The following is a 111036-nucleotide window of genomic DNA, read 5'->3' as shown; positions in this document are numbered from 1 at the left end:
AGGCTGAGAGGGGACCTTAGAAATGCCTCTAAATATCTGCCGAGTGGGGGTCAGGAGGACGGGGCCAGACTCTTTGCAGTGGTGCCCAGTGACAGGACAAGGGGCAACGGGCACAAACTGAAGCAGAGGAAGCTCCAGCTGAACCCGAGGAAGAACTTCTTCCCTCTGAGGGTGCCGGAGCCCTGGCCCAGGCTGCCCAGGGAGGCTGTGGAGTCTCCTTCTCTGGAGATATTCCAGCCCCGCCTGGCCGCGGTGCTGTGCCCCCTGCTCTGGGTGACCCTGCTTGGGCAGGGGGCTGGGCTGGGTGACCCACAGAGGTCCCTGCCAACCCCGACCATGCTGTGATTCTGTGATTCTGTGCAGAGTGCCCGTGCTTGGGCCACGCTCCGCGCTCCGGCTGGAGTCGCTTCCCCGGCAGCTGGCAGCGCTGGTCGCTTTAATGCTTGGTTCCCATCACAGAGAGAGCCCAGGCTTTTAGGAAGGAAAGTCTTACACTTCTACCAACTATTTCAAGACTCCTATAAACACATTTTTGGTTCAGCGTTAATGAATTACCTCAATACGGAGCTCCTCATGCCAAATACATGAACACAGAGCGTAGAAAAGCCGCCGAGAAGCAGATTTGGCTGCCATTCAGCTGCTCCGATTGGCACCATTTTTTTTTTCTCGATTATAGCAAGAAAATGCGCTCTGCCTGTGGCACCGCGTCCTCCCAGGAACCGGCAGCTGGCGGGCAGCTGGGCCGTGCAGAGCCCGGGCACGCCGGGGTTCTTCGCTGCTTCCATCACTCCAACGGGGAGCAAACGCTGCTCGCTGGGCTCTGCACCGGAGACGCAGCCAAGAACCACGATCCTGCTCCTTCTGCGTGCCCAGGCTCGCCGCTCCGGGCCGCCCGACCTCCTCTTGGGTGCTGGAGAAGGGAAAACTGCGATTAAGTGGATTTCTGAGCCTGGCTTTATGGGGTTGGGGCTGCCTGCCTGGGGCCCCGCAGCCACGGGTGCCCCCCAGCACCACGGCTGGGTGCAGCTCCACCGCGGGCCCCCTCCACGCAGCAGCGAACCCCCACCCGCGGCTTTGGCGAGCGTGTCCCCTCCTTCCCGCCCACAGCAGCATCCCTGCCACGCTGGGGACTGCCAGGACACGACGTGACCCCCCCGGGAAAAGCGCAGCCCCCCGTTTTTGCGGAAACCCTTCTCGCTGGGGGTCTGCTTTGCGACCTCCGTGCCCCGCCGGGCGTTCGCTCATCCCTTGCTCTCTCAGGACCTGGCAGCATCCCGGATAAACGGGCTCGCGCTGCAGCACAGACGAGGACGCTGCTTTGAAGCGAGGGAGAGGAGGAGAATCAAGGAAGGCAACGCAGCGATCACACCTCCACCGCTCTGCACCTCAGTCCTCGGCAAAGGCTGAGCCGGTTCTTGCTTCCCGGCTCCCTAAAATGAGACTCCAGCAGCAGGCGAGCAGCGGAGGGGGGGTGGGCGGCTGCACCCCTGCGCCCACCGAGCCTCGCGGCCGGCGGCAGGAGGGTCGCCCGGCCTCTCCCTCGCCGGGAGGGCTGATGCGGCAGCGCAGGACGTCTCCAGCTGGGAAAGGTTTGCTGTTCTCAAGAGCTGCTGTGGCTCCTGACACGTTTTAACTTGGTGCGAGGCATTACCTCGGCGGGCCGCTGCGGATGGCGGATGGCTGCCGGCCGAGCATCACCCCAGCCAGGCCTGGAGGAAGGGGAGCCCTTTGGGGTATCCCTGGAGGAAGAGAAGCCCTTTGGGGTATCCCTGGAGGAAGGGAAGCCCTTTGGAGTATCCCTGGTGGAAGAGGAGCCCTTCACAGCATCCTTGGAGGAAGAGGAGCCCTTTGAGGCATCCTTGGAGGAAGGGGAGCCCTTCACAGCACCCCTGGAGGAAGGGGAGCCCTTCACAGCATCCCTGGAGGAAGAGGAGCCCTTTGCAGCATCCCTGGAGGAAGGGGAGCCCTTTGCAGCACCCCTGGAGGAAGAGGAGCCCTTCACAGCATCCCTGGAGGAAGAGGAGCCCTTTGAGGCATCCTTGGTGGAAGGGGAACCCTTCACAGCACCCCTGGAGGAAGAGGAGCCCTTCACAGCATCCCTGGAGGAAGGGGAGCCCTTCACAGCATCCCTGGAGGAAGAGGAGCCCTTTGCAGCACCCCTGGAGGAAGGGGAGCCCTTTGCAGCATCCCTGGAGGAAGAGGAGCCCTTCACAGCATCCCTGGAGGAAGAGGAGCCCTTCACAGCATCCCTGGAAGAAGGGGAGCCCTTCGCAGCACCCCTGGCACTGACGACCTTCGCTGCAGCTCGCAGCCCACCTCCTTGCACACGGGGTCTCGTGGCCACCTCTCCGCTTCGCCAGGGCTTTCACTGCCCAGCAGAAAGGACGAGGATGTTGCTGAGAGCAACCTCACCTTCAGACAGACAGGGAAACCCTCGGGGCCAAACCCGAGTGGAAGAGAGGAGTTTTGGCTCAGAGGGGGGGAGCCACTGCTGTGGTTCCGTGCCTCAGTTTCCCCACGTGCTGTGAAGGGCACGGGGCAGCCCAGCCTCTCCTCAGGCCCTTTGGAGACAAGAGCCTCGCTGGCAAAGGGCAGGATGTATCAGGGTAATTTTGACAGAGTGCTTCTTTCCTGAGAGGGAACAATAATAATAATTACAATAATAATATTAAGCATAAAGAAAAGGGTCTGAGACCTTTCCCTCCCTGCAAGCAGAGGAACAACTTTCGCTTTTCGGTGCTGTGTTGGGGACATTAAGGGAAGGGAAACGAGCATGAATGTTCTGCATTTGCAGCTCAAGACCCCGAGAACTGTGACATCCCCTCCACAAATTGGCCTAAAAATGAGATTTCAAAGCTTGCCACAGACAGCACGTTTTTCTTCACTTTCTGATTTCCGAGCATCCTTTGTGCTGCAGCTCGGGGAAAACGGCAGCGAAATCCCCCAGCAGTGGAGCCGGGGCTCGGGGATACCGCGGGGATGCAGGGTGGGAGGAGGAGGACGGCGTGGACCCCAGCGATGAAGGCTGCGCTGATGCTGGGGATCCCAGCGGCTGGTGGGGCGCAGGGGGCCGGCGGCGGGGAAGGGCTCCAAGGGAAGGGCTTTGTTCGTGGGCCAGCCGGGAGCGTGCGAGGGCCTCCGGGTTCCAGTGTTTCTCCTCCGTTTCGCTCCCGCTGTGCGCGGGAGCCGGGCCAAGGTGGAGCACGGCGGGGTGGAGCGGGTCCCCGAGGAAGGCAGGGGACGGCCGCACGCTCAGCCCTTAAATTGCCTGGGAAAGCAGCTCTGCCTTCCCACCTCCCTCCAGGGCTCTTCTCCCACCCAGGCAGAGGCCGTTTCCCAGGCTGCTCGCCCCGAACACCTCCACCTCTGCCCTCCGCCAGCGACCCCTTGCTCGGCCCGCTCGCCCTCGCTCGGATCTGGAAGCGCTCGGGAAGGATAAGCAAAGCCTCACGACGGAGCAGCCCTTCGTGGCGTGCTCGAGCTGGAGAAAGAAGGTTAAAGGCTCTTATCTGATGGGGCCGCAGCCTTGCCAAAGCCTGTTGCTATCAGCTCGGGACACATGTGCTATTGGCAAAGCTTCGGGGACACAATAATACAAACAGTTTGCATTGTCGAGTCAACAATGATGGGAGAAGGAGCCTGGTGCTATTACCGGTGTAAAAGGCGCTGTAGGAAAGCTCAGGACAGGAGGACGCAGTCGGGATCAACAGCGGGGTTTAGCAGATTACAGCTCCATTTGTATTCGGGAAGGAGAAACCTTCCATCCCCAGCAGGCTGGAGCCAGAAGGACGGAGCCGGGAAGGGGGGGGGGTTTAGGCTGCAAGGAAAAACTCCTAGCGCAGCGCTGGAAGCAGCCGCAGCAAAGTGCTGATGGCAGCGGGTTTGGGCAAGGGCTGGCGGCAGGTTTGCGGCGCGTCAGCCCCGGCTCGTGCTCTGCCAGCTCGTGAGAAGCTGCCTGGGGAGAAAACTCGTGGCTGTACGTAACTGAGGGGGGCTGCAAGGTGAGGGAGGCTGCTGCAGTGACAACCCGAGGTTGGAAGGGACATCTGGGGTCACCCAGCCCAACCTCCTGCCCAAGCAGGGTCACCCAGAGCAGGCTGCACAGCACCGCGGCCAGGCGGGGCTGGAATATCTCCAGAGAAGGAGACTCCACAGCCTCCCTGGGCAGCCTGGGCCAGGGCTCCGGCACCCTCAGAGGGAAGAAGTTCTTCCTCGGGTTCAGCTGGAGCTTCCTCTGCCCCAGTTTGTGCCCGTTGCCCCTTGTCCTGTCGCTGGGCACCACTGGAAAGAGTCTGGCCCCGTCCTCCTGACCCCACCCTGCAGATATTTAGAGGCATTTCGAAGGTCCCCTCGCAGCCTTCTCTTCTCCAGGCTGAACAAGCCCAGCTCCCTCAGCCTCTCCTCGTAGGAGAGATGCTCCAGTCCCCTCATCATCCTCGCAGCCCTGCGCTGGACTCTCTCCAGTAGCTCCTCATCTTTCTTGAACTGGGGAGCCCAGCACTGGACCCAGCACTGCAGATGGGGCCTCCCCAGGGCAGAGCAGAGGGGGAGGAGAACCTCCCTCGCCCTGCTGCCCACACTCCTCCTCATGCACCCCAGGATCCCACTGCCCTTCTGGGCACCCAGGGCACGCTGCTGGCTCATGGTCACCCTGTCGTCCCCCAGCACTCCCAGTCCCTCTCCGCAGAGCTGCTCTCCAGCAGGTCACCCCAGCCTGTCCTGGTGCCTGGTGTTGTTCCTCCCCAGGCGCAGGACCCTGCCCTCGCCCTGCACTCCCAGTTGGATATGTGGGATGGGAGGATGAGTGGGATAGGGGCACCATCCTGTCCCGGGCAGCAGCCCCTTCGAAGTGGTGCCTGTGGGGCTGCCACACGCCCGCGGCTCTGCCTGCCCCAGCCCCAGTGCCGTGCTGTGCCCCTGGGACCCACGCAAGGTCCTGATCTGTGGTGCCACGTGCCGGTGAGGACACAGAGAGGGTGCTGAAGGGGTGCAGGACCCAAAGAACAAGACGGAGGGTCTCCAGCCACCCGGCTCGCAGAGGGCGGGGAAGGGGTGGTCAGCAGATGGGGCAGCAGCACCGAGGCACGGTGCCACCCCGCACCCTCGGAGGTGGATGGCGAGGTGACGGCGAGCATCGCCTCGGCCATGCCCGTGCTGCTGAGGAAGAGGATGCAGGTTTGCCAGCTGTCATGCCACGGTGGCAGGGGTCAGTGGCCACCAAACCCCATGGTGGGTCTGTGGGGAGCTGCAAAGCTGGGCAGGAGGTCAGGAACTTCTCGGCTGCCATCAGGGACCGAGCAGGGCCGGGGCGGCCATTCCCACCGGGAGCAATGATGTCAGGCTGCAGGGAGGCAGGAAGCCCGACGCAGCCAGCGAGTCTGTCCTCCTCGGCCTTCCCCGTGGGTTTTTGTGAACAATGCGTCCCGTGTCGGGGACACGGCGAGGCTGGCCCTCCCGCACTGCCAGCAGCCCCGGGCGGCCTCCTCGCACCCACCCCGGCATCCCGGCCGCTGCTCCACGCTGCGTGCTGCTCCCCGGGCACGAGGGCTGCGGGAGGGTGCTGGCGTCGCACCTTTTGCCCCGGGGATTTGGGGTGTCTGCCGCATCGCTGTGAGGTCTGGAGGGAGGAAAACGCGGCGTGCGTCGGCCGCAGCCCGCACCCACCCGGCACCGCTGTGCTGCGGCGCAGGCAGGGCTGCCGCTGCGCCTCCTCGCATGGCACATCTGGCCCCGGCAAGACACATGTGCGGGGCAGACAGGCTGGCGAGCCCCGGAGGAAGCCCTTGGAGAAAGGACGGCCGTGCCAGCCTGGCCCTCTCCCACTCCCAGGGTCAATACCCGCCTCGAGCATCCAGCCGTGCCTGCCCGGGTGTCCAGATCTTCCATCTGGAAGCGGCAACAGCGATTACTCAAGCGTGCTGAGGGAAAGCTCCGGCAGACTGAGGTGCTCGGTGATGCTGCGAGATGCAGAAGAACCTCTCCAGGCTGGGATTCTGCCAGGGCGAGGGCAGCCATGAGCCCTGTCTCTGCCCTCCCAGCCTGGGCACCTGGGGCTTGGTTTTGCCTCCCAGGAGCAGCCCCTGGGCACGCTGCCGGCGTTCGGAGCAGGGAGGGTGACGGCAGCCAAGCGTGGGTCCGCGAACGGGGTGGCCGGGACGGGGCAAGGCGCCTGGCTGGGAGCACCCGGAGGGAGAGGGACTTCCTGAGCACGGCCAGCTGAAGGATGGCCCCAAGGACTCCAGCTCGGCCTCTCCCTCCACCCCACCCAGCACACCCTTGTTTTCGCAGAGGTGCCTCCGCGCCGGGGCCGCAGCAGGCTGCGTTTGCCAGCGGCTGGCAGCGACGTCCGTGCTGGTGCCGACAGGCCGGCTGGCATGTTTTCCCCCAGGGAGGCTTTAGCAGGAGGCTGTGCATTTCTGGGAATTGTGTCGGGCGGGGAAGGAGGTTATTGTTCGAGCTGCAAGTGTGCGGCGCGCTGATGAGATCAGGGCTTGGTGCTCGGCAGCGGGGCAGCTCAGCTGTCTGCAGCACCCCTGATGGGGCGATAAGCGGGAGAAGGCTCTTCTCTGCGGTCCCTTCGCTGCGGGGAGAGCAGGAGAACAGAGGGCACAGCGAAATCCCGGGGCCCTGGCTCTGCTCGGCCTCGCTGCGCAGCTGGCACGGGGCAGAGGGGAGCCTGGGTGGTTTCGAAGGGAGTGATGAAGGCAGCGAGGCAGAGAGCATGCTGCCTTCGCCCTCCGGCACGCTGCCATGGCCCTGCTGACTTCAGCCATGTAGACTCTTCCTCCCAGTCCTCCCAGTTACAGAATCACAGAATGGTCGGGGTTGGCAGGGACCTCTGTGGGTCACCCAGCCCAACCCCCTGCCCAAGCAGGGTCACCCAGAGCAGGCTGCACAGCACCACGTCCAGGTGGGGCTGGAATATCTCCAGAGAAGGAGACTCCACAGCCTCCCTGGGCAGCCTGGGCCAGGGCTCCGTCACCCTCAGAGGAAGAAGTTCTTCCTCGGGTTCAGCTGGAGCTTCCTCTGCTTCAGTTTGTGCCCGTTGCCCCTTGTCCTGTCGCTGGGCACCACTGGAAAGAGTCTGGCCCCATCCTCCTGACCCCCACCCTGCAGATATTTATAAGCATGTATTAGGTCCCCTCTCAGCCTTCTCTTCTCCAGGCTGAACAAGCCCAGCTCCCTCAGCCTCTCCTCGTAGGAGAGATGCTCCCGTCCCCTCCTCATCCTCGTAGCCCTCCGCTGGACTCTCTCCAGTAGCTCCTCATCTTTCTGGAACTGGGGAGCCCAGCACTGGACACAGCACTCCAGATGGGGCCTCCCCAGGGCAGAGCAGAGGGGAAGGAGACCCTCCCTCGCCCTGCTGCCCACACTCCTCCTAATGCACCCCAGTTCACCCAGCAGCCCCTTCAGGCACATGAACCCAGACCCGGCCCTAGGAGCTCTTGATAGCTTTGAGATCACAGGCACCCTCGCCACGGGGGAACCTGCCCCGCACAGCTCTGTGCAGCTGAGCCGCAGCAGCTTTTGTCCCGGCCGTGGATGGAGGAGGCCGAAGGTTGCCTGGGTTTCACCCTCTGCCTCGCTGGTGGGCAGTGGGAGGTGTGTGTCCACGCAGCCACTGCCTGGGCACCGTCCTTGTGTCCCCGTGGTGATGGTGGTGGAGGGACTGCCGCGGCCCACAGCCCACGGCTGCAACGTCGAGGGCCTTGTGCTTTGGCAGGGCAGCTCAGGGGAGGGGGTTTCTGAGAAAAGGCCACTCTGTGCTGCCCAGCCCTCCTCGCTGAGCCTCTCGTTCCTCCCTCTCCGCCAGTCGATCCCTGTCTCCAGCCTCTCTGAGGTCTCAATCCCAGCCCTGGCTGCCCTGCCTTGTGCTCACTCCTTTGCAGGCAGGACACCGGTCCCATCGATTCCAGCCTCTGTGGGAGACGATATCAGAGCTCTGTTTGCAAAACTGCTGCGAGGAAGGGGCTGGGGGTGAGGCCCTTTGCAACCCTTTACTGTGGGTGAGCTGAGAGGTGCCATGTCAGCCCACGAGAAGTTAACCACAGAATCCTCCTCCTCCTCCTCCTTGGGAAGACGCCTCCCTCCGCACACCGTGGCTTTTGACACAGAGCAAGTCATGAGAGCCCAAGGAGGACAGAGCTGCTGCCACGGAGGGGCACCGCCATCCGGAGAGCTTCCCCACCGCCCTGGTCTGGAGATCGCGCGGGCGAGCAGGGACGGCATAGGAAACGCTACATGGGAAAGCCCTGTGTGAGAGCCCAGGAGCCCCTGCCTTCCCACAGCAGACTTATCAAGGCACCAGTTCAGAGTGGCGCTTTCTATGGGCCAAAAGGGAAGTGCATACACACCAGACTTCTCGGGGTCAAGGATGCTGGGCAAGCAGCGAGCCGAGAGGCTGCAGGGGGCAAGGGAGGGAACCGGGGCGTGGGGAGGGAGACACAAATAGCAAAATGAATGGCTTGAACTTCCTATGTTTAATGAAGGCGAATAAAAGGAGACAGAGGGGGGGGGGACAAAGGAGAACCGAGCGCTTGCACATGCTCTGACATGCACATGGGCCAGCCCAGACCCCAGAGCACGGCAGTGGCCGGTGCGGTGTGGCAGCGTGCACCCACTGGGCTGGCACGGCCGTGGGCAGCTGCTTGTCTGGCCCAGGGTCCCCCGAGAACACCTCGCGGAGCGTGACAGGCTGCTGCTTAGCACTTCTTCCTCCCCCTGTCATTATTATTTTGAACAGCAGCCAGTATAATTAAAATCGTTAGAAGGAGGAGATTTAGGGAACATCCAAAGCGTCTCAGAAGAGCATCTGTGAAGCTGGAGGTCCAAACTCCACCCTGGCAGGGCCCTGGGGAACTGGCATCTCCTTCGCATCCTCCCTTCCACGCTCCCCGTTTCGCAGGGCAGCAGAGGCTGGGCTACCACGGGGGGTGGTCCTGGCCACGTTCCCCTCTGCGGCTCCTGCCTGCTGCAGCCAAATCCTGCAGCCCTTCCTGGCACAGGACCTGTCCCAGAAGGTCCAGATGGCAGAAGGTCTCCAGGCATGGGCTACTCACCAGCAGCTCCGGGACGGATGCGGTGGGAGGTTGTGGGGAGCGGAGGGCACAGAGCCTCTGCGGGCTGCTCTGCTGGAGCGGATCGGAGCCTGTGGTATCTCTTGGGAGCCATGCTGGTTTCTGCTGTGTTAGCAGGGCCTGTGCCATGAGACGAGGTGTGGAGAGGTCCTGTGGCTCCTCAGAGCAGAAAACAGGATGGTCTGCAAGACAGAAATGCAAGTCACAATTTGGGCCAAATTCGCCAGGTTTCTTAAGTGTTTGGATGGAGCGTTTTGGCCTTCAGGGACAAATGTCCCTGGTGCCAGGGCTGGGAGCCTAAGGACATCGGACAATTGCAGCAAGGAGCGGGACAAAAGGCAGATCCCTGCCTCTATTCTGGGGCTTGCTAGGGAATTGGTTCCCCTGCCTCTCTCCTTCTCCTCTCCCAAATCTGAGCTGCCCTGGGCTCAGGGAGGAACAGCAGAATAACCATCCCCAGGGAGGTCAGCGCTGGAAAAGGCTTGACCATCAGTGCAGGAGGGTGGCTGGCTGCGGGCGTCCTCGCTGGCGACGTGTGCAGGCAGCAGGAGCCCTGCCGTGGTGGCTGCTGTGCCAGGCGGAGACGGCCGAGAGCCAAAAGCAAACCACCCGGCAGAGCCGGGAGCCCTCCGCCGCTGCCAGGGCACGCTCACCAGGGTGAAAAGGAGGGGAGACGCGTCAAAACGCCTCCCCAAAATCAGCACTGCTCTGGCAAAGCCAGCAGCAGCTGCTCCCATCTCCTGGCCGACGTTCATGGTGCTGGATGAGGGCTTGGGGTCTACCAGCTACGTGCTGTCTGTCGTTCCCTGGATGGGGTCTCTCGCTACCAGCTCAGAGCCCAGCGCGTCGCCCAGGGACAGCCAGCCTTGCTGTCCCTACGAGCCACGACCCCAAGGCTGAGATTGTAGAGATCTGGGCACATCTGGAGTTCGGGGGTGTCTCAGGACAGAGCTTCCCCGGGGGTCTTGTGGTGGGTTGCTGGGCGAAGCTGGGCCCAGGAGGACTTCTCGTCTCTGCCTTCTCCAAAAGCAGACCAGGCTGAGCCTCCAGTGGTTGGGAGCAAGGGAAAGGGTGGGGTTTGGTGGCCAATTTCCAAACAAATGATGGTGACTTGAATCTGCTGGGGATACTGGAAGCAAGGAAAGCTCATCTGACTTGATCCAGCCCATCCGCTGGGTCCAAAGCAGCTGAGAGTCACTTGGGAAACACTGTAGCCCAGTAGGAAAACCAGGCGAGATTCTGTGGGGTTTTATTTCGCAGCAAACTCTTCTGGCTCCACCAGCCCTGCCTGCCGAGAGGAGCTGCCGGCAAGGCACCACGCACAGAGGCTTCCGCGGTGCCTCTCGGTGTGCAGGGGTCAGCTAAAGCCCCCTCCCAACCTTTCCCCCGAGCCCAGCTCCAGCAACAGACTCGCCCCTGCTCCGTTTTTAGCATATTCAAGTAGCTGCTTTCACAAGAGGTAAAAGAAAGTTCACGGATCCGTTGACAGATCAGCCCAAGCGGGAATTTCTCTGGGAATTCCTGCAACAGTAGGTTGGCTCCCGCGGAGGTGGAGTTTCCTCTGGATCTACCTCCACCCAGGCTTGGGGAGCGCTCCGGCCACGGGCTCCACGCTCGGGGGGCTGGGCTGAGCGACGCCACCGCTGCTTCCCAGCCAAGGTCAGCCAGAAACCCTCCCTGCTCCGCAAACTCCTGTCCTGTTAACCCTTGGGAGGAGCGGGGCCGCAGGCTGGCCAGGGCCAGGCTGCAGAGCTGGCCCGTGCCCGCCGGCGCGCAGGGGCAGGGGGCACTTTCCTCTCCTGCCTGGCGGGAGTGGACGGGGCTGTGGCCGTGAAGGTTTTGTGCTGTTACATCCCTTGGGGACCCGCTGCCAACCGAGCAGCCGTGGGGCCTGGGCGAGGACGGTGCGCCGCGGCGGGAGGCCGGCGTTGGCGGGGTGACGGGTTTCTCGCTCCGAGGCAGGGAGCAACGGGGTGATGGCGCTCGGCATCGGTGACTGCGCGCTCTGGAATCCGAGACACGTCCCCGGCCATACTTGTGGTCAGGAACCATCCTCGAGTTGCAGTGATACAAACCACATTCACAGTGGCAGCAGTGCTGCTCGAGCACGCCTCTGACGCCAAGGACCGGCGTGACCCGACCCCACACATGGGACAGGCAGCTGCCCGCTTCCAAGACCTCCAGAAGGTCCCCTTGTTGGGACTTGCTTCCTCCTCCCTCGCAGAGGTGGGCCTCTCCAACATGGCACCCCCTCGCCTCACAGCCAGACCCTGCCAAGGGATGGAGGCTTTCCAGACGCTGCAGAGGCTCCAGACAGCGGGTTGGAGGGAACTCGCATTCGCAAACACGGGGCCAAGCCAAGAAGCTTCAAGGTAGCTCCAAGTGCCATGCCAGGGAGAGGGTCCGGAGCTCAGGTTTGGTCTGGGGCCACCTCTGCCCGTTTGGGGCTGAATCAAAATGCGTCTCGCACATCTGGTGAGCAGCTCTTGCTTGAGGAGATCCCAGAGGTCTCTCCAGCTCGGTGCAAGCTGCCATCAAGAACAGCAAGCTGGCAGCTTTAGGTACCTAACGGGCAGTTTGAGGGACAGCCACCCAGGAGAGGTTCAGCACCGATCTGTCCAATACTCCCCACCTTTGTGCACTGGCAAAGCTAAACTCTGCCCTCGGTGACTCAGTTGCCACAGGACAGAGCAGAGTTGGAGCTGGGCTGCTCCCAACACCTAATTCTGCAGCCTAAGGCCACACGTAGCATATCTCCATGCCTTTGCTCAATCTGCGGCCCCGTCGGGGCAGGACACGGCCGCTCTCCACCAGCACAGTCAGGGCCCTCTCTGAAACATCCGCACTTGGCAAGGGCTGCGAAGCCATCTGCGCGGGAGGAGGCATCACAGTTCTCCCCCTGCCAGGAACCAGCTGGGGAGAGCAGCAATATTCCGGAGAGCGGCCCAGGAGCAGCCATGGCGCAGCTCCCAGGGGACACACGGTCCTCACACAGTCTGCGAGTGCCACCTACAGGGGGGCCCCACAGCCAGGCACCCCCAAACCTCCCACCCCTCACCACCCTCCTGTTAAATATCCTCAGGTCCCTGAGGCTGCACTGGGCCAGCGGCATGGCCCCACATCTCAGTTTAGCCAGGCAGAGGGGCTAATTCTGACCCGCTGCAGGACTGCAGCTGTGGGCGATGTCCCTGCAGTGCTGAATCGCTGCTGGAGTTGCTTCCCCAGCTCTGAGCACCGCAGGGCCGCTGATTCAAGCCATCTTTCAGGCAGTGCTGCTGCCCAGGCCACAGCAGCTCCATCAGGATCAGCTCAGCTGGGGCAGGGGGTAAAACAAGGCCCACCTAGAGCAAGGCCTGGGCAAGTTATAAGGAGCAGAGCTCCCTGCTTGCACCCAGGCTGGGCAGGTTATAAAGGGCAGGGCTCCCCACTCCCTGCTCCCACCCAGGCTGGGCAGGTTGTAAAGGGCAGGGCTCTCTTCCCCCATCGAGGCTAGGCAGTGTGCTCAGGCCTCTGTGATGGGGACTCACCTCAGCAAGGCCATGGCGGGGGGCCCTGAGGGACGGGGCAGCCTCCACCGGAGGAGAAGGCAGCCTGGCTCAGCCACCAGTGCCCCACGACGACTGACTGGAACTCTGCTAGCTCAGGGAGACCCTGAAACGGCACCACGGGAGAGCGAGCGACCACCGGGCTCCCCCGCCGCTCTCCCTTGTCGGGCCGTCATGGCGGCGGCCTGCGTCTCCCGAGGGGACGGACTACAGCCCCCACAATGCTCCGCGGCGGGCGCGGGGAACGCCGGGAGTCGTAGTCCCGCCGCCGGGCTGCGCGTCGAGAGGACGCCGGGAGGACTACAAGTCCCGTCGTGCCCCGCGCGCCGCCCGCCCCGACTGCGGTACCGGGGGCTGTGGTGGGCACCGGGCAGCCGCCGCCAGATCCCCCCCCTCCCCGTCCGCCCGGTCCCGGCGGGGAACGGCGCGATGGGCGGGGAGGAGGAGATCGTGCGCATCGCCAGGCGACTGGACAAGATGGTGGCCAAGAAGAGCGCGGTGAGTGGCGGCGGCCCGGCCCCCGCGGCCCGGTTGGGGGTGAGGGGGCCTCCCCCTTCCCCGGACCCCCCTTCCCCGTCCCCCCGCCGCCGGGCTGTAGGGACCCCCCGCTTCTCCCTCAGTGCCCGCGGTGAGGGGCCTCCCCCTTACCCAGCCCCCATTTTGGGGGCTCCCTCCCTCCCTCTCCACGCAGCCGTTACCGTGGAGCAGAAGCCGCCCCCGTCAAGGTGGGGTCCTCCCCACATCCCGGCCTGCCGTGGGCCCATCTCCCTCTCCGTTGCGCTTCCCATTCCATCCCACCGCCCGTTACTGGGGGTACTGGGGGAAGGGGCTCCGTGTTCCCCGCTGTGGGACCCCCTTCTCCCCCCCCCCCCCCGGGCCTCATGCGGCCCCGGCCCCACGGCTCAGCACCGGGGGGCTCGCCCTGCTCTGCCTGCTGGGGGGGGGGGGGGGGGGGTGTCCCCTCCCAGGGAGCATCCTCCCCCCTTCTCCTCTCGCCATGGGGGGGGTCCTGGGGCTCCCGAAAACCGGGATGCTTCTGGATTTTAGCTCTCGCATCCCTCTCCCACGCAAGCACCGCTGCTGCCCGCTCTCCCTCGGAGTGGGGGGGGTCTCGCAGGGAGTGTTGTCACCGGTGTGGCTTTTGGGGGGGGGGGACAGCAGCAGGTATCTCCCACCCTAACAGGGTGACGCCAGCCATCGCTTGGGTACGAACAGCGTCACGCAGGTGCCGAGGCTGGGTGATGGGGGTTTGGGATGGAGGTAGGCTGTGCATCTGTGTCTGGGGTGGGGGAGAGGGTTTTTGGGGCCGGGGAGGGCTGCGGGGAGCGGGGGGTGGTGGGCCAGGAGGGAAAAGGGTTGGGGGGATGCGGGGTTTGGGTGCTGGGAGCAGTTGTCGCCTGAACTGTTGGATGCTGGAGCGGCTCTGCCGGCTGCGGAGAGGGTGAGCGCTGGCACTTGTGCGGCTGTCGGAACAACCCGGGAGAGGGTGCTGGGGCTAAACCGCAGCCTGTGACGCCTGTTCCCGTTGGTGGCAGGTTTTCAACACCGTTGTTGAAATAGGAAAGGAGCAACCTTGCGGAATTTGCTTCCGAGCTTCATTGAGAAAGAGGCAGCTTCTTGTGCGAGCGGTATGCAACGTTTCCTCTTGGTCGGTGTTTTATATGGTGCTGAGCCGGAGCGTGTTCATTGTGTACCAGCTAATCTGCGAACTCTTCCTGCAGGATGGGTGCCTGGAGTACCGGTTGGTTGCTCTAGTTGTTGTGTGGACCCCCGTTTACTGCCAGTGTGCCAAGTGGCTCCATTTCTGGTAACGGAGACAGGAATCACCTGGTCATTTTGTATGTTAAGGGCTGGATTTAATGGAGTCCGTTTGGCCGTTGGAGGAACGGGAAGGTGTGAAGCTGCCTGAGTGGGAAGCCGCTCGCTCTGGGTACGGTAACGTGTGGTTTACGCTGGTGTGAGTTGCTTGTGCGCGCGCCGAAAGCTTCGACTCTGATTTGGCTTTCTCAGCATCTGTTCTGTAGGGTGGCACTGGCAGCTGGCTCGCTGCCCGCGATGGAGCGGGAAGGGCCCTTCTGCGTCGGGAGGACGGGGTCCGAGGACGGGGTCTGTCAGTGCAGGCTGCTTTGCTTCTCTGCAGTTGTAGGCTCAGTAGGTTTTGTGCTGCAAATGGGCTCGGAGCGGTTGGTGTTTTCAGTGAGCTGTTAAATGTGAACGCTGGAAGGCCTGGTTTGGTGAAAGGGGGACGGGAGGAAAGAGCCAGCTGAGCGGAGACGGGCGGGCTCCAGGCTGTGATCTGCTCAGGGGAGACTGGTGCTTCTGTCCCTGCCGTTTCTCTGAGTGACTGCCAATTTTAGGTATCTACAGATTGCCCAGACAGATATTTTTTTTTTTTTAATTTTTTTTTTTTTTTCTGGATCTGGGTTCTGGGATGCAGAGCTGATGCTTGGAAAGTTCATACTGATTCAAAGATCTATGCATGCAGGAATACAAGTTACAGTACTAAAGACTACTAAAAACTAGAAAATATTAAGGCTTTTTTGTTATAGTTTCATGTTTCTTACAATCCCCTCTATCAATACGATGAGTTTCAAATGACCAGCTCTTCAGCTTCACCGCTTGATGGCTTTGCTCCTGGGATCAGCTCTTGTCCCGAGCAGAGCGGGGCATAAATAGGAAAACTCGGAAACAGCTACGTTAAGTTTCACGCTGTGGGAAGAGGATACGTTTAGCTCTGGCTCTGGACAGTGATTCTGAGCTTTACGTGGGTGACTGAAGTTCTGGCAACTATGCGAAATTGTTCTTGTCAGCTAATATAAATAATTGGAGCCCCCCAAATAGTGAGTTTGAGAGCAGGATTACTCCTGCAAGCCAGGTGGCGTGCTGAGGGGACAGTTGTGATTCAGAGTGTATTTTTCAGGTGTTAAAAATGTGAAGCTTGCCAGGTAAGGATCACAAGAGAATGTTGCAGTTGTATGATACGCCAGCCAAGATCCGTAGCACTCCAGTGCTCTTCTGTTTTGCCTATTCCAATACCTCAGGTGCATCCAGATTGCAGGATCTGCTGTCTGTCTGGAACAGTAATCCCAGCAGTCATCTTGATAATGTTTTAGGGAAGGCTTGCTGGTCTTTTTCCCTTTGAATTCAACTTTCTGAATGTATTTCCAAGCTGTTGCATTTCATTACTGAAAACTGAGGCACTCGTTCTGTTTCTCCTCTCCAGGATGGTGCAGTGGATTTACTGAAAGAACTGAAAAGCATGCCTATGACTTTGGACTTGCTGCAGGTGAGTTGCACCGTTAGGGTAAAAAGCTGGTTTGCATCTAGATTTCCTCTCACTTCTTGCCTCACTCAAAGCATCAAGATAAACATTAAATCCGGAAAATAGTGCTCAGCCTGGGTTTTGGACTGGCAGCTAAATAGCTGTGGGCCACCGTGTGCCGCCTGAAACTTGTGCACTGCGGATGAGGCAAATGTGGGTAACTGCTCAAATCCTTTCTTAGGTGTCAAAAAGAGGAAAGACCCGATTTAAAGTAGCAAACACGAAGGGCAGTCATGGGAGAAGTTCTTTAAGTCTTTGTAATGGTGATATTCGGGACACTGGGGAGGTGTGAACAGAATTACAATTCAGAGATTAAGATATGCATCTCGGATTTTCTCACTGTAAGCTGGAATGTCACTGCAGGCGAGGAGAGAAGGTATCTGTGGGTGACTGGATGTCTAGCTTCTGGCTGGTTTGAGTAAGCTGGAGAGCATCATCTCGCTCTCCAAAGTCGTAAGGAGATAATAATTCCGCAAATCCTTGGATACTTCACATCTTGGTCATTGCTTTGGCTTCGTCATGCTTATTTCTGATTTCAGTTAGTAACAAATAACGAATCTGTTCTGGAATGATTCATGTGAATGTTCACTTGCAGTCCACCCGCATCGGCATGTCAGTAAATGCACTGAGAAAGCAGAGCACAGATGAAGAAGTGATATTGCTTGCCAAATCCCTCATCAAATCTTGGAAGAAACTTCTAGGTGAGAAAAGCAGCATGTTCCTGTCAGATTCAACTGGTGAAGGAGCTGGCTTCAGCGGGGGGCTGGGTTCATCGGGAGAGCTTATCTATTGATCCGAATAGAATATTCTAGCAAATCAGCCTTTACAATTGCACCTTCTGTCTTTCAATTTTTGTCTCCTACCATGCATGCCTCTAGATTCGACTCCTGTCTAGCTCGCTCGTGCTTGAAAGAGCACTGAAAGCTTCAGGACTATTCTTAATGTGTACCTGTCCATATAATAACCAGCAGCATTATTTGTGGAAATAATATCTGTGCTCTGAGCCCTCTGCCCCAACTTGTGTGCTTCGTGGCATTGATACAGCGTGTGCTGTCAGCCTTGTGCAACGACTTGGAAAGAGAAATGCTGGAATGTGTTTTGGGTGATGACTGATAGAAGGACCTTAGGTTAACACCTTCTGGACAAGTGCACGTGGACTGTTTCCTGCCGGGGAGGCTTTCGTGGTGATGGATGCTGATAAGCAGAAGCTTGTAATTCTGTCTGGGAAATCTTAGTGCTGATATAGCACAGACTAATGTCAAAATTACAGATGGAGGGATTACAAATGTGGTTTTAGTGGTTACCTTTGATACAAGAACGAGGCGTCTGCAGTGCTGAGATGGGAAGGGCAGCGTTCCCTGTGTCCTGCTAGCAAGACCGCGTGTCTCCCGCTCTCTGCTAGTGGCGGGGTACCCTGAGGTGAAACTCAAACACTGGTTAGTTTTTAAACAGACCTTTTGGGCAGCTGTGTGTAAAAAGAACAAGAGCAACGTGTTTGAGGCGAAGTGGGAGGTGCGGCTGGCTCTGGCCTGCACCCCAGCGCTCCCCATTTCTTGATAAACGCTAAACGAGCGTTAGCAGCACTGGTTTCCTGTCCTGGCTGGGGACTGTCGCCTCCCCGTCGGGGCTGATGTTTGTTGGCTAGGCTGAGACACTTCACCTCTGGGTCAGACTTGTTCTGCAGCGTCATGAAAGCCCTTTCCAGGGTTGTGCTGTTGGCTTTCAGCAGCACTTGGGAAACCCTAGAAGTTTGCTCCCAGAAGCACTAGCCTGTACTGGCCCTTCAGGTGGTGTTGGCTGGAAATGCTGCTTCTGGCGGAGTTTTAGAGAACTTGATCTAATCCGTGCTCAGCAGCCAGGGTGTCTCTGAAAGGGACTTTTGTGATGAGGCGTGTCTTGTGAGGAAGCTTATCTTGTAGTCAGGGGAGGGATTGCTCTTTAGTTTGGTGAGGAAAGCTTTTGTTTGAATTAGTTTCTACTTGGAGGCAAGCACAAGGTCTGTTGGAAAGCACGAAAGGCCATAAAGGCTTTTTTTCTCCTGATTCTTTTTGGAGAATAATAGCTTGCCTTGGGCCAACACTGTGTAGTGTTCAGGCATTGATTGGTGTGTGTGGGGTTCTAGGGTAAAGACCAGTTCTCAACCCTTTAGCATCCTTTTCTCTTTCCAATATAGATGCTTCTGAGGAAAAAAGTGAGGAGAAAAAGAAAAACCTGTCCTTGCCAACATCTTCCTCGAAGGAGACTGGTAACTCAAAAGACCAAAGGTAATGCTTCCCTTTAACCAAAGAGGAGACTGTTACAGAATGTGAATTTTCTTAAGACACCTTATATTAATTTTTATTTTTAAGTGTTGTGATTTTTGCATAGTCAAATTCCTGGTCAGAAATACCAGAAAGGTAGACGTTGTTCAGAGAGGATCTGTGGTGTTTTTAGTAAACAGTAGTGCAGAAATAGACATCTACAAAATACAGTGGCTTTAGTGAGTTTTTTGATTTTATTCCCATCTTATTTCATGTTTTTCCACTCTTGGTTATGTGGTGGTTTTTCTGCTAGTAAAACATTCCTCTGTTCTTTTTTGCTTTGTGTTTTTATGTGTTTTTGCTTATTTCTAACTTTGAAATCGTTAGAATGAAGGTTATTTTTGGCCTTTGCAATCTCACATGATGGAGGGGATTGACTGATACCTCACTACAGTGAAACTTCCGTTTCTTTGTCCCTGACAAGTCCCAGCAGAAGTCCTCTTTTCGCTCTGGACTGACGTCCCCCCACCTGGCAGGTCTGCTCCGTGCCTGCTCCTTGCCGTGCCTCCGGCCTTGCGTCCTGTTTCCACTGTCTGCGACCGTGCTTGCCGAGCCGTCGAGTGGAAGCAGTGATCGAAGGGGAGGGGGCAAATGCGATGTAAAGCTTTGTTCCAGAGGTGAGAGACCGCTCTCGGCCTCAGATCCCAGGACGGTGCGTGCCTCATAGGTTTGACCCTTAGGTGTTTGAGCCCATTTCCCAAGTTTGCCAGAAGATTTGGAGTCTGTCACCTTGCTGGTTTGCAGGCTTTCCCGTGTCTGCAGCCTGTCTCTGTTGGTCGTTTTCTTGTCACTCGACCCCTTGCTTTTCCTTTTTTGCTCGGATCTCTCAACGCTTGCCACTTTGGTGTGAGCCTTTGCAGCTCTGCACAGAGCTGCTGATGGAGAAGGCCGCTGATGCTGAGCTACACAGCTTTGTCTGACTTGTGTCTTTGGTTTATCTCATTTCCGTAAAATGTGAAGAAGGATTTGCTGAGTGTTGCTGTGGAAGTACTGGGGAGACTCCACAGCCAGAACCGAGTCTTGTAGTGATGTAGTGCAACACGGGAGCTCGGGCTGTCTGGATCTGTGCGCCCCGTGGCAGTCTGGTGCCTGACAGTGGTACTGGGGTGGAAGCCGTAGGATGGAGTCTCCCAGCTGCTGTTTGCTTTGTCCTGGTGAGAGGAGGTGAGGGTGGGAGGCCAAAGAGCAGGCAGTGATGGTGGAGAAGGGTTTGCTCTGTCAGCTGAGAGAGTTGGCCCGAGCAGTATCACCAGCCTTGTGATGCAAATACCTTCTTTTCATGATCCTTATGCTCTATAAAGTTCTGACTGCCTTCCCTAGGGTGTGGACACAGGAAGGATCTGTTGCAGGGCTGCTAAGGCTGTTCTTTTCATGATCCTTATGCTCTATAAAGTTCTGACTGCCTTCCCTAGGGTGTGGACACAGGAAGGATCTGTTGCAGGGCTGCTAAGGGTAGGAGCTGAGTCAGCCATGGGTAAGAGCTCCTGTGCACGCCCTTACTGGTAAAGGGAGGCAGATTTCCCTCCAGGCTAAGGGCAGAAGCCTTTGTGGAAGTACCTCTTGGCAGTTCCTGATGGGAGAAGGCCAGTATTACTGACTTGGCTGGCACTGCTCAAGCCAGGAAGTAATACTGCAGTTCACAGAAGAAGGGAACCTTCTGATTTAACCTTTGGAAAATTGACCTTGTGGAATGCAGAGTCTGGAGGGAGGGCAGTGTGAGACATTCCCTGGGCACAGTAGACATTTCGTGAGCAATGTCCTAGTGAGCAAAACTAGCTGGGCCTGGTAAGACATCTGGTTTGAAGGCTGAGGCTTGTAGTAGTTTCACTCGGAATAGGCTCCTGGCTGTAGGTAGAGAGGCAAAACCCTGCTTTCTCCTTGCTTTGTCAGACAGTTATCGTGGGGCAAGTGGAGTGGGGCTTTCTGGCTTGTGCTGCTAACCCTCCGCTGTGCCTTGAGGATGTGCTGCAGCTGCTGCAGTTATTTTTTTTCCCCTTGATGCTTTCTGTGTGTATTCAGCCTCCATCTTCTGAATGGCAAAGCCTCCCCTTGGCTGTGAAGGATGAACAGAAGCAAATTATTAGCTGAGCGTAGGCAGGCAGAAGTGGTTAGCCCCTGGTGTCAGTCTGTTGAGCCAGGCTGTCTTTGCAGAGGCAGGAATGCTTATTCTCCAGTGCTGCAAAATAAACTCCTAATCTGCCTTGATAAAAAAACCACAATTTATTACCAGCGAGCAGTCTGTGTTCTTGGAAGCACAGGCTGTGATGAAGGGAGTCTGGCTAGTTGCTCAGTGTGCGATAGCAGGTTCAGATGAGGCTGCTATCAAGAAACCAAAGAGATCAGCTTGTATTCAGATATTTCAGCCACTTAGTCTGATAGGTTTTGGCTAGGCCTTCCTCTGCTGTCAGGGAGAAAAACTTGGCCTGAAGCTTGTCTGGCTTTCTGGAGCGCAGATGTAGAAATCCCTCCGTAGTGAGCAGAGAGCCAGCACTGCAAGACCTGGAGGCTCTGAGCCAGCCGGCGTGGAGCTGGCACCTGTGAAGTTACACGCTGCATTACTGTAATCCAAAGCATATTCTGTTATGCTGCAGTATTTTAGACCCTTAGTGTAGTACATTTTAATGGGCTGTGTCTGATGTTTCTATGTCTCTGGCAGCACGAGCTTTTTCTTTTCCAGGTTTCTCTAAACTGCCTTTATTGGGACGTTTTGGATCTGTGGCCTGAATTCAGCTCTTCCGTGGGATTTTCTGCCGGTGCAGCCCCGAGCTCTGCCCGCAGTCCCTTTGCTTTGGTTGCTTTGCCACCGTTTTTTTCCAGCATAGCCTTTTTATGCATAAACTTTTGTTGCCAGGATAGATTTACAAGCTCTTTCTCCTGTTTAACAGGAACCGCGTGAACCACAAGGATTTCCTGAAATAAGTCTTCTAGGTGTGTTTGAGATCTATTTCGCAACTATTCTAATTATAAACTAACTTCTAAAGCTTGTTAAATAACTTTCTGCACAGTCTTTGGAATGGCTGAGAAGTCTGTTTCATCTAATTTGTGAGTGATCGGTTGTCATCTCAGGGCACGTATGACATGTGTGTGTATGTAGGTGAATATGTCTTTACTCATCAGCTAATGGCAGTGGGATAACCATGCACCTTGTCTAGCTTTTTTTCCACCTCCAGGGAAGAAACATCTAAATATTTAAAGTCAAAAGCATTTGCAGATAGAACCTTCCTGAAAATCAAGTATTACCTGTGCAGATATTGGTTTGAAGACCTGACTTTAAGTATCGAATGTGGTGAAGGTCAGTGTTGAGAGTCACATACAGCGTTTTGCTCTGGAGACTGTTGTTTGCAAAATGAGAGTCATAGAATCATGGGTTGGAAAAGAGCTCTAAGATGGAGTCCAACCATCCACCCAACAGCACCATGCCTGCTAAACCGTATCCTGAAGTGCCACATCTACACGTTTTTTAAAAACCTCCAGGGATGGGGACTCCACCACCTCCTTGGGCAGCCTGCTCCAATGCCTGACCACTCTTTCTGAGACAAAAGTTAAAGCTAGAAGAGCTCTCAGGAAAGCTGTTCCTGCCACCCCTTCCCAGGACAGCATGACCTCTCCCCGGGCTGTCCCTGACAAGCCTTTCTCTAAGCTCTTCTTTGGCAATGCTAAAAAACCTCAGGGTAAGATATTTCCGCAGCTGCCCTTGGCAGTGTCTTCTGATTCATAACTCACCTTTACAATTTGAAACTTACTCGCGATAAAAACTATCTTGCTACGACCATTTCTTCACGCTTTTGTCTTTAGCAAGTATGGAGGATTTTTCCTGCTGTCTTCCCTTGTAACAAGTTGGATCTCAGGACTTGTCTTCTCTAAGTTTTCCCTGCTCCAAACCACTCCAGTTCCTGCAGTCTCTCCTTTTGGCGTAGGTCTGGTTTCTAGGCTTTTTGCCTTTGTCCTTAGGCAAGTCTCATTCTTCCAAACCGTTGTATGTGATCAGCTGTGATTTGGAGATGAGTTATTCCCGAGTTGTGTGTGCTTTGCTATATACACCCCCACGCGTGCTGCCTGCGAGCTGTGCGTAGCTTCTTCAGCACTGAGGTGCCCGATGGCGGTTTGTACATCCCAGATGGGAGGAGATCAGCATCTGATCGATTATTTGCAAGCTAAGTTTCTGCTGCTTTTTGTAAATGTGCAGTGTAAATCCTGTACAATGTTCTGAGCTGTTTGGGCACAAATCTGTTCCTTAATAGCCTCCTGCAGTGCTGACCAGTAAAACTAGCTGGTAAAAGTGTTTTTTATTCAGCTGCTGGTCAAAGAGAACCACAGTAAGCTCACAATATAATCTGCCTTGTAGAGTGCATCCATTCTGTCTGAGCAAGAAATTAATCTGCTGTGGTTTGAGCTGAACAATTTGCTGAAGGTGCACTGGTGGATGCTGCTTAACAGGGCCCGGCGAGGTTTTGAACTGCGGAAACCCAGTAGCCCTAATGATGATCTGCGGACTTCGAGGCGCTGCGGAGCCAGACTGGGTTTGAACTTAGCAGCAGCACGGTCTCCCAGGAGAAAAGTCCTTGAAGTTGTCTGGCTGGGTTCGTGTGGCGGCAGATTCAGAAGGTTTCCAGCTCACGCTGTTCTGCTGTGGGCTGACAATCCCTTCCAGCACAGTGCAGTGGAAGTGCCTGTTCGTGGCAGATTTATTTCTAATGGCAAAGAACTGGCGGTAGTGCCCTAACTTAACAGCGATTGTCAAGCCACTTGGATCTGCAAGGAGATGTTGCCAGTGTGGCACGGGTGAAATATCAGAGTTTCTCTTTTTTTTTCCTTTGTCTTTTACTGCATTAATGTTACCAGGCATTGGCCATAAATACAGTGCATTTTATGGGCCAAGCACCAAAGTCAGAGCAATCGCTGCTGAAAAAAATTGCTGTTTTTCTGCCTAGATTTAAGGGGGATAAAAGCTGTATAAAATCATCTGGGAATCATAATAGCCCCAAATCTTTTACCAGCAGCGTTCACAGGGCTGGCTAACTCGATGTGCAGATTTTAGGCCTTACGGGCAGGATGTCTCAAGGCCGTGGGTGCACACCCAGCCGAACCGCTCCGTGCCGTTACCCCTCCGGCACGCGAAGCTCGCAGCCCAGCCGGTGCGGTGATTCCTCGCCTACGGTCTCTCCACCCAGCTCCCCTGGCAGCTGACCCAACGAGGGCAGCCACGGCGGGTTGGTGTGTGCGTTCCCTTGCCTGTGCCCGTGGTTGCTTGCTGGAATTGAAGTTATTTTTGTGAGTGAAGCAGTGTTTTAGTCCTGTGCCAGCCTGGCACCTGTGAGAGCCATGTGTGGTTGTGCAGGGATGCTCTCCTGTGGGGTGAGTAATCAGAGAGTCTCACCCAGACCCAGGAAGAAGGAAGATCCTCTTGCATGTTATGCTTTGTTGTTGGGTTTTTAAATATCGGAGCGGAAGGAGCCATTTTCTTTCTTTTCCTTAGCACAGCAGCTCCTTCTGCTGGAGGGGCTGGTGTAGCCTTCTCTGGTTTCTGCCCTGGCAGGCAGCATGCTGCAAGCCTTGGCTACAGAGAGCGAGAGGGCTTTTTTGTTTAGCTGTTCTCTTTCCTGCTGCTGACATCTTGGTAGTAAAGGGTGTGAGATGAGGAGCCAGCTCCAGCACCTGCTGGGATTAACCTTGGTGGTGGCTCCCGCTCCCTTTCTGCTGAGAGCAGTTACGGACCTTGTGTCCTGCCAGGTGGTAGAGGAACGAAGTACCATGCCTCTGCACTGCACTACCAGGCTGAGAGGGTGCTGCTGCTCTCAGGGAAGTCCTGAGTACGTTTGAGGTACTGAAGGTGTCCCAGGGAAGTCCTGAGTACGTTTGAGGTACTGAAGGTGTCCGACAGCTTCGTAATATTTCCACTTGATGCCCAGTGGTCCAGCAGTTGTGCTGTGTGTTAGTAACAGGTCGGCTGGCAGGCCTGCTGCCCGCATCAAACCCTCCATTTACAGCCAGCAGAGCCACAGGAGAGCTCGTGCCCGGGTTGGGGGTGTTGGCTGCTGTATTGCGCTACGTGCTGATTTGGGGCATGTCTTTGCGCTGTTTTCCTCTGACTGGTTTTGTGTTACGATTAACAGGATGCTTGGCCACATACCTGGTGATCCCTTCTCTGCTCTCAGTGACCCAGACTGAGACATTCTGACAGGTGAAGTTTCTCTTTTAGCTCCAACAAAAGGCAGGAGCCTCCGAAGACTCCGACCACCCCCAAAATCACCACCTTCCCTCCGGCGCCCGTCACCTGCGATGCTGTCCGCAACAAGTGCAGAGAAATGCTGACAACAGCTCTGCAGGCTGATGGTAAGTGCTGGGGGAAACCCTGCATGGCCCAAAGCGCTTCACAGCTCCTGCCACCTTCTGACAGACCTCTGCGTGTAGGTCAGCGCCAGCTCCTCTTAGGTAGGCTCTTCTGGAGCAGCCTGGTCAAAGGATTGTTGCCATCCGTTTGTTCTTGCTGCTGGTCAGACCAGCTGGCATTGCAGTGTTTATAGACGCTTGCTATAAAGTGTTTATAAACCTGACTTGAACCAGAGACAGAGCAGCATGTCAGGCAGTGGGTTTTAAGAACATGAGGTCTTCTGCTCTGCAGCCTGGGGTAGGCTGGCCAGAAGTTTCAGGTGTGCAGGTATTTGCTTCCCGTTCTAGGTCTCAGTCTTGTCCGATTGCTGTGGAGTGAAGCTGTCATCTCTGCTTACCCTTGGGGCACAAAATGAAGCTGTAACTCAAAACGTGGAATTTGTCAGTAATGGTGCTGTGCCAGTCCCCGCCTGCTCTTGGACTCCCTGCCCATGCAGGCTGGAGCACCTTAAATACCGCGGTCCTCGGTGGGTCTGGGCTGGAACAGGTCTCTCCTCCACTCAGGCTGGGCCATCGGAAAGGAGAGGCAACTGCCGGTGCTCAGCAGCTGGGAGTGTCACGTTTGAACACCTCCAGCTGAACACGTGCTCGTGTCCACATTGCAGATCCCTGTGGAAAACTGGGGTGTGAGCACTGCAGAGTTTTATTAATTTGGAGCCAAGCGATGTAGACGGCAGATGAAGTTCACCAGGTGTTTATTTCTAGTCTACCTGTGTGCACGCACATGTGTTTTATATATACATATATATATATGCTGCATTAAATACTTTGTATAACTCTTAGAAAAAAACCTTTCCATATGAAGTCTGGGAAATACTCCCCTGGAGTCTTTCGCTAAGCTCAGCCCTGCTCCCTGCTTTGTGGTGGTGGTTACCATACCCAGTGTCCAGCCTCACAGCAGTTATTGCACTCTATATGATGCTGTTTAATTGGGCGGACGGAGTCCTGAGCCGAGAAGAGAACTGAAGGCTTGACCCTGACGCTGCGTGCTTTCGGCCTCAGGTTGTTGGTCTGAGTAGAGCTGCTTTTCATGGACACCAGTATCCGATGAGACTCAATTCCTGCCTGTGTATGTTTGATTTCAACTATACCAAGAATATATTGGAAAACTGTGTATTTTGGGGGCCGGGTTCTTGTTAGCTTTGTCTAGGGCAGTCCCTCTCCTAGAGAGGGAGAGGGCATGGACTGGCTGGATTGGTCTGTTTTCATCACTGCCCTTTTCAAAAGGGTCAAAGGGTAGCTGGAACAAAGGCTGAGATGCCATTTGATGGAAAGAGTCTGTAAATCAAAATAGGAAACTTATCTAGATTTGTGTCTCAGAAATACCGAGTCTGGGAACCCCTCACTGGCTGGAAGTCACAGAACCACAGAATGGTCGGGGTTGGCAGGGCCCTCTGTGGGTCACCCAGCCCAACCCCCTGCCCAAGCACGGTCACCCAGAGCAGGCTGCACAGCACCGCGGCCAGGCGGGGCTGGAATATCTCCAGAGAAGGAGACTCCACAGCCTCCCTGGGCAGCCTGGGCCAGGGCTCCGGCACCCTCAGAGGGAAGAAGTTCTTCCTCGGGTTCAGCTGGAGCTTCCTCTGCTTCAGTTTGTGCCCATTGCCCCTTGTTCTGTCGCTGGGCACCACTGGAAAGAGTCTGGCCCCGTCCTCCTGACCCCCACCCTGCAGACATTTGTAAGCGTATATTAGGTCCCCTCTCAGCCTTCTCTTCTCCAGGCTGAACAAGCCCAGCTCCCTCAGCCTCTCCTCGTAGGAGAGATGTTCCAGTCCCCTCATCATCCTCGTAGCCCTTCGCTGGACTCTCTTCAGTAGCTCCTCGTTGACCTTGTGCTTCTCTTGTCTTGCAGACGACTACATTGCCATTGGCGCCGACTGCGAGCACATAGCAGCCCAGATTGAAGAATATATCCTTACTGTACGGGGCTTCCTCAAGGGCCTGCGTGCCTCCAGGGCATGAAATTAATGTGCTCGCAGGAAAAATGGGACAGTCTTTCTTTGCATAAATGTTCTGCTGCGTCTCTGCTTGTCAGGACTCTGGGTCTGTTTCCAGCTCTGCTTGGCTGAGTCCTGGATCAGTCACAAACCACCAGTGCGGTGTTGAGCTCAGGGCAGACCCCTTGCTGGTGTGATGGACACGGTTATTTCCTTCCTGTTCACACCGTAACGGGCTGTAATCCCCAGTTTGTCCTTCCCGTCAAGATGCTGTTCCCTGCTCTCAGCTCTGCTTCCCAATACGTGCAGCTTCCCTGTGCCTGTTGAGGAGTGGGTGCTGACACAGACAAAAGCCGTGGGGAGGACAGAGCAATGAGGATGGGGCTGCACATTGGTTCCAGATAAGCCAGGAGTTTGCTTAGTTTGGGGGCTGTGACCTCCTAAGGTGCAGCTGGGCTCTCGTAGTGGAGGGTTTTGTGGCTACCTTGCTGAGAGAAAGAGCGGGTTGAAGAACCTGAACAGGACTGAAAATAAAGATTATTTCCAGCACAGTGAAAAAGCCAGAAATGAAAGCCCCTGGGTTTATATAAGCCTGGTCTCAAATCCAGCACTAACCTCCCAGAGCAGACACTGCTGTTGGGTCCCAGCACCCTTGCCTGTGTCCTGGCTGTGGGTAGCACTCCCTGGTATTCACGAGTGGTGTAGAGAGTGCTTGGAGGCCTCTGGGTTGATTGCAGACTCCTTGACTGCCATGTACGCATATACCAGGATGTCAAGAACACCGACATGAAGTACAAAAACCGAGTGAGGAGCCGCATCTCCAATCTGAAGGACTCCAAAAATCCTGAGCTGAAAAAGAACGTGCTGTGTGGAGCGATTACCCCCGAGCAGATCGCGGTGATGACCTCGGAGGTGAGGAAGCCTGAGGAGCAGGGCTTGCTTCTTACGGGGGGATGTGTCCTCTGGTTTAGCTTGAAGCAAGGGGCTGGTCTGCTGCCAGGGCTGCAGAGTGTTCAGCTGCTGCTGCTGGAGCGCGTGGGGAGTGAGCTGACAGCGGGGTTTGCAATGTGGAGAGCAGTCTGTTGGGCCTTCGGGTCATCACGGGGGCCTAGGTATGAACCAGAAACCAGGAATGGAAGACTTTCTGTCTTAATACCCATCTGTTAGGCCACCATGTCCTGTTGGCTCTTTCCAGGGTAGTGGGTGTGGTGGTAAAACTGGACAGATGTGAATTTACTGCTTTTTTTGAAAGGAAATGGCCAGCAACGAGCTGAAAGAGATCAGGAAAGCCATGACGAAAGAAGCAATCCGGGAGCATCAGATGGCCAAGACAGGAGGGACGCAGACTGACCTCTTCACCTGTGGGAAATGCAAGAAGAAGAACTGCACCTACACCCAGGTTAGTCTTCCTGCTCCCACGGCCCCCACACCGCTGGCCTCTGCGCAGGACGTGATCCGTCACGGTCACGAGCTCTTACTGCTCTGGGACAGGCCCTGCAGCGCACCACTAATTCTGCCACTGGTGGAAAGAACATTTTATACGCTCGAGGCTGTCTGAAATGTGATGTTTTTGCGCAGTGATTTTGCACACAGCTTTCCTTGGAGCTGATGTAACTCTTTTTGGCTCGTTTGTACAAGAGCAGGGGTTTTGCAGCAGCAGGGAAGCTTTCAAACACAGGGGAGAGCTGAAGGCAGGTGCTGGGAATGTGGGGATCCAGACAAGAAAGGTGTGGGTAGTGTAGAGGAGAGAGACTGCAGAATCCGAGGCATGTGGATGGCATTGAAAGTGCAAATTAAGAATGTAGATAAGCTATTGCTGGACAAATCCAACTCATTTAAAATCAAACATGGAGCAGGTGAAACACGAGGGATAAACAAAGCGGCGACGTGAGCGGGCAGAGATTTTTCTCCTCCGTGGGCAGCTGCTGGAAGCCTGGTGCATGACCAACACTTTTTAGTTCCCATGTTTGCACCAGGCGTCTGGAGATAAATGTGCCTTTGCTGTGAGTCAGCGTTGTAGAATGTGCAGATGCCCAAAAATGCACCAGCAACCACGCGATTGCTACTGAGGGGTGCGCACAAGCTGCGTGTGCAAGTGCCGAGCGAAACTCCTTCCTGTGCTTGTGACGTGCGAGCGCAGATGAGAGCCAGGCGCCTGACGGGGGATTTTCCTCTGGCTCGGCAGCAGTCTTGCATCCCGCGGGCTGGCTCTGCCAGTGCGTCCCAGTAAGTCAGCTGGAAGCGCTGCCTGGGCTGTCTCGCTCGCCTCAGCAGCATGTGGGGCTCTGTCTCTGCCTGCAGCGGACTGGAGTCCGACTGCCTGGAATCGGGGCAGGTGATAGCAGTGTCTTCTATGTAGAAACATCAGAAGGTTTTCTGTATTTTTATTAATTTTCCAGTGAAATCACTCTTTGGTGAGTGGGATGTTGTAAGTTCCAAGTAGATGAACTGGCATTTATGAAAGCGTTGGAAGCCAGGCAGTAACGTCGGGTGAGAATTACAGAATTTAGCTATCCAGCACGCTTGCAAAACATTCTTAATTTGCATCATGCAAATCCTGTGACTCTTGCATATTGGGTAATTACACACGTAGATCGTAATTACCCCTCGGCCTAGTTCTGCTGTCTGACTTGTGCACGCAGCACCAGTATTCTCAGCGCAGATCTGCCTTGCGGTATTCAAATGCCATGAAAATCTGATTTTTAGCAAAGTATGTGTTTCTGGCAAGAGCCAGTCAGAGGCAGCAGTCACATCTGGGTTAAATATCAGCGTTCCTTAATGGCTCAAATATAAAACAGACTGGAAATGTGCAGAACCTGGCAACCCAGAGCCTGTTCCTGTGAGGCCAGGACAGAGGACTGGTCTCTAAATGAGAATGGCTGGAGTGCTGCTTTTTACGTGTCGCTGCGGAGCCCGTGCTGGACGGGCTGAGGGTTTTGTGGTCTCACCACCGGCTGCATCCCTGGCCGAGGGAGGGATGTCCACCTCCGGAGCCCACCCACAAGGAATGGGCAGTGGAGGGGGTGAGGAGGGAAACCTGCTGCCCCAAAACGTGTCACTCTGGTAGTGTCAGGCCAGCGAGGGGTCGCGAGGTGAGTGCAGAGGTGAACGTCTGCGTGTAAACCAGTAGCAAGGCTCCTTTGCCAGCTCCTTTTGCCCTCCCAAGCTTTGCTCTCTCAGATTTCTGACAACGTGACGCCAGCGCGAATCCCTGGTGCCTAGAGGGACAAGCAGCCCCCCACGACCCCCCCTCCCCGGGGCCCTGTGCGATGCTGGGCTCTCACGTCCATCCCATCCTTCCCCAGGTGCAGACCCGCAGCTCCGATGAGCCCATGACCACCTTCGTCGTCTGCAACGAGTGCGGCAATCGCTGGAAGGTAGCGCACCAAGGATATTACTGGCACTGAGGGGTGTTCGGGTGGCTGCGCCCGCGGCGCTGCCGCCCTCGGAGGTGCTTGCCAAGCTGGCTGGCTCTGGCAAGTGATCTTTCCTCCCGGCGCAGAGGCAGGAGCTCCTGGGTTCATCCCACCTCTGCAGACCAGCTGGGGTCAAGTCTCACTTGCGCGTTCCCTGCCTCCCTCCTCGCGTCCCCTCGTCCGCCGTCGCCAGCTTCGCCGTGCTCCCTCTGCCCCCCGAGAGATGGTGGGGATGGCAGTCGGGGGTTTAAAACTGCTCTTTCGTACCGCGCCCGGAGCTTGGGGGTGAGCGGAGATCTCCCGGTCAGTGGCGAGCAGAAATGGCACCGCTGCCAAGTGCCCAAGGGCCGAGAGAGCCCGACGGGAGCCCCTGCTCCAGGGGCTGAGCCCTGCCTCTGCAGAATCCCCAAGCCCTTGGCGGCTTCAGAAGCAGGACCCTCACCTGGATCCCCCGTTTTCTTCTAGTCAGCACGTGCGTGACCCGCAAACTCCCCTTGGCAGTGAGGTTTTCTAATTGGGGTTTAAACTCCCTTCTCTTGCAGTTCTGCTGATATGTGCCATGGCCCGAGCGCGGCAGCCAAACGCAGATCAGAGTGCAGCCTCCACACGCCAGCTCCCGTGGCAGTTGTGTCTTGTGTCCCAAGTGAGTTTGCGTTGTCCCGCTGCGGGGAGGCCTGGGCCTCAGCGGAGAGCCACGCTTGCGGGCTGGCGGGTTGGCAGGAGAGCTCACTAAACACACCTAGTCGTTACCTTCTCATCTAAGCGAGTATGGTCACTTTTTCTTCAAAACTAATATTAAACATTTTTGTCAGTTTCTGACTTTTATTTGAATTGTGTGCGTGTAGCGCTTTGTTTTTGCGGCGTGGAACGGTGCGGGAGCTTGAGAGGCGGTCAGTGCCCAGATGGGTGAGGACTGGACAGTGCCTGGACCACCCGAAAGCCAGAAGCCGCGTGTAGGTACGCCCTCAGCGCGTGAAGGCTCGTTCCTGGTCAGCTCCTGCAATCTGAAACCCTGGGCCCAGGGCTGGGGTGGCTGGGTGGGCAGTGCTGGTCTCCTCACCTGGCTGAGGAGACGTGTTGGTGGAACGCAGCTTCTGGGGCGCAGATCAGACGCTGCTTTCCATCTTGGCAGCGCTCCTTCGACCTGATAAATGCTTATAGGGGACCTAATAAATGCCTCTAAATATCTGCAGGGTGGGTGTCAGGAGGATGGAGCCAGACTCTTTCAAGTGGTGCCCAGCGACAGGACAAGGGGCAACGGGCACAAACTGAAGCAGAGGAAGCTCCAGCTGAACCCGAGGAAGAACTTCTTCCCTCTGAGGGTGACGGAGCCCTGGCCCAGGCTGCCCAGGGAGGCTGTGGAGTCTCCTTCTCTGGAGATATTCCAGCCCCGCCTGGCCGCGGTGCTGTGCAGCCTGCTCTGGGTGACCCTGCTTGGGCAGGGGGCTGGGCTGGGTGACCCCCAGAGGGCCCTGCCAACCCCTGCCATGCTGGGATTCTGTGACCTGGCAGTGACGCACGCCTTGGCTCAGGCCTGCAAATGCCAACAGCACGGGCTGCTGCGGAGATGAGCATGTGTTGCCCAGGTTGGAGCAGACTGGAAGCAGGGTGACACCAGCCACAAAAGCAAACCCCAAACTGTTGATTTGGGGGAGCAGGACAGGGAGGAAGGCATGCTAGGCCTGGGCGAGGTCCATGTTTCCGAGCACTCCATCCCGCTGTGGAAGGAGACGCTGGGAGCAGGGAGGGTTGGGGCTGTGGCCGGGGGGGGGGTTCAAGAGCCTGGTGCTATTCCTGCTCTGCGGGAGCACCCGCTCCACAGCCATCACTTGGGGAACATGGGAAGGGCTGTTCTCAATACAGGGACGAGCCATCAGTAAAGGAGGTGGAGGGAACCCCCTGGCCAGCTAAAAGGGGGTCCCAGGCGCTTTCCTGCCCGTGCGTGCTCTGCTCTGCGCTGGAAGGCTGCAAGGCAGGCGGAATTCTCAGAGGGGCTGGCTGGAGGGGCTCGGGAGGAGGGGGAAACGCTGCGAATACGGGAAATTTTCCAGAGGTTTGAGCCTGGAGGAGGTGGGGGTTGCAGATGCCGGTGGGAGCTGTTGGCAGTTGGCTTCAGGAAGGGATGGGGTTTGGAGTGAGCTTGGAGCGGGAGCAAAGCGAGCCCTGGGTGCCACGGCTGCAGCCACGGCCCCGGGAGGGGGACCTGCAGCGTCGGGCTCTGTCTGGGAGGTAACAGAATCACAGAATCACAGAATGGTAGGGGTTGGAAGGGACCTCACCTCTCAGCCCAAGACTCAAAATCCCTCTTCGTTACTTCCAGCCTGTAACTGGGGTGGGTTCGGGGACACCAGTAAGGCCTCCCAGTCGGACGCTGCTCAGGAGCAGTCCTGTGCACCGCAGCCAAGCAGTGCGGGTGCGTTTGCAGTCGCATCTCTTACGGCATCGCTCCCCTGCTCCGGAGTGAAAAACGCGGCTTTTGGGCCTGCCGGAGAGCAGAGATTCAGCAGAGACCTTGGAGATGCTCGGAGAGGAGCCGGCAGCCGCGTGAAAGCGCTGGGAAACGCGCTCAAAGGGGCTGCGCTCCTCGGGCGGCAGCGTCCCGGCAGGGTCCTTCGCTCGGGGCTTCCGCTTTGCGGGGTGCAGCCAAGTCTCCCAAGAAGGCAAAGATGCTGACAACTCGTTGAAGCCTCCCGAGTCTTGGGGCGAGTGGGATTATTCAAGCCAGGCTTGGGAGGGAACAGTGTCCTCGCAGTAACGCCTCAGCATCCGAAAGCAGAGCCGGCCAAGGCACTCTGGCTCGCGCGCCGTGAGCGGGAGCCAGCTAATTACCAGTTGCCGCTGCCTCTCTTCTGGTGTCGCTGCCAGGAGGGGAGCTGAGCTTGGGTCCGGTTTGCTGAGCATCCTGAATTGGGAATGGAGAGTCCCCAGCAGAAGGAGCCCCTCGAACCGAGGGAAAGGTGCCACGTCTCGGGGTGTTTCACTGTGCTGTTTTCTGGGATAACGCCAGGGAGGGGAAAGCCACTGGATAAAGAGGTGCCGAGGAAGTAAGAGTCACCTAAAAGTATCTACAAGTGCTAGGACTGGGAGCAAGAGACAAGATTAACTGGTGGCGGTGGGGTCTTCCCTGGGCCGAGCCCGCTGGGGTGTGCAGAGGCTCCCACCTGCCTGCTGTCCCCCCGCAGGGCTTCGGCCACCCTCAGCTTCCTCACCCCGAGCTGCGCCCAGGGCAGATCTCCCCTTTGCTCCCCCAGCAAACCACGCACCCGGGACTGAGCCCTCCCCAGAGCAGCGTGGGGATGCTGTGGGGCTGGAGGGGTGCGGGCTCGGCCCTCGCAGGGGAACACCAGCTGGTAATACCACTACGGCCGGCCCTGAGCAACTGAGCTACCTCTGGTCTCTCAAAAATACATTTTCTTCAGCTGCATTTCCAGCTTGGCAAGCAGAACTGAATTGACTGCCATGAATTTCCACACGGTTGTGCCCCTAGGAAGGAGGGAAACAAAAAAAAAAAAAGCAGAGAGAATTTGTTTGTTTGTTTAAAAAAATATCTTCAATGAAAAGAACCAGGGCTCGCTCTTTTTAATTTGAGAGGGATGAGGAGAGAAGGAGGAGGGGAAGGGGCAGATAAATAGGAAACCACGGGCTGTGCTGGGTCAGGAAAAGCAAAGCCTAGCACTGGTCTCCTGAGCCGGTGCGTGGCAGGACCCCAGTTTGGCTTCGTTTCACCGAATTCCAGCATGGCAGGGGTTGGCAGGGACCTCTGTGGGTCATCTAGTCCAACCCTCCTGCCGAAGCAGGGTCACCTACAGTAGGCTGTAGAGGACCTTGTCCAGGCGGGTCTTGAATATCTCCAGAGAAGGAGACTCCACAGCCTCCCTGGGCAGCCTGGGCCAGGGCTCCGTCACCCTCAGAGGGAAGAAGTTCTTCCTCGGGTTCAGCTGGAGCTTCCTCTGCTCCAGTTTGTGCCCGTTGCCCCTTGTCCTGTTGCTGGGCACCACTGGAAAGAGTCTGGCCAAGAGTTTCAGCTCGGGGGGCAGGGGCTGCCGGCAGAAATGTTTTAATTCTGGGTGCCGGGGCTCCAGTAAACCATTCCTCGTGCCGTACAAAGCCACGCCGCCATTCTCCGTCTCTGCCGTGACGTTTCCCACCCCGCGTGGAGCCCTGCCTGCCCGGCGCTGGGTGCCGGGCTGCTCCCCAGCGACCAGGACCGAGCCCGGAGCCTTCACTCTGGGGGTGCCGCTGCCTGGGGGGGTCTGCAGGAGGGGAAACGCCGCCTGCGTGGCCGCACGCGCGTCCCACCCTTCCCCGAGCCCCCCGAGCCCAGGACGCTCTGGGTTTGGGGTGACCAGGGTGTGCTGTCCCGGGGCCGACGCGTGCGCTGGGGACTGGGGAAGGGGGGCAGCTGTCGGGTCTGCCCCCCCCCGAACACACCCTCACGGTACCTCCAGACCCCCTTGGGCAGCTTTGGAGATGGGGGGGGCACAGCCCCAGGGTGCTGCCCCCCGGATCCCCCGGGAATGCTGGGGAGGGGGGGCCGCTTCGAACAGACGGAGCGATATAAACCTGACAAGTTTTTATATGTACAGAGACGCTTGTCAACCCCCCCCCAGCCCCTCGAGTCCCCCAATAAAAGCCAACAAAAAAGCATTTAAAATAAAAAATTAAAAAAAAACAACAATTGACCTCCCCCCCCCAAAAAAAAACCCCCAACCCAGTCCCCAACTGGGTCTCAGGTGGGAAACGGGGACGTGCCGCGTCCCCGGGTGCGGCGGAGAGGGGATAAAGTGACCTCTTGGAATCGGGGTGCGGGGGGCCGGACCCCGGCTCTCCCCGGGCTGGCTGGGGCCGGCGGCGCGGCCGGCCGGGGGTTCAGTAGTACGAGCCGCAGCGGCACCAGTCCCGGGGACAGTCCTGGAGGGTGGCCCAGAAACCGGGGTGACGGTTCGTAGGTAAAAAGCTAAAAACTTGGCGGAGGGGGCTGGCAGGGAGAGGAGGCCCCCAGCCCCGCCGGGTCCCCGCCAGCGTCCCCGCGGCCGCCCTTAGGACTCCGAGGAGGAGCGGGAGACGCTCTGGAGCAGCGATTTGTAAATGGCAGAGTTCAGAAAGCGAGGGTAGGAGTCTCTGTGCATCAGCGTGTAGATCTGGAGCTGCGCGTCGTCGAAGGTGTGCGAGGACGGCTCCTGCATCTTCCGGTTGATGACCTCCCGCACCCTCGAGTCCAGGCTCACCTGGGCGCAGGGAGAGGAACAGGGGGGGGTGAGGGACCCCCGGCGACAAGCCCCCAGCCCCGGCACCCACCCCCTGTGCGAGCTCTCGGGGGAAATCCAACGTGGCCAGATGTGGGGAGGCCACGGCGCGCTCCACCCCGGAGTAGGGAGTCGGGGTGGGGTGGGGGCTGCAGTGGGGTGCAGGGAGGGGTCCGGGTCCTGTCCGTGTCCCCTTGCTGGGTGCGGGAGGCGGGTTGGGGTGCTCCCACCCCAGGGGTGCTGCGGGGGGTGGGTTGGGATGCTGTGGGATGGGGGTCTGGGTGCTGCGGGATCCCTACTTGTCTGGGTGCTCCCACCCTGGGATGCTGGCGGGGGGATTCAGGGTGCTCCCACCCTGGGGGTGCTGTGGGGGGGTGGGTTGGGGTGCTGCAGGGGGGATCCTGGGTGCTCCCATCCCGGGATGCTGCAGGGGGTGGGTTGGGATGCTGTGGGATGGGGGTCTGGGTGCTCGCACCCCAGGGTGCTGTGGGAGGGGGTCTGGGTGCTCGCACCCCAGGGTGCTGTGGGAGGTGCTCCGACCCCGGGTTGCTCCCACCCCGGGGTGCTGCGGGAGGGGTCGCGGTGCTCCCACCGCGGGGTCCTGTCCCGGCTGCGGCATCTCCTCGCCCCGCTGCTGCCCTCGTGCGGCCCCGGCCCCGCAGCGCAACCCGGCCCGCGGCCCCGCCGCATCCCGGGGGCTTTGGGGGGGGGGCCGGGGCCGGGGCCACCCTCCCCACCCCCAAGCCCGGCGCAAACCCCCTCCCCTGCCAAACCCATCCCTACCACCCACCCCATCCCCAGGCTGCGCCAGCAGCCAGGACACAGCCCCGTCCCCAAGAAACAACCCCCCCCAGCCCCATTTCAGGCTGCGCCCCCCCCCAAGAGCCCCGGGAGGGGCTCTGCCCCGCACCTCCTTGGGCGAGAGGATGGAGATGTAGTCCTCGTAGATCATCCTGGCCTTCTCGTCGATGCTGTGCTTGTTGCACTCGGTTTTGAGCTCCTCGCACGCCAGCCAGAAGAGCATGTTCTCCTCGCTGTACTCAGTCCGCAAGAACTCCCGGAAGACGTTGCGACCCGCCGGGCTCTTCATCAGCTTGTCGAAGGACTGCGCCCAGCCCCGCACCTCCTCCGGCGTGGGTTTGGCGCTGCCAGGTCCCCAGGGAGGGGAAAAAGGCAAAGGGCCGGCGTTACGGCCGGCCGGGGAGGGCTGCGGGCTCGCCGCTGCGTCCCTGCCCGCGCAGCTCGGCCGCGCTCGTCCCTGCGCCCGTCCCGGGATCCCCCACGCTCACGCCAAGGCTGTTCCCGCTCGCGCTCCGGTTATCACGGAGGCTTTCGGAGGGTGCTGCCGGGGGGGGTCTGTCCCAGCTCTGCTCAGCCAGGCTGGAGGGTGGTCTTGCTTTCAGCCGAGTCTCCCAAGCCGAGACGTTATTTTGGCGCTGGCAAAGCCCAAAGGGAGCAAAAGCCCCTTCCCTGGCAGAGCAAGAGGCCGCTTCCCGGCCGGGGAGAGACCGACCTCAGCCCGTCGCCCCTCACAGCTGGGGGAGGGAGGCTGCTCCCCACCAAACACCCATTATCTGCTAAAGCAGGGCAGGAGCAATCATTAGCAGCGGCTAATTAGCACGCCTGACCCCTAGCCCTGCTGTGCCCAGCACCGCACAGAGCACCCACGGCCGGGCTGTGGGTGGGGGGTCCTGCTCACCTCCCAGGGAGTGGGTGCTCGGTGCAGGGCATCCCTGGAGCAGGGTGCCTGCAGGATGAGGCTCTGCCCTTGGGACGTGGCCTGAAAGCCACTGAGGTTCTTGTGTGCCTCAGTTTCCCTTCGCAGGGGGCCCAAGGGTGGGAATCGCAGAGGGCTGCAGCCCGTGGCTCCGGGCTCCCAGTTCCTTGGTGGGAACCGAGGACGCGCTGCTGGAAGCAGCACCAGGAACCCCCGAGCCCCGGCACCCTGACCATGCTCCCCGTGCAGCGTGGGTGCGGGGCTGGGTGCCATGGAGGGGGGCTGTGGGTGCCGGGCCATGGGTGCCGTGCTGTGGGTGCCGTGCCGTGCCGGTTCCCCTCCGTCCGCCCCCGCAGCGCTGCCCCTGCACTCACCACGCTTCACAGTTTGGGATGGTCTCCAGTTTGGTCTCCCGGGACGCTCTCCATGCTCGCTCCCGGTCCTCGTTCCTAACGGGGAGACGGAAAGGTAGTCAGGGGCGTTGGGGGACGCACCCAGACCCCCACCTTGTCCCCCCATCAACCCCAGCCGCCAAATCTCCTCTGTGGGCACCCAGCACCCCACTCCACCGCCCTGTCCCTGCTCACGGGCTCTTGCAGAGATGGAGGAGGGACACGGGGAAGGGTCACCCAGCCCGTGGCCGAAAGCCACCGAGCCCGGGGCAGCGTCTGGGAGGGAGATGTTCGGGGCAGGCTGCGAGGGGAGCTGCTCGCCGCCATGGCTGCCTTGCCAACACCAGGGAAGGGGACGGGATCAGGCGAGACGGGGCCCCAAGGACGCAGCGGGGGGTTTGCACGGGGCTGGTGCCATCAGCAACCTCAGATGCTGAGGATGGAGAAGAGCAGGCGAGCCCTCCAAAACCCGGGCCGTTCACAGCACAAGGAGCTGGGATCCTCGGAGAGGACGCGAGACGCAGCCACAGGCGAGCGGCTGGACACGTCCTCGGCTTTGGGCCGTGCTGGGAGGGCCAGCGCTGGGCTCTGCACCCGCTGCTCCAGGGCAGAGGTGCCCGGGAGGGCTCCCACCGACGAGAGCCATCGGCCTCGAGCAGGGCACCGCAGCCAGGAGAAGGCAGCCATGATGCCAGGCAGGGAAACCCAGCTTTCCTCCAGCCCTGCCCTGCCTGCAACAGGCAGCAGAACCCTGCATTGCGCCCAGGGGTCCCGCTGCCCGGCATCGCCGCCCTGCCCGGGTGCCTGGGGACCACGGAGCTCGGCCGAGCACCGCGCTGCCCACCCCCAGGAGAGCCGTCGGTGGGGGTTTCCCGGTGCCGCTTTCTGCTCCGCGTATTTTCAAAGCTTTGGCCGGAGTCACGGCGCAGCGAGGAGAGGTGACGCCGGGCTCGCACGCTCGCTAGGCTCCACGCCGAGGAGAGCGATGGGCCATGGCACCATCTGCTCCCAAAGACCCCCGGCACCCTTTCTAACCCTGGCACCCACTCGGCTTTTGAACCCCAACCCAACGTAAGCACTGGGTGGGCTCGGGGAGAGGGGCCGGCTCCATCCCAGCTGCCCTCCCGCACCACTCGGTGCTGTACCGAAGGGCTGCGGAGCACCCAGGGGTGGGGGCTGCCACGGGACCCCAACTTCCTCGAACCCAGGTGCCTGCTCGGGCTGCAGCTGTGTCTCCAAGTGCTCCGTGCTGCACGAAGCAGGGAGGACCAACACGCGGGCGACCCTTGCACTTACAAGGGCAAGGGCAGGGTCCTGCACCTGGGGAGGAACAACCCCAGGCACCAGCACAGGCTGGGGCGGAGCTGCTGGAGAGCAGCTCTGCGGAGAGGGACTGGGAGTGCTGGGGGACGACAGGGTGACCATGAGCCAGCAGCGTGCCCTGGGTGTCAAGAAGGGCAATGGGATCCTGGGGTGCATGAGGAGGAGTGTGGGCAGCAGGGCGAGGGAGGTTCTCCTCCCCCTCTGCTCTGCCCTGGGGAGGCCCCATCTGCAGTGCTGTGTCCAGTGCTGGGCTCCCCAGTTCAGGAAAGATGAGGAGCTACTGGAGAGAGTCCAGCGGAGGGCTACGAGGATGAGGAGGGGACGGGAGCATCTCTGCTACGAGGAGAGGCTGAGGGAGCTGGGCTTGTTCAGCCTGGAGAAGAGAAGGCTGAGAAGGGACCTTCGAAATGCCAATAAATATCTGCAGGGTGGGGGTCAGGAGGACGGGGCCAGACTCTTTCCAGTGGTGCCCAGCGACAGGACAAGGGGCAACGGGCACAAACTGGAGCAGAGGAAGCTCCAGCTGAACCCGAGGAAGAACTTCTTCCCTCTGAGGGTGACGGAGCCCTGGCCCAGGCTGCCCAGGGAGGCTGTGGAGTCTCCTTCTCTGGAGATATTCCAGCCCCGCCTGGCCGCGGTGCTGTGCAGCCTGCTCTGGGTGACCCTGCTTGGGCAGGGGGTTGGGCTGGGTGACCCCAGAGGTCCCTGCCAACCCCGACCATGCTGGGATCCTGTGACCCTCGCATCTCCCCTCTGTACGGACCCTCGGATAGGGCACGAGGAGGCGGGCGGGTGACGCTCGCCGGCCCCGCGGGACCCTCGGCCGGGGCGGGCGGTGGGACGTACCACGAGCAGCTGCAGCAGCAGCACCAGCAGAAGCAGCAGGCGTTGGGGCGGTGGTTGCTGGCGGGTTGCACCGTTGTCGGAGAAGTCTCATGCCGGGACATCGGAAGGGGTGTCTCTGCGGACGCGGGTCCTGCGTGCTGCAAGGCAGGAGGGCAGGGAGCGGGTGAGCGAGCTGCCGGCGACCACCCCCCACCCCGCGCAAGCACGCGGAGGGAGACGAGGGACCCCAGCACAGTGACTTGCTGTGATTTAGTTCCGGCCCCAGGGTGGTCACCGCCTCACCTGCGTCCCAGCCTCATACACGGTGCACGGGGTTGGGTCGTGCTTCGGGGGCTCTTCTGCTGCTCTCCGCTCCCCCCGGCCCGCGGGCCAGCCGTGCCGGCGAGACCCCCCGGCTACTGTCCCTGCCGCCTCCTGGACGGAGCCTGTGGGGAGGGAGGGGAGCGGCACCGCGTCACCTTCGCAGAGGGACCCCCCGGCGTCGAGCGGCTCCGGGGGGCTGCTCCACGCCGGGGAAAGCCCTTCGCAAGGCGGCAAGCCGGGGGGCACGGCAGGCAAACAGAAAAGGGGGCAAGAAAAGGAAGTGAGAAGGGAAGGAGGAGGAAAAACACGGCGGCAGACGCTCTGCCAGCCCCACGCTTGGCCCGGGACCCCCTCCCACGCTTTGGGCTGGGCAGGACGAGGGGCTCAGTGCTGGGCACCCCTGGCCGTGCCCCGTGCTGTGGGCCGGACCCCCCGGCGTGTCTGGGCCCAGGATGGGGAAGTCGGAGCCGCTCTCTGGCATCACGTGAGTGGAAGGAAACGCGGCGGTGGGGAGAGTTTTCACCGCTCCCGGCACTGAACCAAAACTCGCCCCATGCCAGGCGTTGGCATCGCTGCTGCAGAACGGTCCCCCTGTGCCCACACGCCTGCCTGTCCCTGCCTGTCCCTGCCTGCACCTCCAGCCTGGCCCTGGGCAGGGATGCTCCTGGGCAGGAGCGGTGCTGGGCACGGTCCCTCCTCTGCCAGAAGGGAGGAAGAGGAGCGGTGGGCAGCGGGCAGGGAGGGACCCCGGACGCCTCAGCCCAAGCATCCCTGTCCCGAGCTGCCCCAGGCGTCATCACCGTTGGTCTGAGTCCTCGCAACGGGGATGGAGCTGGGGTGTGGGTCCCCTCCGGGGACGGGGCTGTCCCCAGGGTGTCCCCTCCTGAGCCCATGGCTTCCCCCGTGAGCTCCCTCCTCGCCTGGGCCCTTGTGAACCCTCCCGCTGGCTCCCATCGCTCCCGCAGCAACGAAAAAGGAGAGAGTCTGTGTTTCGCTCCCAATTGTCCCTATTTATAGCCCCGAGTGCTGGCAGGGCGGCTGTGACCGTGTCACCCGGCTCGGCAGCAGGCTCCGCTCCCTCTCGCACCGCGCTGCCTTCAGGCCCATTCCACCACCCCTTCTTTTTCCCTTTCCTTTGCTTCTCCTGGATTTTCCTCCACCCGCGGTGCCATCCCGCTGCCGTGCCCCGCGCCGCAGCCCCACGGCGCAGCGGGAGCCAGGCTCCGGGCACGGCTCCCGGCGGGGCTGCAGCACTAATTACAGCACCCGGTGACGAGGCTGTGGGAACGGGGCGAGCAGGAGGAAAACCTGATGGCTGGGAAAACCCTGCTTCCCCCCAAGCAAAAGCAGCCCCGGCTCGGCCCCGGGGTGCGGAGCAGGTGGATGAGGGGTGGCTGAGGGACAGGGATGCGGGGACAGCGTGTGGCATCGCTCCGGGCGCGTCCTCAAGCTGGTGCTCGGCCTTGGCCAGAGCGAAGCTGCAAGGGACGGAGCCAAAACGCCCTGGAGAGGGAGCGGGATGGAGCGGCATCCCCCAGCGAGGAGCATCCCATCCCTGGCCAAGAGGCAGGATCAGCTCGCTGCCCGTCCCGGGTGCTGCGGCACCCACCCGGGGTCACCTGCGCTGGGGGACAGGGACGAGGAGGTGTGGGGCTGCGATGGACCCCCGGCACCGAGCGGCAACGCCAGGGGTGCTCCGTATCTGCAGGACCCGGTCTCCCGGCCCCCCGCACCCCGCACCGCCCCGCAGCCCCCCACCACGCCGGCGCGGGCGCGTGCCGCGGGGCTGTTTCCGGCTCCCCGGGGCCGGGCACGGCGTGGCGGAGGAGGAAGTCCCGGCGGGCGGCGGAGCCGACGAGCGCTGGAGGGAAGGCGAGGGCACGCGGGCGAGGCCGCAAAAAGAGGAAGGCTGAGAAAAAGGGGACGTTTCCCCAGCGGAGGGAAGAGACGCCCCAAAAGCCGCCCTCACCCGATCGCCGCCGAGCTCGCCGAGCCCCCCGCGAGCCTTTGCCATCACCGCCCCGGGAGTCTCCGTGTGCTGGGTGTCACGCGCCCGTGACGTCCCCGCTGAGCCCGGTACCGCCCCGTCCTCTCCCCAAACGGATACGGGAGCCCCCCATGCCACCGGACGAGACCAGCGTTCCCCAAAACGGCTTTCGAAGGGAAACCTCCCCTTCCATCGCGCTGCTCCTTGCCAGGGCCCTGGGTCAGCCCTCTGCCCTGCTCACCCCGGGCAAAGCGGTTGCCAAAACCACCAACGGGAGCTGCGGCGTCGGGGTGCAAAGCCACGGCGATGGCAGACACCGGCCCCAGGGATGCCACCCCTCCGTGCACCCCGTTTCCCTGAGCGCCCCGGTCAGGGACGATGCCCCGAGCAGCGTGGCATCTCCCTCTGGCCACCCCCGCCGCTGCCAAGCGGGGCACGAACCTCGGCGTGCCCACCCGACCCCGCGCCGTAGCCGTACCTGCAGCCCGGCCATGGCGGCGGCGGCGGTGGGTGACAGCCAGGGTGACCCCAGCCAGCTCAAGGGATGTGTGGCATCGCCAGGGCCGCTGGGTCGGAGGGCAGGGAGACGGGAGAGAAAAGAAGAGAGAAAGAGAAAAGAAAAGCGGCCGAACACATCCTCTCACAGGAAAGGGAGTGGTAAGGGAAGTGGCAAACTCAACCGAAGAGTTCAGACCTTTTTTGGGAAAGCCCCGGCTGCTCTCCTCGCCACCCTGCCGCGGGGCCGGCCGGAGCAGGGCACAGCGAGCCCGGCGGCCGCTGAGCTGGGTGGTCCTGCTGCCTCCCACCCCTCGCCTGGAGCCGGCGGCTGCCACAGGCGAGAGAGCAGCCGAGCCGGGGCTCCACAGAATCCCAGAAGCCCAGCGTGGCAGGGGTTGGCAGGGCCCTCTGTGGGTCCCCCAGCCCAACCCCCTGCCCAAGCAGGGTCACCCAGAGCAGGCTGCACAGCACCGCAGCCAGGCGGGGCTGGAATATCTCCAGAGAAGGAGACTCCACAGCCTCCCTGGGCAGCCTGGGCCAGGGCTCCGTCACCCTCAGAGGGAAGAAGTTCTTCCTCGGGTTCAGCTGGAGCTTCCTCTGCTTCAGTTTGTGCCCATTGCCCCTTGTCCTGTCGCTGGGCACCACTGGAAAGAGTCTGGCCCCGTCCTCCTGACCCCCACCCTGCAGATATTTATGGGCATTTCGAAGGTCCCCTCTCAGCCTTCTCTTCTCCAGGCTGAACAAGCCCAGCTCCCTCAGCCTCTCCTCCTAGGAGAGATGCTCCAGTCCCCTCATCATCCTCGTAGCCCTCCGCTGGACTCTCCCCAGTAGCTCCTCATCTTTCTTGAACTGGGGAGCCCAGCACTGGACAAGAACTCCCCACCTGGGATGGGCACCGAGCATGGTGCTGGCTGCAGCCGGGTATCCTGGAGCTTGCCCGGGCACTGGCACAGCCCCGCAGCCAAGGCAGTGGCCAACGTGGCTTCCCCGAGCTGTGGCGGGCAGGGTACGTCCCCAGGGTGGGCACCGGCCGGTCGCCGGCCCCCAGCCGCGGCCGCTCCGAAGGGACGGTGCTTCACACCGCGCCGTGCCAGGGCTCCGGCGCTGGCCCGCGGGGCGAGGACGCCGGCAGCGAGGGAAGGGGTCCGGTGCCCGCGGGTGGGCTGAGCGGGAGCCGCCCGCGGTGCCTCCCAGCAGCGTCGTCCCTGCGACGCGGGGCCGTGCCCGCCTGCCCGCCGCGCGGAGCGGAGCCCGGCTCCCTCGGCCAAGGGTGACTCACAAAGTTGTTTGTTTTTTTCCCTCTTCAGCAAAAAAAAAAAAAGCAGAGAGAGAGGGAGAGAAATGAGACGCCCAAGCCCAACCTCCGTCTCGCTGATTAAATTTGCCCTCGGCGCGGCGGCAGGCAGAGGGGGCTCCAGCCCCGGCGCCGCACCAGTAACCGAAACTGGTTTGTGGTCTCACTGGTGTGGGCTCGCCGCAGGTGGAAAGGGCAGAGAAGGGGTGAAACGGGGGGGATGCCGGGGCGGTACCCGACGCAGCACGCGCCCGTTTCCAGCCCAACCCAGCGTCCCGCTCGGCACAGCCGCTTCCCGCGACGCCGAGCTGTTACCCCCTCTCCTCCCACCACCGCGGCACCCGGCACCCAAAACCCAACGCGGTCACGGCACCGCTGTCCTCCACCCCACCCCGTCTGCACAGAACCCCCCCCTCCCCGCCCCATCACCCAAAAGGCACCCTCCGCTTCGGCAGCCCCTCTTTCTGCCAGCGCCCACCCCGCCATCGCTGCCGTCCTCCTTCATTTTCCCGATGGTTTTCCAGGATTCCCTCGGCCGCTCCCGGGCAGGGTCAGCTCCCAAAGCCGGGGGGTGCCAGGATGCGGCCGCGCTCCCCAGGGAGCCCTCAGCACCCCCAGCTCCCCAGCCACGGGGCACCCTCCGGCACCGAGGGTATTTTTATTCTCCAGCCACGGTACGAGCTCTCTGCCCCACGAGCGACCCTTCCCGTCGTATTTTAGGGGTCAAAACCCGGCGGGGGGCTTTGCCGCTCATCACAGCCCCCCCGGCGCCCCGCAGACCCCATCCCCGCCAAGCCGCCGCACGCCAGCGATGCCTTGGTGCTGGGCAGCGCCGGATCCAGCCCCGCTCCGTGCCTCGGAGGGGCTGCACGGGGCCCGTCACCGGCGCGGCCGGCCACGCTGGCTCGGTGCGAGGGGAGCTCGGCAGCCCCGGACGATTCTCCGGTGTCTAATAAGGGCTGAGCCCAGCCTGCAGCTTCCCTGCCTCCTCCCTGCCCTGCTCCCGAGGGACCCAGCACCTCCGGCCTCTGCCAAATTTGGCTGAAACCGGCCACCGAGCGCAACCAGACCCGGGCCAGCCCCACAGGCAGCCGGGGTGGGCAGTGGGTACCCCCCAGAGCCCCCCATGCTGGGGTTACCCCACAGGCAGGAGCCACCACCGAGCCCCGCAGCTGCCGGGGTGGGGGGCCAGCACCCCCAGACCCCCCTCTGCCGGGGTTACCCCAAGGGCAGGAGCCACCACCGAGCCCTGCAGCTGCCAGGGTGGGTGGTGGGGGGCCAGCACCCCCAGACCCCCCCTCTGCCGGGGTTACCCCAAGGGCAGGAGCCACTGCCAAGCCACACAGCTGCCAGGGTGGGTGGTAGGGGGCCAGCACCCCCAGACCCCTCCTCTGCTGGGGTTACCCCAAGGGCAGGAGCCACTGCCAAGCCCTGCAGCTGCCAGGGTGGGTGGTGGGGGGCCAGCACCCCCAGACCCCTCCTCTGCCAGGGTTACTCCACAGGCAGGAGCCACCACCGAGCCCCGCAGCTGCCAGGGTGGGTGGTGGGGGGCCAGCACCCCCAGACCCCGCCTCTGCTGGGGTTACCCCATGGGCAGGAGCCACCACCAAGCCCCGCAGCTGCCAGGGTGGGTGGTGGGGGGCCAGCACCCCCAGACCCCCCCTCTGCTGGGGTTACCCTGCGGGCAGGAGCCACCACCAAGCCACACAGCTGCCAGGGTGGGTGGTGGGGGGCCAGCACCCTCAGACCCCCCCTCTGCTGGGGTTACCCTGCGGGCAGGAGCCACCACCAAGCCACACAGCTGCCAGGGTGGGTGGTGGGGGGCCAGCACCCCCAGACCCCCCCTCTGCCGGGGTTACCCTGCGGGCAGGAGCCACCACCAAGCCACACAGCTGCCAGGGTGGGTGGTGGGGGGCCAGCACCCCCAGACCCCCCCTCTGCTGGGGTTACCCTGCGGGCAGGAGCCACCACCGAGCCCCTCAGCTGCCGTGGTGGGGGGCCAGCACCCCCAGACCCCCCCTCTGCTGGGGTTACCCCAAGGGCAGGAGACATTGCCAAGCCCTGCAGCTGCCAGGGTGGGTGATGGGGGGCCAGCACCCCCAGACCCCCCCTCTGCTGGGGTTACCCTGCGGGCAGGAGCCACCACCGAGCCCTGCAGCTGCCAGGGTGGGGGGCCAGCACCCCCAGACCCCCCTCTGCTGGGGTTACCCCAAGGGCAGGAGCCACCACCAAGCCCCGCAGCTAATGGGGTGGGTGGTGAGGGGCTGGCACCCCCAGACCCCCCTCTACCGGGGCTACCCCGTGGGCAGGAGCCACCACCGAGCCCCGCAGCTGCCGGGGTGGGGGGCCAGCACCCCCAGACCCCCCTCTGCCGGGGTTACCCCAAGGGCAGGAGCCACTGCCAAGCCCTGCAGCTGCCAGGGTGGGTGGTGGGGGGCCAGCACCCCCAGACCCCCCTCTGCCGGGGTTACCCTGCGGGCAGGAGCCACCACCGAGCCCTGCAGCTGCCAGGGTGGGGGGCCAGCACCCCCAGACCCCTCCTCTGCTGGGGTTACCCCAAGGGCAGGAGCCACTGCCAAGCCCTGCAGCTGCCAGGGTGGGTGGTGGGGGGTCAGCACCCCCAGACCCCCCCTCTGCTGGGGTTACCCTGCGGGCAGGAGCCACCACCGAGCCCCTCAGCTGCCGTGGTGGGGGGCCAGCACCCCCAGACCCCCCCACTGCTGGGGTTACCCCAAGGGCAGGAGACATTGCCAAGCCCTGCAGCTGCCAGGGTGGGTGATGGGGGGCCAGCACCCCCAGACCCCCCCTCTGCTGGGGTTACCCTGCGGGCAGGAGCCACCACCGAGCCCTGCAGCTGCCAGGGTGGGGGGCCAGCACCCCCAGACCCCCCTCTGCTGGGGTTACCCCAAGGGCAGGAGCCACCACCAAGCCCCGCAGCTAATGGGGTGGGTGGTGAGGGGCTGGCACCCCCAGACCCCCCTCTACCGGGGCTACCCCGTGGGCAGGAGCCACCACCGAGCCCCGCAGCTGCCGGGGTGGGGGGCCAGCACCCCCAGACCCCTCCTCTGCCGGGGTTACCCCAAGGGCAGGAGACATTGCCAAGCCCTGCAGCTGCCAGGGTGGGTGATGGGGGGCCAGCACCCCCAGACCCCCCTCTGCCGGGGTTACCCTGCGGGCAGGAGCCACCACCGAGCCCTGCAGCTGCCAGGGTGGGGGGCCAGCACCCCCAGACCCCCCTCTACAGGGGTTACCCTGCGGGCAGGAGCCACCACCAAGCCACACAGCTGCCAGGGTGGGTGGTGGGGGGCCAGCACCCCCAGACCCCTCCTCTGCCAGGGTTACTCCACGGGCAGGAGCCACCGCTGAGCTCCACAGCTGCTGGGGTGGGTGGTGGGGGGCTGGCACCCCCAGACCCCCCCTGTGCCGGGGTTACCCCAAGGGCAGGAGCCACCACCGAGCCCCGCAGCTGCCGGCCGCCCCCGCAGCCTGCCCCAGCCACCTGCCAGCGGCACAGGAAGTTTTAGGAGCTATTTTTAGGCCTGGCTTTCCCCCCTCCCCTTCAGCAATCTGTTAGAAAAAGATTAAAGAAGAGGAGGCTCGAGCCTCGCCGCGCTGCGGGGACGGGGCTGGGCTGGCCCCGGTGCTACCGGCACGGAGGGGCCAGGGGTCCCGGGCACCGGCCGGGTTTGGCTCCCCGGGTGCCGCCGGGACGAGGGCGCAGCGATGCTCACGCGCGCGTTGCTGGTGACGCCGGCAGATGTGCCCACAGATGTGCCCGCACGCGTGGGCAGCGAGCGGGTGCCTTTGGGGGAGCTCCTCTGCCCGGCAGGGATTTTCCTGCCATCCCCTGAGACTGGAAAAGCAGGTCCCGGCGATGGGAAGTGGGAGACGGTGCAACGGCTCCCAACACCTCCCCGGTCATTCGCACCGCGAGGGCTGACAGCCCTGAGGACATCACAGAATCCCAGAACCCCAGCATGGCAGGGGTTGGAAGGGCCCTCTGGGGTCACCCAGCCCAACCCCCTGCCCAAGCAGGGTCACCCAGAGCAGGCTGCACAGCACCACGTCCAGGTGGGGCTGGAATATCTCCCGAGAAGGAGACTCCACAGCCTCCCTGGGCAGCCTGGGCCAGGGCTCCGGCACCCTCAGAGGGAAGAAGTTCTTCCTCGGGTTCAGCTGGAGCTTCCTCTGCTCCAGTTTGTGCCCGTTGCCCCTTGTCCTGTCGCTGGGCACCACTGGAAAGAGTCTGGCCCCGTCCTCCTGACCCCCACCCTGCAGATATTTAGAGGCATTTCGAAGGTCCCCTCTCAGCCTTCTCTTCTCCAGGCTGAACAAGCCCAGCTCCCTCAGCCTCTCCTCGCAGGAGAGATGCTCCCGTCCCCTCCTCATCCTCGTAGCCCTCCGCTGGACTCTCTCCAGTAGCTCCTCATCTTTCTTGAACTGGGGAGCCCAGCACTGGACACAGCACTGCAGATGGGGCCTCCCCAGGGCAGAGTAGAGGGGGAGGAGAACCTCCCTCGCCCTGCTGCCCACACTCCTCCTCATGCACCCCAGGATCCCACTGCCCTTCTGGGCACCCAGGGCACGCTGCTGGCTCATGGTCACCCTGTCGTCCCCCAGCACTCCCAGTCCCTCTCCGCAGAGCTGCTCTCCAGCAGGTCCGCCCCAGCCTGAGCTGGTGCCTGGGGTTGTTCCTCCCCAGGTGCAGGACCCTGCCCTTGCCCTTGTGGATCTCCACCAGGTTATAAGCATTTCTAAGGTCCCCTCTCAGCCTTCTCTTCTCCAGGCTGAACAAGCCCTAAACGATGCCGGGTTCTTCTCCAGACCGGCCATCTCCTCGGCTCCCTGCCCTCTCCTCGCCTGCAGCCGGGTGTTTTCCAGCACCAAGCCAAACTCCACCGTACGCCCTGCCGAAAGGCCCGCGTGAACCTCTCCAGCACCCGCTGAAAAGCAGCGAGCGGACCCGTGGCTCCGTCCCGGCACGGGCTGCCGGGCAGAACGATGGGCGCAGCGCTGCCGGCACCCGGGGCTCTTGCACAGAAACGGAGTTAATTATTTCACAGCGTAAAAATAGCACCCACGACAATCAGCTGGGGGATTTAATAAGGCAAGCCCTGACAATTAGGTTTCTATTAGTGGAGGTACCGTGGCATCGTTAAGGCAGGCTCCTGCTCAGCATTTGGTAACGATCCACGCAAAAGCAGAGGAAAGATCACGGTGATCAATACTCAACAGGGGCTGAACTGCACGGATGGAGCCTGGTGGCTGACGGGAAGGACGGGAAGAGGAAAAGGAGGGATCCGGTGGCAGGGTGCTCCTCACCATGGGGTGCTGCCAGCCCAGCACCCGCTCGTCCCCAGCCCAGCGCACACCAGTGCGGGCAGCGCCGCGTCCCCCCCGGGGACCAGGGGGCAGAGCAGGGGGTGTCAGTGGTGATTTGGGGGCTGGGGATGCTCAGGGGACTGAGGGTAAGACGAGGAATCGCCCTTTCTGAAAGCAATGAGGAACCAGACTGAGAATCAACCCCGGACCGGGATGAACAGGAGGGACCCCGCGTCACAGGGTGACGCCGGATCCAGCCACGCTCCCTGCCCCAAGCGCGGCCCCGCACGGCATTGACGCGGGCAGGGCAGGGCTGAGCCCGGCAGCCGGCTCAGCCGGCGGTGGGACCGGCCAGGCCACGGCCACGTCGGCACGACGGCTGGGAACAAGGGGGACCACCCCCCAAACGCTGCACCCCGGGGACCCACCGTGGTTTATTCACCTGGGCAGCCCCGGGCCCTGCTGCCCGCCCCGATGGATGTCTTTGGGGGTCTGGCATCAGGCAGATGTCACGCCTCGCTGGGGGCTGGGATGGTCCCTGGACCCAGACCCAGTGCCACCACGGGTGCCAGGACCAGAGCTTGGTCCCTGGACCCAGGCCCGGTGCCACCACGGGTCCTGGGACCAGAGCTTGGTCCCTGGACCCAGACCTGGTGCTGCCACGGGTCCCGGGACCAGAGCTTGGTCCCTGGACCCAGACCCAGTGGCACTACGGGTCCCAGGACCAGAGCTTGGTCCCTGGACCCACATCCAGTGCCACCATGGGTTCTGGGACCAGAGCTTGGTCCCTGGACCCAGACCCAGTGCCACCACGGGTTCCGGGACCAGAGCTTGGTCCCTGGACCCAGACCCAATGCCACCATGGGTCCCGGGACCAGAGCTTGGTTCCTGGACCCAGACCCAGTGCCACCACGGGTCCCGGGACCAGAGCTTGGTCCCTAGACCCAGATCCGGTGCCACCACGGGTCCCAGGACCAGCGCTTGGTCCCTGGACCCAGATCCGGTGCCACCACGGGTCCCAGGACCAGCGCTTGGTCCCTGGACCCACATCCAGTGCCACCACGGGTTCTGGGACCAGAGCTTGGTCCCTGGACCCAGACCCAATGCCACCATGGGTCCTGGGAGCAGAGCTTGGTCCCTGGACCCAGACCCAATGCCACCATGGGTCCTGGGACCAGAGCTTGGTTCCTGGACCCAGACCCGGTGCCACCACGGGTCCTGGGACCAGAGCTTGGTCCCTGGACCCAGACCCAGTGCCACCACGGGTCCCGGGACCAGAGCTTGGTCCCTGGACCCAGACCCAGTGCCACCATGGGTCCCAGGACCAGCGCTTGGTCCCTGGACCCAGACCCAGTGCCACCATGGGTCCTGGGACCAGAGCTTGGTCCCTGGACCCAGACCCAGTGCCACCATGGGTCCTGGGACCAGAGCTTGGTCCCTGGACCCAGATCCGGTGCCACCACGGGTCCCAGGACCAGCGCTTGGTCCCTGGACCCACACCCAGTGCCACCACGGGTTCTGGGACCAAAGCTTGGTTCCTGGACCCAGACCCAGTGCTACCACGGGTTCCGGGACCAGAGCTTGGTCCCTGGACCCACACCCAGTGCCACCAAGGGTTCCAGGACCAGAGCTTGGTCCCTGGACCCAGACCCAGTGCCACCACGGGTCCTGGGACCAGAGCTTGGTCCCTGGACCCAGATCCGGTGCCACCACGGGTCCCGGGACCAGAGCTTGCAAAGCCGAGATTCCACTTGCACCAGTAAGAAAACTTCGTCCCACGTCAGACTTGGGTCCAACATTAAAACAGTGCGGGACTGCAGGAGTCCCCCCAGGAGACTGTCCTGTGGGCAAACACCCAGGGCAAGGGGGGGTTTGGTGACCTGACGCCCTGTCCCAGCTCTGGAGCATCCCAAGGGACAGACGTGACCCCTGCGCCGCGGTCACCGCAGCCTCACCGGCACCGGGGCGATGCTCTGCCCTGCCCCAGCCGTGACGAGCAACGGGGAGCTCAGCGAGCGACTCGCGTCCTCCGAGAGCGGCCGTGCCGGTTTTTGAAAACCCAACCAAAGGGGAAGAAAGACGCCGGGGTTCGGCTCGGCCATCCCCGGGGAGGAGCTGGCAGCGCGGGGAGGAAGGAAGCGCTGTCACCCTGCGTGGCCCCAGTGCCACGGGGCACTGCCAGCCAGCCACAGCCGCCGCGTCCCGCTCCGGCCGGGCACGCTGCATCCCCGAGATGGCCCGGCCACGGGTGGGTGCCCATCGCAGGCACCCCGGGCTCACGGGGGGGACCTCAGCGAGCTCCCCGATGTGACAGGCCACCGCGACGCCCTTCGCCGAGGCCGCAGGGTGCTGCAGGGCTCGGCCGCAGCATCGGAGGACACGGCAGCTCGCCTGCCACCGCTGTCATGGCAATGCACTGCCCCAGCCCCAAATCCCCTTCGCCAGCTCTCTCCTCGTGGTGGAACCCGCGCCAGACTCGCAGGCAGCATCTTTCCTGGTTTTTTCTTGTTTCCCAAGGCTGGCTGGAAGCATTCCCTTCCTTTTCCGGGGCTCCTGCCCGCGGATGCCACCGCGACGCTGCTTGGGCATTCGCCTTCTGTCGTGACGCCCCAGCCAGGTTCATGCCTGCAGGAGGGGGAGCAATGGGAAAACCCAAACCCTGCACCCCAAACCCCTTCGCTGGCTCCCTGACCCCCTCTGTGCGGCACCAGCAGTAAATCCAGCTCCGGGAGCGGGCTGCCAGCACACCCAGAGCCTGTCCCCTACCACCCGAACCACGGCCACGTGTGGGGACGTCGGGGGCTCCGTTCCCCCTGCGCCCGTCCCCTCGCTGCCTCCAGAGCCGGCAAAGCGCTGAGAAGCGAGTCTGGAGCGTGGCAAAGCCGGGCCCCCAGACCCAGCAGATGGTCAGAGCCTGAGCAAGGAGCCCTCGGAAGGTGAGCCCAGGCGGATCCCGAGCCGGGTGAGACCTGGAAGGGCGGCTCGTCGTAAAACTCTCCCATGCATTTTCCTGCTGCCAGGAAACCCCCTTTTTTCCACGTCTAAGGTGAAAGATGTTAAAGCCGAACCCCAAAGGACTTTGTTGTTGTTTTCCTTGCTGTTGCTGCTCCACCCTCCCCCCCCCCCCCTAGTTAAATCTCTGCTTCCACAAAATGGCCAAAGGCAGGAGGTTTCCAAGACGGGCGAGAGGCAGATCGCTCCCCTTCTCTCCCGGTAAACTCCCCCGGGACAGCCGAGGTCCCACGGACCCGGAGGAGCCGACGGGGTGGGCTGGGGCATCACCCTCCGTGCCCACCCCGGCGGCCGGGGAGGGGGGAAGCCACAGGCGCGTCCCCCGCAAAGAAGCAACCCAGGGGATTTCCAGCCAAAAATAATAGAAATAAAATAATTCCCCATGCTCCCAGAGAGCGCTTTCGCAGAAGGGCGACGGGTTGACCGAAACTCGGGGGTTGCTGCCTTGCTCTGCACGGCGCTCTGGATCCAGCCGGAGCCAGGGTTTTGCCTTCCCTATAGCTTTACCCCAAAACCCACCAGCTCCCGTGTCCCCAGGGCAGGGGGGTGTGCAGGGGACTCGCCCCACGGCTCGTGGCCTGGCATGGCTGCAGCTCGTCCCAGGACGGCACGGAAAGGGAGATGCCACGGGGCTGGATGCCGCTCCCTGAGCCGGCTGGAGCAGGGGCAGTGACGGCCACCGCTCCCTGAGCCGGCTGGAGCAGGGGCAGTGACGGCCACCGCTCCCTGAGCCAGCTGGAGCAGGGGCAGTGACAGCCACCGCGGAGCAGCTTCCCGCTCTGCAACCGGTCCCCGCGAGCCGGTGAGTTCAGTTTCTTCCCCTCTTACACCACGGAAGATGTCGGACACTCTTCCCCCACCCCATCCTCCTCGCAGATGAAAACCACGCTGTAACCCCTCGAGGGATGCAAGTCACCGGTGATAACGTCCAGTACCCAGTACTGGATATCCAGTATCCCCCCTAAATTAAGAGGTAGCTACGAAATAACGTACAGAATCGACTGGCTTTAGATGCCCCCTCTCTGAACAGCTTTGGTGATGGAAACGCATCGAGAGATGTGCAGAGACGAACGAGGAACTGAGTAATAGGAAGTCTCGGCCAAGGCCGCGGGCACCGGCTCACCCGGAAGCCGCTGTTACTCCAGGCGAGAGCCCGAAGCGCCGAACCCCGCGGGCGCGTGGCGCGGCGGCACGAAGGCGGCGATGCCTGCCGGGCTCTCTGCCACGGCTGCTCCGCTTCTGGGGTGCCGGGGCACGGCTGGGGGGGCTGTGCCAGGAACCGGCCCGAGGAGCAGGAGCGGGTGGAAGGGAGAGGCAGGGCACCCCACGGGATGGCTCAGGAGCGGCGGCCAGCACCCAGCGCAGCTCTTACCTCCTCTTGAGCCGGCTTTCCGAAACAATTTCATCCAGAGGAGAAAAATTTGGATAAAAGCAAAGAGGAAAAGCCACGGCAGCTTGAGCTCACGCTCTGCAGAGGTCGAGGAGCGACATGGTGGCTGCTCTGCCGCTCCGGACCTGTTGCTCTGCGAGCACCGAGCTCACCACCTCCCCTTCGCACGAGCCCAGCTGAACTTGGGGTGCTGCAGCCCAAGCCCAGCTGAACTCGGGGTGCTGCAGCCCAAGCCCAGCCTAGAAGCGAGACCACAAGCAAAGAGCAGCAGAGATGGGAGAGGAGGCGCTTCGGGAGGCGGCAGAGCTGCGCTGCTCCCGCACCTCGCCCAGACTCCGCAGGAATTACTCTGCCAAGGTGTTTTGCTCCCTTGCTCTCTCTGGGTTCGAGCTGCGTTATCTGATCACCTGCCTTCGGTTCCTTCTTTTTTTTAATAACGGTATCGAAACGGGCACCCGCGCCCTGATCGAGATATCTTCGTGTCGCTAAATTCCTGCTTCTCCACTCTGATCTTCTGAGGTGGAGTTTGTTTAATTGCTGAAGAACACGACTGTATTTTCATTAGCGGCTTGAGTCATTTGCGGGGAAGGGCTGACGCGGAGGAGCTAAAACCCTTGTAGGGAAATCTGATGTGGCGCTCCCCCTTGGGAGATCTTCCCAAACCCGTGCCCACTGGGGCGACCCGTTTGCCCAAAGCAGATGGCATCCACCAGGCCGGCACACGCCACGGGCTCCGCGCATCCGGCGCGACGCGGGACCAGTGACTCTGTCGACGGGGATGGCGAAGCGGCAGCCGGAGGGGAACGAACTCCCCTCGCAGCGGGGAAATCCCTCCCACTCACTTAACACTTTTTGTTTAGTTTCTTAAATAAGGCCGTGGATCCGCGCCAGAGCAGCCTCGTGGAGGCAGCGGGGAGAGGGAGCTTCCCGGGGGGAACCTCTCCGCGCCCAGAGACGCACGGCCATCCACCCGCGGGATCCCTCGGCCACGGGGACAAGTCGCGACATCCCACGACGCTGCCCATGAGATGGGCTGGTGTCGGGCGATGGTCGGATGTTGGAGCTGCGTCCTGGACATCGCCGGGCCAGGTCCCTCCACCCAACCCTTCGGCCGTGCCGCTGCTGGAGGACCCGGTGGGCACCGGAGCCCCGACCTCGGCCAACGTCCCCGCGCCCTGCCGGCCAGCGCAGGGGTCCCCATGGCTGCCTCTCCGCGACGAGGCACGGCACCCCTGCGCAGCGGGGGCACGGGGGGCCGCATGGGGACCCTGCCCGGCCAGGTCAAGGTGTGGATGCTCCAGCGCTGCCCCGACACCCACCTGTGGGCGCAGGGAGGGCCGGGGGTCTCCGGGAGGTGGGGGATCCTGCCTGGAAGCTCCCCCCTGGGCTGGGTGAGCCCCGGTGGAGCCGGCCCTGCGGCTGGAGGGTTCCCCCCTCCTTCCTCCTCCATCCTCCTCCTCCTCGCTGGAGCCCTGCCCTCCCCCGGGGGTGATGCGGCGGGGAGGGCCCCCTCCCTGCTCCGTGCTCGGGGGGGCCCCACGGAGCATCCCGCTGCCCCCCCCTCCCCCCCCAAAGCACATGGGGCTGGTGACAGGCAGCAGCCGGACGCACGGACGCGCGCCCAGACACACAGACACAGCCCGACCTCTCCATCAGCCCCGGCGCTCCCCGGGGGGGGGAAGGGGAGGATGAACAGGGCGGGGGGTGCAGACAGCGGGGGGGGGGGGGCTGTGCAAAGCGGGGGGTCCGTCGGGGGAGCGGGGTCCGCCCGCAGCCCGCGGGGAGGGGGGCTGGGCAGAGGGCGAGGGAGGGGGCGACGGGCCCGTGTCCGTGTGTCTGTCCCCGTCCCCCCCGCGTCCCCCCCCCCCCGTCCCCATCCCGCGGGGTACTCACGGGCCGGGCATCCGCGCCGCCGCCCGCCGCCCCCGGCCGCCGCCTCCGCGCTGCCTGCGGGTGGGCGCCGGGAGAGGGAGCGGCAGCGGCAGCGGGAGCGGAGCGGGGCGGCGGGGCCGCACTGCGCACGCGTCCCCCGGCCCCTGCGATTGACTTCCGAAAGCCATGGCAGCGCCCGCGCTGCCGCACGGCGGAACGCACACGCACACACACACGTACCCGCACCGGCACCCCGCACCGGCATCCCGCACCGGCGCCTGCTACACGCACCCAGCACCCGCACCCAGTACTGGCACCCTGCACCAGCACCCACTACCAGCACCACACACCCAGTACCGGCACCATGCTCCCAGTACTGGCACCCGGCAGCAGCACCCAGTACCAGCACCATGACCCCGGTACTGGCCCCTGGCACCAACACCCAGTACCAGCACCACACACCCAGTACTGGCCCCTGGCACCAGCACCCAGTACCAGCACCACGTACCTACTAACCAGCACCATGCCCCCAGTACCAGCACCTGGCAGCAGCACCCAATACCAGCACCACACACCCAGTACTGGCACCCTGCACTGGCACCCAGTACCAGCACCATGCCCCCAGTACTAGGTACCCAGTACCAGCACCACACACACAGCACCAACACCCAGCACCAGCACCCAGTACCAACACCACACACCCAGTACCAGCACCATGCTCCCGGCACTGGCACCTGGCACCAGCAGCCAGTACCAGTACTACGCACCCAGTACCCGCACCCTCCACTGGCACACAGCACCGGAACCCTGCAGCAGGATCCACTACACGCACCCAGCACCAGTACCATACACCCAGTACGGGCACCCTACGCCAGCACCCAGCATGGGCACACTGCAGCAGGATCCACGACGTGCACCCAGCACCAGTACCATGCACCCAGTACGGGCACTCTCCATCAGCACCCAGCACCCAGTACGGGCACCCCGCACCAGTATGGGAGGGCCCCCCTGCCCCTGCAGGGTCTGCGCCCGTCCCTGGAGCCCCCCAGGGCTGCCTCCCACTTGAGGAACGGCTTTCCCTAAATAAGTGGTTTCTCTGCCTTTTTTTTTCTCCAAAAAGGGGGTTATGCGTCGCTAAAAATAAAGGGTGATAAAACTTTGGGAGAGAAAGGAGACATAAAAATTTCATTATCTTGCCAGCCAGGGATATTATCCCACTTTATTATTTAAAACCTCACCAAAAACCATTTCGCTGGGAGAGACAGCGATCAAACCACCGCCCGGTTCAGTCCTTGAGACGTGCGCTCTGCTGCGCGGGGAAAGGCGTCTGAAATCGGCCCCGACTGGAACCAACCCCCGCCCCGCGAGCAGCACCTCCGGGCAGAGCCCTGCTGCCCCGATACGGGGGGATCGCACGGCCCCCACCGTGCCCCCCGCCATTCCCACCTGCTCTGCCCAACACGCCGCGTTTTCCTCTTTTCACCCATCCAGGTACCAGCCCCAGGGCCTCTGCGGACGCAGTAGGGTCCTTCCTCCACCTGCAACCGGCCCAGCTCTTCGGAGCAGCCCCACCGCGGAGCAGCGGCTGCCGGGCTGCTCCGTCCGGCCGTGCCACCGGCCCTCCCGCGTGCCTCGGCGATTCGTTTCACTGGGAGCTCGCAAACGCCCAGAAACGCTCCCACGTCTTCAGGAACTGCTATGTAGCGTCTGTTTGGGATTTTGAGAAACCCCCATGGACATCTGGGATTTTGAGAAATCCCCACGGACATTTGGGATTTTGAGAAACCTCCATGGACATTTGATATTTTGAGAAACCCCCATGGACATATGGGATTTTGAGAAACTCCCATGGACATCTGGGAGTCTGAGAAACCCCCACGGACATATGGGATTTTGAGAAACCTCCATGGGCATCTGGGATTTTAAGATACCCCCATGGACATTTGGGATTTTGAGAAACCCCCACGGACATATGGGATTTTTAGACATCTCCATGGACATCTGGGCTTTTGAGAAACCCACAAGGACATTTGGGATTTTGATAAACCCCCACGAGCATCTGGGATTTTGAGAAACTCCCACTGACATATGGGATTTTTAGACATCCCCACGGACATTTGGGATCTTTAGAAACCCCCACGGACACCTGGGATTTTGAGGAACCCCCGCGGGTATCTGGGATTTTGAGAACCCCCCGCGGACACTGGGGCTTGCGATTCCTTGTGACTCTCCAGCCAGTTCGCCCCTTTGGATGGCGAAAAGACAAGGAGTGTGTGGCGTAAAAGAAGCCTAACGAGAAGCTCAAACAAAGCATTTGATTTTAAACAAAAAGTGGGGATCGGGAGCAAGCGTCCGGAGCGCCCCAGTCACCTGCAGAGCGGTGCTGCCGGTGAATGGCCAAACTGGGAGCAGCTGGTGCTCCCAGTGCCAAGCTGGGCCCGGACCCCCCCCCCGTGAGCGCACAGCCGGGAGGGAAAGGCATCACGCCCAGCCCTTGCTGACGCTCCGGTAACCGGCCGGGAGCCCTGTCCCGCTCCAGCTGGGAAGCCGCCGTCCCCCGGGGCCAGCCCGGGCTGCGGGGCAGGGCCGGGAGCTGCGGGGAAGGGCGGGCAGCGTCCCCCCCGCGCTTGGAGGCACCAGGCGGGAACCGGCGGCCTCCCTGGGGCCGTTTCTGCTCTAAACGGGGCCAAACCGGGGCTCCCCGCGCCGTGCCGCCCCCCCCGCCGAGCCCCCCTCCCCGGGGCCCCGCCGCCGGCTGCAGTTGCGGGGCCCGCCCGCAGGTGCCGCCCGCCGCCGCCGGGAGCCCCCCGGCCGCTTCCCCTCGCTGCTGCCGGGGCTGCCGGCGGGAGGGGCCGGGGGGGGCTGCGGCCCCCAGCATCCCGCCCGGATGGAGCCGGCGGCCTCCCGACGGCCGGCTGAGGGGGGTCAGCGAGCCCTGGACCGGCTGGAGAGCTGGGCAGAGAGGAGCCTGGTGGAGATCCACAAGGGCAAGGGCAGGGTCCTGCACCTGGGGAGGAACAACCTCAGGCACCAGCACAGGCTGGGGCTGAGCTGCTGGAGAGCAGCTCTGCGGAGAGGGACTGGGAGTGCTGGGGGACGACAGGGTGACCATGAGCCAGCAGTGTGCCCTGGGTGCCCAGAAGGGCAGTGGGATCCTGGGGTGCATGAGGAGGAGTGTGGGCAGCAGGGCGAGGGAGGTTCTCCCCCTCTGCTCTGCCCTGGGGAGGCCCCATCTGCAGTGCTGGGTCCAGTGCTGGGCTCCTCAGTTCCAGAAAGATGAGGAGCTACTGGAGAGAGTCCAGCGGAGGGCTGCGAGGATGAGGAGGGGACGGGAGCATCTCTGCTACGATGAGAGGCTGAGGGAGCTGGGCTTGTTCAGCCTGGAGAAGAGAAGGCTGCGAGGGGACCTTAGAAATGCCTCTAAATATCTGCAGGGTGGGGGTCAGGAGGACGGGGCCAGACTCTTTCCAGTGGTGCCCAGCGACAGGACAAGGGGCAATGGGCACAAACGGAAGCAGAGGAAGTTCTGTCTGAAGATGAGGAAGAACTTCTTCCCTCTGAGGGTGCCGGAGCCCTGGCCCAGGCTGCCCAGAGGGGCTGTGGAGTCTTATCTCGGTCCCCACAAGAACCGACCCACAGAATCCCAGCTTGTCAGGGGTTGGCAGGGACCTCTGGGGATCACGCAGCCCAACCCCCTGCCAAAGCAGGGTCACCCAGAGCAGGCTGCACAGCACTGCATCCAGGCGGGTCTTGAATATCTCCAGAGAAGGAGAAGAAGCCTCTTTCTCCTGCCAGCCCTTTCAGGCTTTCCGAGCAGCGGAGGGTAGTTTGACTGGAGCGACCAAAAATGCCGCACCTGGGCCTGGTGCTCTCAGGAAGCAACAGCGCTTGAGCTACTACGGCCCAGGTGGGAGTTACAGGAGGAGCAGCTCTTGGCTGTCACCCCGCAGGAAGCGCTTGTCAGAGCTGAGGCTGTAAACGTCGTCATGTTCCTCCTTGCTCGGAATACCCATCTCCTGTCCGCTGAGGGCAGCCCGGGGACTCGGCCAGGCCATGGGTGCAAGGAGCTGGCACGTGTGGGTGCGGGAGGCAGAGCTGCCCTGGAGACCAGCCCTGCTCCGGGGTGTAAATCCACCCCGCGCGTCTCAGTCGCGGAGCTGTCTTTGCAGAACACCTGGTCTGGGCTCTGCAGTCCCATCACAGCTAATTTATTCCCTTTTGAGAAATACCCAGGTGCCCTTTATAGCCTTTTTGCTGATTTATTCTCTTCTGAGAAATACCTGGGCACCCTTTATCGGCTTTTTGGTCTTTGAAGGCCCCAGAGCTTCCCGGGGAATGTCAGAGCCACGTTTCCCATAGCGATCTCTACCTTAGCTACAAACCTGTGTATCTGCACGGCTCCCCGTGACTGCTCACACGCCGACTCAAGAGTCCGCCTGGCTGGTGTCACATTTTTCCTGCAGGGGCCTGAAGTGTAAAGCTTGTCTCTGCTGTACTCAAGCTTGAAGATAAAACAACAGCGTGAAGTTCTGGAGTGTGGCTCTCCGCAGGTTGTAGAGCAAAGTTTCAAAGGGGCTTTTGCACCCCCAGGAGAAACACAGCTGTAAATTCTGTCTCATTTAGAGGGAAAAGGAAGGGTCGATTATTTTGATTTCCTAATGTAACAGAGCTTATGAAGCCACATTGTATATCAGCGCACTCATATTCTTTTTAACCCTTTGGCCAGCTTTATCCCAAACTGGCAGATGTACAGAGCTCAGTTCCTTGTGTTTAGAAACGGCTGGGCAAAGAATGACCCTGCCAGGGCTGCAACTGTGAGAAAGACCAGCACATGCTGTCAGACCTTATTAGACACTAGAGAATCCGAACGGACCGGACGTTTGATTGATGCCCAAACCGTGGGAAAAGCTTCAGTCAGAGTTTGTGCCCTCTCAGGCACCCAGGTCGGTCCCCCAAGAGACGCCAGCCAGTTGAAAGCCAGGCGCTGCAAATTGGGCAGCTCACAGAGCTGTGTGTTTGCTTTCCAGTGCCGAGCCGGGGGGTGCGGGCAGGGAGAGGGAGCTTAGCAGAAGACCCAGCCAAAAGGGCTCGTGCTGATGTTTGCGGGTGGGACTGAGAGCAGCACAGGCGCAGCAGCCCCCGAGCCTGCCTTTGGCACTGTAGAGATCTCCTCCTTGAAGGAATCGCTGCAAATTCTCAGCTTTTCTGCCAGTGGAACAAGCTGGCAGGGCCCCTGGGTGCGCTAACCCATATTACCACTACGGTTTTCATCTGAGCCTCTCGGTGATCTACAGACCTTCCCTCAAACACTCATCACTGTTTAAGAGATGGCTGAAGAGTTGTTATGAACTGTGTCAGAAAGAAGGTGACAATACGGACAAAACTGAGGTGGCTGGACTCCTCCACTTGCTCTTTTGGCTGAAATCAAGGCAGGCAGAGGAGATCTGGGCAGCTGTGGCCTTTTCTTGACCACAAGATGGGCAGTGGAATAAGTTGGACCAAATCCAGTCTGCTCCAGCCTACGCCTGCTGTGATAGTTCAAAAGCTCCTCTGACTTTTTAAAGATGTAGAAGGAGTTGAAAGACACCTTGGAGACCTTCCACCGGTAAAAATGAGCACAGCTTGGTCTGGTCTCTGTGCAAAAGTTTGCAGGCAGGTGGAACAGCTCCTCAAGGAGATGTGGATTCTCCTTCTCTGGAGATGTTCAAGACCTGCCTGGACGCGGTGCTGTGCAGCCTGCTCTGGGTGACCCTGCTTCGGCAGGGGGTTGGACTGGGTGACCCACAGAGGTCCCTGCCAACCCCAAACATGCTGGGAGTCTGCGATTCTGTGGAGGTATGCTGGAGAGCTAGTGGAAGCTCTCCGTGCTTTGGCTGCAGGAGGAAGGTGATGTGGGGGATTACTGATGGGAAGAATGTCATTGAGGGGAAGGTTTGAGAAGTCAAGGCCGAGTGTCTGTAACGAAAAGCCAATACTTTGCACAAGAGAGGAAGGTAAAGATATTCTTGGTTGCGTAATCTGGCCTGAGAACTATATTCTATGTTTTTTATTCTACTTGCATGAAAAGCATCTCTCTATCACTTCCTCATCTCTAAACTATTTGGTAGACACAGTTCACTAGAAATCTGTGCTGTTGAATAGCAAATAATGAGTCTTTGTGCTTTCCATTTCCTCCATCTGAACTGGAAAGTGTTTTTCTCACACGATCTCAGTCTTGAGCAGTAATAACAAAACCACAACTTCTGTTGCAGTTCTTTATCTGCAGGTTGGATTCCTCTGTGGACACATTTAAACACAAGTGTACACGACCTGCTGGCTGCAAGACAGCAGACAGAAAATGATGCTTATGACTGTGTGAATAAATATCATTCTGATATTATTGTCTTAACAGAGCAAGGTCCAGGACTCATTGTCAGGAAAACCTGCTCATGACTTTGAGGTTTCTCATTTATACGCTAAGCTGAGAACACCTTCTCTACGCAGAACTCCAATTTTTGTATGTGTTTTCTGGTTCAACGCCATACAATCCCTCTTTCTAATCAATCAGGTGATACTGAAATGGGTAAGGCTTTGATTACGGCTTGGTTTACGTGCATGCAATTCCACAGCAAACCCAGTCAAGTTCCAGAATTTCTATTAGTAAGAGATCCTGGGCTAGCTCATGTGGCCAACCTGCCCGTTCCTCTGGCTCTTCCACACTGCAGGTGCTGAAGGCCCATCTACTGTAGCTGACGCTGTGGCACAGGCCAGGAAACATTTAACTCATTGGCTGAAACATCTGGCTATTCCTGGTCCCCCGTCCCAATCCATCAGCTGTCTTCAATTGTTCTAAAGGGGTCCTCAAAGTTTCAGCGTCTTCTAAAGAATTTTCCACCTCTTTCATCTTCTCTTATCACCTTTATGTGACTCCTCTGTAACACAAAAGTGGTGTGAGGCGATGGAGTAAAGGAGCAGGGTGCTGTGCACTGAGGAAATGTTGGCTCAGATGCTAGTTCCCAAGTTATATCTGTCGGCGGTAGATTCACCTCGGTGCAGGAGAATAAAGACAAAAAGTAGGAATAGAGATGTTTTCTCACTTTACTCTCTTCTTTCTGTAACAGCTGTGGGACAGAGGGAAGGCATTATTTGACACCCCTGTGCTCTGAAGATTTTTTTCATTACAGAAGTAAAAGTGTCACAAATAAACACCTCACCCACCGCTGCCTTAAAATGCTCAGTCCAGTGTGGGAGGCACTGTTTCTGAAGGGAAAGGGTTGATTTTTTTCTCAGTCTTGAATCAATCTTGGCTTTCCCTGCTGTGGCTGCTGGAGGAGGAGGGGAGGGCTGCCTGGGGCTGCCCGGGCTTGTGTGTGAGGATTCGTTTCCTCCAGGTCACCCAACAACCATCAGACAGCACTAGGGTTCAGCTGCCACCAGCTCCAACTGAATGTGAACCCGTAAGAAATGCCTGCAGCCCCTGCCCTGCTGCCTGCAACAAAATTCCCACTTGCTTCTCCGGCTGGAAATGGGCGTCAGGAGCTGTCTGAGCCTGTCTGGTCTGAGCCCTGGTGGAGCAGAGAGCTTCTTGCTTTCTGTTTTCTGAGACCTGTGCTGGACAGACCTAAAAGTATCCCTAGAACAAATGGACTGAGGTGTCCTCTTTCTGACGCGCTCCTGGATCAGACGAAGGGAGCCATTTGCTCCCGCCCCTGCTCACGGTGACACAGATAGAGGCCACGCAGCTCTTCCTCTGTTTTGGCGAAGGGAGGGGCAGTTTCCTGTTTTTATACAGAAATTCGATTGATCCGGGATGCCTTTGTGCTGCTGCCGGTCCCGACGTGCGCAGAGAGGCTCACGGCGTACGTGGGCTCGGGGGCTTTTACTGCAGCTTTGCTGCTCGCTGCTGGCGCTGAGCCTTTGGCTCTCCCTGCACTGCACCATGGCTGGAGCCTCGGGGTTGAGATGCGTGCAGGGCCACCCCTCCGACTGGTGCACAAGGCTCCCAAGCTCCGCTAACGAACCTTTCCTGCAAAACCAGGGTCTGCTTTTCCAGTGGCCCGTCCCAGGTTCCCAGCTGCATCCCGCTCCGGCCGTGGGACTGCCTGTCCAAGGCCAGGGCTGTATCTGTCATTAACATCTCAGGAATCTGCTCCAGGCGGGCAGAAATAAAGTGGAGAGATGGGGGGGAGCGGGTGGGGAGCGCAGGCAGGGGAGCAGACCCAGCCCAGCGTAACAGTCTCACGGTCTAGCTGTCGCTGTCAAGGAATTGGTCTTGAATAAGGAGGAATGGAGAGCAAGCAGCAAATTGGCTTTGCTCAGTGCTTTGGCCACAATTCATGCGGGAATCGGGCAAAGGTAATGTATAATTAAGTTGGCTGATAGCAGTTCTGTCCAGAGCAGGAATGTGTTGTATGCTGTCACGCTATAATTAGCAACATTTTGTTCTAGTGCTTTTCCTTTCCTTGAAGGATCCCAAAAAGCTTCACAAAATGCACTCAGTTAAAGTCGCCAGCTCCCCTCGGGGAGAGAGACGCCACGGCTGTGATGCCCTGGTCCTGCGCGGCGGAACGGCCCGGGGCTGGCAGAGGATGAGGCTTCTCCTCCAGAGACACCCAGCCGGGAGAGACAGGGTCCCTCTGCCTGGGGGGACCTGTGAAATGGGGCGATTTCGCCTGTGAGGAAGCTGGAGCAGGGAGAGGTGAAGTGGCTTTCTAAGGTCACCAAGTGAGTCATGGGTAAGGCTAGGAATAGCAGCCAGCAGTCAGGCTCCCAGCTGCTGTACCTATGGTTATTTCTATTTATGCTCTTCACTTTTCTTGCCCATGGTTTACTGAGTGCATTCCAAGAGCAACTTGCCTGCCAAACTTCCTCCCCTTTAAAACCAGAAATGGACAGATAAGATAGTAGAAGAAATCAGTTTAACTGCTGGTATGTGCACAAACATACCTGAACTCTGTCCAAATTATCAGCCAGTTGGGTTTTTTTTTTAATGCTCTTTTGGGGCAGGAGAAATGCCTCCAGTCTCAAAGCGCCTATGGCAGTTTGCTGGCAGGATATCCGATAATTTATTTCATTCGCCTGTGGTCAAAAGGAGAAAAAATAAAAAAAGCAAAAAATAAAGGCGGCAATCATGTTAGACACAGCAAAACCCGGTCAAGTGACTCCAACATAAATCCCATGCAGGCAATGGGAGAATCGTGGCTCTGCGAACTGGAAGTTTAGACTGTAAACCAAAATAAAACTGAAACCCCAAGTAAATGCTGCATTCTCCCCCCTATACATTTTTCCAGAATGCCTTATCTACCAGCCAGTGAAGGCCTTGAGACTTTCCTCCATCAGCTTGAGTTGTAAATGGGATTGGGCCCAAGGCCAGAGTATCTGAGAAGCCCTAAACGAGGGGGCAACAATTTGGCCCCTCGTTATTCTTGGGGAGAGCAGAATTCAACTGCTGAGTCAACCGGTGTTCAAAGGCAGCATGGAAAGGGTAATCCGGGCAGCAGAACTGACGTGAGGTCAGACTGTTGTATCATGGTCGTGGCACGAGCGACCACAAATGCCACGCGGTATCTGCCAGTCTGGTACCCGAAGGCAGGCACCGAGGGTGGAGAATGGCTTGTCTCCCTTGTGATGGGAGCTGTCTAAACTCACCCAAACTGCCCTTTGGCGTGGGCCAGAGCATGGGCTGCCCTCGTACCCTTGCACGCCGGCGCAGTATCCCATCACTTCTTCATATTCTTGGCTCTCTCTGGTCTCTCCTTTCTCCTCCGTTTTCTTCTTTTTGCCTTTTGCCCTTTATTTTTCTATTTGCAATGCTTTTACTGCCGTCTGGTTTCACGGTTCTCTTCACTCCCTGACCTGCGAGGCGATCTGCCGCGTAAGGCGTGCAGAAGCTGGCGCGAGCTCGCTGGAAGAGCCGAGGTGCCGGGGTCACTGGGCTGCTGTCTGCGCCTCGGGATGCAGCCCTGAGCTTTGCTCTCGGCGATCTGCGCCGGGGAGGCAGGGAGCCGGCTGATCTTTGACCAGGAAGGATTCGGCATTGTGTGGTTTTCTGTGTTTCTCCTGTTCTCTACTTTGCTGGATTCTTCCCAGCCTTCTCTGGGATCTTCGCAGAGGGGTCAGACTGGAATAATGTTGGCTTGGTCTCCAGATAGCTTGTACACACAGGCTGTCCACTCCCACACGGCGACTTTCGCAGAGTGTCCCAGGCATGAAAGCTGACCTCTCCTCACTGCCCTCGCGGTGATTCCCTGATCTTAGAGCCGAGGAGTGGTGTAGTCCCGAGCTCCCCTCCTCCTGCCAGGCCTGGCTCCACACACTGGAGTTCCAGGTCCTTTCACGGAAATGAACATTTACTTTAAGAACTAAAATAAACAAACCCAAATAAATCTCCTAACAAAATAAGATCAATAAAAACACAGCCAAGTGCTTTGTTTTGCTTAGAAGATGCATCTTGGTGCACATCCACTGGTGTGTTGCCAAGCTTTGGAAACCAGCACAGGCGGACATTGTTCCCTGCAGATTAAAGACCCTCTGGAGACACTCTGTCTTGCTTTCCAGGGTAGCCTCGGGCTGGGGGAGGGAGCCAGTCGGACAGTAGCATTAAAGAAACCTTGTTCCAGTGTTGCTAACTATAGCCTTAATTTCAGAGTCATAAATAACTTCAGTACCATGGTTACAGCACTAGCCAAGTATGATATCATTTAGTTTAGGATTAGGGAAAAATACCTTCCTTGAGGCTGTGGGTTCTAAAATAAGCAACTTTTCCAGAATGGGTTTTCTCCCAACGACTACACAGAGAAACTCCAGCCTGTAGCTGTAAATTAGAGGGATTACTTTGGTAAAACTGCCCGGATGAGAAGCGTCAGCAGGTAAAACAGCTCAGGGGGTGGATTCTTCTAAGCTCCTCAGGGAATGACAGCCTGGCACTCTGCTGGTTTTCTTCGAAAACAGCACGTTCCGTGAATGAGAGCAAGCGTAGTCTTTTCCAACCCGAGTTCTGTGTTAAGGAGACGTGCAGAAGCATAGGTCCCTTCAGAAATCAGATGCCACTAACGACCATTAGCAAGATGGGTCGAGAGAGCGGCGCTGACCGTTCCCATGGCTGCATGGGCAGCATTATAGTAACTGTGCAAGCAGCTGACAGGTAGCGTGCATCCATCGGTCCGGGGGAACAAACAGCGGTGGTATTTGTATCACAGAATTTACCCACAGTTACATGCACGTATAATTCTGCAGGAGCTTGGGAGCAAGAGTGACAGGCTGTTGTGAGAGAGAGCCTGAATACGAGTTACATGTAGTACGGCGCTAGAATGGACAGCAAGAAGAACCTCAAAGGGGACAAGGGGCTCCGGTGAGGAGGCATAGTAAGAGAAAATGTTATGGAGAAACAGACACTTTAAACACTGCAAAAACGGGCATGGGTTGATGATACAGCAAATCTGGCTCTAGGGCTCCTGGATACAAAATGCTAGAGCACACAGCCCAGAGCACTGATCCCATTCAAAATTGTTCAAGAAGTTATGACATGAAGCCTGTATTGGTAGGCTTTACGCCAGATTAGATATTGCCTTTCTTCCTGCTGCCGGCATAAAGCCAGCATAAACACCGGATTATGTACTCCGGCTAATTCAACAGAGATGTAATTGTGTGCCCAGGCACGATCTGGATTGAATTTGTCCTGCTAAATGGTCCAGTAGTGCTCAAACCTGGTACAAAGAACCATAGAATTGTGGTACAAACTTCCATTTCCAATTTCATGTCTTCTCTAGTGTAAGGCAAGAGGATTTCGCCGCATGTGATCGTCTATGATCATCGTTGAAATGTTTTTGCTCAGTTTAATGGCATTTCACAGCACAGATTAGAGGATGCCCCCCACGAAAAGCAGCTGAGAAACTTGGGAACACACGGAATAAAAAGAAATGTACTTTTTATTTCTGCTCTTCCTGGTTCTAACCATACAGAGAACATCTGAAAAGTGACATTTCAGGATAGGCTGAGCAAGTCTGACTGATACACTGCATTCATTAGCCCTGCCTCTCACTGCTACAGCCTGCTGCCTGCTGAGAGATCCTCTGGTGGTTAACTTACCCCCAGCTCCTGATAGCAGAGTCTCAGGTTTTGAGACGATTGCGGGCTTCTGCAGCTCTGAACAGCCTGAAGACCCTGGCCTCTTTCTTCTGCTCTTTATCTATGTTAGGCCTGGCTTCTTTGAAGTCACTGTTATCCATCACGAAGATGTGGGAGGCCAGCATGGTTTTCATTTTCTCAGCAGTGGACTCAGCGAATACCAGATACCTTGGCCTCTCTTGGGCTGTGTTAAATGGAGGGATGCTTCTGGTTTGGAAATAGTGCTCTGCGTGTGTGAATCTCTTTGTCTGGAAGTCGTCTTTATTTCAGCTGTGAATTGCAAAGCATCCTAAAGGGGAAAAAAGAGGAAGACGACAGGAGAATTATATTTGTGTATGAAGACAGAGGTTTCCTGAGTTACCTGGAGAAATATAAAGGCCAAGGGAGTGGTTAGAAGAGATCTCACTGACATTAGTACTAATTTATGGTACCAATACTTTCTTTAGCATGGCCAGTGAATGAAAGTGTTGCTTTCAGGCTCAGAAGATATGCAGCTTGCTTGTGGCCTTAAAGCTGACCTGTCCTTTAATCCTAGCAAACTCAAATCTGCCATTTCTCATACTATGCCTGTTGTCTCCACCTTGATTGCAGGACATTTGTTCACTGCCTAGGAACACAGGACCCTGACCTACACTGGGATTTCTACAGCCACATAGGGCATCACTCTTACAGTGACCCAGCCTTATTCTATCAGGGTTATTTAGAGCTTTACTCTTTTGTTCAAATCCTCTGCTCTGAGGGAAAAGAGTCAGGTCTGGTGTGCTCGAGACCTTTTGCAGGTCGTTGAGCTGCAGTATGCCAAACAGCCTAGTCTGTAGTCGGGATGGGGCCTGGATAGTCCAAGGAGCCCTCTCTCCTGCAAGGAGAAACGTGAGTGCATCTCTACTTGGAAGCTCCTGGAAGCTGTTCTCAAGTGTAGTTTAGAAATATGCAGACAATTACATATCACTGCTGTTGTACTAAGACTGCCAACCGTGGGGTCAGGTTGTCCCCTTTGTTTTCCAGTAATTCCTATTTTTAGTTCAGGTTTCATTTGAGTGCAACGTTTTTAGATCAGCCCAAAGGTCCTCCGGCTGTGCTCTGTACAGCTTCACAGGAGACAGATGGGGCATTACAGACACAGTGTACTCTGTCCCTGCCACTTCACGAGATTCAAAGTCCAATTCAGTTGATTAAAGAACGATGTTTTCAAGTTCTGAAAAAAAGCATCTCTCGATGGAAGCAGAATACCTGCAGCAGAAACACAACTGAACAGGGAATAATTTCACTGTTCACTTGACCTTCCAGCAGGTCGAGGGAGGTTCTCCTCCCCCTCTACTCTGCCCTGGTGAGGCCCCATCTGCAGTGCTGTGTCCAGTGCTGGGCTCCCCAGTTCAAGAAAGATGAGGAGCTACTGGAGAGAGTCCAGCAGAGGGCTGCGAGGATGAGGAGGGGACGGGAGCATCTCTCCTACGAGGAGAGGCTGAGGGAGCTGGGCTTGTTCAGCCTGGAGAAGAGAAGGCTGAGAGGGGACCTTAGAAATGCCCATAAATATCTGCAGGGTGGGGGTCAGGAGGACGGGGCCAGACTCTTTCCAGTGGTGCCCAGGGACAGGACAAGGGGCAATGGGCACAAACTGAAGCAGAGGAAGTTCTGTCTGAAGATGAGGAAGAATTTCTTCACTCTGAGGGTGACAGAGCACTGGAACAGGCTGCCCAGGGAGGTTGTGGAGTCTCCTTCTCTGGAGATATTCCAGCCCCGCCTGGACAAGGTCCTGTGCAGCCTGCTCTGGGTGACCCTGCTTCGGCAGGGGGTTGGACTAGATGATCCCCAGAGGTCCCTGCCAACCCCTGCCATGCTGGGATTCAGTGATTCACCTGCACAGTAAAACAGGAATATTGTAAAGGTTCAGCGATCACAGGGAATCTCGGACATGATGTGTGTTTTGTTTTAGTAGCTCAGACCATGTCAGCTCGTCAAGTGTATCCTGAAAGATTCATGGCCCTCCTCAATTCCAAGGCAAAACATAAACTAAACTGAAATCTAAGGAAGGAACTGGGCGGCCAGGCACTGGCCACAGCAAGTCAGTGCAGCTCCACAGGTCACATCAGCGGGGAAGCTGGGCCAGGCTGCGTTCCTGGAACTCTGGTTCAATCTCAGTCCAAATGCCGAGGTCACCAGTAGCTGTCCAAGCTGCAGCGTGAGCTGAGGGCATGAGTCAAAGCCACAAAAGGCTGCCATGACCTTGCCAAGTCTAAAAAGCGCAAAGATGCTCGATACTGCCCCGTTTGCGCTGATTACTTCTGGCTGAAGGCGATGGAGAAGGTACAAGCCACTGGACAGCTCAGGCAATCAAGAAATCCCAATACATCTGTTGTTCAGAAAGCATCATGAGTATTTGCACCTTCCACATACATTAACCAACTGATCCTTCTAAGAGGCCTGGGAAGATCCCAAGTAGCACAATCCTCATTTTACTGAGGCCACAAAGGGTAATTAGCTGACTAAAGATTGCAAACATCTGCACCCATATTAAAATTGGGACTCAGGGAATTCTTAAGCTTCTCACTTGCTGCTCCTGCTGTGTACCTGCAGCATGCACGGCAGCTGGGGAGCACTGGCCAGAACCCCGACGTCGAGAAACCGCAGCTCTCGAATGAACGCCTGCCACACAAACACAGGGGTCTCGCGTTTCGGATGTCGTCACGACAGAGAAGCCCAGACAGACAGGGTTAGGTCAACAACTTCTGAAAACAGTCTGCATAAAATAGAAACTACTGTTGAATTTAGCTTGTTGCTACCGAAACAGGTTCCTTGGAGTCATACCAGTAATCTAGAATAAACCTGAAGCCTAGCTCCTGGTTTCAGCCCTCAGTGTAAAACATAGCTGGCTGCAGATTAACAGAAGGTGGCCTATGGCTGCAGGTGAAAATTATACTCAAGGTGAATTAAACACAGATATTACGGCTGAAATGTGGTGAGGTACCTGCTGGAGCTGAAAGACCCCGGGAGAATGAGTACAAACCCCTGGACGAGCTACGGGAGCCTAGATTATTTTTCACCAAGCCGTGTGAACCAAACCTGCCAAGTTTCACACGAAGGGCAGCCCGAGGCATACTTGTTTGGTTCTCAGGAACTGGAATTTGTGCATAAATATGTGACAGCCTGTGGTAACCAGAAACTATTCTTATCACAGGAAATGCTGCTGGTCAGGAGCAACAAACGCGTTTGGTCCCCGCAGCGCTAACAAGCCTTCGACTTTGTCTATGCTACACAGCTCCTCGGGTTTATTTCATTGACAATGTTCTTAGTAACAAAAGAGATTGAGTAAATTGGTTTGACTCTAAGCAGACAAGCCAACAAGACACGGAGAATAACAAGCTCACAGCAGAGGGAGATGGCGGAGTATAAGCAGTCTGCCTTTGCCTCAGCTGGGCTCTCCTTAGATTGATTTGTACCCTGATGAACACGACTAGCAGGAAGGTAAATTGATTTAATTTACATATTAATATGAAAGAAGAAAGTTTAGGGTGTTTGGAGGGTTTGCAACACACCATGGAAGGTGGGTGGCAGTTTAAGTGAGACTCAAAGACCCTAATTGAGTGTAAAGGAGGTTACATTTCTGCCAAAGCTCAGTTTCGGGAGCTGCCAGAAGATGCCAAATTACCTCAATTTAGGATCCATCAAAGTAGTACTAGAGTTTGGCCTTAAGCATTGAGTAAGCAGCTTTACGTGCCTGTGGGAGGGAGTGATATCCTAACAACAGTAGGAATGGTGTACGGCGCATGCAAATTACTCCGAATGCATCTGCTCTTCACAGCGGATTTCAGATGAGGACGGAAAGGAAATTAATTTCTTTTTGAAATAAAGCCCAAGATGTTTGTACTTATTAAGATCAGTGAGTGATGTAAGTGAAAAATTAGCTCTTGAGCACGCAATAAAAACTTTGCTGTGCTGTATCTTGGAAAATACATATAGTAACAGAAATAGTGAATTTGGGGCTTTCTATGCTAACAGTAACTGTATTTAAAAAAAACCAAACAAACCAACAAACAAAACGCCAAAACAACAAACCAACAGAGAGCCAGCAAAAGGATTTTGACTGTAGAAACAATTTGAATTCCAGGAAAAATAAAGAAGGAAAAAAAAACCCCAAAGAAAAAAGAAAACCTGTTAGAAAAATGCTTTAAAGATGGGTTTTGTAAGTAGGTTTAAAAGAAAAGCTGCCAAAGACAGCAAATGGCTTTCTATAAATGAGGAATCCTTTCATTTGTGCTGCTCTTACAAAACAAGGCAGGAAATCACACAGGATGCTGCTGCCGAGCAGGAGGAAGTGGTTTTAAGGATGACACTGGACTCTGCAAGCGGGATGCCAGACCTTTCCGAGCCCGTGTCTTTCCACCGGTTGCTGTACCATGAGCTGCTTCTGCTTTCTCGGCCCCTGCTGCCAGGGGAGCAGCGCCCGCTGCGCTGAGCAGCTCCGGGAGCTCTATTTGAAGCCTCTGCGGCTCATGACTAAACACGGCCAAACTGTCTCGTAATCTCTTGCTTCAGGGTGGTGTTGTTACAAAACCTGTTCAGGAACTGAAACTTTTGAAGCCTTACCGAGCTGGCTGGTGAAGGCCCCACCTACCCCGAGTCCTGTTTGACTCACGACACATCATGTGGAAAGCCGGCAACGCATGAGAAGGCCTTATTATAGAAATAGGGCAAAGTATTGACTTCTGCAGTACTCAAGGCTGCCTTTGCCATTTTGAAGTGGTTACAGTAAACAAGATAACCTATGTTTATTGAGGGCCTTGGCGTGTTATTTTCCTTTCACTCTTGATGTGGTGTGCAGGTTCAAAGGCACCAGCACAATACCTCTTTGCCTGAACAGAAGTTGCATGAGGCAGTTTCTAAGAAGGCTGCATGTGCACAGCCTTGCGTGATTGCTGCGGTAGCGTGTGCGTCTACTGTAACTGCAAATGAAAACAGTTTCAGTTCTAGCTAGTCATTTGCTAGTTTTGAATACACTTAACAATAACTGTGCACACAAATAATGCATACGGATACACCTACAGAATTTGTGTACGCATTTGTGTGTGTACATATATATTTGGCATCCTTTCAGTGAAGGTGCCTGTGTATTTCTGCATGGAGTCTGTGTCCATGTTTCTTTTGCTGTATAGGAAATGTAGCTCAGATTATATTCAGCTAATTGATACAGCTTTTAAGCAATTAAGTTCAGGTCAGTAGCCACACAAAACTGAAAAATCTTACATTCTGTCAGTGCCCTTAAATAAATCCAAACTCAGAGTAAAATAGTTATTCATAAGTCTCACTCATAAATGGTTCAATAAATGTTATATTGGTGAGCCTGTAAGAAAATGCAGGCTTTCACCTCCGTGTTGTTTGCTCCTTGTGAACAGAAATTCAGGAGTCTGACTCCACAGTACTTTATTTAATGAGAGCCAGCACAGATCTAGCTGCCTCTCCAAACTCAGTAATGCTTCAATGCTGTCAACTCCTGCTACAGAACTGAGCTATATTTTCCTGCTAAGGGTCACCTAAGCACCAGAGGGATGAGTCTTAGCGAGGAGAAAACCCCCTCACACTCAGCTGTGTGGCTCAAAAGGTCCCTTGCTTCAGCGGCACCTGCGCTACCTGTCCTCACGCACGTGAGACGTGCTGTGTGCCTCTGTCTTTCATGCAAAATGTCACTTCACTTCCTGACTCATACAGCGAAGCAAAAAATATCTCAAGAACTTTGAGGGGGAAAGCTTTTGCATCACTAAGAAAATATTATGGACAAACAGGAATAAATACAGTCACATTTTACATCTGCAATTTATAAAACAGAACTCATTTTCAAATCTGAAAAAAATGTGCCCTTGCCTAATAAATAAGGTCCACCTGCAGTTTGGCTTTTTAGTTTCAAGGTTTCTCTTTGCTGATGGAAGTGGCCTTCGTGTGGGTTGAAGCTCTATAAATGGCTGCACACTGAGGTTTAGTGCTTATCCAGTTTCTCAAGAACAGGTCAGCCCCTGGTATTTGTGTGGTCCAAGGTAAAACAACATCGGTTTTCATGATGGTGGAAACGAGACAAGTGAGGTCCTCGTTCCACACCACTCTAAAAGTTACTGAAGAGCCCAGCAGCAGGAAGACCTCGGGCTAAGGTTATCCCCACAGATGCCTTTCCTGAGCTAGAGCCATTCCCTGGGCAGAGGAGTGGAGAGCAAGGCTGGTCCCAGAAGGAAAACACTCTAGCAAATGAAGGAAAGATGGATTTCCCCCCAAACACTGTATCACATTTCCTAGGGTACTGCAAAGTACTTCCTAAGCCAGTCTGGATCGCTGATGCTTTGGTGTGGATGCGGCCACACAAGTTCGATGCCAACACAGGCTCCCAGCGTGAGCATTGTGGCTGTCCTGGCTCCCACAGCTGGCTTTCCACCCTGGGGAAGGATCGGGGTGAATACTTCTTGGAGGTACCCTGTGAGGCCCTGGGTATTGCCTGGGTGGGTGGAGGCCCCGTGGCCTCACAATCCAGCCCCGCACAAGGTTGGATTTTCAGATGAGCTCAGCTGCTGTCTGCACGCTCGCTTTAGTGGCCAGGCTGTTTTCAAGCTCGGCTCTTTAGAGACTGAACTGTCGAAAATCTGGTCAGCTGTGTAACAAAAGGAGCTGCGGCACACTAATTCACAGTCATTCGATCTCTAAGAAAAGCCACTTAGCAGATCTGGACAAGGGCTGAAGCTGATACGGAAAGAACTCATTAAACTGATAGAATTAGAGATCTCTTTTAGCCTTCTCCCCGGCCTGTCGTTTGCCACCCGTCACTCAGTTGTTTCTGTAACTCAGAACGGTAGGTTTTGGGAGCAGAGATTGTGTCTTCCTACATATTCTGCTTAAGGTTCTTTTAACATTATGTAATTACCAATAATACAAAGGGAATAGGGTATGAGAAGAGAGCTGCAGAAATCCAATTTTTGTGATGTTGCTCTTGACAGCAAAAAGCCTCTTCTGTCTCAAGAATCCTTTATAGCAAGTACGTCTCCTAAATAAAACATGATAAGACTCAAAAAACCTAAACCAAAACAGCAAAGCTCTCTAGAAAACCTCTGTAACTAACACATTGCTGGAGCCGACCACAGGCAACCTCGCGGGCCCGTCTGTTGACTCAGATGATGCTAACTCTGCCTGAGAACAACCCCAAGAGCAGGTGTCTGGGTTCAAACACCACGAGTCCAATTTCCCATGGACACTGACAAAATAAGCCTGAAATACAGATATTTTTTAAAAATTATCTTTTTTCCCAAGAAGGCCTGGGAGAAATCACAGATTGAGGAACATGCCTGGTTCAAAACTGTCGGGGAATTAGCTTTTAAATCCTGAATATCCCACAGGCCAGCGTCCTGGGAAAAGGCATTGGGGGACCTCTCCCTGCTGCGATGGGCTGAAACGCTGCATAACTGCCGAGGCTGTTGCCCACCATTATGCAGACAATAATACATTTCTGTAAAAAGAGACAAAAAGAAAGCTCCTTTCTGGGGATGGGACCTGTGGCCCTGCTCGCAGCATACCCGGACCACGGCACAGCGGGGCCAGGTGACACCCCTTCTCCCCACGCCTGCCCACCCCAGCGTGGCAGCTCTCGCTGAGGTCCGTGTCCGCGGCCCGCCATGCCTCCCCAAAGCCCTGCCTTCCCCACACGCACATTTGGGGTTTCCTATGAGGTCCAGACAGGGTAACAGCACCGGCACCTCCCTGGCTGGCTTGGCAGAGCGGGGTCTGGGCTGCCCCCGGCCCCAGAGGGGTTATTTTCTGTCAGGGTTTTGCCCCCTCTCCCCCCCTCACTCCCTCTGCTGCCTCAGGCAAGGAGGCCTCAAGGCCTCGGGGAAGGCAGCACGCCAGGCTGGGCGACATCTTCACCCCTCACCGCGGCCTCTGGCCCGCCGTCCGGACTCCCAAGGCCGGCTGGGGATGCCGGTTCCCCCTCCCCCGTCCCCACCAGCCGCCATTACCCGTCCCCCCGCGCGACCCACCGCGGCCTACTCCCGCGGACGGGCGCTGCCATGGCTACGGCGCTGCTAGGCAACGCGGCCACGTGACACCGCCTCCCCCCCCCCCCGGAGGGAGCGCGACGCCGGCAGGCGGAGGGGCGGGACTGAGAGGGCGAGGTCATTCGGAAGGGGCGTGGTGGAGCGAGGGGGCGTGGCTCCGCATTGCTAAGGGGGAGGTTGCTAGGGGCGGGGGAGCAATGGCGGCGGGTGGTCTAGCGAGGCCTGCTTGGGCCTGCCCCAGTGGGCTACCCTGCCGGGCTACCTTGCTGGTCCCCTGATGATTTATTATTATTAAATGATCATTTATCATGATCCTGATAATAATCCTAATGAGCATGTCTGGGCTGGGGCGCGGCAGGCCGCCCCTCAGCGCTGTGCAGGCCTCAGCGTGGTGGCCCAGCTCTTATCAGGCCTCTCTTGGCACTTTGCAGCAATCACATTTACCAATTAACATTATTTTCACGGACCAACTCCTTTGAATTTTTCTCGTCTATCACTCTCTGCGCTGCCCGCTCGTTGCTCGCAGAGATACGAGCTACTTTGTAGGGTTTAATTGACTCTGCAGTGGAGTTTTTTAGAGAGGTTTCTGCTCGCGGCTCCCGCTCGCAGGCCTGGGCTGTATTTAGCACTCTCGACTCCCTGCCCCGTGCCCCAGCCGCGGGATGAGTTTACTGAGAGGCTCCGGAACAGGGTGCCTGTGCCAGGCAGCCCTTGTGCCGCTTTGGGCAGTTCTTGTTTTCGCTTTGCACGTCATCATTGGAAGCCAATGGCTTACGTAGCAGATAATTTTTTTTTGTGTTAGTTCTAAATGCTTTTTATATTAGGCAAAAGCATACAGTGAAATCTCAATAAACAGGTACTGAAGCACGCTGCTTCATATGCCTGTTTGTTTTTTTTTTTTATTACGAGGACAAATACTTTCAGGAACTCCGTTTTTATTTCCCCGCTTCTTTCATTGCTTTTGACTGGGCATCATCAACCAAATAGGTATAATAAAACTGGAGAAAAAAGCAAATGTACAACAACCCGTTTTACCTGAGCAGATGTAAAATTACACTCATTAAAGAAGCACATTTAGGAATAAAATGCAGCTCAAAAACACTCTTTAAGAGCCTGCACTAGGGAAAAAGATTGCTTTGACCTTCAGAGATTGACGCAATGTGCAATGTTTATTAATAGTTTTAGCAAGACAGTATCTGTATGGGGGGATGTCTTGCCTTTTCTTTGGCTGATTTTAAGAGTGCGCTTACCATTTCCTAACTTTCCTGCTGAATAGGGTTGATGACAAGCTCCCCTACTCTTAGGTTAATGACTTGGCTGCTGCCTTATAGTAAAGTCCATCAAAAGATTGCTGCTCTGATGATGAAAGTGGCACTGTAAATGCTGCAAGACCCAGGCTTAATCCCATTCACCGCCTTTCCAGCCAGGGGAGGCGGCTGCGAGGCTCTCAACAGCGGTTCTGTGTATTGAGAAACGCTCGCGGAAGCAGAAGGGGTTTTCTTGCGCTGGGCTTTGCTCAAGTTATCAAAGAAAAGAAGGACCCCACGGGAAAACAGGGGGCTGTGGGGTCGTTTGTAGGATAGCGTAATGCTGGGAGCCTAAGGCTGAGTGAGTCCTGAGGAAGAATTTGAGCCCCAGGTCCGGCTCCTCCCAAATATCGGGCAATCCTCTGGCAGGGTTTTTAATGCTTCCCGTGCGCGTTGCTTCGAGCGACGCTGCTGTCGGAGATGGTCGTGAGTCGTGGTGCTGGATCGTTAAGAATTCACAGCACTCGTGCTGTGTGATGGGGCAGAGAAGGGTGAGGCGTGCCACAGCCGCTCTTTACGGTGGTGAGGAGCTGTCTGTGCTGTGTCGTGGTGTGTTTAATGGTTGTCTGTCACAAGCGTGAAATGAAAATGCAGCCTGAAGTTGGAGAACACACCATTGCAATTCTGCTGTCATGCGTGTTTCCCGGCACGGAGATCGGGACCGCGGCGTTCTGAAGGATCCCCTTGTTCCTCCTCGGGGGATGCTTCCTGCCCTTCAGGAGGTTTTCTGTAATCAAGGTTTTCAAGATCTGCTTTTGTGTTTTTTCTCACAATTTGTTGTGGGTGCAATTCCTCCTGCTGAGGGTCTTCCTTTGAACACCACAGCTCAAAAGCATCGTCAGCAATACAAGCCCGTCTCTTCGCTGTGGACATGACTTTCACGTGCAAGTGTTGCTCCATCTAAGATGGAGATTACGGGAATTTTACCAAGCCACCCATTTCTTTTTGTTGACAAGACTCAGCATAGCCAGGCTGTGACAGGTTAACCATGAGCCAGCAGCGTGCCCTGGGTGCCCAGAAGGCCAACGGTCTCCTGGGGTGCATTAGGAGTGTGGGCAGCAGGGCGAGGGAGGTTCTCCTCCCCCTCTACTCTGCCCTGAGGAGGCCCCATCTGCAGTGCTGTGTCCAGTGCTGGGCTCCCCAGTTCAAGAAAGGTGAGGAGCTACTGGAGAGAGTCCAGCGGAGGGCTACGAGGATGAGGAGGGGACTGGAGCATCTCTCCTACGAGGAGAGGCTGAGGGAGCTGGGCTTGTTCAGCCTGGAGAAGAGAAGGCTGAGAGGGGACCTTAGAAATGCCCATAAATATCTGCAGGGTGGGGGTCAGGAGGACGGGGCCAGACTCTTTCCAGTGGTGCCCAGCGACAGGACAAGGGGCAACGGGCACAAACTGAAGCAGAGGAAGCTCCAGCTGAAGATGAGGAAGAACTTCTTCCCTCTGAGGGTGCCGGAGCCCTGGCCCAGGCTGCCCAGGGAGGCTGTGGAGTCTCCTTCTCTGGAGATATTCCAGCCGCGCCTGGCCGCGGTGCTGTGCAGCCTGCTCTGGGTGACCCTGCTTGGGCAGGGGGTTGGGCTGGGTGACCCACAGAGGTCCCCTCCAACCCCTGCCATTCTGTGATTCTGTGAATAACGCCGGCAGAAGAATGCCACTCTCAGTTCTTAACGCTCACATGTAGTGAAGCCAGGGCCTGGGAAGGGGTTGTGGTGGGAGTTTTTGCAGGCGGTCGTCGATTTGGTTTTCCTCTTCCCCAGCGAGCCTGCCAGCAGAGGGAGCGCAGCACATGGGCTCACAAAACCAAGAGCTTGCTAAAAAAACCCAAACAAACCCAAACAATTAGCAGGATGATTATGGTCTTTAGCAGAGTAAACAGAACAGTCAGAAGTCAGAAGCGTTTCCCCGGCAGTGAGATCCAGCTGCAGGCTGGATGGGGAACAGGCACTGCGTCTGGCAGCGATCATGGTCCTCTGCTGGGGAAGTCCCCGTGACGAGGGTGTCCCCATGCATTGCTGGTGGGACTGGATCTCTGTCTGTTTTTTCACCCTCCTGGGTAGATCCCCCGCTGTAATTCCCCATCAGAGCACGACAGTGTTAGACAGACCAGCATGGAGCTTCCTCTCGCACAGTGCAGCACGAGAGCAGGCGAAGGGCACGAGCGCAGGCGACGCGCAGGGCGATGGTCTCGGAGCTGCTGTGGTGCTGTGCTTGCTCATGCTCTGGCTGCACTTCAGTTTTTGGCCAGAAGCTGGGAAGTTCGGGGCTTGCCTGCGAGCAGAGTGGTTCCTGCAGACAGCGGGCTATGCCCAGCCTGGGAAGGTGGAAGTTAAACCATCTGTCTTGAAGAGGATGATAAATAAAGGCCAAGGGGAACTGAAGGTCTCCCCTGGGACTTTATTGTCTGTGGTTTATGCTATGAGTGGGCTTTTCCAAAGGCTTGGGCTAGTGATGCCCTCGGGAACCTGCCTTGCCTGCAACATCCCCCTCGTGCCAGGCTGGAGGGACTGGCAGGGCTGCTGCAGCTCGGGGTGCTGAAGACCCTCTTGCGTCTTGCTCCCATGGAGTCTCCCGGACCCAGCTGTGGCTGGAGAACACCCCAGCGGTGCTCGGTGCGTTGGCAGGCTGTGGGGCACCGCAGGACCCCCACGCTGCCGCAGTTAGGGGTAGGGGAAGCACAGCACGTAGGGTGTGCGGCTGTTTTTCTCGCAGGGCAGCAGCAGCTTGTCCTGCTGAAAGCATTTAGCTCTGGGACTTGCTGCGCTCTGCCTGCACTCACTGGGGTGAGAGGCAGCTCCATGGTTTCTCCTGTATCCCGGCCAGCATCTGGGCCCTCTCCATCCAAATTAATGCTTGTGCAGTGTCTCAGAACAGGACAGTCTGCACAGCCAGACTCTGATCCCTCACCCAGAAGGAGGTGGGAGTTTCAGTGGACTCGCTTCAGCCTAGCTGTGGTGTAGCTGGGATCCGAATCTGGCACCAAACCGCCTCTATAGCAGGTTGATCATTAGGAGGAGCTCGGTGTGTGCAGGGTATTGCCACGAGAGCTCTGCAGCCCTTAAAGTCCAGTGCACTGCTTTTAGTGTGGATTAAAAAATGTAGTATCCAGCCAAGCTTTGGTAGTTTAGTTTTTAAGAGGGATTTAAGCATTTTAAATCCTTTCAAAGCTGTAAGTAAGAATCATAATTTAAACTCTTGCAGACAGATGTCATGGGAAAAATATGAAGACTATTTGAAAGGCAGCCGGCCTGCCTGTCCGTCTATCTATCACCTTCTAATCTGCCTGACATGTGCAATTGCCTTTCTCTTTCAAAACACGGCAAGGCCAGGTCTGCACAGGCACGTGCAGCGTGACCTGAGCTTCCCCAGGGTCCTGCACGCTGCCGGCCAGCCGCAGCCCCGCGATGGGCTGAGCCGATGCCCAGCCTCGCTGCAGAGGAGCCTGGACCTGCCTACGCCTGGCGATGCAGGCTTGCTCTAAGGGGCCGGTGCGACCCACGGAGCACACACCTGCAGATCTGGTGGAGGAACTTACCTGTCCAAGGCACTCTTCCCTATGAACTGAGTGGGAGAAAGGAAGACATATAACTTACCACCGGACAGAGTTTCTTCCCTGCTTATCTGGGGACCAGCGTGACATTTGCAGAAACTCAAGTGCGCGTTGGAAACAAGCAACACGGGATGATATTTTGCTTTTTTAGGTGACCCGACTATATTTTGCCTTCCGCCCTCCCGTTGTAGAGAGTTGAATGATGCTCAGCCAAGTAAATCTCTTACTTGGTCAAGCCGTTCCAGCTGTCCTTCGCCGGCCGGGGAGCGGTAGCCTTGTATGGGAGCCACGGCTTCCATAGAAACCCGCTCACTCCGTTGCAGATGTTTCTGGGGAGGCAGGAGGAATCAGCAGCTCGGGCTGGCACAAACACATCTAATTCTGGCATTACAGAGGAGGTCAAAGGCGACAAATGACATGGGAATGGCACATCTGACTTCTGAAGCTGGATTTAAACGAGTGAAAAAAATGTAGTCCGATTACTTGTCCGAAAAAATTTGGGAAAAGGTTTTTCAAGGGATTTTTGTAGATAAACGAATTGTGCCCAGTTCCATCTTCAGAAAACCTTCTTGGGGCTGACTGCTGAAATGCTCTTCATGTCAGTGGTGGTTGGAAAGAGAACCTGAGATTATCCGATGAATTTAATGCGGGGTTGGGGGGTTCTAAGTGAGAAAGTTGATCACAGAAATTCCCAGTTCTCCACCATCGTGAGCTGCTGTTGCTGGAGGAGCATTTCCAGTAACTAGTCTGGTGTCTTTCTGCAACGAGAGATGAAAGTGCCCTTTGCCTTTAGATTATCAAAGAGATTTGATTGTGGTGCCTGCATAACGTTGCACAGGTGTAGGCAGCTGTGTAACGCGGTAGAGAAGGGCTTAGTGAGGACCAACATTTGGATGCAAAGCGCAGAGGAGTTCCAATTAGAAATAAATCAAACATTTTTTATGGCGATAGATTTCACCACCGGAGCACTCGACCGAGGGAACTGGGGGGTTTCTTCACCTCTTGATAGTTCAGAGTAAAGGCTGACTGCCTTTCTGGAGGTGCTTTTATCCATCACAAGGTCCGGGGCTCCGCACAAAATTAAATGTGAAGGGGGAGCCCATGGAGAAAAAGATAGCAGTTTCTTTTGGTCTTAAGGTCTCAGAAATGTTGGAAAGGGCAAGATACGCTGTAAACTTGCCTTGTGTTGCTGAGATCACTGGAGAAAAGAAAATGGTCGTTACTGTCCTGGCTTTGCTACCGGCTCCCTGCCGTGCCATTCTGCTGACTGTGGTCTGTGCCGCAGTCGCGGCAGCCCATCCTCGGGGCGTCGGGAGGGTTAATCGGCGTTTGTGGAGCGCTCTGGGTGAGTGCTCTGGTGAGGAGGGAGGGCATCATATATTACTGAAGAGATTGGAGACTCCCTGATGTGGTTATAACGTGTAGTGATGGAGGCTATTTTTATTGTAAGTTGTGAATATTTCCTTGTATGGAATCACAAGGAGCTTGCTTGTGACTTGTGGCTCTGTTGAAAGCTGTAGCAATGAAGTTCCCGATGTCTTTGGCGTTCCCCAGCCAGTGCTGTGTGCAGCAGTGTTAATTAGCCTTGGAGGGCGATGTGTAGTAGTGACTAGATAATGAGTAACTGAAAATGCAAGAATTCCTGCGAGGCCTCTGGCCTCTGCTCTTTGCAAGGGGAAAGGACGGTGGCGTAATCCCCTCTGCGTCTCAGTACCTGGTGTCTTGCGCCTGGAGCGAGTAATCCCCATCGGAGTGGGAGGAAACTCTTATTCCTCGTCGGCGATCCAGACTGCTGCTCAGCAAATCCCCTCACCATTGGAGCTGCAGATATGTAGCTGTTAACGAGTTGAAATGGCATTAAAGAGGAAGTCAACCTTTTGCACAGTTTCCTCTTGGAAAGTGAGTGTTACTTCTAATTATAGCGATTGCAGTTTTTCAAATGCTCTCCCAGGGACCAGAACGCCGGGGGTGGGGAGGGATGACTGCAAACGCAGTCGTATTCCTCCTCTCCATTGATTCATGTTATTTATCTGAAACTGGAGCAGAGAAAACAGTCTCCTACGGTACCAGCTTGGTCGTTCTCCCCATACTAGCCCTGGGGTAGGGCGCGAGCGCGTCCCCGATAGGCATCAGCCTTGGTTGCAGAAACGGCTCTCCCGAGTTGTGGTTGCTTTTCAGAGAAGCTCCAACAGTCTGTTTTTCTCTTCTTCCTCCAGCATTTCTATGCTCGGTGATGGCTTAGAACTGCATTACCAGCGATTTTGTCCCCAGGCCAGAGCCTCCTGCAGAGGAGCCATCAGCCATGGACGAGTTGAGCCTGCCACCTTCTGGTCACACTCTCCAGGCCTGACCACAGCTGGGGGCATGAAGCCTAGGGGCAAAATGCTTGGGTGCAATGCCCAGGGCACCATGCGCACCCTTCTTCCTACCCCTGCCTGGAGGGGGAGAAGAGATGGCTCTTCCAGATCCTGGAGATCAGGGAGGCCATGCTGGAGGAGGAGACCAAGAAGTCTCTCCATCAGCTCTGCTCTGTGTAGGGTTTCTGCTCCCGGCCAAGTGGCGATGGAGCTGCTCTGCGCCTTCACAGCAGCCCGTGTCAGCACTGCTCTGAGGTCCCTCTTGCCCCCTCAGCCTGACCCCAGTGCTGGAGCTGCTGGTCACGTCACTGTCCTGTGCTTTTTCCTTGTGGCTCCCTGAGGGGTGCGAGTGTGGGGTTCCCCTGTTTTGCAGAGGGGTCACTGAAGCTCAGCTCTGTCCCTCTGAAGTGCTGGAGTTCAATATCTACTGGTTTGGGGACCTAGATTTGGTGGCCAATAGAGAATCATAGAATCATAGAATCATTAAGTTTGGAAAAGACCTCTAAGATCATCAAGTCCAACCAAAGAGACGGACATCTTCTGAAGAGGGCCCAAATCACTCTCTGGAGGGGAGGCAGGGCTGTGGCTGTGGCCTGGCTCTGAGCCTTGCCTGGACCTGCTGTCCCCCTCGGTGGCTAACGCCTGGGCTGTGGTCCGAGGCTCGTTTGCCACCGGAGTTCACGGAGCCCTGTCCCTCCTTCTGCGCTGTGGCTCTGGGTAACCTCATTGCAGCAACACTCAAATGCCATCTCTATGGTGATGACTTAAAGGCATGCATCCCTGCTCCGGGCTCTCCTCTCCCTGTCCAAATTCATATCTCAGAGGAGCTCTCCGACATCTCGTGAATGTCTCACCACCCGCTCAAGCACAACACGGCAAAACCAGAGCTTTTAACCTCTCCTTCTCAGCTCAGTGTTTCCCTGAGCTCAGCAAGGCCAGGACGCTGCTGCTCCAGCAGAATCCGAGTGCTGTCTTCATCTCCTGCCTCCTCCTGTGTCTTCATATCCTGGTCACCTCAAGGACTTGCGTAACCTCGCTAAGGCTTTCCTAAAGTGACATCTCCCACCAGCTCTTTCATCACACGCCCCTCCGCTTGCTGCAATATCCCTTTTTTGGCCTCAACAAACTCGCTGTGGGCCAGCTTGCATCCACCCGGATGCTGCTTCAGGCGTTGCTTTCCCACCTCTCCTCCTTCTCCTGCCTGGTGCCCGTGGGCTGTGCCGGCTGCTGCGGCTGCAGTGTCACGGTGCCACTCAGGTGTATCCTCCTGTTAGCTGCTCATTTTATTTCTTAATTATAAGCTTCTGGGATCAGACAGCTTTCGTTAATCCTTTTCTCACCATCCCTAGAGGATCAGGCTGCTGGCATTCGAGCCGAGGTCCTATTAATTAGCACTAATGGGAAAACATCTTGCTTGTGAGCAGGCTGGACAGGGCAAAGTATTTCCCCGGCGTTGTGCCTGGGGCTGTGCCTGGTGGTACCTGGTTGGCAGGTTGTGGGACATGGGACCGTCACGGGCGGCTGGGAGCAGCATGCAGTGTCCCTGCCCGCCGTGCTGCCCAGCAAATGGATGGCATTTCGAGTGCAAATAAACAGCCCTGGCCCCGAGCACAGAGGACACGGCTTTTTCTCACAGCTGCAGGAGTGCAGCTACCCCAGAGGATAAATAAGCCGCTAAATGGGGACTGGCGATGGGAGACTGCTGTGGGGGAGCAGGCAGGGGGTAGAGCTTTTGCCTGTGAACTCGGCGAGGCTGGGAAGACAGCTTCTGCCCCAGGGTCCGTGCTGTCAGCAGGGGCTTGCTGCACTGAGGGGCATTCATGAGATGATGGAGGGCCTGGAGCTGGCTGGACTCCTGGCTCCGGTCCCCACGGTGGGCGGTGAGGAGGATGTTTCTACCAACGTGACACGTGGCTGCAGATCAGCCTCAAGGCAGCTCCTTGCAAAGGAGACACCGCAGATCAGGGCAGAGCTGCCCTGGTGTCCCAGGAAGGTGTCGGCAGAGCCCATCTTTGTGATTTCCCTGCCAGCTGAGTGTATTCATTTAGGCAACGGCAGAAAGCCGTGATGGGCCTGCTGAGATCTGCAGTGCCTCTGTTGAAAAGCAAAGGCAGTTCTCTTTCCATTAATTTATTGATGCTGGGGCTCCAGCCTCATCTCTGCTCACACAGACGGGTGGAAGCGGCTCCTTGTTCCCATCTGGCATGACCGAGGCAGGCGGGTGTCAACAGGAGTTTGGTGTTGGGATGTGAAGAGCTGATTTCTAAAGCAGCTCATCCCCAGCTCTCCCGTGCCGGTGCTGATGTGCATCCCAGCTCATCCCTGGCTTCCCCGTGCCGGTGCGGATGAGCATCCCAGTGCGCCGATGTCCGTGGCAGCTCTCCGAGCCCCCGTGCCGTGCCGTGTACCTCACCGCGGCTCTCGCAAGAGCTGCCCGTCCCAGACGAGCAATCCAAACGAAGGATGGTTTTAATGTGGCCGCAGAAGAGGCACTTCTGCACCTCTTGCTGTGATCCTTTCAGTTTTCTCCTGGGGAAAGCATGAGTTCAGGAAGGTCTTACTGATTTCTCTGAGATTTAAGGGTGGAAACAGCAACTCAACCTTACCGCTGCCTAGCTGTGCTCTTGCTTCATTCCCCAGATCCTCCCAGCTGAGATTTCTCCACTTTTGCTCTGTCTTGAGTAGGTTTCAGCTATGGCACAGCAAAAGCAGCATCAGGTGTTTGTTTTTCCTGGGAATTTGTCCTATGTGCATGGTCTGCCCGGGGTTAAAAATAGCTGCTCGGCCCTGGGCAGTTTGCTTTGCAGCACATAACACAGCACAGTTGCTGGGAGACACGAATCGGTGACGCAATCCCAATTTCAGAGAACTTGACTTTGGGCCACGTGATGCCACCCCAGCAGTCAGTAAAAACATTGAACGGGAGATCCCCGTACCTTCTCAGATCCCAGTAACGTTCCCACAGCACCAGCCTGGAGGGATGCTCCAGCCAGGGAAGGGTACTGGTGCGTGGTCGGATGCTGGTGTGCTCCTCAGGTCAGCTCTGCCCGCCCGGAGCCACCCACAGCCCCGGGCTGACCTGGCTGATCAGCACCAGGCCGACGCAAAGAAGCCCAGGACAGTTTCCGTGGGGCTTTCTTGGCTGTCTGAAGGTCTGCACTTGAAGCATCTGCAGAGATTAACTGAATCAGCAGGGTTTTCTGGTTGTCTCTTGACACATTTACGTCTTCTCTACTAACGAGGCCCCAAAGCACCCCGTTAGTCTCTTAGGTAAAGAGGCTTATGGGCTCTCACTTCTGTCCCTGCCTGTCAAAGCTCTTCCCTCTCCTGAGAAAATAGTAGGGAAGTTTCTGCTAATGTTCTCCACCTTCCTAATGCACAGATTGCTGCAGGATATTACTTAGCAGTAGCACCTCATTTACAGATGTGAGCACCAAGTAAGAAATATTCATCAGTCACAAGAGCCAGTTTTGGTGCTCAGGGTATTAGGGTGAGTCACAGATGACCTGACTCTTCTGGCACATAACACGTGTAATAATAATAACAAAAAAGCAAGGTTCCTTGTTAAGCATTACATTATCTTCCAGGAAAGGGCCCTGCAGTCTGCAGGCAGCGGCTCTCTCAGGCTTTATACGAAGGCAACGCAACACGAGGGAAGAAACCAACTTTCTCCAGAAGGGCTCCTGCTGGTCCCCGTGCTCTGCTGCTCGTAGGGCAATTTGTGGTGGCCAGAGCCTGTTCGTGTGGAAGGACAGGGCTGGATGCGGAGAGGTTCTCTTTGTCTTCCTGTTGTTGGGCTCTTGAGGAAAGAATGAAGATCTTCCAAAGCTGGGAGCCACACCAGGCACGAATGAGGGCTGGGATACAGCTCGGGCAGCGATGCCGTGTGCAGGAAGGATGGCAAATGCTGCCCAGCAATGAGGAGGTGAGCGGGACGCATCTGTCCCCACTCACCTTCCATCCAACGCCACGGACGCTGCTTGGAGAGGAAACCAAACCTACGAGGGGGTCAGAGACATCACGAAGGTGCTGGCAGGGAGGCCAGACCAAAGGAGGGGCTGGAGGTGCTCAGCACGGGAAACCAGCGCTGCTGTGCCGGGGGATGCAGGGCTCAGCCCTTGCTAAGTTCACCCTGCCAAAAAACGAAGGCCTCGCTGTTTCCACTGAAATTAATCCTTATGGGAATCTGGTCTCTGATGCAACGCTCCGCAGGAGATTTCTTTTTCCCATCACTCTGCTTATTTCAGCTCGAAAAAATAAACAGAGGCGAAAAAGCAATAGGCAGTAAAAATATCTAGGAACGGCTCGAAGAGTTAAGAGTTTGCCATCTGTCCGTGGGGAATGCGCCACGCTGGGTAACGCAGAATGCTGACTCAGCTGCCATACTTCAGCGATGAGAGCGGAGGGAAAGGCTAAACAGTGCTGCCTCGTAATTTGGCTTGGAAATACATTAGAAATAACAAACATCTGAGCTCTGATTCTCAACTGACAATATCTCTAAATGGAAGGGAATGTATGGGATAGCAACCAGCAGCAAATGGCCAAAAGGAGTAAGCAGCTGCTGCTGCGAGCAGAGAGTTTGCAGAGGGGCGGCACGGCCGGAGAGGGCAGGGGAGGGGGCTGCCGGCGGGCTGGGGGTGTCTCAGCTTGTGGGATGGGGACCTGCGGGAATGTGTGCCCACCTAAGGACAATGTGGACTGCGAGGTGGAGGAGGAAGAGGAGGAGGACTGTTGTGTGGCTTCACCGCTCTGTATCTGGAGCATATCTGAATTCTGGGCTCAGGATTGAATTAGCGCCCAAAAAGTGCTTCGTGTCCAAAGGGCTTGGCCTGAGGCTCCTGCTTGTGCTGCTCCGCTGCCGGCAGCGGGAGAGGGCTGGTGTCCTGGGACTTTGGATGAGCCCTGGTGAAGCCCACGGCTGCAACAGCCTCCTGGGTTTTCACTGTGGCCCCGGGGTTGGGCTTGGGCTGCTTCGCTGTGGTGTTGCTTTTCTTGCCACCGTACCTTTGCTGCTTTGGTGCTGGGTCCATCTGTCCCCCACATTTGCCAACCCAACACGGATGCCCTGGGTGATAAGTCTGCATCTGAGAGATTTTTCTAACTCTTCATTTTGGGAACAGCAGAGTAGAGATGAGTGAAGAGCAGGTTTCCTTGTTCAGTGGCTGAACTAAAAATATTCATGGAAAAATTCGTTTGGGGTTGAGCTGAGATCTAAAATATCTGCTGCAATTTTGGCATTTCAGACAAAATGGAGAAGAAGAGTTCATTTCACTGTAACTCACAGCAGCTCCCGGCTCCCCAAAGGAAGTGTCTTGTTCCGCTTGGAGGCTGATGTTGTCTTGTTTTTTCCTTCTTTCTGTTAAATGGACACACCTTTTCTACTTGAGAAAGATGATCTCACTATAAATGTGTTTGAGTGCCGTATCTGACCATTTCCAAAATAGGAGGTGAATTTTGTTACTACTGGAGCTGAACCTTCCATCACAGCTCAGGAAAGGGTCACCCCTGCTCGTGGGTGGTGCTGCCTGCGTGGTCCTGCAGGACACAGGAACCCCCCATCCCCAGTGCCACACGCAAGGGATGAAGTGCTGGAAATGCCGCCTTTTTTGTCTGTGTTGCTTCAGCAGCCCATGTGTGCTGGTTGAGACATCTCCGTTTTGACCTGGCTGCAAAACGCTGGCTGGAGATGTGTGATGAAGGGCTGATGCTTGGGGAGTAAGCGTGAAAGGTGCCACTTTCCCAGTTCCTTTCCCCGTGCTCTTTTCAATTTGCTTTTTTTTGCCATCTTGGTCATCATTTTGCCATATCTGTAGAGCTAGAGAAGTAAATGTTTTGCTTTAAGGCTGTAGAAAGGAGACACCTTTAGCTCGGAGAGTTGGATGAAGATGTGTGGCTCGGTTAGCATTTGTGAGACAGCGTTGTTTCACATCACTGGTGTGTCCTGCTCCCCAGCTTCTTCATGCCACGCTGGGGCCACCCTTCGGGAAGCGCGTGGTGCTTGAGTCAGTCCCAGCCTCTGGAAATCGGTGACACTAGGCTGGATGACGCCGAGATGGCTGGTGCTGAGCCAGGTTTCCAGTGCCTCCTTGCATTTTTCTGCCTGGTGTGTGGCCTCTTGGCCGACAAGAGGAGTTTGCCATTTTTGAAGGGAAGCTGGAGGCTCTGGGGGCGTTCGTGCTGGCTGGGGATGTCAGCCCAGCCTCTCTGCAGTGCTGCTGGGAGTCTGAAGGAGGCAATGAGTTCCTGTTCCATAAACCTGGAGTCAACTACTATGGCTCAGCCGTGGCTCTTTCCTGGAAGGATGAAAATGTGAGGAGCATGTGATGGGAAAGGCTCCCTTTGGGTGTGCTGAAGAAGCCACGGGAGCCAGCCGAACACCTCCAGGAGCTGGTGGCTGGTGGCCTGCAAGGCTGGGTGACCTCATGCCTGTCACCAGCCCCACGGCTAACTGGCATGGGAGCGCTGCTCTGCCTTGCAGGCTGTGGGAGCTGACTCAGCCTCTCTGTTGCTTTTTCTTCTAGGGGTTGTTCCTCCCACACTTCTGGAGGGTTCATCCTTCATCCACCACCTCTGGTCCTGCCTTGAAGCTGTCGGATCAGAGAGGGACCACGGGGAACCCCCATCGGTTTGATGTGCGAGACCAGAGAAGGCAGCATCAAATGCTTTCTCCATGCAAGACCTGGTTTCCCAGGGAGGGAGGGAGAGAGAAGCTCTGCAGGTGCTTGTTGGCTTGAAGGTGGGGAAAACACAGATCCACTCACTTGGTGTGCTCACGGTGGGCATGTCTGGGTCCCAGTGGTGTGCTGGGCAGTGTGACCTGTAACTCCGACGGCAATAAATGCAGAGGTAGGGCAGGGTCACCTCCATCTCCTCCTCCTTCCTGACTGTAATTTCCTGCAGCAAAGCAAATCATTGCTTTGATGGAAATAAATGCATAGCAGGCGCATCTCTTACGTGAAACCCCATTTATCCTTGGAATCACTGAGAATGGGTCCTTGGGACATCTGTCTCGTCATGGGGACGCATGAACAAACCCATTCAGACACAAACACAGGCCAGGTATTGCCTCCAAAGTATGGCTCTGTTCACCAAGAGATGGATTCCTAGCGAAATGAGCTCGGTGAGGCAGGCAGTAGAGCACACGGGAGTTAATAGCCTGAGTGAAAGAACTAGTCGTGTGTAGGAATTGTAATTAAACCTGACAAAGCCTGAGAAGAAAAGGGGAGAGGTTGAGGCCAGCTGGCATTAAAAATACTGAACAAGCTGAGTTTGATGAATACTGTTGACCTAAAGCATTTTAGGAGGACTTGCACATCTCTGGGTGCGTGGGCCAGGGACAGGAGGACGGGTCCTTCCACCAGGCTGGGTCGAGAGAGATGCCAAAGCCAGCTGAAATCGTGCTGTGCCTGGTACAAATTCATTACACCTTCCTTGGAGTAAATTAGCACCGGGAAGCTCTGCCTGGTTTCTAGCAGCACGGGGAGGACAGGGTGTGAAGGGAAACACTGGCGGGAGGATGGACCGTGCTGCTGTGGGGTTTTGTGCCACCTCCTCATGGTGCAGATGGGGTTGATCCAGTTGTTACGGTGCTGCCAGGCGCATTTCGGGTACCCAGCTCATACTCCCCGGGGAAGGCAGGGCCATGCAAGACCTGGGAGCAGCCCTGGCATCTGGAGCCTTATTGCTGCGCAGAGCTTCGTTAGGATTTGCCTCAAAACGAGAAGAGCAGTTACCTTCACACCAAACCTCCCAGGGTGGTGCAGATCTTTGCGAGCTGGAGCGGAGAGACCAACGCGGGCAGCTAACCCGGGCCGGGAGCGGTGCCGGGCGGGCAGCACAGGCTCGGCAGCTGACTGCAGCGTCAGCAAGCTGGGAATAAACTGGGAAAGGGCTGTCAGAGCTCCCGGCCCATGCACAGTGCCTGGCTGCCTTTGGGGAGATCTCTGGGGCATTTGACACACAAGCCAAACCTTCTTTATCTCCCTTTTGGGCTATTAATGCAATCCGGCAAGGCATCGATAATACGTTTTAGTTTAGCTAAAAAAGCCTTCAGAGCAATGCTGAATAAGTATTAAAAGGCCATTTAATTTTTTTTTTTTTCTTTTGCAAACACAAGGAAAATTCAAACCAGCTGACAGGGCTGGTGGTTTAGAGCCAGTTGCAGCAGCCCCTGGGATTTCCCTTGCGTGCTGTGTCTGCCTGGGGTGAGAGGCTGGGATAAACCAGGTAATTTGGGCTGTCTTCTGGTGGTGTTGCAAGCCGGGGAGGCTGGCGGGAGGCTCTGCTTTCCCGTGCTCTGCACTGAAGCCCTCTGCCACGTGCAGCGAGCATCGTGCTAGGTGTTTTATCTGCCTGGGGTGAGGATGGGTGTCTGCCCAGGCAGGGGAGCCGGGGGAACAGAGCCAAAGAAGGCAGGAGAGATGCTGGAAAGCTGCATTTTACTGCGTGGATCCTGCTAGCAGTGAGATTCATCCCCAGGCATCGCTCACCTCGCCTGGATGCCCAGCATCTTTTTTTGGCTCTGCCATTTCCCTGCCTCGGCAGACCCAACCCCCCCATCTCTCTCCTTTGCCCTGAGAAAATCGCTTTGATATTCTGCCCCGGAGACCTGCTGTTACTTCCCAGCCCCGTGTGTGTGGTTTTGGGGCTCCTTTCCTGGCTGTTTAACCTGGCTGGGAGGATGCTTTGGGCGTTGCTCCCACATCTTGCCCTGGCTGACAGAGCCGGGAGCCCAGCCTGCCCCAGCCCTGCCTGACCCTGTATCCGGCCCCCTGGTACTTACCTGGCTGCTTCACTCCTCTCCACGCTCCCTCTCCAGCGACTCACGGCGAGATGTGTCTCCCTAGTCCTGAAATACACTTTTTTCCTAAGTGCGTCCAGAGTAATTGCTTCTTTATTGCAGCTATTATATTACGCAAAATAATAAAACTCCATTAATCAGGCACAAAACGAGAGCAGTGGAGGCTGGAAGGAGGGTGTGCATTTACCAGCGGCCATCTCCTGCCTAGGATGCCACATTTCGCTGCCACTGCCCACAGGAGGGTCAAGGCTCAGCTTTCTGCAGACCACCTGTGGGGCTCTCCTGGTGTCCTCCAGCCCTCCTGAGCCTCTGCCCGGCGTTGAGCTGCACACGTGGCCGAGGGCACGGCCCCGGCGCGTGTGCCAGAGCCCATCTTCACATGCCTGGAGCGCTCTTGAAATGATTGTGCCCAAACATTTCGACTAAGCCCTTTGCTCTCCCCTCCCTGCTGGCATCCCAGCTCTGTGGTGTCCCTGGAAAATGCTGGCTGTCGCTGTGGGACAGGCTCTCCTGCCTGCTCTGCCAGCGGCCGCTTGGTTCAAATTAACTTTGCAAGCAGTGCTCGGTCTCATTTTCTTCTGACTCCAACAACCTCGGGGCTGCTCAGCGCCTGTGTGGCCTGTCCCCCTCTGTGCCTTTGGGACACATATAAAGAAAATCATTCTGGGTTGAAAATCACAGCCTGGGAGACCGAGTTTCTCCTCTTCTCGCCAGGAACCCGGCTGGAAAGCCCAGGCGGCTGAGTGGAGGAAACTGGTTCTGGGGACCAGGCGGGGATGGGGAGTGGGGCTGGGTACAGGACTTTGGGAAGTGTTGTGGCTGGGACAGGGAGATCCCCTGCAAAGCCATGCAGGGCCTGAGCGTTTCTTTCCTGCAAACAATGAGCGTGGGCTGCATGTGCCAGCTGGAGAGGCCGGGGTGCAAGGAAAGGCTTGAAATCCCCTTTGCACCAGAGCGAGCAGGCTGCTGCAGCCACCTCCAGAAATTATCTGGCAAACTCTCTGCCTAGGACAAACCATGGCACGAGGCACAGGCTTGGGGGTCCTACTGCAGCTCAGGTACCTGCAGAGGTTTTAGGGAGAGCTGGGACATGCCTGGGAAGCCTTGGTCAGTGAGTGCCACACATGCTGCCCGTTGGTCCTGTGATGCACGGGTTCCAGCCTGCTAATTACCCATCCCTGCATCCCCACATCCCCAGCCCTAGCTCGCACCAGAGTGACCATGAGAGCAGGTTCACGAAGGAGGGGATTTATTGGCTGGAAAACCAGCAAAACCCCTCGATCTGCAGGGGGGTGGTCGACCTTTGGGAGGGCAGTGGAGGCTTCTGTGGTCCATTTGGGCAGCTCGGTCGGGAGCATCCCTTCCTCTGTGGCACTGCAGGCGTGGGTGGATGGAGGACTGTAATTACCTTTCACATTGTTTTGTACATGCTGTGAAATCAATGCTCCTGAAAATGAGGGCTAGTTTTGCTGGAGAAGAGCTGAATCTCAGCCTGGCAGAGCCTGGCCTCCTTTCACAGAATCACAGAATCACAGAATAATAGGGGTTGGAAGGGACCTCTGTGGGTCATCTAGTCCAACCCTCCTGCTGAAGCAGGCTCACCTACAGTAGGCTGTAGAGGACCGCGTCCAGGCGGGGCTGGAATATCTCCAGAGAAGGAGACTCCACAGCCCCTCTGGGCAGCCTGGGCCAGGGCTCCGTCACCCTCAGAGGGAAGAAGTTCTTCCTCATGTTCAGCTGGAACTTCCTCTGCTTCAGTTTGTGCCCGTTGCCCCTTGTCCTGTTGCTGGGCACTACTGAAAAGAGCTTGGCCCCATCCTCCTGACACCCACCCTGCAGATATTTGTAAGTATATATTAGATCCCCTCTCAGCCTTCTCTTCTTCAGGCTGAACAAGCCCAGCTCCATCAGCCTCTCCTCGTAGGAGAGATGTTCCAGTCCCCTCACCATCCTCGCAGCCCTCCGCTGGACTCTCCTTGGTTTGGTGGAAGCAGCAAGGTGAGGTTAGGAGAGCTGAAACGCTCCATGCTCCAGTTTAGCAAGGACCAACTGAATGGGCTGTGCCAGCTCTGAGCTACGTGCCCGGCCTCCAAGCACTGGCTCACACATGGCTTTGGGCAGCTCTTCCCCGGGACACGTCCCACCATCCCGCCGGGCTCTGCAGCCTCCTGGCACAGTCTCCCTGAAGCTTTAGGAGGAGAAGGACATCGGCTGGGAGCTCAGCAGCTCTCTTGGCTAATGCAGAGAGCGGAGACAGCAAAAAGCTAGAGCTGATCTGCCGAGTGCTTTGGCAGCGCTGAGCGTCTCTGCTGGACTCAGCCCCTGTGGGCATCCGGCTGCTTTCCCCAGGGCAGTGGGTGCAACTGCACTTCGAGCAGAGGAAGGGATGCAGGAGGGTGGAAAGGATGCTGCTCGCTCCGGAGCTGGTTCAGGAGTGGGCCAGGAGGATTTCTTTCTGAAATGTTGACGCGAGTTGCAGGGGAAATGGCTCGGAGAGGAGAGGCTGGCTTATTTCTAGATTTCTCCTGGGTTTAGGTAGCTCCTGTTTATTGGTGGCTGCTCAGGAGAGTGTGTTCACAACAACTGCACTCTGCAAGGAGCGGAGCGTGGAGAATTAACCAGCTTGTGTCCTCTGCGATGGCTCTCGGGGAAGAAATCCGCTGCCAAGCACAGCCCAAAGCCCGGAGGAGCAACGTGATTTCACTCCTGCATCTTCATCTCCTTTCTGTCAGTGATGGACTGGAAACACCCACGACGAATTTGTCAGTGATGAGCTTCGGGAACAATTATTTCTGCATGCTTTTCTACTCCCTTCCCCCCCAAAAAAAAAGCTTCTCTTTGAATTTGCTGGGTCAGCGCTTTGGCTGTTGTTGGTTATTTCAATTTATGCTTTTCTCCTCGTTAAATCCTGCCCTCCGCAGAAATGCGTGAGCTCAGGAACTTTGACACACTCGGTCCCTGCCAAGGCCCTGCCACCGAGCCTCCCGGTGATTGATCACTGCGTGAAAGGCTCTGCAGATGCTGTGGTTACATATAACAACGGGGAGCTGGTTTCTGCGGTCTAGGAAGATGCTGTCTGCCTGGGATTTGCCTTGGATAAAGCCCCCCCAAGGCCTCCCCTTCAAGTTGCACAAACAGCTGAGGCCACCCCGGATTTGGCTGTTTCTCTGCACAAGCACAAAGTGGAGGCAAACGTTTTAGCAAGCCCCTTTGGACACGCCGCTTGGAGAAAAACCGGGCAGGAAAGCCAAAATGCACGCTGGCTTCCTAAATGCAGGGAGATGGGCTTTGGTGAGACCTCTCCTGGCTTCACAGTGTCTGAAGTGGTGGAGCCAGTGGGAAAACTGAGCCGCAGAGATGGTGATTTCTGGACCCTTGACAAGGGCAGCTCTGGATGGATCAAGACGTGAAGCTGCATGGTTAAATCTTGGGGTGTCCTCCATCAGACCCTGGGGCAATGGTCGCTTTGCTGGGCTGAGCTGGGTGGACTTTGCCATCTCGCCTTGCTCTAGGCAAGGCAGAGCTGCTGCCTCCTGACCTCTGCAGGGCTGTATCCATCAGCATCTGCCTTCTCCATTTTTAGCTCTTTTCTTCTTTGTGGGCTGTGGTTGAGATAGGGATTTCCAGCCTGGGGGCTCTTATTTGTATGCAGATTGGTTGAGCAGGAGCTTCCCAGAAGGATGGAGCCCATCTCCCCCCTCCGAAACACACAGATACGTGAAAAAACTGTTGCTACTTCGGAGTGTAAAGCAGCCCCGCTCAAATGTGTTGTGAGATCAGGTAGATCGAGTCTTCCCTGCTGTAAACAGCCGGTGTCTGCTGCAAGAGACTTTCTTTTTCAATTTGTGGTGCCTGGACAAAGCAATCTGCTGGGATTTGGTGAGACGCGATGCCCATCCATCAGCTGCTGTCGCCCTGCGCGGAGTCAGGCTTTATCCCAGGGTATCAATCCTACCTAATGTATAAATATTAGATCTGGAGTCTCAGCTGTGGAGGAGAAAGCAGAGCTGTCAGATAAGCTGCAATTAGTGCATTTATCTACTTTATTTTCCTGTCGTTTCCCAAACTGCTTTTGCCTGTCTGCTTTTAATACACGTTATTAAACCTGCACTGAGTGTTGATTAAAGAAGCAGAAATCCCAGGTGTTTGTTATCTAACACTGCTGTAAGATGCACTCTTCAACTGCCTTGTGTAGATTTTAGATTTTAGGGGTTTTGCCCCCCCTGCTAAGTACGTTCATGCCAGAGAACTGGTTTTTTAACGGGGGATGACTGGGTTGTCCTTTTGGTTTGCTTGGCTTCACTGGAGGGGTGAGGGGTCGGCTTTTTGCAGTCAGCTCTGCTGTCTGGGGGAAGCATTTACTCCGCTTCGCCAAGTGCTCCAGAACCTGTTTTAGCAAAACGCCGCAAAAGAGAGAGATATATTCTTATTAGTCTTGCAAGAGAAACTGCAGCAATCAATTGCAGCGCTAGACTAACTCCTTCCCTTTGTAGTTTGGATGTTTAGAAGTAATTTGGGGAGTAATCACTGCGAATGGCAGCGTGGAAGTAAATGCCTGCAATAAAGCATTGCGGGGGTGACTGTTATCCTAATGATATTTCCAACAAACATTACTGAAATATGTTTTCTTCTCTAAAAATGGCAACAGAATTTTAATGTTCTTAGTGCTAACGTGGAAATGGAGTAAAAATTAGCTTGGTTGGTTCTGAGATGATTTTTCTGTATTGTGGCAAGGGTGAGGTGGGTTCCCCCCTTCCTGCTGCCCTGCCTATCCAGGAGTTGTTCTCTGCTTCGCTTTTATTTCGTGTTACGAAGCCCCTTTCCGTTAAACCAATATAAATAATTGCTATATTCTTTCACAGAGTAAACACGAACGTTGCAAGCTGGCAATAGCACTACAGGAAAAAGCTGCTGGCCTGATCCCAATGGCCTTTTCTCCTTTTTTCCAGATGGGTTCATCTCTTATTCGTTGTGAATAATTTATCCAGGCATGCCTGGAAATGTTCTCTAAAGAAATTACGACTGTCTTAAAACATCTATACCAGTGCTGCCTGTTGGTGCTGGAGAACGACTCGGTGAGTAATCCCCTTTGCCCCTCCAGCTAAGTGGTTTTCTCTCCGTGTGTGAGCAAGCCTGCAGTGCTGGGATGCGCTGGGATTGCGGGAGAGGAGCCTGGGCGGGTCGGGAGCTCGAGGTGGGCAGCGATGGCGTGGGCAAGGCGCGTGGTCCTTCCCGTCATCTCACTGCGACACGGGAGGGTGGCTGAGTCGTGCAGGGATCCACTTCGGCGTTGGGCAAATCCTCCAGCACCTGCCAGATGTGGCGGTGCCGGTGTGTCTGGGTTAATCTCTCTGTCTGGGCCACTTTGCAGAGATTTCCAAGGAAAAGCTTTCCTGTAGACGAACATTTCCAGGGTAATTCAGTTACATTTGTAAAATTTTCCCCATGAAACCAATGCAACTTCAGCCTCCGCTTCTCTGGGCCAAAATAAATCTTAGAATCATAGAGACATAGAGTGGTCTGGGTTGGAAGGGACCTGACAGATCATCTCGTTCCAACGGCCCTGCTGTGGGCAGGGTCACCTCCCACTAGAGCAGGTTGCTCAAAGCCCTGTTCAGCTGAGTACATGGTGCATCAGAGCCAAGTGTAGGGGCTGCAGGTGGGCCTGCCCCTGCCTTCTTTTGATGGGTGGGTGCATTTTAGGTGCTGCTGTTTGCAGGTGGGGCCCATGGTGGCCAAGTCTCGCCAGCCAGTTGCTTCCTGTTGTTTGGCATTTGCAAACCAAAGTGGAATGGATGGAGAAGCGGTGCCAACCATTGCTCTTGTGATCGTGTATGTCCATCTGGCCAAACCTGCGGAGGCGGATTGGAGGCCAGAAGGAAAAGCTCACCATGCTCGCAATCAAAGCACGCGAAATCCCAGGACATCGTGAGCTACGGGGAACACAGTGGGGAAAAACGTGGGTGAGGCTTCAGGCGTTTGCTATGCCTGACGCTCCCGCTAGGAACGCGGCCAAGCTTCGTCCTCCGTCAGAGACGCGGCAGAGCCCTGCAAAGCTACACGGTGAACACCTACCAATTAAATGCTGTGTAAAATGAAAGATGGGGTGTTGTTCAGCCCTCGTCAGTGCCTACAGAAGGGCGGGCTGCCGTCGGTAGCGTGTTAGCAGGACTCTGCTTCTCCCTTAGAGGGGGAGCTGGCTGTTTGCTTGGTGGCTCGTAGCAGCTACCGGTGTTCGGGGCTGCTCTTCTCATCGCATGCTTCTGTCAGATGCAAAGCTGTTAAGGCAGATGATTAAATGCGATGCCTCTCTATTGATCCTCCGCTGCTTCGCAGAGCCAGGGCTGACGTTATCCTCTTGGATATTCATAGCTCTGCTGCTGAGAGCCAGCTTGGAAATCCTTCCGGACCAAGGTGTCAGCAGCCGTCTGCCGCTTTCTGCAGCCCTTTTGGCTGCCAGGCTCCTGCGCTGATCTCCTCAGCACGGGAGGCCACGGGCTTTTGCTCATCAGCCCGTGGACAATCACAGTTTGACCCCGGGCCGGTGGTGATGGTACATGGTGAGGAGGACGTGTCCCAGTGCGTCAGCCTGCTCGGCATGCGGCTCAGGCTTCCTCCGGCTCCGCGCAGATGGGACACTGATGTCTTCCCAGCAGCGGCGCTGGACCTCGGGGGATAATTTCTCACTTCCCCCTGGCTGCAAAAGCCACTTCCCAATGGGTCATAAGGTTTTGCTTTTTCTCTCAGATTTGCCTAATTTTCAGTGGAGGAATCCCCCCATGAAGTGATGCTGAGGGAGCCCGAGGGACCCCCTCCCTCCTATTTGGCGTGGGGTAGCCAAGGACAGAAAGGGAGGCCTAAGAGCAGGCAGATTATTCTCCAAACGCACCAGGGAAACAACAAAAAAGATGCTTTTTAAAGCATTTTTTACTAGGTGTTTGGTTTGAAGCCTACAGCCTAATGCATCACTGAGTTTAGCTCTTTCTGTTCTGCAGTGCAGTTGCCCAAGAAATCAATGGCCTGACATACTTCCCTTTGCTAGAAAATACACTTTTTACTTGAGTGGGTGTGAAAACCGAGAGCTCGCCAAGACCCATGCGGTGCCGGGGGAAGGCTCTCCTGCTGAGCCAGGCATCGAAAGAAGTCACAGGACAAAGACTTTGCTCTGCTACTTCTGTTCTGCCTGCCCGGGCCGCGGGGCTTTGAATACCGACCAGTGGGCAGCTTAACAGAGGGAAATGTTATCTATTCTCTGGCTAAAAATAACTTTTTTCTAGAGCATGCCCACCTGAATTTGTGGTCCAAGCTGATTTTCTGGCTCTCTCAGTCCATTGCGATCATTCCTAAAGCGTCAGAAAAACCCTGCTGCAGCATCTGGGCAGTGCATTAATTTCTGCGTGGACGGCACGGCTTCGTTAGGGAGTGTTTTCTCTGGCCGTGCAATGGTGCTCTCTGCTCCCTTATGGGTGTCTAATCCTTCCCGCTTCCTCGGTGAATCCCAGCCTTGCTGGGAAAACCGAAATATCGGTATAACTCCTGACCTCGCAGCGGTATCCCTCCGTCGGCCAATTGTTGAATACTTGGAGCACAGCCACCATAAAAAATAACAGAACAAAAGTCACGAAAACATCCCCCGAATTACCCTCTTCCCTGCCCGTGTTTTGACACGTGGTGGTGATTTCCAGCAATGCCCAGGCAGACCCGCTGGAAGCAACACCCACCAGCCCCGGGGGCTGCCTGCAGCCGTGAGGACACGGTGATGGTCTCTCCCCAAACGAGGGTGGTCTTCTGAAGCTTTTCTGCAGGGTGAAAAGCCTCCGCACGATCGTCCACTGCGGGCGTGGATTTAGGGAAGTGGTGACTTCCCTGCAGGGAGAAACCGCCCGGATTTGGGTCTGGGGGCTGCTCTGCTGTTGTCAGCCCTCTGCCATCGCAGAGGAGCCGTAACCTCGGCTCGCGGGATCGCTGCTGGGCATCGCCTGTCCCCGCCAGCTCCCTCCTGCGAGGTCCTCTGACTCAGAGCCCATCTCCTTCTGACGAGTTTGTTGGTTTTTCTAGAACCCTTCCAGTGCTACCGAGGTGACGGCTTTCATTTCCCTAAAAGCAGCCATGGGAGGGAGAAGCAAGGAATAGTTAATGCCTGCAGGAGCGAGTGAGCCCTGCGGCCAGGCTGGCTCCAGCACGGGGCTTGTGAGGGACCACCAGCCCCCCACATCCTGCATCCCCGCTCCTGCCGCAGCGTGGAGAAGCGTGGGGATGCCCTGCTGCTGTTCCTGGACGTGCTCGCTTGTGTGCTGGGGAGAGGCTGGACAGCTGGGGAATGAGTTGGGTGCCTCAGCGGTGGCTTTGTTCATGGTGGAGCCGGTGCAAGCCCCTCGCTGCCTGCTGGGGTGGGAGACCCCCCGGTGTGGGGGCACGAGGAGTGTGTGCAGCGCCCGGGGCGAGGGGGACAGGAAAGCCCCAGAGGGTTTTGTCACTTCTACAGCAAGTCTGATCCGTGTCCTGGGCACAGGGTGCTGGCAGCCCATCGGAGGGATGTGCAGGCTCCCAGATGCTCGTTTTCTGGATGGATTGATGGCTCCCAGCTCCAGAGCCCCCAGCAGAAGGAGAGGTGAGCACCCTGGGCACCTGCCACCTCTGCTGGGCTCAGTGGCAGCTGCTTCTGGCCTGGAAAAAGCACATACTCCACCTTGAGAGTCACTCTGCCGTGGCTGAGAGGTACTTGAGGTCCTGTCTCCTGCCCGGCTGCAAGCTTGCATTCCTGCTGCAGGTCTGTCCGGCTGCTGGGCAGAGCCAGTGTGCTGTCCCCCTCCCCAGCACCCCAACCCTCTCATGGCAGCACACCTCTGGGCCTTTCGGGAGGATGCTGAGGTCATTAATCCACTTTATAGATTAAAAGACTGAAAATGTTTGGAGCTTGAGAAAATGGGGCTGAGACCTCTGCTGCCCCAGCACTCGGCACTGTGCCTTCGAAGTCGCTGTCAGTTTACAATATTGACCCACAAATGTGACATTCTTAGAGAAAACAAAAAAAATGCATCTGGGAAATGGGGAAAAAAAAAAGGTGTTTGCTTCTTTGCCACGTTGTAATTGCAGTGTGATGGGGAAGAGCGAAGTGGTGCAACGAGCAGAGTGCTCATAAATGTGTGCTGCGTCCGTGGAAGGGGAGGCTGGTGACAGGAGTGCTGGCGGGACCGTTGTCTTTGGGGCCGGGAGAACAGGCCATCTGCTCCCACAGCAGGGCAGAGGGAGACAGCAGGGCTGAGAAACCAGACAGAAAACCCCAGAAGAAAGGAAAAAGACCTGGACTCATCCCTTCCTTCCATGGCTAGAGCTCCCAAAGCAAACCTTTACTCAGCCTAGAAGAGATGAGCTGGCATTGTGGGAGGAGGACCGTGGCTTCCCCGCTCATGGCTGGGGTTTACACAGCAATTGGGATCTCAGCTGGTGAAAAAATCTGCTCAGCAGATTTCAGGGGAAAAGAGCTGGGAGACACACTTGGGAGCCACCGTGCGAAACCTCTGAGCTCCGTGTTGCTCTGGATGGCCGTGCGCCAGACACAGCACCTCTCAGTTTGAGCTGAATATTTTCCAAATATCCAAAGGTTTTGGGGAGCCAGTTTTCATTACTGGGAAGGCTGCCGTTGCCCGGGCAGTCCTGCAGTCCCGGCCTGCTCGCTGCAGGTGCCTCCTCTCCAGGGGCTGGGAGGACGCTCCCCGAAATCTAACTGCAGTGGAGGGGTCACTCAGGCCAGGCTCCAAGTAATTTCCTCTCCCAGAGCCCCATGGAGGTTTTTGAGGGTGCTTAACCCTTTCACGGGAAAAAGTCGCTCCCAGTGCTATAGAAAAGGTGTGAGGTTAAGCTCAGCCTCTCGCCTGGAGCAGCGAAGTCCAAGAGAGCTGCTGTTTGAGCAGCTCATGGTCCTCAAAGGGTCCCAGCTCCCTTCTCCTGCAGGGTGGCAGGTAGAGAGGCCGGGTGAGAGATGACCCCAAACCTCTGCCCCGAAGGCTACAGCCGCTGAGCTGGAGCCTGGCTCGCTCTGTGCGAGACGCAGTGGGAAAGGGTCTGGGGCGCAGCGTGCAGGGAGGCTGTTTGAGGAGCAGCTTTGAAGCTTAGCACAGGCTTTTACTGTTCTGCAGAGCTGCTATCGTTTTTCTTTCCTCTGCAAAGAAGTGCAGAATCAAGCTGTGGCCTGTACAGTTTGTAGCAGCTCTTGGCTGCACGGATATCCAGCTGCTGAACGCAGAATGTTGCTCATCCCAGCTTCCCTCTGCTCTGTCCAGGTGGCCGTGACCTGGAGAGGCTGGAGTCCTGCCCTTGTCCTCCCCTGAGAGATGCTGGATGTGCAGGTGGGAGTTTCCTAAACGCTATTGCAGTAGCTGAGCTAATGCAAAACGATGTTTTCACTTTGCCCTTCCCTTGCCCTTGTCACTCTGGCTCCGTCCTGTCCCCTGCGCTGGTCCTGCTCCATCACCCACCGTCTCCTGCCCTGCGAGCAGGGGAGGCTGCGGACCTGGCCGTGCTTTGAGGAACAAAACGATGGAAGAAACGCCTGCTTTGAACAGCTCTGCCAGAGCGGCGAGCGCTTCAGTGAATTAACCTCATGACAGCGTGTTCTCACGAATTTCTGCTGCCCGCTTATCAGACCATCAGCCTAAACAGGTCACCCTTCAGCTGCCATCAGACACCGCCTCGTACCTCTGCAGTCGAAGGCTTGGGTAGCTGCAGCCTGACTCACACTGTGTGGGAGAAAGTAATTATTTCAGCCACAGCAAATCGGGCCAGTAATAACCTTTCGCTCCGTAACAGCAACGGCGCTCCTTTAAAAATATATTTGAATGGATTTTGGATAAGGAGTTGGGCTTGTTGGGGAACGGGCAGTGGAGGGAGGAGGAATGGGTAGACGGGGGATAGCGGAGAGGTGGCTGCTGTGTCCCCTGGAGAGGGTGAAGAAGGCCTGGTCCTGCAGGCAGGGCACGGGCAGGGCGTGGGCAGCCGGTCTCTGCGACACGAGCAGAGGGAGAGCAACACCGCCAGCAGAATGGGCTCAGTGGAGGTCTGACCAGGGGCAAGTTCTCCTTCCCGGAGCCTCAGCAAGGGCTGTATCCACACAGGGCCTTGGTGAGCATCGCGTGTGCACGTAAGGGCTTTCCTTCCTCCTCCTCTTCTTCCTCCTCTGCCAGCCATTTCGGCAGCTGCCTCTTGGTTCCCTGCCCGCCCTGGTGCGATGCGGAGCCGCTTTGCTGTCTTCAGGAAGGAACAATTGCCCTTTCCCTACAAGTGTTTCGCTGTGAGACGGTGAAGAACGTTTGATGGAAAGGGAGCTGGATCCGAAACTGCAGTGACCACCTCAGGGAGGCTCTCCTGGTCCTCAGAGCTTGCGGAAGAGATGTACGGGGGTTTTCAACGTGAGATTGCTCTGTGCCACTGCAGCATTTCGAGTGCCTCTGCTCGCAGCGCGGGGAGATGCCTCTGTTCCTCTTGCTGGGAAGAAAATGCAACAATGCTCTCTAGAGGCAGAAGAATTCAAGAAGAGGTTTGCTTTCCCCGGCTCTGCCTTTCATCATGACTTCAGTGCTCTTCGCAGCTGTTTTTTTTTGCCACAGAAACCAATTTCTGGGCATTTTGGCACCTTGAGTTGTAGCTCAGGTCGTTTTCTCCCCCCTCCCTCCCCACAGGACAGCCTGATATAATTATTGCCAGTGCTCCGAGGAGGGCTGGGAGCAGGGGGGAGCATTCTGCGTCAGGATGGGGAGTCTTTTGGGTCAGGATGGATCTTTGGGATGAGATGGCTGAGCGGGGCGATGGAGAAAGGGGGAAGGGCAGATGGAGATGTGCTGCAACATGGTCCAGCATCACTCTGGAGCAGGGTGAGTCATTGGAGCTCATGGTGGGAACTTGAAAGGAGAAGATCTGCTAAGGACCAGTTAAACCCAGGCCTCAGGTGAGGGCAGATGCAGCTGTGGTCTGGACCAGGAAGGTGGAGCTGCAATCAGGCACCAACTGCCCCTTAGTAAAGCCAGATGGGGCCCAGGAGTTTGTCTGGGAGGGTGTGGGTCTCCTGTCCTAGGTAGAGCAGATAGCAGCTCTGGCACTGGCTCATCTAGGGTGTGCCTTGGGGTGAGAAGAAGGGACTGGAGCTCTGATCACCAGAGGGGTTCTCAGGGGCTTTCCTGGAGTGTTGGGCTGAGCCTCAGGAGATGCTGGAGGAGTTCCTGCGATGCTTTAGCTGAGGCTAAAGGAGGCTTTTGCGGGGAAGCTCAGGAGGAGTTGGTCCAGGGGCAGTTCCTGAGGTGGGGGCTGGTGGTGGGGATGTGCTGAAGCTATGGAGGTGTCCTACAGGGCCTGGAGCCTGAGTCTGCAAGAATTGGCAAAAATTGGAGTACCAGCACCTGGCTCAGCAGTTACAGAGCCTGTCCTCTGCCCTTCCAGGGACCCCAGGTGAGCTCTGCATCCAGCTGCGTTGGCTGCCGTATGTACAGAGTGTTTGAGTCCTCTGCCTGTGATTTTCTGAGGGGGAAGGGGGTTAAAAGGTGATGCTCTGCCCTGTGCAGGAGGGTGTCAGAGGTGATGTACGGGGCCAAGATGGGAATTCAGGTGAGACTTTTGAGGTCCTAATCCACGGGCTTCCTTCCTCTGGGAAGTTTCTTCACATGGACAGTTGACTGAGCAGAGCTCAGCCCACAGAGCCATGGTCAGTGGGGTCTCTTGTTTGTGCAGAAAGACCGGGTAAGTCAGCTGGGCTTGTGCCCTCCCACAGCAAGCAGCGGCTGTCCCCCAGCTCATACCTGGGGCTGGGTAGGAATGCAAAGCCCAGACCACTTCTGGCCATTTAAAAAAAAAATCTAAATAAAATAATTCCTTTTACTATCCTGGCCAGTTTCCAGTTCACTTAATTGCATTCTGCCAATCCACCCTGCAATCCCATATGTTGTTGTTTATTTTACTAGCTCATATTGAGTATCTTTCAGTAAAAACAGCCCTGTGAATAGCCTAGCCTGCTGAATTAATTGTGCTAGTGAAAGGCTCAGGTTAATGTATAAAATGTACTCGCCTTCCCTGAATGAAGGAAACAAAGGAAATTATATTACTGAGCTGAACTGGGCAAATCTCGTGTCCCCAAGTGACTGGGAAGATAAGTAAAGAGTTGACTGGACAAATTGTTTAAAAAAGCACAGGAGAAGACCGAGACTGAGAGCACTTGGCACAAAAATCTGATGTCTGCTGCCTGGGAAGGGCATGGTGTGGCTAGTCTGGCTGGTGAAGGTGTGCTGGGCTCCTGGGGGGCTGGGTGAGGAGCATGGCCATCACAGCCAGCAGCTCGTGGTGCTGGCAGAGCCCTGGGTGACATCCCCGTGCTGAATCGCAGCCTGTTTGCCCATGAGCGTTGCCACCAGCACAATGTACCTCCAAGCAAGCTGGGTCCCAGAGCAGTCCAGCCTGAGCCCTCCTGTTTGAAATATGTGGTTGAGTTCAGCCCCATGAAGGCTCCCAGTAGACAGCCTTGTTGCTTAATGTTCTTCAAATGGGAGAGCGGGAGCAAGGAAGCAGAGGCTGAAGTCACAAATTTAAGGTTTGACCATCAAAAGGACTTTGGGACCTGGGTGGACATCAGGTGTGTGGAGCACTCCTGGGTTTTCGACCCATATGCTGCGTCGAGGGTCGAGCTGAGGAGCAGGAGACCTTATGGCTGAGCCTTGCACTGCTTTCTCTTGGGCATGTGGGTGTGGACAGTCCCCCAGGGCCATCTCGGTGCTTCTCTGTACAGCACCTGGGGCACCTCAGCCCTGGAGCAGTTGGGTTTCCTTAACGAGATGACTTAATGCAGATAACTGCAGTGGCAGTCAATAGCTCCTCCTGGCTGGCTGAAAGCCGGAAAATCAGGGCAGGCGAGAGTTTTGCAGAACTCCTGTTTTCACACTATCTTTCCCAATCCATTTAATACCCGTGGTAAATGTGGTGATGAGTTGTGAGGAACTGGTGGGTTATGGGCTGGGTACACACAGCTGCGGCTGCATCTTTGCTCATGGCTTTGTGCTCCTGGGATTAACGATACCTAATTCTGTTAGATAGCAGATGATATACTGCTTTAATTTCCTGTTATTCCTGTAAGTCAGGAACTCTTGTGCAGTCACAACCCTGTGTTGTAGGAGCGATGCAAAGTCCGTGACATCTCATGGAGCTTGCCCTGAGTCTGGAAAGCGCATCAGGAACTGGAGAACAGGATGATGATGTGCCCAGTGAGCTGAGGGAGTCTCACTGCTGGTCTGCGCTGCCCCGAGGATGGGGCGAAACAGGCTGGGATTTAGTGGCATTTGGGATGTCAGCATCTTGTTCGGGGACCAAGGAGCCAAAGCCCAACTGGATTTCCTACTGCAAGTTCAAATCTAGCTGGTGGCAGTTCTGAACAGCGCTGGGTTGGGGCTTCATCAGCAAAAATACACGTATGCTGTCCTCCCAGGTAGCTGGGCTGGTGGTGCTTTTATGCTATTTTTAATTCCTGCTAACTTCTCTGTTGGAAAGCAAGTCCCATATTTCACATCTCCCGTTGTTTAGGATGCTTGACGCATCTGGCCACGTCTCCCAGCTTTTGCAGTCTGCAAGTCGAGGTGGGATGCACAGGGCTGGGCGCTTCCTCCGCTGTGCTGTGGTCTTCTGAGACTGGTAGAACGTCAGCGCTGGGGGGTTACACGTGCAGACTGCAGGTATGCACGGGAGGGCAGTTGGTGCTAAATCGCTCCAGACTGAACCGTTTTGGTTTGGAAACCCTTGCTCTGGTTTAATTGCATGTGGTTCTGTGCTCTATCAAAGTCTGTCGCTAAGACACGCTTAGGGGAACTCACTGACTTGGAGTAGTGAGTACCTTTGAAATTAGAAGGGATCACTCTGATTATTTCATCTGATCTCCCACGAGGCGTAAAGCTTCCCCCATGCTTGTCCCAAGCCCACATTTCTGGCTGAGCTCCTGCATACGTTGCATCTTAATTTCAAAGCTGAGTGGTGCATGATAGCAAACCGCCTGAAAGTCCTTGTTGAGTTTGGAAATTACTCTTGCAATTAAAAAATGTTTCTTGTTTCTAGCTCCAGTTTGACTTTGCTTCAGTTTCCAGCGCCGGGAGCTCATTACAGCTTGCTCTGCTCCATTAAAGAAAGATCTGTTGTGAGGGGGGCACAGACAGGGCTGTCCCAGCGAGCCAGAGAGGTTAGAGGGAGACGACTGGATGCTCTGGGACAGTAAATAGGATTCCCAGGCTGCGTTGGGAAGGGGGCAGGAAGGGATGGATGCTGAGGGAGCGTACAAAATAATGTAGGCCTTGTGCAGGAGCTTTTTTTCTTGTTTCGTGGATCTCAGCTCATCAAGTCAGCGATACTGGACATGGCAAATGTCCTGGATTTGTGTGAAGACCCAGGCAAGTCTTGCTTGCTTCAGACTGCTTTGCTTTCCCTCTGCAGTTTTTGCTCCTCGTTAGTGTTGTTGCGTGGCTGGATAACCAGTGTCTTGTCTTATAGCTGGGAACCAATGGCACCCACAGCATTGCTACAAGGTGCCGAGGCCGCTGGTGTCTGTCTCAGCCCAGTGTGGGCCCTTTGCCTCTGCCTCGTTTGCTTTCCACGGGTGGGCGAGGGCTGCCGGGATGCCGGGGAGTATCGAGGACGGCGGATGCCGAGGCTGGAGGTGATGCTCTGCTTTCTCCCACTGGCTGATGACAAGGGCAGTGGCAGAGGTGAGGAGCGCAGACTTGTCCCCAGGGAGGTGCCTGGGGTGTGGAAGTGCACAGGGCTAAAATCCTGGGGACTGAACCCATGTGGGACTGTGTGTGCTGTCCTTCCCCTGAGCCTGGAGCTGTGCTGCCGTGCTGAGCTGCGTGTGCCATCCACCCAGCCAGCAGCACGGGGTGGGCTGCAGGTCGAAGGGTGGAGGTAGCGCTGCAGACAGGTCCCTTCTCCGTTCTTCAGTTCTCCCTCAATCACCCACGTGCTGGAGCACCTTCCCTTTGCTCGGGGGAGCCTGGATGTCACCTTCTCTGACCCTCGTTAAGGGTTTTCACTCCCTGCTTTGCCTTGCTGTGCTTTCAGGGCACAGGTGCTTGCCTTGGTGGCATCGTGCACTGCGGACCCGTCCTGGCACTCGAGGCTGACATGGGTGTGCTGCATACAATGTGCATGTACTGCATGCAGACTCATAATTTGGTACCAAGTCGTGTTTAACCCAAACTCTCATGGATGTGTGCAGGAATTTGTGGTGCTAGGGAGAGGGCTTTGCATTTGGATGGTGAGAAAACGGTGTATCCAAAGGGATGCTGGTGTTTTCCTTGAGGGAGTGAGTGCCATCCGCTACCCACTGCCTGCAGCTTGAGTTGATGCACTGTGCTGTCGGCGGTTTAAATCTGATTAGCACAAGTGTTTCTCCCTCTCCTCAGTGTTTTGCCATGTTCTTAATGTGGTGCCCGCTAATGACAGGGAGAGAAGCTAAACTGAGTTATTTTCTTGTTGACTAAATAGTAGCTTGCATTGCTCTTAAAAATGGTGTGCAGAAGAGGGAACGTCCTTGATAGAAGCTCCTGGATGGAGTCAATTCTGACTGGTGAGAGCAGGATAACAGGGGAAAAGGTCAGACATGCACTCACACCATCCCAAGAGGAGATGATCTGCTCGTCATCTGACTTTTGTTAGTCCTGGCAAGGGAAACTGGGAGCTCAAGGACACGTGGTTTTGGGCAAGCCAGCACTGGGAGTCACTGGAGACCATTCATCTCCCAGGTTTCTTGTTAGCACCGTGCACCTTTCTAGCCCAACTTGCAAGGGGAAGGCATATCCTTGGGGGGATGTGTTTTGCATGATTCCCCAGCTATGGAGCTGGATCCCTCTCCCTGTGTGTCACAGTGGAGCTGAGGATTGTAGAACTGTAGAATCATTAAGGTTGGAAAAGGCCTCTAATATCATAAAGTCCAACTGTCACCCCAACACCCCCATGCCTGCTAAACCACATCCCGCAGTGCCACAGCCACACGGTTTTTGAACCCCTCCAAGGACGGTGACTCCACCACTGCCCTGGGCAGCCTGATCCAATACCTGACCACTCTTTTAGGAAAGAAATTTTTCCTGATATCCAGTCTAAACCTCCCCTGATGCAACCTGAGGCCATTTCCTTGTGTCCTGTCGCTAGTTACTTGGGAGAAGAGACCAACACCTGCCTCACTGCACCCTCCTCTCAGGTAGTGGGATGTGGGACTGTGGGGCGCAGGACCTCTGGCCCCCAAGCCACACTTCACCTGGTGGCTTGCAAATGTTCGTAGAGCTGTTGGAGCGATTTTGGAGCGTGCCTATGCAGCAAAAAGCGAAGCAAGCCCCGAGTCTCCTCCTTGGCTTGCAGAGTGTGTCAGCAGTTAAGTCTCTGCAAGCTGCCTGCAAACTGGGATGGGAAATGCAAGTCAGATCTCCCCTTTGCCGTAAGCAGTGCTTGTATTTTGCATGCAGAGTGCAGATGTCTAGACAGGGGAAACGCAGCAGAGGCTTTGAGACAGTGCAAAAAAAAACAACCTCCGACTCCTTCAGTCAAGTGCAAGTGCCTGCCCTCATGCTCTGTGGGAAGTAGGCTAAAGCAGGGTTTTTTTTCTTCTTAATCTTATTTTTTCCTTCTTGGTATGTGTTTTGCTCCAGAATTTACTGCACAGAGCCCTTTAGACTGTTTCCGCAGAGCTTGTTTAATGTCTGGAACCTCTGGCAGTTCTTCCTTGGTCTATATGTTTAGCTGGGTTTTTTTTTTTTTCCCATGCTGCAATTTGGTATTGAATTTCACTGTGAGCCCTGCAGTGCTTTTGTGGAAAGATCCCACTGTATGATCTGTTCACTATGATAATCATAACCCTGTGCTAATTACTCGCATCACTGATAACCGTGCTGTGCTCTAAAGCATTTCTCCTCTTTATTCCTTTTCTCTCCCTCAGTTCTTCCTCCCTCCTGTGCAGCTTCCCTATTCTGTGAATGCCACTGAAGAGTTGCTCCTTGCTAGAATATCCATAGTAAATTGTTTGGAAAGCCATCCTGCGTGTTACACATCCCATAATGATCCCTGATTAAAACTTGTGACGGTCCCTCACCGAGACTCGTGCTGAGTGGTCTGCTGCAGACGGAGATGGCATTTTCCATAACTGGTGTCCTGCAGAAGGAGCTGACTTAATTCTGCTGAAGTCATATTTGTTTTCCACAAGTCTCCCAAAGTTAATGAGACCAATTATTCCAAAGAGCTGAGACTTCACTAGTGCCAATGTGTCATCTCGTGTTGAGCTCATCCCCGCGTGCGAGGCAGGCTGATGCACGGGGTGACGGTGATGGCCTGGAGCAGCCCCTCACCGCCCCGTTCTCCGCTGTCATCTCAGCACCAGGGGAAGTGGTTTGCTCCGTATGGACATGGAGCAAAGCTGGGACAGTCTCTGTCTGAGGGAATTTGCAATCCTAAAGTGTCTCTCTGACATAATGCTGACTAAATTTGCCGTGTAACCGGACTCAAAAACTGTCACTTTGTAAGTAAGGGCAAAAAGCTTTTGAAGAGCAAAGTCTACAGAGTGGAGTAACGTCATGCTTGCGTGTTCCTCTGCTTCCATCTGCTCAAGACCATTTTTTTCCACTCTGTGTTTCCCAGCTCTGAGGATGCTTGCCCAGCCAACCGGCTGGGGATCCAGTACTGATGTTGATGTATCTTCTTTCATGGAAGAGGCTGAAGATTGAAGACTCGTAACCTTTACACCCAGGCCTTCCCTAGGGCTCCATTAGTACTCAAATCCTTTCCTCCCAGTTTCTATGAGCTGATTTTTCTGAGCTGTAACTTAATCAGGATGTTAATTTTAACCTTTTCTTGAAGGATTGTCTTCCACCCTGCTTAACTCCCAGAAATGCTGACAGCCCATGGGCATTCCCTGTGACCGAACGTTTTCCTCCCTTCAAACTTTCCTGTGTCTGCACAGTTTCTGCAGCGTAACTGCTTGCTAATGGTGCCCTCTCAAATCCTGGTGCTCACTGAACAACTTCTAGATATTGGAATTAATAATTAATAATAGACATCTGTCAGCTGGAAGCTCTGCACTGTCCAAAAGGGGATGATGTGCGTGGGCAGCTGCTAACTGCTGGTGGAGCATCGTGTCCCTGCACTGGGGACAAGACAACTGATTTGCTGGGTATCAGTGGGTGCGTGGGAAGGGTGGAGGTAGCGATTCACCCCTCTGAGAGCATGCCTTGCTCGCTGCCAGTGCCCATTTCTGTGGAGAAGGGTGGGAGGGATGGGGTTGAATCTCCCAGGGCTTTGTTGGGATCTTGGGAAGTCAATGGGACAAGCAGTAGATGGAAAGAACTTCCAAGGCAGAGCCTGAGCTGCTTTCCAGGCGCTGCTGCCGTGACTCATGGGATTAGATCAGAGGCTTGCCTAAGCGACAGTGTTTGTAGGTTTTGTTCCACTAATGCAGATGACTCGTTTGTTTCCCAGCAGGTTTTTTTGGGAGTCTGCCTCTCTGCTGTTTCTCCGAGAGGTTTTTCGACGTTGCCGTGATGTCCTCCTACCACGCTGGAGCCACCCGGTGCCACCCACAGTCAGGGCAACATGCAGAGCACAAGATTCTCCTGGTTTTCAATGGGGTGAGGGCAGGACACCCTAAAGAGAAGATGCACAAGTGCTTTGCTTGAAGAAATATCTGGGCAAGAGATGCTGATGGCTTGTAGTCT

The 111036-nt window shown here is 57.0% G+C and overlaps 2 protein-coding genes and 1 long non-coding RNA gene across 5 annotated transcripts; 1 reads left to right on the top strand and 2 right to left on the bottom strand.

The window, feature by feature from the left end:
* Positions 1-8465: 8465 nt before the first annotated feature.
* Positions 8466-12814, bottom strand: LOC142363549 (uncharacterized). Its single transcript, XR_012765804.1, has 2 exons — positions 12605-12814; positions 8466-9259 (listed from the first exon to the last, which is right to left on the bottom strand). It is a non-coding gene; the product is annotated as an uncharacterized LOC142363549 (long non-coding RNA).
* Positions 12815-12923: 109 nt separating this feature from the next.
* TCEA2 (transcription elongation factor A2) lies at positions 12924-30818 on the top strand. Of its 2 annotated transcripts, XM_075438667.1 has the most exons (10): positions 12924-13120; positions 15846-15908; positions 16540-16645; positions 18118-18208; positions 24444-24577; positions 26487-26543; positions 27329-27483; positions 27824-27970; positions 29877-29948; positions 30530-30818. In XM_075438667.1, exons 1-10 carry the CDS (start codon positions 13052-13054, stop codon positions 30536-30538), a joined length of 903 nt encoding a protein of 300 aa, XP_075294782.1. In that variant the 5' UTR covers positions 12924-13051; the 3' UTR covers positions 30539-30818. The 2 variants fall into 2 exon arrangements, with proteins under 2 accessions (XP_075294782.1, XP_075294781.1); XM_075438666.1 differs by having other exon boundaries at positions 29877-30818.
* Positions 30819-34696: 3878 nt separating this feature from the next.
* On the bottom strand, positions 34697-55285 carry RGS19 (regulator of G protein signaling 19). 2 transcript variants are annotated; one of them, XM_075438572.1, is made up of 6 exons: positions 55211-55285; positions 39794-39936; positions 39512-39648; positions 37325-37399; positions 36144-36378; positions 34697-35215 (listed from the first exon to the last, which is right to left on the bottom strand). In XM_075438572.1, exons 3-6 carry the CDS (start codon positions 39610-39612, stop codon positions 35027-35029), a joined length of 600 nt encoding a protein of 199 aa, XP_075294687.1. In that variant the 5' UTR covers positions 39613-39648; positions 39794-39936; positions 55211-55285; the 3' UTR covers positions 34697-35026. The 2 variants fall into 2 exon arrangements, with proteins under 2 accessions (XP_075294687.1, XP_075294686.1); XM_075438571.1 differs by lacking the exon at positions 55211-55285 and adding an exon at positions 42280-42363.
* Between the last annotated feature and the right edge of the window lie 55751 nt (positions 55286-111036).

This window comes from Opisthocomus hoazin, chromosome 18 (genome assembly GCF_030867145.1).
Source record: "Opisthocomus hoazin isolate bOpiHoa1 chromosome 18, bOpiHoa1.hap1, whole genome shotgun sequence".
Classification (NCBI taxonomy): Eukaryota; Metazoa; Chordata; class Aves; order Opisthocomiformes; family Opisthocomidae; genus Opisthocomus; species Opisthocomus hoazin.
This window is presented reverse-complemented; position numbering and strand designations above follow the sequence as displayed.

Excerpts from the sequence above, each read along its gene's own strand:
- TCEA2 (XM_075438666.1), top strand. The coding sequence starts at position 13,052 with ATGGGCGGGGAGGAGGAGATCGTGCGCATCGCCAGGCGACTGGACAAG. Across the intron at positions 13,121-15,845 it reads TGGTGGCCAAGAAGAGCGCG|GATGGTGCAGTGGATTTACT; the intron begins GTGAGTGGCGGC and ends TCTCCTCTCCAG. Across the intron at positions 26,544-27,328 it reads AGCAGCCCAGATTGAAGAAT|GCATATACCAGGATGTCAAG; the intron begins ATATCCTTACTG and ends ACTGCCATGTAC.
- RGS19 (XM_075438572.1), bottom strand. The coding sequence starts at position 39,612 with ATGTCCCGGCATGAGACTTCTCCGACAACGGTGCAACCCGCCAGCAAC. Across the intron at positions 36,379-37,324 it reads ATCCCAAACTGTGAAGCGTG|CGCCAAACCCACGCCGGAGG; the intron begins GTGAGTGCAGGG and ends GGGACCTGGCAG. Across the intron at positions 35,216-36,143 it reads CCATCCTCTCGCCCAAGGAG|GTGAGCCTGGACTCGAGGGT; the intron begins GTGCGGGGCAGA and ends CCCTGCGCCCAG.